Below are 135,691 nucleotides of genomic sequence, written 5' to 3'. Positions count from 1 at the left end.
CTGCATACCTGCTGCCTGCCTGGGCCTGAGCATGGGTGTTTATGGTGGTTACACACAGTGCTTGGAGATGGCTTCACCCTCCCTGCTGCTGGATCTCAGGGGGGGCTCCAGTGAGCCCCTTTCTGAGCTGGGGCATGGGAAAGTGTGGCTACGACAGGGGTACCCTGCAGCCAGCCAGGCTGTCCAGCATGGTTGTTTTCCCATTTGTGGCATTGGCCAGGGAGCAAGGGGCTGTGGAGCTGGTGCAGATGCTGACAGGAGCATGAGGAGGGAGTGAGGGCAGCTTGCCTGCTCCCTGGGAGAGCAGCCTCTGCTCTGGTACAGGTGAGCAGGGCTGCCCCTCCCTGCTTGGGACCTTCCTGGCTCCTGCCATGAGCAGCCCAGTGCTCACAGATCCCTTCCCTCCCCGTCCACTGGTGGCCCCATTTTGTGCTGCCCAGAGACACCAAGAGAGGTTTTTCCCTCCCTGTGCATCCAGCTCCCATGGCATCAAGAGTGGAGACCAGGGCCCAGCCCTCCCCACCAGTCAACACCAAGAGAACACAAGCAGGTTCTATGCAAAAGTATTTTTATTGGATACAAAAACATTCCAGTATAGTGAAAAAAATGACATCATTGCTGATGGAGCTTGTCTGGGCTAAAACCCAAGACTTGCTGCTGTCTGCTCCGGTCCTGCCGCGGGCCATCGGTCCCCCTCCCATTACGCCTGGGCTTTAGCGGTGGCTCCGTTCTCAGAGGCTGTTCCAGGCTGTGGGGCTGCAGGGCTGACCTGGATGGGCACGTTCCTCTCCGGGGCAGCTGGCAGGGCCAGCCTGGGGGCCTCGATGCGGAGCTGCCCCTCCTTGGACAGGGAGCAGGTCAGCGCCTCGGCATCCACCTCCTCGGGCACGTCCCACTCCCGCTTCAGCACCTCGTACTTGTAGGAGAAGGAGCCCTTCTCATCGACGTTCTGTGTCTCCTTCTGCCCTACCAGCACCACCTTCCTGCCCACCACCTTCACCGACAGTTGCTCGGGAGCAAAGTTCTTGACGTCCTGGCAGATGGAGAAGCCTTCCCCGGAGCCCTGGGTCAGGGCTGCGCTGGTGCTCGGGGCTCGCTCCATGGCGGTGGCTCCTTGGCTGCTCAGGAGTTGCTCAAAGCTGCTCATGAACTCCCGAGCTTTCTCCATCTCCTGCTGCAGCTCAGTGAAGATGGTCTCTGCGTGCGGCCAGAGGGTCCTCACCGTGCCCAGCCGGGTGGCCAGGGAGCTGGAGGCGAATGGTGCGAGGTGCATTCGGCAAAGCATCGCTGCTGCTGCTGCTGCTGCTGCTGCTGCTGCTGCTGCTGCTGCTGCTGCTGCTGCTGCTGCTGCTGCTGCTGCTGCTGCTGCTGCTGGCGGCTCTCTGGCTGTGCCCTCTCCAGGGGTTGTGAGCGTTCTGCTCCGGTGCTGCTGCCCGTGGCTTTTATTCCCCTTCCCGGGAGGCGTGGCCTCATCCTGCACATCACGTCATCCTCGGGAGAAGAGCTCAGCTCTTTCCAGCCTGTTCCAGCTTATTCTTGTTACTCATCCATGAGGTGAGGCACCTCTTACGTCGTGCGCAGCATACCTTCGCCCTTACTCTTGCAGCTCTGCTCTCCTGGCTTATAATTAGCAGCATCACCTCAGCCTCCGAGCGAGATGCCTGAGCCGCCCCTGCCAAAAATCTGTGGCCTTTCTACTTCCCAGGCAGAGAGCAGGGCTGGGCTCCGCTCCTCCCTACCTTCCCTGCCCTTGCCTGTGGCCCATTCCACCCCCCCGTCTGCAGGCAGGAGAGCCCCTCTGCCCCTTACCCCGTTTGCAGACCCTCAGCTGCCTGGGACCCCCTGGTGATACCAGAAACCAGCCCGTGTGCCCTCCCCGGGAGGGGTGCACCACCGCCATGCTGAGGGGCTGGGACAGGACGGTGGGCAGCCCCTGGGGAGGGGGGGGGCCAGTGCGAGAGGCATCCGGCAGCGGGTGACATAGGAACACGTTGCTTTCACGGTGGGGCCATCCCCGCGCTGGCTGAAGTGACGTGCTCGCGGCACAGTGACCTGCACTCTGCTGAGCCTCCCAGCGCGGGGGGCTGCGGGAAGGGCTTTGCTTGCCCGCCGGCCGGCAGCCCTGCGGGTGTTGCTGCATCACAGTGGCTCTGCAGAAACCCGAGCTTGCAGCCGTGACTGCAGCTCTCTATTTGTGGCGTGTGACTCGACCCCAGAAGCAGGCGCTGCTATTTCAGATGGCAGATAATCAGCTTCTCAAAAATAGGCGATGGCTCCAGGACGGTGCGTGGGGAGAGAGCGTTCTGGAAGGGGCACACCCCTGGGCAGGGGAGGATAAAACCTGTGGCTCCCCAGCCCCAGCCCAGCAGCGCTTCAGCCCCTGCAGAGAGCAGAGCCGCAGCACACGCCGGGAGTGCACACCAGGAGCAGAGATGCTTTGCCGCCTGCACTTCATGCCACCTGTGTCCAGCTCGCTGTTCCCGTGGCTGGGACCTGTCCGCACCCTCTGGCCGCATCCAGGCACCCTCTTCGCTGAGCTGGAGCGAGAACTGCGGCTGGAGATGGAGAGAGCTCGGGAGTTCATGAGTAGCTTCGAGCAGTTCCTGAGCAGCGGGAGCAGCCCCGGCCGAATTGGCATCGCCACGGAGCGAGCCCCGAGCACCAGCGCAGCCCTGACCCAGGGCTCCGGGGAAGGCTTCTCCGTCTGCCAGGACGTGAAGGACTTTGCTCCCGAGCAGCTGTCGGTGAAGGTGGTGGGCAGGAAGGTGGTGCTGGTGGGGCAGAAGGAGACGCAGAGCACGGATGAGAAGGGCTCCTTCTCCTACAAGTACGAGGTGCTGAAGCGGGAGTGGGACGTGCCCGAGGAGGTGGATGCCGAGGCGCTGACCTGCTCCCTGTCCAAGGAGGGGCAGCTCCGCATCGAGGCCCCCAGGCTGGCCCTGCCAGCCGCCCCGGAGAGGAACGTGCCCATCCAGATGGGGCCGGCAGTGGCGCAGCCGACAGCCAGCACCGATGATGGAGCCGAGCGGGCCAAGGCGTGACGGGGAATGACACGAGGCCGGGCTGAGCCCGGCTGCTGGGGAAGCTGCTGGCTGCAGAGCGGGACTGCGCCGGGGACTGCACGACAGCCCGGCGGGGGTGGGTCTCTGCCCAAAAACATGTAGCTTTTTTGATATGTAATAAATACTGCTGACTTTTATTTGCGTGGTTTCCGTGTTTGCCGGTCACACCTTGCCCCATGCTTTGCAACGCTCCTGGCTGTGCCCACGCAGCGGGACCGCAGCCTGTGGAGCCGGGCTGTGCTGGCACAGGGCGCGTCCCTGGCACCTCTTCCAGCCCTGTCTTGGCAGAGGAGGTCACCTGAGGGGTTCCAGCACATGCACAGCGCTGAGCACCCCCGGGAGGCCCTGAGCATCCCCCCTGGGCAGCCCGTGGGCAGCCGGCCCCCACCTTCGGGATGGTGCTGGGACGCTCCCGTGCGGCACCCGCTCGGACACGAGCCGTGCCGTGCCAGCATCACCCGTGCCGTTCCGAGCCGTACCGAGCCCCGTACCGTGCCCGCCCCCGCCGGCATTGCTGGCACCTTCCAGGGGCTGCCAGCGCGTTCGCGACCCAGCCTGCCGCCAGGCCACGCCCCTCAGTGGCGAAATGGGCGGGGCCTCCCATAAATGGACAAGGGAGGGCCGAGCTCACTCCATATATATACACCTCTGGAGGCGGGCATATCTTGGGGCTGGGGCGGGGCCACACTCCATATTGGGCGGAGAAGGGGGGCGGACCTGTTGGGTCCCACCCCCGTGTTTACAGTTAGGAGGCGGGGCACGGGTGGTGGGGGCGGGGACTCACACCACATTTGGTGGAGAAGACGGTCGCAGTCCATATGTGGCGGAGAAGGCGGGGCCGCACTCCAAATTTGGAGGAGGCTGCGGAGCGCGCCGTGCAGCGCCGAGCACCGCCGAACCGGACACGCTACCGGTTACCGGAGGCGGTGGAGAAGGAGCTTCTCCGGGCAGCGATGACCCCGAGCCGTCGGCACCGCCCCGGCAGCACCGGACACACCGCCACGCCCCCGCCGCCGCCGCCACGGACTACCGATCCCGGCGTGCCTGGCGCGCAGGCGCAGTGAGCGCGGAGCGCACGCCGGGCCCGGCATGGCGGAGCCGGAGGCCGCGCAGCCCGGGCGGCCCCCGCCGGGCCCGGGAACGATGGCGGGAAGCGGCGGAGCTGGGAGCGGAGCGGTGGCGGGAGGAACCGGGTCCAGCGACCCAGCGCGGCCCGGGCTGAGCCAGCAGCAGCGGGCGAGCCAGCGCAAGGCTCAGGTGCGCGGGTTCCCCCGCGGCAAGAAGCTGGAGAAGCTGGGGGTCTTCTCGGCCTGCAAGGTGGGCTAGACCGGCGCCGGGCGCAACTGGCGCGGGGGTGCAAGGACGTGTATGGGTGGGGGGTGCAGGAGCGGGGTGCTGCGCTGGGCAGAGCGGTGCAGGGGCGGGTATCAGCATGTGCACGGGCAGGGGATGCAGGAGCGGGGTGCTGAGCGGTGCCTGGGGTGCAGGAAGGAGGTGCTGGACCGTGCATGGGATGCAGGGGTGGGTGCTGGGCCGTGCGTGGGGAGGGAGCGCGGGAGGAGGGTGCTGAGCTGTGAAAGGGAGATGCAAGGACATCCATGGGCGGGGGTGCAGGATCCTGGGGCTGCATGCAGGAGAAATGCGAGGGAGTGTTTAGGGTGCTGGGTGGTGCAGGGTGGGTGGGACAGGTTGAGGAGGCTCTGTTGGTGGGGGGAGCTGTTTGGCTGGAGCAGGCAGCAGCCTTGGCACAAGGCAGCGCACGGGCTGCTGTGTGATGGCCTCTCCTGCCGCTCGTCCCAGGCCAACGACGCCTGCAAGTGCAACGGCTGGAAGAACCCCAACCCTCCCACCGCCCCCCGCATGGACCTGCAGCAGCCGGTGACCAACCTGAGCGAGCCCTGCCGGAGCTGTGGCCATGCGCTGGGTAACCCCCCCGCGGGGCGCCCGGGACCCCCGGGGAGGGGGAGCGGTGCCGACCTGCTGGGTCTCACTGTGGCTTTCTCTCCGCCACAGCGGACCACGTATCCCACCTGGAGAACGTCTCGGAGGAGGAGATCAACCGGCTGCTGGGCATGGTGGTGGACGTGGAAAACCTCTTCATGTCGGTGCACAAGGAGGAGGACACGGACACCAAGCAGGTGTATTTCTACCTGTTCAAGGTGCGTCTGGGGCTGGGCACCTCTCACTGCCCCGCTCATGGCGGGGCTTGTGCAGAGGTCCCTCAGCTTTGCTGGGGAGCTGGGGCTGCTGTCCCGCTGCTTGTCCTCTGCCTGCTCAGCGGAGAGCTGTGGTCTGTGACTGTGAGCCGTCCCGCCAGCCCAGCCGGAGACCCGAAACACTGACCCTGTCCTGGGAGTGACGGCTCTCCCAGCCTTGAATTCCCTTGGGAGGGAGGTTTCCAGGGAAGAAACGGGCGTGCTCCGAGCTGGACCCTGGCACCTTCCTGGCTGCGTAAATCGGTGCAGCCCTGCAGCAGCGTTCTGCCACTTCCCCCGCTCGTGGCGTGCCTGGTTTTTGGGACTTCAGTAACAGTGTCTGATGGCATTTCCACAGCTCCTTCGGAAGTGCATCCTGCAAATGAGCCAGCCTGTGGTCGAGGGGTCCCTGGGGAGCCCCCCCTTCGAGAAACCAAACATTGAGCAGGTGAGGCTGCTGTCAGGCTCATGTGTTGCACTGATGACTTGTCCTGTGTTTTGCGGCTCCTGCCCGGTCCCCTTCCTCTTCAGGGGGCAGTACTGAAGGGTCTGGTACAGCACCCGGTGCCCCTCCACTGCCCCTTCCTCTCCCCAGGGAGTTCTGAACTTTGTCCAGTACAAGTTCAGCCACTTGCCACCCAAGGAGCGGCAGACGATGTACGAGCTCTCCAAGATGTTCCTGCTCTGCCTCAACTACTGGAAGCTGGAGACGCCGTCCCAGTTCCGGCAGCGCTCGCAGAATGACGATGTGGCCACCTACAAGGTCAACTACACGAGGTGAGGGCAAGAGGGGCTCAGCCAGCCTGGGGGTCTGCCCGCTTCTCCCACCCCCACATGGGGCTGAGCCCTGTCTCCCAGGGTCTTCACCTCTCCCCAGCTCTCCTGGGCGAGGAGAGCATGCATCCAGTGGAGAGATTGCTTCCAAATAATGTCAGCCATGACCCACCCAGACGCGTGCTCTTCTCGTCCCTGCTTCCAGCATGGTTGTTCCAGGAGGGATGCGGATGCTCTGGGGTCGCTGGTCCCGGGCCTGTCGCTGGAGCGTGTTCTTGTCTCCTAGGTGGCTGTGCTACTGCCACGTGCCGCAGAGCTGCGACAGCCTTCCCCGCTATGAGACCACCCATGTCTTCGGGCGCAGCCTCCTCAAGTCCATCTTCACGGTCACCCGCCGGCAGCTGCTGGAGAAGTTCCGGGTGGAGAAGGACAAGCTGGTGCCAGAGAAGCGGACGCTGATCCTCACCCACTTCCCCAAGTAGGTGCCCGATGCAGGGATCGCTGCTGCGCCGCTGGGGAGGCTCTCCTTCCTTGGGGCATCGCACACTGAGCGTGACCGCCTGCGCTCCCCACCGCGTGCGGCGCCGTGGGGCTGTGTGTGCCTGGCGCCTACTCGCCAGCCAACGAGCTGCTCCGTGCCAGGTTCCTGTCCATGCTGGAGGAGGAGATCTACGGCGAGAACTCCCCGATCTGGGAAGCCGATTTCACCGTGCCGGCCGCGGAGGGCGCACAGCTGGTGTCTCGCCCAGGTATCTTGGGGAGCAGCACCCCCCAGCGCAGGGGCTGTAAGATAAAGGACTGAGGTGTGGGTGAGCCTTGGCCCGTGGTGGTGGCTGGGCTGCTGCGGTGCGATGAGCTGCTTTCTGCCAGTCACGGGCATCACTGGTCTCTCCCAGCCGCAGTCAGCACTGTTGCTGTGCCCACCACTCCACTCTTCAGCAAGAAGCTCAGCAACAGCAGCTCTGCCACGAGCATGGATGCCAGCACCCCGGAGCCCCTGCCAGGTAGTACCGGCGTCAGCCTGGTGCCAGAGTTGCTGGGACCTTCCTTGGTCCCTCCCGGTGCTGGATGTGTCGCTCTGCTCCGCTCCCCAGGGGAGAAGCGGAAGCTGCCTGAGAGCCTGACGCTGGAAGATGCCAAACGGATCCGTGTCATGGGAGACATCCCCATGGAGCTGGTGAATGAGGTCATGCTGACCATCACGGACCCCGCTGCCATGCTGGGCCCCGAGGTACAGCGTGGGGGACACTGAGGCAGCCAGCGGTGCTCTCCCGGGCCCGCAGAGCTGCTTTCCTGATGTGCCAGGGCCTGGCTGGGGTCAGTGAAACCCCCTGCACCCCCCAGACCAGCCTGCTGTCGGCAAACGCGGCGCGGGATGAGACAGCCCGGCTGGAGGAGCGCCGTGGCATCATCGAGTTCCACGTCATTGGCAACTCGCTCTCGCAGAAGTCTAACAAGAAGATCCTGATGTGGCTGGTGGGCTTGCAGAACGTCTTCTCGCACCAGCTGCCCCGCATGCCCAAGGAGTACATCACTCGCCTCGTCTTCGACCCGTGCGTGGCTGGGGGGGGGGGGGGCGGCACGGGGGGCTCCCCTCTCACCCTCGCCTGTGCTGCCCACAGGAAGCACAAGACCCTGGCACTGATAAAGGATGGCCGAGTGATCGGGGGGATCTGCTTCCGCATGTTCCCCACCCAGGGCTTCACAGAGATCGTCTTCTGCGCCGTCACGTCCAACGAGCAAGTGAAGGTGAGAGCGGGGAGGTGGGTGGTGGGGAGGAGCGGAGCGGAGCAGTGGGGCGCAGGATGGTCCCGCTATAGCTGGTAGAGCCCTGGGGGTGTCCCAGCCCCACTTAGCACTAGCTCGCCCGGAGCAGCAGCGATTGCTCTGGGGACATCTTCCAGCTGCCTGTGGGTGGGAGGGGACCGTGCGTCCTGAGTTGGGCTGCTGGGGGGGTCTCAGGGAGGGACCCCTGTCTCACGGTGGCTCACGGCTCCCCCAGGGCTACGGGACGCACCTGATGAACCACTTGAAGGAGTACCACATCAAGCACAACATCCTCTACTTCCTCACCTACGCAGATGAGTACGCCATCGGCTACTTCAAGAAGCAGGTGGGTTCCTTCCCCTGGGGCGACTCCCCTCGGCCGTCCTGCCCGCCAGCCCCCTCCCACCCACCCTTTCCCTCTTAGGGCTTTTCCAAGGACATCAAGGTCCCCAAGAGCCGCTACCTGGGCTACATCAAGGACTACGAGGGGGCAACCCTGATGGAGTGTGAGCTGAACCCCCGCATCCCCTACACCGAGCTCTCCCACATCATCAAGAAGCAGAAGGAGGTACGTCCCACGGGCAGGCAGGTGCTGCCAGGCTCTGCCTGCTCTGGCCCCTGCCAGCTGCCTCTTGAAGGCAGGGGAGAGGTGTTGAGGATATGTCGACCCTTGGGAACTGTCCCTTGAATCTCCCCGGGGAGCAGGCTCGCGGGGCAGAGAGGGGACACTGTGGTAGGGTTTATGGTGGCTGGCATTGGCTCCAGCCCTGGGCAGTGGGTGCAGCCGGTGCTCTGGCCCGTGGGGTCCCCTGTCATAGTTTGGCTCCCTGGAGCATCCTGCAGTCCCTGCTTGCCTACCCGCTTCCAACCTCCCCTTCCCGCCGCAGATCATCAAGAAGCTGATTGAGAGGAAGCAGGCGCAGATCCGCAAGGTCTACCCCGGCCTGACCTGCTTCAAGGAGGGCGTGCGGCAGATCCCCATCGAGAGCGTCCCCGGCATCCGTGAGTCCTGCCAGCTTCTGGCAGGGAAAGGCTGTCTGGCAGGAGGGCTCCGTCCTCCCGCGCCTGCGGGTGGGGGGCAGACATGGTGACGTTGACCCTTCATTTCCAGGAGAAACAGGGTGGAAACCGCTGGGGAAGGAGAAGGGGTGAGTGCTGCGTGGGGGGACGCGTGTCCCACAGCAGCTGGGCTGCGGGGGCTCGGCTCAGGCTGCCCCTCACCCCCGGTGCTGGGCTGGGGAGAGGCTGCCCACCCCGGGCTGATGGGCACTGGCTTTGTCCTGCAGAAAAGAGCTGAAGGATCCGGACCAGCTCTACAACACCCTGAAGAACCTCCTGGCCCAGATCAAGGTGTGGGCAGGAGGGAACCCTTCTCTCCAGGGCGCCCGTCCCTCCCACGGCCCTCGGAGTTGCCTCCCTTGGGACAGGCTGTCCTGGGCTGTGCCCTCGGGGGGCAGGTGGGGTGACGCAGGCGCGTGGGGAGCAGGACCCCTGTGTGCTGGGGCAGTCAGGGGCTGCCTGCGCTCGCTGCTGTAACCTGCCCCTCACCCTCTCCCCAGACCCACCCCAGCGCCTGGCCCTTCATGGAGCCGGTGAAGAAGTCGGAGGCGCCGGACTACTACGAAATCATACGCTTCCCCATCGGTAGGTGGTTGTGCCCAGGGCAGGACGGCGGAGGGAGGGCTGTGGGAGGGATGTGTCATGACCCCATGAGGGGGTGTCATGGGAGGGGGTGATGGGGTGCTGGGAGCCCCTGGACAGCCCAGAAGAGAGGGACGAGTTGGGACTGTCGGTCAGTGTCCAGCTCCATGGCTGGGCGGTGCAGAGGCCTGGGGGGACCTGACCCTTCCCCACCCACAGATCTGAAGACCATGACTGAGCGCCTGAAGAACCGCTACTACGTCACCAAGAAGCTGTTTATCGCTGACCTGCAGCGCATCATCACCAACTGCCGCGAGTACAACCCGCCTGACAGCGACTACTGCAAGTGTGCCAACACCTTGGAGAAGTTCTTCTACTTCAAGCTCAAGGAGGGGGGGCTCATCGACAAGTAGGGGAGCTGGCCTGGACCTGTCTTGGCCACCGGCCCCCACCCAGAGGGTCAGGGCTGCCCGTGGGCCTTGGCCCTGTGCCCTGGGCAGGGGCTGCTGGAGGGTTTGTGGCTGCTGAGCAGCCTGGGGGAGCTGGGCCTTCCCTCCGGGGGGTGAGGGAAGCAGGGGCTGCCTGGTGCTTCTATCCCTGAGTTGCCGGCTGCCTCTCCTGGGCGCGTGTGCGCAGCGGGGCTCGAGCCGCCTCCTCGGGCTCTGCCCGGGGCAGGGGCAGCGCTGAGTTCCTGCCTGTCCCCGGGAGCCCCCCGGCACCAGCACTTCCCTCCTCCCCAGGGTCGTGCCTTCTGCCCCGGCTCTCCGCGACAGGGCAGGGGCACACAAGTGCTTTGGTTTTCTGCTTCCGTCCGCACACGGGCAGCCCCTGCCCCTCTTCTTGAATGTACGGCAGGGCTCAGCCCTGCCTGCCCCGGGCTGGGGGCAGAGATGCTGCTCGTGGTCCAGGGTCTGGCTGTGAGCCCCTGCCCCCCCACTTCTGCTGCCTCTACCAGCTCTTCCCTCCTCGTGGGGGCAGGTCTGCCCCCAGCCCTGCCCCTGCCTGGGGCAGGGGCCCAGCTCCGGTCTGTACAGTGCTCCCTGCCTGCTCCCGCTGCCAGCCCAGGGCTGCCCCTTGCCTGGCCGGGAGCGGTGAGGGCTGGGCTGCCCCGCTGCTCCTCCGGCTCCCGGGGCAGGGCCATGCCCGGTGCTGCCCCAGCGAGGAGCCAGCCCCTGCCCCTGGGTCTGGGGTTGGCTCCTGCTTGCGTCCCCCCCTTGCTGCTCCCTCCTTGTGCCTCGCAGGCCCTGTTCCCCCCGCGCCTCCTCAGGCGCTGGCCTGGGACCTGCCTGACCCCGGCGTTGGCTTGCCCCCCACCCTCGCTTGGTCGCCTGCTGCCTTGCCCCCGTGCTGTCATCACTCTGTGGGTGCCGGTGCCACTCTGGGGCTTGCTGGCCCTTGCCGGGGTGGGCCCAGCCCCGTCCAGCCCTTCCTCGCCACCCATTCCACTTCACTGGTGTTTTGTTTGTGTTTGTTGTTTTTTTTAATAAATGTCCTTGTGCAGCCCCCGCTGCATCCTGCAGTCTGGCCGTGAAGCACGGCCGGCCGGGGCTGCTGGGGGGGCGGCAGCGACGGAGCTGCTCGGGCGGGGTGGTGCAGAGACCCCCTGGGCCGGGCTGGGGAGGCCGGGGCCGCTTGGCTGCGGGGAGGCCGTACCGGGGCGGCTGCGGGGAGGCCGTACCGGGGCGGCTGCGGGAGCTCCGCCCGCTTTCGGTTTCTGTCCGTGGCCGGGGCTCTCGGGGGTGGTCCCGGGCCGGCGGGGGGACATCGCACCCGGCTTAGCCCCGCTCGGTTCGGCCCGGCGCGCCCCCGCCGCCCTCCCGGTCCCTGCAGCGCGGCCGGCGGGGCCCCCCCTCGCCGGGGCTCCGGCAGGACGCGCCGCCCCGAGTTTCGTTTCCCGGCTGGGAGCGGCCCCGGCCCCGGGAGCGGCGGAGCGGGATGGAGCTGCAGGGGTACCAGCGGGAGGCCGTGGCCCCGGCCCTGCGTGGCCGCAACAGCATCATCTGGCTGCCCACGGGCGCCGGCAAGACCCGCGCCGCCGTCCACGTCTGCCGGCAGCACCTGGCGAGCCGGCGCAGCGGCAGGGTGGCCGTGCTGGTCAACAAGGTGCCCCCCGGGGGCAGCGGGGCAGGGGCTGGCGGGGGCTGAGCGGGGGCTGGTGGGGGCTGAGCGGGGTCTGGTGGACGCAGGTACACCTGGTGGACCAGCACGCCGAGAAGGAGTTCCGTGCGCTGCAGGGGGACTTCAGGGTGACGGCCATCAGTGGGGACAGCAGCCAAAAGTCCTTCTTTGCCCGCGTGGCAAAGCAGAGCGACGTCGTCATCTGCACGGCCCAGATCCTGCAGAACGCGCTGGTCAGCGAGGAGGAGGATGCGCACGTGGAGCTGACGGGTGAGCGCGGGACTCCCAGCGCTGCTCACCCCACGGCCGGGCCTCCACCGGCGGTGCGGCTCACTCCGCTCCCCTCCCTTGCCGGGTACAGATTTCTCGCTGCTGGTGATAGACGAGTGCCACCACACCCACAAGGAAGCCGTCTACAACAAAATCATGCTGAACTACCTCCGGCGCAAGCTCAGCGGGCAGCAGGACCTGCCGCAGGTCCTGGGCCTGACGGCGTCCCCCGGCACTGGTGGAGCGACCTCCTTCGAGGGGGCCGTGGAACACATCCTGCAGGTGGGTCCTGCACCCCCCATCCTGCACTAAGACAGGTTGCAGGGCCCCAGTACAGCTTCCCCTGGGGTGTAGTGGGGTGTCCCTTGGGGTGGGCGTTGGTAACCTGCTGGGCAGGTGCTGGGCAGCGGGGCAGCCCGGGAGAGACATCCCCAAACATGCCAGGGTGCCAGCGAGCATCACGTGCCGCATCGCCCTGGGCTGCCAGGCTCAGGGCTGGAAGCGGGGTCTCGCCCTTTCAGATCTGTGCCAACCTGGACACCGAGGAAGTCACATCGGTGCAGGAGGAGCTGCAGCACCTGCAGAGCCACGTCCCCCAGCCCAGGAAGCAGTACGACCTGTGCCAGGAGAGAGCGCAGGTGAGGGGAGGCCGGTCGGAGCCACAGGGCTGCTCGCTGGGTGAAAGACGAGACCCCCCCCCAAGCCCTGCTGAGCTGGGGGCTGTGACCCTCCATCTGCTGAGCTCAGGCCAGTGTGAGCAATCACTTGACCCAGAGCATTGGAGCAGGGAGATCCCACAACCATCGGGGTCCTGCTGTGCAAACAACCCCTAACCCTGGGCCAGGCGTTCCAGGCTGCACCTCCAAGGCTGTCCGGAGCAATGTCCCCTATTCCTCGGGTCCTGAGCCCCTCTCTGCTCCAGGACCCCTTTGGCGAGCAGCTGAAGAAGGTGATGGAGCAGATCCAGCAGTACATGGAGATGCCTGGCCTGCCGCAGGACTTCGGCACGCAGTTCTACGAACAGCGCATCGTGGAGCTGGAGAACAGAGGTGAGGAGGTGGCAGTGTGTGTGCGGCGGGGCAGAGCCGACAGGCGCGGGGCCAGGCTGTGACCACGGCATGCCCTGTCCCTCACCAGCGGCAGAGACATTTTGTCGCACGACGCGGGTGTGCGCGCTGCACCTACGCAAGTACAATGATGCTTTGCTGATCAACGACACGGTGCGGATGATCGACGCCTTCCAGTGCCTCCAGCAGTTCTACACCACCGAGAGGGACGTGAAGGACCCCACCGAACAGTTCCTCACCACCATGTTTGAGGGTAATGGAGGGGCCTGGAGGGGGGTTGGTGCTGGCTGCATTTGGCAGGGGGGGGCCCTGACGCCCCTCTTGCCTGCACAGAGAACAGGACAAGCCTGCAGGTGCTTGCCAGGGACCAGCGCTACGAGAACCCCAGGCTAGTCAAGCTGGAGGAGATCCTGCGGGAACACTTCCAGCCCCTGGGCACTTCTCGTGGCATCATCTTCACCAAGACGCGGCAGAGCGCCCACAGCCTGCTCAGCTGGCTGCAGGACACGGCCGCGCTCTGCCGGCAGCACATCAGGGCTGCCGTCCTCACTGGCGCCGGCTACAGCAACCAAACCAGGCACATGACGCAGGTGAGCGGAGGATGGGAAGGAGCTGGACCTACCCCTCTCTGCACACATTGCAGGTGCTGCGGGTGCTGCCTGGGGCTCGGAGCCCTACGCAGCTGCTGAAGCATCAGCCGCCTCTACCCCCAGAATGAGCAGCAGGACGTGATCAAGCGGTTCCGCGAGGGAGCCCTCAACCTGCTCTTCTCCACCAGCGTGGCCGAGGAGGGCCTGGATATCCCCGAGTGCAACATCGTGGTCCGCTATGGGCTGATGACCAACGAGATCGCCATGATGCAGGTAGCTGCCCGGGCTCCCTCCAGCTGCTCTGCCCAGCCCCATCTTGGGGACAGCCTGCCAGGACACCCCAAAGCCAAGGGGGTGGGACATGGGGGCACTCACATCCCATGCCTGCTGGCAGCTCCCTGGAGATGAGCCCAGCCCCTGGCAGAGCATCTCCTTGGTGAAGCGCAGCAGGGTGCGGAGGGTGGATCCATCCTCATGGGGTGGCATGGGGAGGCAGAGGGGGTTGGCCATGTCCCTCCTCTGCTGAACACAGCGTTTGGCCCTTCCGCTGCAGGCCCGGGGCCGTGCCCGTGCCAAGAACAGCGTCTACTCCGTCCTCGCCAAAGCCAACAGCAGAGAGGTCTCCCGCGAGTTGCTCAACGAGGACCTCGTGGAGCTCATGGAGAGGGCGATCAGAGCAGTGCAGGCCATGCCCGAGCAGGAGTACCGCCTCAAGGTGAGCGCTGGGCGCTGCCCTGAGCACCAGGAGGGCCGGGCAGCTCCTGCCCACGTCTGCTGCTTGGGCACAGCCCCCTGCGCCCTGGGGCGGCGCCAGCTCCTGGGAGGGGGTAGCATCAGGTGCACGGGGCAGTGCGTGCCCACCCCGTCCTGCCCACCCCGTCCTGCCCATCCTGCTGTGTGGCTCATGCTGCCCGGTGCGGTCCATCTCTCTGTGGCTGTGTGTCTTGCCATGTCTGCCATCTGCCCGTGCCTGTTGCCCTGCGCTGACCACCGTCCTCCCCGCCGTCCTGCCTCCCCCTGCCCTCTGCAGATCACGGAGCTGCAGCGAGTTGCCGTTACCAGCTGGCTAACGAAGGAGGCCAGGATCAGCGAGAGGCGGCAGCTGCACGACCCGGACGCTGTTTGCCTCTACTGCGTCAACTGCAGTACGGCGGTGTGCCACGGCAGTGACATCCGCACTGTGGAGGGCATGCACCATGTTAACATCAACCCCAACTTCGGGTAGGAGCTGGGCGCTGGCAGGGGCGAGCGGGCAGAGCCCCGCTGTCAGGCCTTACTTGCACCGGCTGCCGCACTCTCCACCCGGGAGGGGCAGGGGGTGGCAGCAGCCTGCTGCTGGCTCTTTCGTGGGGACACTGGTCCAGGGAGGTCACAAGGGCTTTGTGGGACTGTGCTGCTCTCTTTCTGTCCCGTGGACAGACCCCTCAGAGTGTCTTTTGGCCCCTTCCTTGCAGGTTGTATTACAGAATTTCCTCTGGGAAAATACAGTTCCAGCGGACTTTCAAGGACTGGGAGCCCGGCTGCCGCATCGCATGCAGCGGGTGCAGCCAGGTGAGCGCGGCACATGGCAATGCCCCCCGTGGCTGCATCCCAGTCGGAGTCGGAGGGGCAGGAGAGGCCATGCCTTGTGCCCCAGCTCCTGGCTGAGAGATGGAGCTGCATGTCCCTTCAGCACATGCCCACGTAATGTGTGTGACACACATGCGGGACGTGGACACGGGTAACTGTCTCCAAAGGGGACGTACCCCGGGAGCAAGGAGCTGCCTCCCTCCCAGGTGTCCGTGGCCCTGCAGCCTGGGGATGCTGCGCCGCGGCTGCATGACTGTCCCCTCCCTGCCCACACAGGACTGGGGAATGGAGATGATCTACCGGCAGGTGAAGTTGCCCATCCTCTGCATCAAAAACTTCGTGGTGGAGACGCCGGCTGAGAAGAGGAGGTACAAGAAATGGAGTGCTGTGACATTCCCCATCAAGGAGTTTGACTACGTGGAGTACTGCTGCAGCACCCATGGCCAGCTCTTCTAGCATGGGCTCTGCTCAGAAGAGGACTATTCCCAGGCCACCTCCTGGGGCAGTGGGACCCTTCCCGTTGCCCTGGGCATGGGACCATCCCTCCAGGCCCGTGCAGCCAGAGCGCCATGGCTCACTCCTCTTTTCCTCGCTGGACCGAGCTGCCGGAGCACATCCCTTGCTACAGCCTGCGACTGCAGGAGGAAGCTTTGCTGCGCCCGTGCAGAGAGGATGAGACACTGGGATGGGAAAGCATCCAGACCCTTCCCTGCCCACTGGCAGCTGCTCCCTGTGCTGCTGCCTTCCCCTCCTGTCCCCCAGCACTGCCAGGCCCAGGGGGCTATCCCCATGGCCAGTATGCCACCCTGCCAGGCAAACCAGCCATTTCACATGGGCCCAGGACATGGCCCAGAGTTTCTCTGGCAGCTTCCTGTCTGCTTTGTGAGGTCAATTGTCCTCCATTAAAAATGTGCATGCACTGGGAATGAGGCAAGTGCTGGCAGTTTCGTTCATTGTGAGAGCTTTCTGTGTGCAGGCAGGTGCGATGGGCGACAGCCCTCGCACTGGAGCCAGACCACCTCATCGCCCGCTGGAGAGCCAGATCCCACGCTGGCTGCGCAGGGGTCCCCAGGGAGGCACCTGCGAGTGCCTGGAGCGAGTTGCATGTGTGGGGCTGCCCCAGTCCTATCCCTTCACGCAGTCAGTGGGCTGAGTGACCCACTTCACCCACCCACCCGAGACCAAACCTTCTCGTGGCCCAGAACGAGCCTCAGCCCCTCCGGGGCAGCTCAGCCTTGCCGGAGCACAGCCAGAGCTGGGGGTGGGTTTGACCTTCTGGCAGAACCGGGGGGGCCGCCGCGGCCGGAGTCGCCCGGCCCCGGGGAAGGGGCTGTGTGCCGCCGCCCCGGGGCAGCGGGGCTCGCCGGGCCCCTTGCTTCCCAGCGGGGAGGCTGAGGGAGCCGAAGGGCTTGCGGCAGGACCCCGGGCCGGCCCCGGGAGGCTGTCGGTGCCGGGGGCTCGGGGGCGCCGCGGCCGGGCCGGAGTGTTCTCCCGCCGCCGGGCGCTAGAGGGAAGCCCCGGCCCGGCCGGGTGTGAGTGCGGTGCCCGGGGAGCCGGGGGACGGCCGGGGCGGCGGGCCCGGCCCGGCCCGGGGGTGCCGCCCGCCGGTCAGAGGATGCTCAGCCGGTACCCGGTGGGTGGCGGGGGGGCTGCGGCGCTCGCACCCGCCGCTCCGTGCGTGCCCCTTCCCCGCGGGATCCGGCCACGCGTGTCGGTGCCCGCCGGGGGACCTCCCGCTCCGGTAAGCGGCGCGGTTGTGCGGCGGGTCACGGGTCGCTCCGGGGATGCGGGGGCGGCGGCGGGAGCGCTGCGGGGGCCGCGGTCTGTCCGTGCCCCGGCCCGTCCCGCGGCGCACACGGAGCTCCCGCGAGGGGCGGCGGCTCCGCGGGGCGCCGGTGGCTGCAGCCCGGGGGGGGAACGGGACCTGCCTGCCTGGGCGTGACCTCGACCCACAACTCGCCCCCTCTCGGGGCGGCCACCCCCGGGAGCGCGGTGCCGCGGCCACCCCGGGCCGCTGCCGGCGGCAGCCTCCGGCACGGACGCGAACAGCTCCCGCCCGACTTCGGAGGCTTCAGCCGTACCGAGGCAAAGCCCCGTTTCAGGTGGAGTTAGCCCCGGGGGAAACAGGAAACCAAACCCCTGCTCATCAGAAACTGGGTAATGAGGCCGTTTGAGTTATTTGCAGCTCTCTGTGGGATGAGTTGGCCTCTCCTACCTCTCCCCAGGCAGAATCCCTCCTGCAGGGACCCCAGATCATCTTGCTAAGCTCAAATTGCCCTGATTTGCGCTTGGAGAATCCAGGCTGTGAATTAACCTGATGGGTGCCTGCAGCAGCGGGTGGTACGACCTCTCACCAGCCTGGATGGATCTGGTTGTCCTTTTTGGTGCACAAACCCAGAATTTCTGCAACATTGATCCGAGCTTGCCCATTTTTGAGGGGGTACCCCTGACCACATGGGATACAGGGGCAGGACAGCATCGCTCTGTGGGACTCTGTAGGTTTTGCAAGTGGGTCTGCACCCAACCTCTGCTTGTTCCTCCCTATGCATCTCTGCTTTAATGCCAGCCCTATCTGCTTCTCCTCCCCGGGGTCTCGGTCACCTTGGGCCTGGTGGCAGGGAGCAGCTGAGCTGCAGCGATCGGTGCTGCGACCTTGGCCAGCGTCCTTCAGAGCCGGCATCCTTCAGAGCCAGCCTCGCGTGGCTGAGTCCCCAGGCTGCCTGTGGCCAGGCCAGCCCGTGTAGGGTGCGGGTATGTGCATCCCTGCGACCCCCGTTAATCCACCCAGGCTCTCGTTGGCAGCCTCTTCCGAGTGCGCTGTCGCTGCATCCCTCAGCCCGGGGCAGAGGCAGTGGCTTCTCCCCTCTGATCAGCCATTCAGGTCACTCTGCATCGATCGGGTCTGGAGCGTGCTGATAAACTGGCTTGGGAGCCACAGGGACTCGGGGAGGATGAAAGTCCATCTCTGACCAGGTCTGCGTGTTGTGGGGCTGCCTTGAGCACGTTCCCAGCCCGCTCCCGGCAGGCTCTCTCCGTGCACCAGCAGTGTCTTTGCTTTGCACCGCTCATCCTCCCCCTGCGGGTCAGACCCCCAGCTGGGGAGGGCCTCTGCTCCCCTTCCCAAGGAGGAGAAGGGGGCTGCATGGGGGCTGCACTCTGCCCTGTGCCACCCCACTCCCTCCTCCCCGTGGCACAGCGTGGCCGTGGCCCCACGGAGAGTGACAGATGTACCCGGCCCTTTGGGCAGCGCCGGGCAGTCTTGTCCTGTGATTAAACCAGCCTGAAGCCCCACTTCATCACTCCAATTGCCCTGTCAATAGCCGGGCATTAGAGAGGGCTGCTGGAATGGTTCTTGGGCGCTGACACATCCCGTCAGTAACCTCCGGGTTTAAGTCTGTGGCTCAGAGCATCTTTGCTTATCTCAGCTCCCTGAAGCACTTATGTTCTCGGCCGTCATAACTCCCTGCCTGTAAGTGGAGACAGGCACCATTAGCCCCGCAGCAAACAGCTGCTGCAGCAAGTTTTGCTGGCAAAAGTGCAATGAAGGTGTTTTCTACCTGCTCTTTTGCAGGTGAGCTTCCCGCAGGCAGCCAGGCCAGGCTTGGTGTGGGGACGGGCACAGCCCCAGGAGCACCTGCATCCTCCCTCCCCAGCACCCCTCGTGCCTCCAGCTGTGTGTGCCCACAGACCAGGGCGAGGGCAACGCAACGATTTATTTTTATACAGCCCATTTCATTTATCATCAGTGCATCAGAAAGCAACAATTCGCCTTCTAATGCAAGCTGGAAAAACTCTGGTTCGACTCTGTTTGGCAGCACCTCAGATTGGCCATTTCCTGAGGCTGGGAGTTTAGCAGAGACTTAGAGCTCAATCTGTTTAGTTTATCGAAAAGTAGCCCGAGATGTGACTTGATTACAGTGTGCAAGTACCTTCCTGGGAGAAAACTGCCAGGTATTAAAGAGCTCTTTAACTTAGCTGAGAGAGAAATATTAAGAACTGAGGACTTGAAGATAAAGCCAGATAAATTGAAACAAAATCAGGTGCAGGTCTGCAGCAAGGAGGGTGCAGGATCCCTGGGCACCTTTCTCAAAGAGATGCTCTGGCTGGACCGCAGGTGCTGGCGGCCGGGGGTCCTGACCTGGGGGGCTGCTCTGTCCTGCCCCTGCAGCTCTGGGCCTGTGCAGCCACAAATCTGGGCAGCAGCAGGATGAGTCCGGTGGCACCGTGGGTGAGGGCAATAGGGGACTGAATTTTCCTTGCGAGCATATCTGAAAACCTCGCTGTCGCACAGTATCTTTGCTGGAGCCCGGGAGTGTCAGCCCCTGAGGTGACCTTTCCTGGGACAGCTGGAAATTTCTGCACCAGGGGAAATTCCAGCCTGGTGAAAACTGCTCATCATGGAGGAACTCAATCCTGAAAACCAAAAGCCCTCCCTCCACGCTGCTCCTACCTCCCCTCTCCTCCGCTGCCGGCAGCACGTGGGAGCACAGAAAGTGTGCGGGAACGTCCTTGCCTTGCTCTGCTCTGCCATCCCCACGACCAACGGCTGCACGTCTAACGATTCCTGCCAGGATAGCATGTCAGGTTGCTGGTGGATTAAACAAGGGGATTAGCATCAAACAATTTCCCTCCCGCCTCGAGCACGGAGACAGGAAATATAATCACTGAGGTTTTATTCTGCTTAGGCTAAAAAAGCTCCCTGGCTTGTGGCCGGGCGATGCCAGCCGTGCTGGTAGCACGGGGAGGCACGTGCCCAGGGCGCTGCGGGGGCAACGCTGCCTCTGCCGCACACGGGTCCCTGCCGGTGCTGTGGCAGGGATGCCGAGGCCAGGGGCTGCTGGTCCTGGGGGGCTCAGGGAGGTGTCCCTGCTCGTGTAAGCGCTGCAGCCTGCGCCCGGGGTGCTGGGTGCAGCTGTGGCCGGGTCAGACCCGTTGCCCAGCCGCGAGGCATGCATGTGCGCGGGGGCTGATCTGCTGGGTGCGGGGCAGGGGCTGCAGCCCTTCGTCCGATGCCCCCGAGGAGGGCACAAAAGCTGGGGCTGGAGAGGGGGAGGCACGCAGCCCCCAGGCAGCGACCAAGCCGCCCCAGCACCGTCCTCCCCGCTGCTCCTGCCAGCCTGGGCTCAGCTGTGGGCAGCAGAGGATGGAACAGCCTTGTAGGTGTGAAAACAAATCTGTCTTCCCAACAGCTCCCAGGTTCCAGAGCCAGGGGACAGCGACGCAGCTCTGATCCGATGGCCGTGGTGCTGCAGACTTGCTGGCTTTCATCCCGAGCTTCATCCCCACCTGCGATCACAGGATCCGCCGTCAGCACCGGGGCACAGCACTGCCCTCTCAGCCTCTATAAAAGAAGTAAAATAAACCCTCTAATCCAGGGTGCGTGTTTGATAAAAGGAACTCGCGCAGCTCTGGCTGGGGGCAGGGGCAGAGCAGCCAGCCCCGTGCTTGGCGCAGAGACTCAGCGTCTCTTTGGACCAAAGCGCTGCGGGGGAGCAGCCAGCCTCACATCCCCGAATCCTCTTTGGCCCAAATCTCCTCGGTCCCTGGAGGTTACTCGGCTGCTTTCATCCGAGGAGCATTGCCAGGGCAGCCAAGTCCCTGGTCAGCCAAGGGGGATGGAACCACTTGCTGAGGCAGCGGCTGGGCTCTGGGTGGCAGAGGGGCCGGTGCCCGGAGCTGGGGCTCGGCACGGTGCTGCCTGCAGAAGTATTGCCCTGGGGAAGGGGGTGGCACAGCAGCGGTGGGGGGACTGGCGTGGGGCTGCGAGGAGGGGGACCACAGTCATTCGCTTCCTCATCAGACATCCGAGAGCAGCAGAAACCCCGTGGAGATCTCCCCCTGCGGCTCCTGGGGTTCTGGGTCTGGGCTGGTGGGGGGGCTCCTCCTGCCCGGGAGGGGAGATGCTGCTGTGAGTTATTCCCGAGGGGGATTTGCCATGTGTGTCCTCCTCCAGCGATGGGCTGCCTGCTTCTCCCCAGCTTGAGACGGGACATGGGGAACCCACGGGCTGCTCCCCAGCAGCAGCACAGGCGAGATGCGGCTCCTCTCCCCGCAGCTGGTCCCCGGTGCCCCCCGGTGCCGCAGCTGGTCTCAGAGCCCCGTGAGAGGGAGGCTCTCCTGCCTCTCCCGCCTCTCCCGCCCCTCCCGCCTCTCCAGAAACTCGTGGGAACCTCCTCACCAGTCAATCGTCTGAAATCAGCCGAAAGGTCCTGGGCAGGTGCCAGTGTCCAGGCAGACGCTGCCGTGTGCGTGCACACCTCGCTTTTCTAGGAAGCCTGGCTAAAAATACTGTCCTAGGGCTGTGTGGCAAAAGACCGGGCAGATCCCCAGCTCCTGTAAGGCCGAGTGATTTACAGCCCGTGCATGATCCCAGCCCCGCTGTCCCCAGGGGCTGCGCAGGGGCAGGGGTGATCCCGGCACGTGGCACCCAGGGCCGAGGCCAGGGCACGTCTCCGTCGGGCAGAAGGGCAGAGGCTGCAGGTACAGCCCTTCTTCAGCGCTGCCGGCGGGGTTTGCCTCCCTTATTCTTGCTGATTTTTAGGTGAATCTCTGCATTTGGGCTGTGCATCAGCAGGACGCAGGGAAGGGAAGGGGTGCGGCACGGTGGGAATGAGACCCAGGGATGGCTTGGTGGGTGCTGGCACAGCCAGGGGCCCCAGGGACCCGTGGCACAAGCTGCAACATCAGAAAACTCCCCCCCAAATCTTATGCACTAAATCTCAGATTACTGGCTTCATAATTGGATCTGTCAGAAACCGTCACGCTTAATGTGCAGCTGCCAACACGCCGTGCGGCTCCTCGCCACGCTCCGCGGCTGCTGCTGGCTCTGCCCCTCTCCCTGCCCCTCGGCGGGCAGAGCCCTCTCCTCAGCCCAGCCGCGCTGCGCAGCCGGGAGAGCCTTGTCCTGACGCGTCCCTCACGCCTACCCGCCGCAGAAACATCCCCAGGCGCTGCTGCCCAGCCCGGCGTCGGGAGCGGCTGCCGCTCATCCCACCCATTCCAGACACCCACCCCTTGGCATTCAACACGCCACAAGCTCTCCCCTCCCATCCGGAGCCATGGACTGGGAATACCCGCTCTCCTGTCCCGTGCCGGTGCTGCTGGATGCGGTTGCGAGTTCCTGAATAAAGAGACAGGAGGTTTTGCACCCAAGGGATGTGGGCTGGGCTGTCACTGGCGGCCCAGTGGGTGCTCCCAGTCCGTCATGCCTCACATGCCGCCCAGCTGCTCCTGCTCCTGCAGCCATGGTTATTTCGGTGGATGGTTTTGCTCGGTAGTTTGTTTCCCTCCCACAGTTTCTCTGCTATTACCCAAAATGGGGTACAGCAGGGCAGCGGCGGTGGGAGAGAGCAAGGAGCTGCTTTTCCTTCCCATCCCCTGCAGGACCACACGCATGTTCCTGGAAGCTCTTCAATGTCATTTACCCTCCCCAGCGCGGAGCAGAGCCTCGGGCTGTGCAGTGGGACGTCGCAGCCCCTCGGTCAGGTCAGGCTGCGCCTCCCACCCATTCCTGAAGCCCCCACAGAGGGGCCAGGGAGTACGGGGCTTCTGAGGAAACATCCAGGGTTTTCCAGGAAAAGGTCAGGATTTCTGGTTTGTCTCTCTGCCCCAGGGACCAACAGCTGGGGACGGGCACTGGATGCCTGGGGTTTTCCAGCTTGAGGAAAGATCCAGATTGCACCTAAACCTCCAGCCCTGGGAGCACGGCAGCGCGGGCCAGACCCTGCTTTGGTTTGGTGACCGCTGAGTTTTGCCTCAGGGTGCCTCAGTTTCCCTCTCTGCTACTGTGGTGGGACGGTACCGGGGAAGGTGGTGGGACAGTGCCGGTGAGGCCGTGGTGATGTCGGCGAGGCGTGGGAGCCCGGCAGCCTGCGGCCACTGAGGAGGAGTGTGCCTGTGTGTTCTTCACCTGAGTAATCAAACCTTTTATCCAGTGTTTGATTAAAGGCCACAAAACATATTATCTTTGATTCTTTCGCTTTATTGGTGCCTCGGAGATGAGGGTTGCTCTGGTACTTATTAGTCACAAAGCCCTAACCTCGCGCTGCGTTCTTGCTATCTGAGAAATGAATTATTAATGGTGCATTAAACAGAGACTGGAAAAGGGCCCTGGGACACTGATAATCAGGAGCTAATTGAGGAAGAAATGAGATACCGCTCCCGTTGCAGAGCAAGGACTGTGCAGTGCTGCGATACAGAAGGTGACCCTGCTGCAACTCCTGTCCGACTGCACCAGGCTCTGCCGGCCTGATGCTCGCCGATGGCTCACGCGTGCACGCGCTGCCCTGGCCGGGGTGCTATTCCACAGCTGGGATGCTCTGCCATGGCCGGGATGCTCTGCCACAGCCGGGATGCTCTGCCATGGCCGGGATGCTCTGCCATGGCCAGGGTGCTCTGCCACAGCCAGGGTGCTCTGCCATGGCCGGGATGCTCTGCCACAGCCAGGATGCTCTGCCATGGCCGGGATGCACTGCCATGGCCAGGATGCTCTGCCACGGCCAGGGTGCTCTGCCACAGCCAGGGTGCTCTGCCACAGCCGGGATGCTCTGCCACAGCCGGGATGCTCTGCCACAGCCGGGATGCTCTGCCATGGCCGGGATGCTCTGCCATGGCCAGGGTGCTCTGCCACAGCCAGGATGCTCTGCCATGGCCGGGATGCTCTGCCACAGCCGGGATGCTCTGCCATGGCCGGGATGCTCTGCCATGGCCGGGATGCTCTGCCATGGCCAGGGTGCTCTGCCACAGCCAGGATGCTCTGCCATGGCCGGGATGCTCTGCCACAGCCGGGATGCTCTGCCATGGCCGGGATGCTCTGCCATGGCCGGGATGCTCTGCCACAGCCAGGATGCTCTGCGTGGTCTCTATGCTCTGCTGTGTCCCACGCATGTCCTGCCTGCCGCGGGAGACCGGAGCAGGCAGGGCCCGGGCAGCGCCTGCATCTGTGCAGGCAGGAGGGCTGCAGGAGCTGGTTTGCGCGGCAGCCGCTGCTGACGGGAAGAGACACTCGGGCACCGTTTCTCCCTGCGCGTCAGCTACTCCTGGGTGAAACAGCACGGCCAAGGAGCGGCCCTGGGCACGCAGGCCGCGCCGGAGCAGCGCCCGTGGCTGTGGCAGCGTTTGGCAGGAGGGACGAACGTGGCCGTTGGAGTCAGGGGATTAGCACAGATTTTTCCAGCCTGCAGACAGCCCAGCCCAGCACCATGCCAACATGCCAGTTGGGGCCCGGCAGAGCTCGGCCGTGGAGGGGTGTGGGGAGGAAAGGATCTTTCCCAGGAGACCGGAGGAGCCCCACGATGCTCAGCCCCCAGCCCCTCCAGCACAGCAGGGACGGGAGATGAAATCCCGCAGTCTTGAGGCAGAGGCTGCCTGGGCAGAGCCGTGGCGAGGCACGAGGGCTCATACCCCGACGTGGTGGTTATTTATTTTCCGGGATGTCTCCTGGCATCAGCCGTGGTCCCCACTCCCCCGCCTTGCTCGCGGGCTGGTGCGGGAAGCTGCCCGGCACGCCGGCAGCCACGGAGCAAACAGCGGCATCAGCAAGCACGAAGGTGTGTGAATAAAACATGCCGTCAGCCCCGGCTGCGGCGGGCGCTGGCACACGCTGTGGGGGCTGGCACGCACCGCTGGGGGCTGGCACGCGGGGCTCAGGCAGGCAGCAAGAAGAAATCAGGCAAATGTGTTCAGGCCCTGGAAAGCTGCTGCATCCCGGGTTTGCGACGGCATGAAGCAGCTCTGGGGGGCTGGCCGGGAGCGCCCGACCCCAGGGACCTGGGCTCTTCCTTCGGGCGTCCCATCGGTGCTTGGCAGCAGCCGGGGCGCCCGCGGCGGCACCTCCGCTCACGGCCGGCCTCTGGCTCGGGCTGCTCCCCGTGTCCCCGGGGGTGACATCCCGCCCCGGCAGTGCTGCTCAGGATGCTGGATCCCACCCGGACCTTGGCTGAACTTCTGCACAAGTGACTGGCGGCTGAACGATTTCAGTCATCTTTTATTTATTCTCTTTTACTGTTTTTCTACACAGCTTTGAGCCACGGGCCTGTCAAATTTCTCCTTCCCCAGCTCCATTAAAGCATAAAAATGTCTCCTGTTAGGCCCCAGCCAAGCAGCAAACCTGTGTGAGCCGTAAAACTTTCTGCAGTGGCTGAGGCGAAGCTGTCAAAAACGCTGCAGCGCGGGTGATGTCCCTTTCTCGCTGCCGGGGAGCTGCAAAGCTCTGAAACGGCCTCTCGCTGTCAGGACCGAGGGCTTGGGGTGCAGGCGGGGGCAGCTGGGGGGGTTGGTGCTGGGATGGCAGGGACAGGGCGTGACCAAAAATAGCGTTTCTTTTCTGTTATAAAACATATTGTCCCTGTTGCTACAGTGGCTGGGGTTAATACTAGAAGGTGTTGAGCAAATCACAGCTTTTCTCTCTGCCTCAGTTTACCTCCTGGGAAAGGGGATCCTGGCGGCTCCCCTGCGGCGCAGGCAGCGGGGCGGGCAGGGCAGCCGAGCCCCCGCACCCGGGGGGGCCGTTCAGCTGCCCCCAGCCCAGGCTGAGGCTTTAAAGGTGAGCGGGGCAGCCCTGGGGCTGAGGGCTGTTGGGGGGCTCTGGGGCTGAGGGCTGTTGGGGGGCAGGGAAGGAACAAAAGAGCACTGGGTTTGTTCTGTGGGGAAACGGTTATTTCTGCTGCTGGGATGGAGTTGGCCGTGGTGATGTTTCCTGAGCCCCCAGGCAGGAGAAGCCCCTGGGAACTGGCCGGTGCGTGTGGCTCTGGTGGCACCGAGGGGCGGCGGGGAGCAGCCGTCCCCCCAGCATGAACCCAGGTTTCTTCCCGTGGGCCTGCTCCAGTACAGCCGTCCCCCGCGAAAGCGGCGGCGATCCACCGGCCGGAGACCTGCAGCGGCTGCCCGCGCCGCCGGCACGAAGCCCCCCAGGCTGGGGCTGCCGGGCTCACGGTGCCGGTTCCCCATCGCCGTGACCCGAGGTACCACCCGGGGCTGGCGCTGCTCCCCGGGGTCTGGCACGTGCCCCCGCGCCGTGCCGTGAGGGCAAGGCTCGCCCCGGCTCTGGCAGCGCTGGGATGCGGCTGCCGGCTCTCGGCGGCTGGAGAAGGACGAGGGGAAGCCGCTGCCGTCCGCCGCCCTGGCCGTGTGCAGCGGATGCCTCTGCTGCTCCACACGTGGCCAAGGTCGGGCTGACACAGCCCCGACGTGTCCCGCTACCTCCCCTCTCCGAACACTGGAGGCATTTTGGGTTTGAGACCCCACTGTCCTGCTCCCCTCCTGGCAGCGGTGGGCTCGGCTCCGCTCCGCCGAGCGCCCGGCTGGGGCTCCCCGCTCCAGCTCCGCTCCGACGCCATGCCGAAGCAGCCACAGTTGATCCAGACTCCTCGCATAAATATTTATGCGGTGATGCGGTGCTCTTCTAAATATAAAGCTTTATCTGGAATTTCATTTAAACATTAAGTGTAGATAATTTATTTATAATTAATGTAGACATCAAGTCCCATCTCTGGAATGCCTGTGAGCTTTCATTTATAATTGGGAGGTAAGTCAGAAGCTAGAGGCTGGGCCTCTTATCAGTTTCATTTTAATTTTCCTCCCACAGCAAACGAAGCTGGTGCAATTCATCTCTCATTAGGAGGAAGCACAAAACTCCCCTAAAATAACAGTTTTATAGGGAACGTGTAATAAACCCATCTTTGTTCCTCTCTGCCTTTGATAATGTTACCAGGGCTCATAGCTCCCTTCAAAGTGTTGCTCTTCCTTGAAAATAAGTCTATTAAAAATTAAAACCACTTTTCTATACAATAAAATTTACTCCCTGCAATTATGCAGAGGGACTAGTTATCTTCCTTTTGTAGATTTTAATTAAAAGTTACAACGGGGAGGAAAGAGCAACTGCCATAAAGTAATAGAAGTGTCTCCACCGGCGATGAGCGTCTCTCACTCGGGCGGCCTGTCGGGAGCTGCGGCCGAGGGAGCGACGCCCGGCGCTGCCACGGGGCCGCGAGGGCGACCGGTAAGAGGGGCGGCTGCGGGAGAGGGCTGGGGCTGCGGGTGCCGCGGCAGGGGAGGGGTCCAGGGGCCAGCGCGGAGGGTCTCTCTGTTATCCCCGCACCCCGTGAGGGGTTTCCTGCACCCCCGGGTGCCCGAATGGGAGCTCAGCTCGGCAGAAAGCCCATCTCGCGCTGAACCCCCCAGCAGTGCTGGCTCTGACCCGTACGCTCTCGCGTCCGCACCCCGCTTAGAAAGCGGGGCCCGCTGTGCTGCCTGCAGCACCCATGGGTGCTGGGTGCTGGTGTTGGGGTGCTGGTGGCTGTGTGGGTCCTGGGGTGCAAACGGGCCGCCCCGGCGTTTTTAGTCTCCCGAGGCGGGTGGGTCCATGCCGCCCAGGCGCCGGGTCCCCTCCGTGGCACGGCCGTGCCGGCGGCCGCCAGCGCCCCTGGGCCCTTCCTTGCAAAGCGCGTTACGGCGGAGCCGCGCCGCAGAGGCTGCGCGGTGCCTTCATCTGGCCCGGGTATTTTACAAAGCCAACAGGGAGACGATCAAAGGCGGCTCCACGCTTGCGCTAAAAACAGCGGGTGCCCGGCACGGAGCGGGGCCGCCGGCAGGAGCGTGCGGTGCCTCGGGAGCCTGCAAACACCGAGCGTCGCCCGCGGCCACCCCGCCGGGGCTCGTTTGTCCCTGTGGCTGGTTCTTGAAGCCAGGCAACAGCCCCTGCTCCTGCCCGCTGCCGCGGGGTGTCGAGGGCGGGTGCCAGACGGTGTGCACGGCCGCCGGCTCCGTCCTGCCGTGGGGCTGGAGCGTCCCTGCCGTGGGGCTGGAGCGTCCCTGCCGTGGGGCAGCCTCCAAGCGGGACCAGGGCCTCCGTGCCGCGCGTGGCTGCGCTGCCGGGTCGGCCGGGCTCCCCGCGGGGACAGAGCCCGTGTGCCCGCTGCGGGCTCAGCAGAGCTGTGGGGCACCGGCTGCTGCGAACATTCGAAATTCATAAGCCAGCTCCCCGGGACCGAGGGACAGACGCCGGCTCCCCAGCGTTTCCGCGGTGGATAGCGCGCGCCTCTGGCTGCCTTTTGGTTTCCAGAGGTTTTGCTAGCGCACGCTTTGTCTCAAGCTTTTGTAGGCTCCCGTTAAGCGTCTCTTATGCCCAAGATTTTGATACGGCCCGAGATGGCTTTGCGGTTTTCATCCTCTTGCTCCCAACCAAACCACCCCGGTGGTGCGAGGGTCGCAGCGAAACAGGCACCCGCCGCACGCGCTGCGGCAGCTGCGACGATGCGGGCGTTGGGGTGGCCGACCCCCCCGGCACCTGCCCTCGTGCTGCTGCCCCGGTGACGTGCTGGTGGAGCCAGAGCCCGGCGGCAGAAGTACAGCCGTCCCTGCAGAGGCGAGGTGTCCGTCGGGCGCGGGGACAGACGTGCAGACGGGAGCTGGGGCCCGCCCCGTCCCAGCACGCTTGCCCTGTCCTCAAAAGCAACAGGAAGGTGCTGCTAGTCCAGGCGTTGATCTTCAAACTGCACACCCTGGGGTGCTGCTGGTGCTCGCTGAGGTGGTAATGACCCCTCCTCGCAGAAGAGCGCCGAGATTTAATTAATGAGCTATTTGCAAAGCGTGGAAAGGGCTGTATAAATGGAAAAGCTTATCCCACTTTTACATCAGCGCTTACGGAGTGCAAACCTCTGCCCTGAGGACACCGTTGGCTCCTCTGAATCCAAGTGCCGGCGTCTGCCGGGCCGGTGCCCCCCCGTAGGTGCTGGCTGCCGAGTCCAGCCGCTGCATGCCGCCAGAGCCGGGCCATCGGCCCTTCGGCGGACGGGTGCAGCACAGCCGTGAGCGCCAAGATGCTGCTGTCGCTCGGGCCCTCGGCTGTTGGCTCTTCGCTCTCGGTGGTGCTGCCGTGCCCACAGCCCCAGCCGGTGTCCTCACACCCGGGCTAGCGGCTGGGGACCTGCCTCGTGCTGGGAGCGGGCAGGGTCAGCGCAGCCTCGGCACAAAGGTGAGGACGACTTCTCGCGGGCCGGGGCTGCCCGTTGGTGTCGTTTCATTGACCAGTTGCGGCTGTTGAGACGTTCTGCTGTTTGTCTCCCCACCGCCTGCCCCCTTCTCCTGCCTGTAAAGATGCTAACACCCATTGATCTGGGTCTGAAAAATTTATGAAATCTTTATGGGCTTTGAAAAGAATTTAATTCCCTGACAGTGCTGCTTTCACCAAAAAAAAAAAAAAAAATTATGACTCAATGAGCAATTATAGGCTTAACAGCTGCTGAACGGCCACGGCAGCTGCCGGAGCAGCTTGGCACGGCTCAGCGCGGCGGCCAAGGAGCCAGGAGGCTTGCTGGAGAGCGATGCTTGGACTAAGCCACCCCGCACCAGCCTTCCTGGGCTGCGGGACCCCGGCTCGGTTCCTGCGGCACGGCCCCTCATCTGAGCCCTGTCTCCCGTGGGCCTCGGTGCCCAGAGCCCTGGCAGGGTCCGGCGCGGGTCCCCTGCCGCGCGGGCGGCAGCGATGCTCTGTGCCGGGGAAGGGGACGGACAGCTCTCGGCTGCACCCGGAGAGCCGGCACCGCAGCCAGCCAGCGCCGGCGGGACCCCGGCAGGTGCTGCAGGAGGGGGCCCTCCTCCCCTCGGAGAAACCTTCAGGCCCTGGGTGGCAGCTTGCCCGGAGGAGGCTGGGGGGCTCTCGACCCTGGCTGGGCTCTCTCGGGGGGCACTTTGGCAGTGCCTGAGCTGCCGACTCGCATCTCCGCAGGGCGCAGCAGACCCTGCACAGCCACCTTGGGGGGATCCGTCGCTCGTGAATCGCGCACAAGTTGCCGCGCTGGTGGCGGCGCCGGCGCCGCACCGCGGTGTTTGCAGGCAGGCTCTGTGTGGGGCGTGCGCGGGCAGGGGCCGGCAGCCGCGGTGATGGCTCTTGGCGCTCAGGGCTGCTTGTCGCGGAGCTGGCCGGGGCAGGGAAGGGCTTTGCAATAATCAGCCTAAAATTGCTTTCAAAGGCTCTTGCTTGCTGGTCCGTCACAGGCGCTTGCAGTGGTGCCTCCAAGTGGGTGTAGCTGAGGGTCTAGATGGTGGTTTTTGGAGGTGGGCTCCTCCTCGTTGTCCCGTTCCCTACCCACGGGTGATTTGGGACCCTGATGCTGTGCAGAAGCCTGGAGCTCTCTCAGCAGGACGTGGGCAGGGGTCATGGTCCTGCAGCTCCACGTTTGGGATTGGAAATGTCTCGATGGCATCCGGGACAGCCTTCGGTTCCTCCACCACCCCCACCTGGCACCCGGCTCACGGGCGAGGTGCCACCGCGGCGTCCCCGGGAAGCGCCAGCACCTCCCTGCGCGGTGAGATGTGCGGAGCTGGCAGGGCTGATAACGCAGCTCCCTCGCTGCCACGAGGGTGTAGACTATTGGGCTAATTATAACACTTCTCATTTACTGAACGCAGAGCTGCTGGACTCCGCGAACGTGAGGAAAGGTGAAGCTTCAGCCCTGATGAGCGCCCATTCCCAGCGGATGAGGCTGACGCCGAAGGAACATGTTGGAGGAACAAACTCGGGCCGATGCTGGGGCTCTGTACTGTGCTCTGCCCAGCAAAGCCGCTGCCTCTGGCCCGTGGCGGCTCGCAAGAGGCTTTCTCCCCGGCAGACTCATTTCTTCTCTTTTGAACGCAAAAGGCTGCTGTAAAGAAATGAGCACGGGGGTGGGAGAAACTTTGTGAGCAACTGCAGCGAGATGGAGGATCTGTATGTGCTGTTCCTTCTGCTAATCTGGCCCACAGCATTTCTGTGTGGTGCAGCTGGAGACAACCTTCTCTTTGTTTAGAGATCTGTCTTCATTTTCAGAAATATCTGCAGGAAACGAAGAGGTTTAAGGGCAACGAGTCTGTTGGCCTTGGCCCAAACAGTGTCTCAGGGAGAAGCTGAACCAAACACAAGAAAGAGGTGTCTCTGGGAGGATTAGACAGCACTGCTGAGATGCGTATCGCATCGATTGCCTTGCCCTGTCTTTGTGCCCTGTTTCTGGATGGGAAAACAAGTTTACTTGCAGCCTGTTAGAGTTTGTTTTGAGCCAGCTGAGGCTGCGTCTGTGTGGGAAGGAGACAGGGCTGGGCAAGGTTGCATGGAAAATAAAGAACAGATCGTGCAGTCAGCATTAGTGAAAGCGTTTTCATGAGGAATTCACTCAGCAAAGCCCGCTTGCGTGGTGGGGAGCCAGCATCCAGCAGAGCTGGGCTCCTCTCGGCGGGTGCAGAGCAGGGGGTCCTGCTGAGGACAGTTTGCATGAGCCGATGGGATCCGACCCTCTCGCGGGGAACAGCTCCCTCCTCCGTCCCGCCCAGCATTCCTGCTCATCTTTCTGACACAGCAAAGTGTCACCGGCGCGGTCCCTTCCTAGGGACAGGCTAGAATGGGCATGAGTTTAGCTCAATTTTAATAATCCCTGCATGCAGGATTGCTAAATATACCACGAAAACTTCAGGAGATGGGAAAGATGGCAAGAGAAATGTTGCATTAGACTGGGCAATGTGAACGGCTGCCTTCAGGAGGGGGAGCGGCTCATCCGTGCTCCCCAGTGCTGGAACGCCGGGAGACGTGGGCTGGGCGAGAGGCCTCATCCCTGTGCTTCCCGGTTCCCAAGCCTGTTGGGGGGAGTACGGCCCCCTTCCTCCCGGTGTGGTGGAGGCAGGACAAGGCCATAAGGGTTAACATGAATGAAAAGGATCTGTGGAGGAGCTGCAATCCTGTCTCTGCTCCTTGGGGAGGAAGGCTACACCGTAATCGTCAAGCTCCTGACAGCTAAGGTAATGCGAGGTTTGAGATCCATTAGACTGCCTGTAATTATTTATAGGGAGGAAAAAAACCCACCCTACATTGTGAAAAATCAGATAGCACAGCAAATAAATGTACCAAGCTTTGGAGAAAGGATTTTAAAAACCAAAGTAATTTGTGATGAGAGCCACACCGAGGCTTGGCAGTGCTGCACTGCTGATCCTCAGGACCTGACCTGGCTCCGGTGGCAGCGAGGAAAGAGGCTCTTGGTGTGGACAGGCATAACCCAGTGCTGCTGGGCCATCAAGGAGACCTAGAAATAGCTGCTGGAGAGGAGCTCAAAGCTCAGTCTCTCTGCTCCTGGTTTCCACTTCCCTGGTAGCTGGAAGCCCTCGAGCAATCCTGCAGCCATGGTCCTCCGTGGGCTCGGAGCAGCTCAGAGCAGCGCGTGGTCTGCCCTCGCTTCCAGCAGCCTCCACCCCTCTGCCAGCGACTGCACGGGGCTGATCGGACTTCTTCATCTTGGCATCAATTCCACTTTGTAGTGGAGGCAAAGCAGCGGGCGAGAGGTCCGGGTGATGCGAGCCCCTGAGAGCGCCTGCTCTGGAGGAGAGTGCTCCTGGCCAGAGAGCCCAGGAGGGCAGAGCGATTCCCGCGCAGCTGGGCTGCAAAGCTTAATTAGCAGTTTTGCGAAGTGCTTTGAGATCCTCTGTGAAATGTCCTGGAGGAGGGCAAAATGTGATTATATAAGGTGTCTAGACAGTATATTCCTTGGGGTGGGGAGCAAGTCTTTTTTTATATCTGCTCTTCTATGTCAACACTGTGTGGCCCCGCTTAAAGGTTTTGGGAGCTGCTAAAATATTAATAACAATGACAACGATAGGAAAACACACGCTTTTGCACTCAAAAGAATGTCAATCTTAGCACAAGCAGCTGTATATGAGCAAAGAAGCCTTTGCCTGGCGGGTGCCGTGCGCTTAGGCTATGACGACTTAAGAGCAAGGAGCATCTCGCTGCGGCCCCCCTCCCGCCCGCTCCCTTCCGTCCTCCCGGGGCACCTGCGCCCCCCCAGCTCCTTTGGAGCGGCTGGGCTGCCCGGGCAGGGTGCCAGGCGTTGTCCCCCGTGCTGCCCAGGCCGGGTGCCAGGCGTTATCCCTGCGTGCTGCCCGCCGTCAGCACGGGAACCGCGGCTGCGCTCTGGGTGACCGGGGGCCCTGCCACCAGCGAAGGCCTGCAGCCCCCGCGGGGCCACCTCCCCTGCCCCCTCCAGAGCTCCTGGAGAGCCGGGCTGCCCGCTGCCACTCGGGGCTACCGGGCTGGACACCCTCGTCCCGGCAGGACTGAGACCTGACCCTCCGTGCTCCGTGGCGCGGGTGGCACCGGGCATCTCTGTGCCCTGACGTTGTCCTGCTGGGACACCCTGCTCGGCCGCAGCACCTTAGCGACCTCCCCGAGCCCCCGGGAGGGGCCTGGGGAGCCTCTGCGCTCCCCTGGGGGGTCGTGGTGGCACAGCCGGCCAGGGGATCCCGGGGGTCCCCGCCTCCCCAGACCCCCTCAGCCGCCCGCCCGGACCGAGGGGTGCGCGGCGGCCCCCCCGTGCCGCGCTGCGCGGCGCCGCGCCGGGATGAGCCGCCGCGGTTCCCCCCTCCCAGCCGGTACGGGCGCACGGCGCCGGGGGGGGTGCCGCGGCGGCGCGCGCGCTGCCTTCATCCCCCCCCCTCCTCCTTCTCTTCCTCCTCCTCCTCCTCCGGGAGCGCGCTCGCCCGGCCGGGAGCGAGCAGCCGGCGGGAGGATGCTGCAGACGGCGGCGGAGCCGGGCGGCTGGGCAGGTAGGGCGGGCAGGGCCGGGCCGGGCCGAGCCGAGCCGGGCTCCCTCGGCTCCGCCGGTGCCCGGTGGCCCTCGGCCCGCTCGGCTGGGCTGCGGGCCCGGGAGAGTTGGGGCCGCAGCAAAGTTGTCGGAGCGGGGGATGCGCTGGGGAGGCACGGCGGAGCCGGGAGGAGGGAGGCATGACCGCCCGCCCGGGGGATGCGCCGGTCCCCGCTCTCCAGCCCGGTTCTCGCCTGCGGCGCCGGGAAACGGGAAGCCCGGCTGCGCAGCGCCGAGCACCGGGGCGAGGGCGGCGCGGGGGCGGCAGAGCCCCCGGTGCCGCTGACCACCCCCTCGGGAGGCGTCAGGTCAGGAGGGAAACTTCTTCGGAGGAACTTTGCCGAAGCCCCGGTCGCAGGCCCTTCTCCCTGCGTGGGACCACCTTTCCCACGCTGAGTGGGGCCCGCGTGGGTGTGCGGTGGGCGGTGTCCCCGGCTCGTCTCTGCCAAGGTGTCTGTGCCGTTGGGGTGTGCGGCGCATGACCCCCACGGGCGTGCGGTGGGCTTGGGTCTGCCGGTGGCGCACGGGCCCGGGCGGCGTTTGCCAAGGTGTCTGTGCGCAGCCGGGTCGTGGGGCTGCATCCGCGGGTGGGCGGTGGGGCCGTGGTCGCGGGCCCCGCTGTGCCGCTCAGGGTGGCGGGGTGTGCAGCACACCCTGCGTGTCCCACGGCTGGGCCGCAGGGCGCCCAGGGCTGCTCGCGTCCCTGCTTTGATTGAGGCGCGGAGAGGTTTGTGTTGGAAATGGAGCCGAGGCTTCCTGGCTGTCTCCACAAGGGGTACTCGGCTTTTAAAGAAAAGGACTTTTACAGAAGCCTTACAAAAGCGCTTTCTGTTAGCGATTTGGGCAGCGAGCGCTCTGCCTCGGGGTGGCTGCAGCCCCGGGGCAGAGCCTGGTCCTGCTGACCAGGCGCGCGCCCGCAGAGCGACCCACCGAGCAGGAGTGAACCTGGATACAGAAGCAACATCCTCATCCAGAAGATCGCCCGCTCTCTCCTCAGCTTTTATCAATATACTCTGCTGTTAACTTGAAGCAGCAGTGAGTAATTGCTGAAGGTTTTGATGAGCTGTGCCTCGGGTGGGTCAGGGCTGGGGCTCCTCTGCGCCAGAGCAAACCCCGCGCATCCCGCAGAGCAGGGCTGTGCCGGTGGCTGCCCTTGACAGCGCAGCGGCAGGGCTGTTAGTGCCGAACACGTCACCTTGGATGTGCGTGTGGGAAAACAGCTTCTTGCACTGAAGCTGAACTCCCAGCGCTCCTTGGCATGTGCGGCTGCTTTTTATTTTCAGAGCAAAAGTTAAAAGTGCATATTTAAATACAGGAGATGATTCTGCATGAAGGTAAGGTGTCTAAGGCCCAGATTTGCACTCGGGGGGGGTTTAAGGGGCTTCTAGGTTAATTCACCGGGCTGAAGGGGATCATCACCAGCTCTGTTGTCACCTTGCTGCTCGAGCTGCCTGCTCCTGCAAGGGCTGGATGTGTCCGGGGTCCCATGCAAGCTGGCAGCACTCCCTGCCCTGAGTGGAGCATGTGAAAATGTGAGGCAGGAGCTGGCCTTGCGCGGCTCAGCGCTGCGCAAAACTCGTCTTCATCTCTGCGATCATCTGGGGTGTCTGACCAGGGAGCTGAGACGTTTTGTGTAAGCTGCTGTGTCTGCATGTGGGGCATGGTGCCTGAAAATAGGATCAATGGGCAGTGCCGCTGTATGTGACAGTCTGCAATAAACGAGGCTCTGTCCCCGCCTGCCAGCCTGGCCAGGAGTTTCTGCAGCCAGCGCAAGTCAAATCAGACTTTTTTTTTTTTTTAAGTGGCTGCAGGTGTTTTCCGATGGAGCATCCAGCCCAGCGTCGGCTTCTCTGAGTGATGTTTGTCACTTGGCTGAAACAGCTCCATGGGGATGGGAGGAACCGCTCCGGTCCCTCGGTAGCTGCCGGTGTAACTGGTGCTGCTGAACTCTCCTGCCACGTGTAGAGTTCGGAGTCGGGCTGGTGACAACGTGTGCAGTGGGGTTCTGTAATCTGCAACACGCATTAAAAAAAAGCCTCGTATAATCCTGGGTGTGGATCTCTGTATGTACATGTACAGAGCTTTGCTATGCGTTATCAGGGTGGTGACGTCACGCCGAGCTGTGACTTCCTGCTGTGCATCTTGTGCACGAGCATCCCTGAGCTCTTGCGTTGCGCTCTGCCGGGCTCGGTCTCTGGAGCTCACGCTGCTGGCTGCTTGATGTTCTGCCTTGACGAAACAGCCAGCCTCTGGTACGGATAAATCAGGAGATCGGTTCAATAATCCTGGGAGTAAGAAATACCTGTCAGGGCTGGTGGCTCGCCGGCCTCGGCCCTGTTGCTGGACTGTGCAGAGATGCACGTCCTGGCCATGGTGGGGGACAGCCGGGGGCCTGGCCGCTCGGCAAAGCCCGACGGTGACCCCGTGCAGGGAGATGCCGTCCTGCTCGAGCGTGCGCTGCCGGCTGGATTGGGGCTGCTTTTCCATCCCTCCTCTCCCGCCTGGCTTCTCCGGTCTCTTCCAGCACAAAGAGGTGAGACACCCAACTCAAACGTGCTGAGTCTGCTTCTGCTGGCAGAAAGAGTATAAATACCACAGAACCTGAGGCACAAAACTGAACCGGCTGCACAGCAACGTTGCACCCAAAACTGCGGGGTTTCCCCTCCCGCTCGCAGTGCTCCCCTCCGGGTTGTGTTTGGCGGCTGGTTCGTCTCTGCGCCGCGTATCTGTGGTTGGCGTCGGCTGCCCGGCACAGCCAGCCGCAGCGGCACGGGACGCGGCTCCCATCGATGCGCTGATGGGGACAGGGGTGGGGTGGAGCTGCCCCAGCCTGTCCCACCTGCACCCTCCTAATGTTTATCCCCGCGGGTCGGCGCTGGGACCGGCGTTCCCGAGCAGAGCCTGGAGCGATGCTGCGGCCCCGGCAGAGCGGCACCAGGAGCTCACCTGGCTGCGGCCATCCACAGCCATCCCAACCCAAAAACACTCCTCGAGCATTGCCCCAGCATCCTTGAACGTCAGCTGGTGGCCAGTAAGGGCACCCTGGTCTTGGGACTTATCTGGTGTGTTTCTGGAGATCCTCCCCTTGCTTTGGCTTTTATCTGGCATTTCTGGGGAGATCTACATATTTCTACAAGTGCACAGTAAGTCTACTATTGAATTAACAAGGACCTTTGCACAGATGCTCTCAAGCGAGTGCTGAACATGTTGATCAAGTTGCTTTACGCTGTTGAATTTCCAGGACTGGAAGGAAACCTGTCCTGGAAGCACAGAGCAATCTCCATAGTGTGCCGGACTTAAACATCACAGAAACAGAGAGCCCCTCTCTCAGGTCCGCATCCCATCGAACTACTTCCCTTGTTTCTCAGCACGACTGGGGCCGGTGTTTGAATTTTCTGAACCCAGAGCCCATGGTTCTGCAACCCTTTAATCATTGCTAGGGAAAATAAAAATGCAAAAATGTGTGCCCAGAGCAGAGTAATGAGGCCCATAAGGGTCTATTTGTCAATTTAGAAACAATATTGTGATGTACAAAGGCTGTTTCTTAGTCTGATGTTCTGAGATTGCCTCCAAAATAGTGTCATAATTTACGTGTCAGGAAGCCCCTGTCAAGAATTATATCTGTGCTCTCAAGGAAATCCAGTCTGCGGCCGCACGGTAACAAGTGCTCGTTTTTTATTGGAACCACAACAATTTACTTGCAAGTGGCTAAAGGGAACCTGCGTGTTTAAGGAGCCTCCAGGAGCCTTGAGCCGCGCTGGAGGCACCGGACATACCCAGGGAGGGTGCCGGTTTCCCGCGGGGAGCTCGCCCAGCGCTCCCCTGGGGTGCCGCGGGGGCCGGGGGTTGCCTTTCGGGGGCATTGCAGCGTTCCGGCGTGCCCAGCCCGGCCGTGGCTGCGGGGCTGGCCGGGTGCCCTCGCCCCCAGGGCCGCGGCGGTGGGGCCGGCTGGGCGCTTGCCCTGTGGCACGGGCAGGGGACGAGGGCCGAGCACCCCGGGCTGCGGGCAGCGGGGGGCTTTGCTCCGCAGAGCTGTGGGGCAGAGGGGGGCTCCCCCCAGCACCCCCGGCTTCGCAGGGTCTGAAGGTAGGGAAGGGTCCCCCCGCTGTCAGAGGGCCATTTATGGTTGCTTTTTTAAAAAAAAACACACTTTTTTCCTCCTGCAATGTAAACAGCCTTTTCCCCAGAATGAATACCCGGCCGAGCGCCAGGGAGAGGGGCCGGCGGCGGCCGGGCTGCCGCGGGGCCCCGGGAGGCGCTGCCCGCACGCGTGGGCTCCCGCGCCGCGGCGCCGCGAGGGCAGGGCTGGGGGCGGCGGGGCAGCGTGGGCGCCCCCGGCTCCCGTGGGCCGAGCAAATCGCCGGGCCCTTCTCTGCGGGGTTTAAGGCTCTGGGGGCTGCAGAGCCCGAACGGGGTGAGTCTGGCTGAGCCCCAGCACGGATGGGGGGGCGCAGCCTGGCTCCGGCGGGGGCTCCGAGCCCTCGATGCAGAACAGATCTGCGCGGCTGTGAAATGGGAGCGTTCCCGAGTCGTGATTTTCCCTGGCCTAATTATGGAAATTTTTTAATTAGTTGATAAGAAAGATCACTTGGAAATTGCAAGGGAAACGTTTTGAGGTTAAGTCCTAATCCGTGCCCGTATCTGCCTGAGGACAGGAGCTGCTCTGGCTGGGCGAACCTCCGTAAAGGGGTGCTGGGGTGCCGGGGCGCCGAGGAGGCAGGGCGTCCGTGCCACCCCTGCGGCGAGGCGCCGCGTCCTTCGGCCGACAGGTTTGGTCCTGGAGGAGTTAAACCAATCTAGGCATGGCTCGGTTTGGCTCTGAGGCCAGGCTGTTTCACGCGCCACGGGCTCTGGGCTCGGCTGAGGGGATGCTTTTCCGCTGCGGACGGGAGGGACCCTCAGGACGGGGGCTGCTGGGCTCCACTCGGCGTGGCTGTGGGGAGTGGGCGTGGGGAGGGTCCTTTGCCGATGTCCTTGGTGGCTCCTGCTGCCGTCTTGCTCCAGGCACTCTATGCTCCATCCGGACGGATCCCCCGCACCGGGCTGTTCTCCTCCCCTCCCGGACCAGGCGGACCTGGTGGTCCGGCGGGAGCCCATGCGGCACCGGCCTTGGTCCGCGCGTGTCGGCATGGCATGGACGCCCCGCTGGCCCCCCAGGCCTGCTCCCGCAAGGGGGACTCTGCCTCGGACCACCGGGCAGGGGATGGGCCGGGGTGCTGCAGCGCGGCGGGGCAGGTGCCACCGGCCTCCCGGCCGGGCCGTCCCGGCGCCGTATTCCCGGTGTGGGTGTTTCTGGCTCCGACGGCCAGTCGCCGGCTCTTGCTCTGCCTCGGCGGGGCACGAAGGAGCGGTTGAATGCGGGGCGGGTTTCGCCAGTGTAAGATCAGAGGCTGCTTCTCGCCTGCCTTCCGCCTCCCTCGCCGAGACCTCTGCGCCCGCCGCAGCGCGGAGCCGCGGCTCAGCTCGTTGTAGAGCTGCGCGGCACAGGCCCAGAGCTCTTCGGGCTTATTTTTTCCCTTTATCTGTTGGAGCAGGAGAGATGTGGGACCAGTGACCTGGGCCTTGCAGGTGCCGCGGTGTTGCTGCCCTGGCCGGCCGGCTGCTCCCCGGACCTCGCCGAGCCCAGGGCCGGGGTGGCAGAGCTGCAAACGGCCGCCAGTGGTGGTTACGGGGAACCAGAGCTCCAGAGCGGGCCCCCAGCCTCCTGGCCAGCCGCTTTCGGAAGGGGGATGGAGCCGGGCAGGTCCTGGCCTCATCCTGCCTGGGATTCGTCCTGGCCGCAGGCGGGCGAGGTAGAACACCGGAGGGATTTCTGCTCTTGAACGCTTCAAGCTCTCCCCCCCGGCAGCGGCAGTTCCCGGGGGCGGTGGCCGCGGCAGGACGCTGCCCCGGTGCCGCAGCCTTTGGCGGGGCTGGTTTCCCGGCGTTGCCGCGTGCCTGGCCGGCAGCCCGCACGCCGACAGGGCTCGCCGCACGGGGCGTGCAGGGAACGCTCCCGCTGGCGAGCGGAGCGGGAGCCTCCGGGCAGCAGCCGGGTCTGTCCCCGCAAGGGCGGGATGCGCGGGGGGCTGAGCCCTCTGCCTCGCTGGCCCTTGGGAAGCCCGGGCAGCAGTTCGTGGGGACGGGTCCTCAGCAGGAGCCCACACCACGCGAGTGGAGAAGTAATTGAAGGTTTTGTGCCGCTCTCTCATCCAGCACCAGCACCGTCCTCTGCACTCTCCTTGTTTAATCTGCAAGTCACAAAGACACAAAAAAGAAGAATGGTGGCTGAGAATGAATATTTTTAAACCCAGGAACCCTGCTCTGGAGCAGACAGAGGCACCAGGGCTGGCCCGGAAGATGCGCTGTCCTGTCCCCGCCGGGGGCAATGCCAGCCCTGCGAGCCCCTGCCTAAAGCCGTGCCTCCGGCAGGGCCGGCTGGCCCAGGCGCGGCTCTGCCGAAGCAGATTTCAGCGCGGGTTGCAGCTGGTGAGAGACCTCATTCCCCAGCAGGATCTGACCTGCCTCTGGAGGGGAATCGGTTCTCCAGGACCTTTCCGGCTCTTCATCCTTGTGCCGAGCCTGGCGGAGGAGATGCTGATGGGGGCCGGGAGGGTCCCTGGGGATGAACCTCATGTCACGTTCCCGGCGTGCGAAGCGGAGCTGCCGGGAGCCTCAAACGCGCCCTTGTGCTCCCACCCCGTGCATCTGCCCCCCGCTCCTGGGGCTCGATAGTTTATTGGGAAGGGAAACAAGAGCAGCCCAGGTGGGGCCGGGCTCCTCCAGGCTGGGGTTTTTATTTTTTTTTTTTTTTAAGTGCCACTTTTCCTGCCACTGTTTGTCATCTGCTCCCCTCGTCCTCCCGGGGGACACGTGCTGCCGGGGACGCGCGCACCGGCGCTGTTTATCTTGGTCGGGAGCGCCGGGGCTTTGCATTCGTTTGAAGTGCTGGAGGCATCTCAGCACAGAGCCTGACTGTGCGCTGGGGGCTGGAGTTTCTTCTGAGGAGCCCTGAAATGTTTTTAGGGGGAAAAAAAAAAAAATCCCAAACAAGGGCAGCTTGTTATGGAGCCGGCAGGAGCCGGGGGAGCGGCACGGAGCGGGCTTGGGGCAGGGCTGGGGGGTGAGCAGCAGGTCTCCCCCAGCAGCAGAGCTCTCCCGCCCATCCTCGGGAGCGCTTCGTCGCACGCAAGGGCAAAGCCTATAAATATCCCAACTCCAAATTTTCAAGAAGTATTAGGAACTCTCCAGGCTTATTTTTGAGCACTGTTACGAAAGGGCTTTAGCGGATTAAAGCGCGCCTGGATTAATCTGTGCTCTGGGAGGCGCAGGGTGCAGGAAGGGCAGCTCTGACGCCCTGCGGACACAGTGCGGGGGGTTCACCGGGGCTCCTGGGCTCCCCGCTGCCCGTCCCGCTGGGGCGCGGGGCGGCAGCAGCGGTCGGGCCGTGGGGCTGCAGCTCGTGGGGCAGGGAGGGACGCTTCAGCAGCCGCTGTGTTTGCAGTCCCCTGCTCGCCCTCCCGCCCCCCTGGGCACCCCGGACCCAGCCAGCATCCGTAGGGTTGCAGATTTTCACAGCTCAATGTCAAATTTCTGTCCTCTCCAGTTTCCAGAGGAGGTAATTAGCCAACAGGCATATTAGCAATTTAACACATGTGTCAAATTAGCGAGCCGGCCGCGGTCTAGGGCACGCTGTGCCTTCGGAGAAGCCTTCCACGGGGTGGGGACGTGGCAGGCAGCCTTGCCCGAGGGAACACAGCAATCACCTCATCCAAGCCGCGGGTCAGGCTGTGCATCCCGTGGCTGCCCGTGAGCTCGCTCCTGCCTGGGAGCTGCTGCGGAGCACGGGGAGGGACCTGGGACGGGCACCCCGCGTTTTAATCGGTGCCCGTATCTCACCTCCCCGTCCAGACACGGCAGGGAGATTATTTGTGCTGCTCCGTTTCTGCTGGAAGGCACGCCGCTGGGAGCTCGCGGGGCAGGACGAGTGCCGGTGTAGGCAGCAGATGAGTCAAAGGGATTTACAGGAACCCGGCAGCCGCCTGCACCTCCGGGCGCTCGTGCGGTGCCAGCGCCGCTGCGGTGCCCGTGCCGCTCGGCGCGGGCAGGGGCTGGGGCAGCGGCGAGCGCGGCCCAGGGGAGCGCCGAGACAGGCTGTGGCAGCAGGAGATCCAGCGCCTGCCCGGGTTTGGCCTCTGCTCGGCAGCGGCAAAGCTTTTCGGTTTGCCCTTGGGAACGATTCCCCTCCTAAGGACTTGGGCAAATCCTCTCCTTGGCAAGGAAGGCGATGGCACGTGCCGGTGAGATGCTGGCAGGCGGCAGATCCCCCTGGTGCCCCGCGGGCAATTCCCCACCGCCCATCCACACCCGGCTGGCGAAGGAGCTTTTTTCTTCTCCTGCCAGTTGCGGGGACCCGACTCCGCTGCAGCCCCAGCCGGAGATAACGGGGGCTGTGAAGTGACAGAGGTAACAGCAGGCAGGGGAGGATGGAGGCAGCTGCCTGCGCCGAGGTCGGGGTCATCGCGGCCATCCCCGCGTGGCGCATCACCTGCGCGGGGAGGGCGGCGGGCAGAGGCGCTGACTTGTGGCGAAGCGCCAGCTCGTCGCTAATGAAGAGCTGGCCCGTTGGAATGCTAATTAGCGCGCGACGCACGAAGCCCGTTTTGGCTGCGGATGGAAGGGATGGGCGGCCGGTCCCTGGGGGCTCGTGCGGGTGGGGGGACGCGGCTGCGGGACGGCGGTCGCCGGTCCCGGGGGATGCGCAGGGTCACGCGTGGGGCTGGGCAGCGGCTGCGCCGAGGCAGACGGGGCAGCGGGCTCTGCCCCCAGCACAGGGACGCCTTGTGCGGGCAGGGCAGGAAAAATGCCTCTGTGGAGGATTTGGCCTCTCTCCGCCCGCCCCGGCCCCCGGCAGCGCTTCAGTGGGGTGTAAATCAGTAATCAAGAGCAGGAAGTCCCCAGAAAGCCCAAACCTTGGCGGCACAGGGGTCTCACCCTTTCCCCAGCAGCACCGAGCCCGGTCCCGCTGTGGGACTGCACCCACGGCTGCGGTCCGGAGCCCTCCGCCCATTGCTGAGGCGGGTGCCAAAATTTCTGCCTTTCTTCAGCTGACGAGGCGTTGGAAAAGGGAGGATTTTTTAAAACATAAAACAAATAAAATTAGGTCTTCTGGTAAGGGATTAAATTGGTGCCCTCAGCTGTATTTATAGAAGGTTCAAAAGTAAATCCGTTCCCAGACTGAATAAATATTTTGCTCAGGCAGGCACGATCTTCAGTTCATCTGTCTTGGAAAGACTTGAGTGAGAGGGGAATTGATTTTCTTCAGTTTGAACAAGGCAAGCAACTCTCAAACCCAGATAGATAGAGAAGTCCCATTATCAGCTAAAATGGGGAAGCAGCTGGGAAATCATTAGAGAGGGTGAAAATGAAGCCACTTTATGGAGGCAGCGATTCTCCGTGTCCCCTGATGGCTGGGGCTGCCTCCCCCCGGAGCTGCTCTGGGGCCGTGTCGGTCCAGCCCGTGGGGGTGGCGATGCTGGGTGACCTGCCATCAACACCAGCAGCTCCCCGGGGGAGGCGGAAGTGGCCGGCACTGGTCGCACTGGTCTCACTGGTGCAGGGGCCACCGCCAATGGCCCTGTGCCAGGGATGTGGCACGGGGGACCTGGGGGTGACTGAGCTGGGATGGAGCGAGATCAGTGCAGGCGTGGTGACGGTGCCAAGGATGTGGAGCTCAACCTCTGCTCCTGCACCGATCACCCAGAGGTCTGGAAACACTGGCTGCGGGGTTAGCACCGCCGGGCACGGGGCCACCCAGGGCTGGACCCGCTCTCGCCGTGTCAGGCTTCAGCGCTCAGACGGCCCATGTGCTGCAGCTGCCCTGTCTGTAAAGACGAGAAGAAATTCATTACATGTCCCTGTCACCGTCCCCAGCCCACCGGGACGCGACCGTTCGCGTGGCCCTTGGGCTGCCGGCGCAGCCTGGGCAGGGCCGGTGCCCCCCGCGCCGCTGCTGCGGCTGGCACGGGCAGAGGTTATCTCCGGCTGCGTTCGCCCCAGCGCTGCCTTGTTTCACAGCAGAGTTCCAGCTCAAAGAGCTTGTTAATTCAAGCCGGCACCTGGTGTGTTCAGACATCAGTTACCGCTAAGACAAGAGCTTAGTGCTTTGCTCTTGACAAAAGCGGCTGCCGGGTCAGCTCCAGCGCGGCGTGAACTGTGCAGCGAGCGCTGCCGGGGCTGCCCGCGCCTCCCGCGGGACGGTAGCGCTCCCTTTCCTTCTCCCATGTCATAAAGGAAAAAATAAAAGGGAGAATTAAGAAAAAGCCAAAGCCCTGGGAAGCATTGTCTGATTTCTTCCGGCAAAGCCTGTTTTCCAGAGGAGAACCGTGTCAAGTGGGCGCTTGTCTGCAAGCGCTCCCCAGCCCAGGTGGGCAGCTCGGCGCTGGGACACCCGGGGGGTGGGAGTGGTGCCAGGCAAGGGCTTGCTGTGCAAGCTCTGTCCGCCCCATGCTAAAAAAAGCCACAAGATGAGCAAAATTATCCGATGAGTCACTAATCATTCACCCTCTGCTTTAGTCACCAGCTTTCCCACGCTGGGGGGATGTTTGCTGCTGAGGGGGCATAAACGGAATTGTAATAAATAGATGTGGCCGAAAGAAATAAAGTGCCGCTGCTGCACGCGCAGCTTCTGGCACCAGACGGGTCATCGGGCTCTACGGCCACTGGAGGTGCTCAATTAATGACGACTCCCTAACGAAACCAGTGATGAAGAGCGCCCGCGTGCTGCGGCGCCAAGGCGTGCTCCCGGTGGGGGTGGTGGCAGCAGAGCAGCCGCTGCCCGTGTCCCGTGACAGCACGGGTCACTGCCTCCTGGTCCCTGCCCCCTCCGTGGGCATCGCGGCATCTGCCTGGGGAGATGAGCCGCTTTCCCATGGGGTGCCGGAGGGGCGGGAGCACCCCCTGCCTGGGAAGGGGTGCTGGGGTTGGAACCGCGGTTGGGCGACCGTGGTGGAGGCAGGGCCAAGATCCTGGGGCTCGGGAAGGCAAAGCTGCCTCCTGCCCCCATGGCCTGAGCCAGAGGCTCTTGGACAATCCCGCTGGAGAGCTGGGGTTGGCCACGCTGCTTTCTCAAGCGTGTGAGCTGGAAATACTGAGAACGGACCGAGCCAGGGCTGCGAGCCTGCCTGACAACGCCTACGGTGGGAGCCGGGGCCGCGGGCCCCCTCCGTCACACAGCTTGCTCCTCTGGCCCGGGGAAGCCCCCGTCCCCCCCCGCTTGCCCTCTCGCCTGGGTGCCGGCAGACACCTTCTCCTGGGGGGCCACAGCACGCTTTGCTACAACATTTGCCCCAAACCATCTCAGATGAGGACAGAGAGATTACTGCTCAGGTGTCAACAGGTTTGCAGCCGCAAACACAGAAAGACGGGTGCTGGCAAGGCTGCTGCCCCACGCAGCGGGGGGGGCCGGGTGGGGATCATGTTGCTGGAGCCTCCAGACAGAAACCGCTCCCTGCACAGCCCCATTTCCAGGGAGCCCGCGGGCCGGGGAGCTGGAGGCAGCAGAGCCCGGTGCCGGCACGCAGAGCCCGCGGGCAGCTTGGCATCGGCTGCCCTGTCCCTGGAGGAGGCTTGCTGTCGTGGGGGGGTGATGGCTGTGGGGGAGAAGGGAGCTGGGAGCTGCGGGGTAGCCCCAAGTCTGCAAATCATGTCTGTGTGCCTGGAGCCGGGGCCTCTCTGGGTTTGGTGCAAAACAGCGTGGGATTGGGCTACGGATGGGCCTTCATCTGCTGGTCCCGTGCGCCTGGGCCAGAGGGGACCGGCTGGCGCAGGGGGTGTCCTGTCCAACCTTGCCACGAGGGATGCCCCGGGGCAGGCACAGGGTGCTGCTGGCCGGGCACCGCGTGGCACCTCCGATGCCCATCTGGCTCGCTCGGCGCTGGACCTGGCTGTCCCCGTCGCTGCTGTCCTCTGACCTGCCCCAAACCAGCTTTTCTCCCGTGCCCGGGGGTGCCGGCGCGGCGGGGCTGGGCGAGGCGGTTCTGCTGCGCCGCGGCTCGCGGCCTCCCCGGCTGCCGGTGCCTCCCCGGCTGCCGGTGCCTCCCTGCCTCCCTCTGCGCCCAAGACGAAGAGCCCTTTCAGCCGAGTGAGCGCGCCGTGCTGGAGCCAAGCGCATGGGAAAGGGGCCATAAAGAGCCCATTTACGTAGCTGGCTCCCCGCGATGTTTTCAGACGCAGCCCCCGCATGTTTTCATAACAGCAACGCCTGCGCCGCTCGCCAGCTGCCGGCAGCGAGGAGCCTTTCGCTGCTGTCCTCCGCTCACGCCCCCGCGCGCCCGCGGCCCTGGGTGGCCGTGGTCGGTGCCGGGGCCGCCCCGGGCTCGGCGGGGCCGGCGCGGGCGCTGCGGGGCTTTGCTGCCCGGCGCGGGGCCGGCACGGCGCGCGCCTGCGGCTCGGCGGTGCCCCCGCTGCCTTTCCCGGTTCGCGAGCGCCTGGGGAGCGCAGGGCTGCAGCCCGCGTGGGGGCGCGTGTGCTGGGCCCACGGGAGGAGCCCCTCTCCCACTCTCCTGCCCGCCCCCGGTTGGAGCTCGCGCCGCCGCTCCGGCTCCCGCCCGCCGGGGCGCGGCGAGCGCTGGCGGGGGGCTGGCTGCGGGGTCCCCGTCGGGCCGGCGGCCGCAGCACAGGCGCCCGCGGCAGCCTGCAGGACCGTGCCTTGGCTGCCTCCCCCGATCCCGTCTGCGAGGGTGGCACTGTGCCCGCTCGCGAACGCGCTCAGACCCTTGGCACAGACGGGCTGCGTTGTCTGTCGGCCGTGCGGCCCCGCAGGCGGACTTGCCAGCACCTCTGCCCGGGCCACCTCGCCACCGCGGTTCCCGTCGCCTGGAATTTGCTGGCGGGCGGCGCGGAGCCCAGGGCTGCGCCTCGCGCCCGGCTGGAAGGAGCTCGGCTCCCAGGCTTCGCCGTGGGAATGCCCCTGCGGAGGAGCCAGCCTCTCCTCCGGCCGTGCCCCCGTGCCACTCATGGCTGTGCACGGGGGTCGGCCTGAGCTGCCCGGTCTGTGCCCAGCGCTGCCACCCGCCCGTGTCAGGCACCGTCCGATGACAGTAGGGCAGCCCCTGCGGTGGCAGCGCGGTGGCAATCGCGGTGTCACGCGTGCTGGGCAGCGTGGGAGGCAGGTGAGCGGCGGAGGAGGGAGCGGGGAGATCTTTCCCGTTCGGTGCCGATGCGTGGGAGGGAGGCAGGCGCCGGATGCCTTGGCTTGCACAGCGCTGCGCAAGGCTCCTGCGGGGCACCCCGGCGCCCTGTGGGGACCCCGTAACTGCGTGAGCTGTCTCCTGGCCGTGGGGCAGCGACAGGCTCCTTGTCCCCTTTGGTACGGCGGTGCAGGGCGGGTGCAGAGCTGCGGCCACAGGGCAGCCGGGGCTGGAGTGGGAAAGGAAATGGGCAAAATTTCACTGAGTGCTGCGGGTGCGTCCCAGTCCCGTCACCGGTCCCTCCTCCTGGACCAGTCAAGCCTGAGAGGGGCCCTGAGCGTTGTGCTGTTACAAACCTGCCCGGAGCCGCCCTGCCGCGGTGCAGCGAACTTGCGGCACGTACCGTGCGCGGCTCTGCGTGCCCAGGGCTGGCTGCTTGCAGCCCATGTCCACGTGTTTTCCGTGGCAGAGAGACAAGTAACTTTTCATGAATCCATTTACGAATTCCTTTCAAACAGGAAAGCTGACCCACTAGAGCTCATTAAATAACATTAATGGTGCTGCCCAAATAAATATTAGCGCTGCCACCTGCGCTGCCAGCCAACACTTGCTGCCTTCTGGCCTTCTCGGAGCAAAGGTTTCTCAGTTTAATTGGACACACATGCTTCTACCCTAACACCGGCGACCTCTGCTATAGCAAAGGATGCTCACACTGCAGCGACTGGGTTCCTGCAACTTTGTCCTGGCGCTGCCAAAGCAGGGGACCGAGTCCAGCCGGCTGACGGGAGCCACGCGCTGCTGAGCTTGGAGATAACTGAAGAAACCAAAGCAGCGTGCAGAGAGGTGACTAATTCAGGCCATGCTTATCACTGAACTGATTACACCCGAGCTCTAAAACTCTTTTCCTCTTCCTTCTGTCCTCTAGCCAGCGAGTAATGTATAACTTCATTAGTCTATATCCAGGAGACGCTGGAAGACATGGACAATTAATTATCATCTGTCCCGTTTAATCTCGCTGCCTGTCCGTGATGACTTCCCAGCAGCTCACAGACAAGCCGCCTTTCAAGACGTGAGCTGAGGCTGAAGGCCAGCGCTCCTGCAGCGCTCGCGTAGCTCTGTGACAGGACCCTTGTACCCCCATTGCTCTTGGGGAGCCCCTCAGTGGCACCTCCCGGTCCTCGCTGCCACCAGGCTTGGGGGGCTTGGGTGTGCCGTGCCCCCCCGGGCTGTGGGACCACCCCGAGCAGGCTCGAGGCTTTAGGGGCCTGAGAACTGGAAGGACCCAAAGTGCCCCCACATACCAACGTGTGCCCCATCTTTCCCGGTGGCCTGGGAACGTCTCCGCATTTCCCCCCGCTGCCCCGAGGCAGAGCCTGCGCGGTTTCGTCACGGTCTGGAGGGTTTAATAATTCTGCCACAGCCACACAACCACCCTCATTGCTGGCTGGGGCAAATCCCCCGGGGGGCTGGCAGCTCGCCGGTGCCTTTGCCATGGGGCCGGGCAACCTGAGCCGGCCAGGCCAGTGCCGCAGCAGTGTTCGGGTGCTCCGGGCACGCGAGAGGCGTCGGGGTGTCCCGGAGGTGCTGGGTACGGCAGGGCGGGGCGAGCCACCCCGTCACCCGAATACCTGCGAGGTGGAACCACCTGAGAGCTGCTGCTGCCGGCAGCGCGGCGCCCCGTGGTGCCGATCCCCCCCGGGGTGGCCACACCGTGCGCCCCAGGACCTCGGAGCCGCCAGCAAAAGCTGCAAAACCTGGGGGAGAACCGGCAGCTCACAGCTACTAAAAATGAGTAAAACCGATTAAAAGGAAACTTGAGCTCCCACCTCCCGCGAGGCGGCTCAGAGGAGGGGTGGGCGGCCCGAGCCGGCGTGGTGGGAATGGCCAGGCTGCCTCAGACTGGTCCCCCAGCCCCAGCTGGCTGACAGGAGTTCTGGGGGGGCTTTGGTAGACACCTCGAAATGTCTACAAACAAATCAAAGGCTGCAAAAATGATCTGCAGATGGCAGGACCGCCATGACTAAGCTGAAGGCGGCAAGTGCTGACTGTGTGGTCCCTCTCTAGCCCAGGTATGAGACCGGGGCAGATGCTGAAGCGAGGGATGGTTTCGGACCCCAGTTTCTGGCTCCTCTCCTCCCCACGGCTCCGGTGCCGTCATGCTTTGCCTTCCTCAGACCCGTCCTTCCCGCTGGCGCTGCCGGCCCGGCCGTGTCCCCCTCCCGCAGCCTCGAGGACGGCAGCAGCGGGTCCTGCCGGGGTCCCGCCCGTGAGGCGCTCGCCTCAGGTCCTGGTTACTAATTGCTCTGCAGAAAGCATTTCTAACAAGTGTCTTTCATAAGAAATGGTAAGCACAGGCTTTGATTTAGCTCTCCTTTTCCTTTCTTCCTTTCTTTTTTTTTCCCTTTCCTACCCCGAATGGAGAAACCCTTTTGATCGTGCTGGGTTCAGACTCTGTAACGAGCATCTCTGTTTGTATTGTGGGGTTGTCAGCGTGATAACATGACAACGTGTCTCCTCGTCGTCTCACACACAATGAATTATTTCTTCCACTCTTTCTTTGTACCGTCTCTGGGATAAATTACTGCTTCCAGTATTAGCAGATGGGCTTGTCAACCAGTGAAGCATCCTTAAACTCTTAGATTATGTGCTGCCCAGCACGGAGCGCTGGCCACTGCGGCTCAACCAAGGCTGCAGTAAAGTGTTTGTGAGGGGAATTGTCAGGCTGGCTTGAAAGCAAATTGCTTTGCCAATTTATATTCTTTCCTGTGTATGAACATATTTTTCTTAAAGGGATGCTGTCACATTAAATATGGAACTGCCAACTGCAGGCATTAAAAAATCATGGGTCGTCCCATTTTCCTTCCTCCCACTCTAAATTCTAAGAAAACAATAAATTCGGGGTTCTTTTTACTTGTCATCTGCCTTTCAGCTAGAGATGCTTTTTCAAGCTCTCCCCGGCAGTCGGGAGGTTTGGGAACTTGAGAGTCACGACAAGTGGTGCAGATCTGGGGCAGATGGTGCCGGGGCGGATCGGCGGAGGGGTGGCCCCTTCCGCGGCGTTAGCGGCGAAGTCAGGTTTTCCCCTCTTGGTCCCTTCTCCCCAAAGCTCAGGGCTTGGTAGCCAGCGGTCAGAGGGCAGAGCTGAGAGCAGTCCCAGTGAGAAAGCACTCGGGGAGCCTTTCGTTAATGAAAGTAGCTTTGTTATATGTTGACGAACATATAACATTTATTTTACCTTATCTTCATTGTTAGAGCGCGCCTTTCTGCAGCGAGCATATCGCTTCACTGGGGAAGTAAATCAGGCGTTTGTCAGAACACAACAAGCTCGTGGTAATTCCTGTAACACGTATTTGAGAGATCTGCTGGAAAACAGATTTCGTTTCTGGCCGGGGGTCGGCGCTTCCCCCCCCCGAACCCGTCGCCAAAGGCCACGGGCGGTGGGTTACCCCCAGCGCCGGGGCAGCCCGGCTGGGCTCAGCCTGGGAGGGGAGAGGCACAGCCCTGCGGGGATTTGGGGGGTGTCCCACGCAGCACCCCGCTCCCACGCCGCGGCACCCTGGGAGGGCTTGCTTCCCCCTGCGCCCACCCTGCTCGCGTTTAAGCTCCTCTGCGGCCGATCCCGAGGTGTCGGGCGAGCCTCTGTCGGGACACAGTCCTGCTGGTGAGAATACGTGCAACATGCGGTCACGGAGGTTCGGCGGGCAGAAGCAATGTGAGGTCTCCTGCCGGTCTCAACGTTTTAATGAAAATAGCTTTCAAAGCTGCGCTTCAGTGGCAGCCCCGTGGGTCGGCAGGGCTCAGCTTATTTACTGTCCCCCGAACTACTGGACTCCACCGCGTGGGCTCCAGAGCCTCCTCCAGGAGACCGGGGTGCTTGATAACTTTTATTTTAATAAAGTGCTGGCTTGTTTTGATGCACCGATCCAAAGCGCTACGTGGATTTAAACAGATCCCGTTGCAAATATCTTTATCTGATACCCCTGCAATGGCTGGATTTCAAATGTCACTTGCTTAGCACTATGAAATATTTAATTTAGGTTGTAATACAGTAGCCTGCAAGAGCTCCGACTTAAATTGGAGGTCTGCTGCGTTAGTCAGCAGCTATCCACAAACACCCTTAAAAGCCAGTTTCTGTCCCGAAAAACTCCTGACCCAGATGCAGGAGTGAGGGGAGCCGGGAGGAAAGACCCTGCCCACCTTTGCTGCAAGTCTGCGCTGGGACCCCGGCTCGTTGCCGTAAGTCGTTGTGGTGGGCAACCCCCACCTCTGCCCTCGTGGGGCACGCGTGGGTGGGGGAACACGACCGCCGCTGTCGCCACCGCGACGCTGGCGGCTTCGTGCCTCCGCTGGCGGCCACTGCTGGCCCAGCCTTTGGTGCCCGCGGTGGGGGTGGCGGCTCTCTGGGAGCTGGCACCCCTCGCTGGTATCGGGTGCCGGGGTTAGGACCGTGGCGCGTGGCGACGGCAGAGCTGCCTTGGCCGTGGCGCGTGGGCTGGGCAGCAGAGCGGAGCCGGGCGGGAGCTGGGCTGCGGGCGCATCTCACCCGAGGGGGCTGGCTGGGATGCCGGCCCCAGGGAAGGGTCTTTCCTCACCTGGGAACGAAAGCTGAGAGGTGCTCGCCTGGCGAGGCCGCCGGGCTTTGTGCCTCTAGCACAAACCCAGCTGCAACGGGATTTAGTTTGGCTTTGCGGAGGGAGCAGTGCTGGCCGCTGCTCCCTGAACTGGGACGTTTAACCTTTAATGCGATAATCTCGTTCTGAGTCCTGCAGATGTGGTGAATCGTCTTCTTCAGGAACTTGCTTGTGGCAGCTTCAGCGGGCAGCGAGAGGGGCACGAGGCACTGCGGGGGCTTGGACCCCTCCCTGTGGCATAACGCCTTTCTCTGTATTTTATTTTCCAAGAGAAAATGGTTGCAGCAAGTTCAGTGAGGAGAGCGGCGAGGGTCAGGGTCGGGGCCAGGCTTGCCTCGAGCAGCACGGGAGGGACGGCGCGTTCGGGGCACTCCAGTACCAGCAAAGCCGCGCCACGGTGGCATCACCTGGTCGTCTACGGGTCTGCGCGAGTCGCCATGAGGGTCAGGGCTCCGTCGGGTGACGGGAGCCAGCCCTGTGCCCAGAGGAGACGCTGCCATCTCACAAGTGGGGTCTGGATTTTATTTCAGGGGGCTTCGAAGAAATCCCTGTTTGCAGCGACTGGGGAGAGCCAGTGAGGAGCAGCCGGGCCAAGACTTGCCCCACGGCTGCATCGGGTTGCGCTCCTCGGGTCTATTTTAGGAGGCGAGCGGTGCGGCGGCGGGGGAGCAGCCGGAGCCGTCATCTGCCAGATCCCTTTGGGTGGGCAGCGCTCCTCCGGCGACCACCCCGTGACGAGCGCTGTGCCGGGGCGACGTCCCCGCTTTCTCCCCAAAGCTCGGCTAAGCTGCCTGTTGTGTTCCTCTCCTGCCGCGACGCTTCGGATCCCCCCCTCGCCGGCTGCGCTCCGCGCTGGACGATGCCCGCATGCAGCCAGCTCGGCCAGGGTGCCCCGGCCGCCCGCGTCCTCCCGGAGCTTCGTGCCCCCCTTGTGTTTTGGCATCACGCCGGGGCTCGGTGCTGCAGGAGAGAGGGCTCGGTGCCGGGCGGCTACACCACGGGCAGGCACAGCCTCAGCTCACCGCGGGCTTGTAGTACGTGGCCCTGCCCTGATCTTTGTGCTGATCACAAGAAACCCGAAGGGTTTTGTGATCTTGCAAGCCCCGCGTGCCAGGCGTTTCTCAGCCGGCAGCCCGCGGAGCGGCCGGGGGATGATGGATCGCTGGCGCCTCAATCTTTCCTCTCCCGCCGCTCCCTTACGCCGTGCGAACATTTACAGCCGAAACCCGGGGAGAAAACGTCAGACTCCCCGCACGTGTCTGCTTTGCTTTTTTCTCTGCGGGTGCGGGAGCGGGTGGGTCCCCGCGCGGAGCCCACGCAGCTGGGGGGCTCGGGACGCGGCCGTGGCGCGTGCCCAGGGCAGCGTGCTTGCTGGACCCGGCGCCATCTCACTGGTCGCTCTAAAAACGCGCGGCCCGCGTGCCCGGCCCCCCCCGCCGCCCCCGCTCATTACCCCCCGCTCTGCCCGTTTGGTCACTGCTGAAGCTGATTAACCAACTTGTTACGGACGTGGCGTTCGAAGCTGAGGGATTGCGGGACCCTGGGACGGGAGCTGGGAGGGACTTTGGTTCCTGGGGCAGATGGGCACGTGCTCTGCACCGCTGCAGAAAAGCAGCGTTGTTCCCTCCGTGGTGTCTCCTTCAGTTCGGGTTTCAGCTGTCCCCGCTATTCAGGAGCAGGGCTGAGATCTGCTGATTCAGGGGACGTGCAGCCCTGCGGCGTTAATGATCTCTGATGCGCAAACGAGAGAACAGGCACAGCAGCACCAGCGTGCCCGTGCGATGCCCTCTGCGTGCCCGGGGTGCCGCAGGACATCTTCAGCGTGTGGGAGCGGGGCTGAGGGGGACCGGGCGGCATCTGAGGGTAAGAGCCAGCCTGGGTGTTTGGGGGGCTCAGCCCCGAGGTCTAAGGATGGTCTGAGCCCCGCTGCGGGCCCTGGCCCCTCTGCCAGGAGCCCCCAGGCAGCCCCGGGCTCTCCGGGAGGGCTGGCTCACACTAATCCTTGCTCTGGCAACGGGTGGTTTATGCACTGATCCTAAAAAGTGCCTCGCTCTGGCATTAGTGGAGCATATGCCGGGGCTGGGGGGGCGGAGGGGGGCTGGTTCGATGCCGTGTTATGAAATGCTGAAGGTGGTGCAGGCATGGCCAGGGCCTCTGAAATCGGTGGTCTGCCTGTGTCTGCTCAGCTCTTAGTCCGGGACGTCAGAGCATCTCCTGATGCCGTAGCAGGTCCCCTGGGCCACCTCCACGCCGAGGGGCAGAGCACCCGTGCGCCCGCGGCAGCCGAGGCCAGCCGCCTCCGCGTCCCTCAGCCGGTGGCCGGTGCCTCTTTATGAAGCCGCGTGGGGAATTTTCGGGGTCCGACCTTGGAGGCAGGCTGGGAAGCTCCGCCACCTCCGCGGTCGCCAGCAGCTGATGTCAGGTGCGTCGCGCGCTCTTGGCTCGAGGTAGCTCCTCCAGAGCAGCCTCCTGCCAGCTGGCGCCTGCTCCCCCGCGTGACGCTCGGGGCTTTTTGGGAACTTGCTGAGCTGCCGTTGCCCAGCTCGTACTTGCCCCAGCTCTCGTCCGGGGGCTGCTGATGAGGGCTGATTTAGTGGCGATCGAACCGCGCTTGAAGTGCTCCTTGAAATATGAGACAAGTGTCGGAAGCTCTCCGGGCGTAGGGGTGTCTGCTGTGCCCCGACGGCCGCGGCATGCTGGGCTCAGCGCTCCCTTTGCCGGCGACCAGGTAAGAGCCTCCCCGCGCCGCGCTGGGGGCACCAGGCGCTGCCTCTTCGGCGTCGCTTTGTCCTGCGCCCAGCTGGACGGGTCAGCTGGAAATCGCCTGCGCCAGCAGTGAGGGGTCTACACGCAGGCAGGACGGCGCAGCTGCCTCCCCCCAGCCGGGCTGCTCTGCGCCCCGGGGTGTCTGGGGCTCCCCGGGGGCTCCGGAGGGTGGGCGCAGCCAGGGGTCCCGGCTGCGAATACCTGCCTGGCCTCTGTGCGCGGCAGCGACGGGATCACGGGGCTGCTCCAAAGCTCGAAGTGCCCCTCTGCTGAGATTTACACCTCCAAGCGTGGGATAACTATTGGCTAATTTGCACATTCAAGCCGATTTTAACGGGGACGCACTGTCAGCTCTAACGGCAAATTTCGGTAGAAAAGTGCAAACAGAGCCAGCAGTGAGACGCAGTGATTTGAGTCGTGCTCGGGTAAGGGTTTGCGGCATTTTCTGGCTTTCCTGTGGGTTCTTGCAAATGCAAACGGGGCCACTGCAAATAAGGTCATTGCTCGAGGGGTTTAAGAGAGTTTTGTGACAGCTGTTGGTGGCGACTTTCATACTAATTCTTGTACTTCCGTTGCTTTTATTTACTATTATGCGCACTCAACCAGCAGGCGGATTCGGTGTTGTGGAATCATGTGAACTCAGATCAGATTTTCTTTTTTTAGATTTCTTGCTCTCTTAGCAAGTCGATCCAAACTTTAGGTTCAGGTGGTGGTTTCCCTGATGCCACATTGCTGAATGGGACAGATCTTCAGCTGTGCGGGTGGACCAAATTCAACATCGATTCTGATGCCGCCTCAGCTCCGTGGCGAAGGCGGTTTTGCTTCGGTGGAGGTTCTGGCCCCACGTGTTGTGTCCGTTGTGTTCAGGCCCAATAAAAGACCCTTGGAGCATAAATCGGTGTTGATGGCAGGAGGGAGCCCGGGGGTCCCTGCCAGGGTGGGACTGGGAGGACGACACTCGGGCTGCATCGGCACGGAAACCTCTGGCTGGGCTGCGTTTAACCGCGCTCCCTGTGCCCGGGGACGTCCTCGGGTTATCCGGAGCATCAGAATTGAGGCGAAGGACCCAGTGTTCATCGAGCCCACTTTCTTAGGATTTCTTAGCTTGGCCAGAACCCTACCCTCCCTGTGACTTAGCTCACGCCCAGGCAGCTGCTTTTCTGGGTGCAAGACTATTCCAAAAAGCAGGTTTTTGGAGGTTTGGGGGGTGCCGGCGTGGCAGGTGGGTGGCTGCAAGACCTCTGCCACGTGTCCTGAGCTCCAGCTCCTCCTTTGCAGGCTGAGGGTGCGTAAATGTGTCAGCACGCTGCAGATGTCTGCTGGCATCGCCCTCGCTAATCCCGCTCGCTCCTCCCTGCCAGCGTCGGGGGCTGCCGTCGCCCGCGAGCTTCTGGCAGAGCCACCCAGCAGAAGGTGGCCAGCTGTGGCACAGGGCACCGTTTGGTCCACCTGCACAGCCCGGGGGCTCACCAAGGCTTGACCCTCCCCGCTGCAGAGGTGAGGGATGCTGCGTCAGCACGGTGCGTGGGCAGCTGCGGGCACGCGTCGGCGCGGAGCCGCCCTCCGGTGCCCACGGGCTGCGCGGGAAGTCATAGTTTCTGAAGAGTTTGGTTTGTGTTTAGGAGCCGGAGTAAAGGATGTCCCGGTGTGGGGCTGCTTCAAAACCTCGGCTGCTGACCACACAGAGCGGCCACAGGCGTGTCCCCCGCGGAGGGGACCCCCGGGCAGGGCAAGCCGGGCTCCCGCAAAGGGAGCCCGGAGGTGCCAGGGTCTTGGGAAACGGGATCTCGCCGCCGTGCGCACGCCCAGGACAGGGCAAGGCCAGGCCCGGGTGCTCGGGGGACTCCAGGGGCTGAAATTAATTTGGGCTGTGGCATCAGCTCAACACTTACCGCAGCGCCGGGGGATGCAGCGTCCCTGGGGGCCAGTGCCAGCGCTGGGACAGTCGCGCTGCCCGGGCCCCCGCTGCCAACGCAGCTGGCCTGGCTCCTGGGAGGAGAAGTTGCTGCGGGGGGACGCCGGGTCCCTGGGCGGCTGAACGGCGGCGGTCAGGGAAGGGAGCGGCGGCTGCAGGGGTCCCGGAGCAGGTCAAGCGCCGTGTCCTTGTCCCTGCCGCTTCCCTCCCACCCGCACGGGTGCTCTCGGCGAGGAGGCGAGCTCGGCCTCACGCAGCCTCTGTAAGCCGGAGTGTTTCTTATTTCAGACATCTAACGCCTAGATTTTAAATTCCCTCTGACATTTGTCAGCGCTTTACAGCCTTTTGCAACGCGTTTACGGTCTTATTAAAAAAAGAAAGAGAGGGAGAGACCTGAGGTTATGGGCTACTGTACGAGAGTATAAACCCCACCTTAAGATGCCGAACGGGCCGTGCAGACGCGCCTGCCCGACACCCTGCTGCGCTGCTCGGCTGCTGGGAGCGACGGGGGACAGGATGGCAACCCCGGGGTCGGTTTGTTATTCCCAGTGATGGCGAACAATTAAAAAGAGCGAGGACTAGAGCGGGAAAGCTCCGTTGGACTCGGAGACGGCAGTGCTGCAGCCCGGGGCCGGGGCTCTGTGCGTGGGTGTCTGGGGCTCGGGGGCCAGCGTCCAGCGGGGGCCGTGCCGGGGGCTCGCCATGCCGGGTGGGCGGCGTGTCCTGGAAACACCGCGCGGTGGGAGGACAGGCGCTTTGACACAGCGCGGCGGCACCCAAGCCGCTCTGACCTTCTTTTATTTCAGAGAGATTTGGACATCTGTCAGGGAGCTTTTCGCGGCCGGCAGTGGCCTTTCGCCCCGCTCGGCCAGCGGCGCGGCCGGCGCGGCCCTCGGCGGCTCCAGGCAAAGGGCAGCAAAAGGCGCAGAGGCCGGGGGGTCTCGCGGGCCCGGGGAGGTGCCGTTGATGCTGATCAGCCAGGTGAAGTCTGGGCAGAGGTGGGTGAGTGGCGGCTCAGCCCCCCATCCCAGGGGAGCCCTGTGCCCTTGGGAAGGCCACCCAAAAGAGGAGGTTGCTCATGGTCCTCCATGGAGAAGACAAAGGCTTGGCTTCATTGGCGCTGGGGTGGGATAGGGCGGTGGAGTTGGGATGCGGTGGCCCTGCGCGTGGTGCTGGGTTTGGCTCAGAGCCCCTGCGTCACCTTGGGGGCGGGGGGGCTGTCACTTAACTGTCATCGTGCCTCAGTTTCCCCTCCTTCCCTTGCTGGGGCACCAAGCATGTTGGAGACAGGGTGAGGGCAGGGCTGGCCGTGGAGAAGACCTCTTGGGGACCTCAGCCCGGGTAGGGCACCCATATTGAGGTGCTGGGTGCTAAAGAGCCTCCCCCAAAGATCCTTGGTGCTTTGCTGAAAAGGTGAAATCTTCCCCAAAGTAGCCGTCAGTCAAGGAGATGCAGGTCCTCACATGTGTGGTGACCTGGCCCAGCCACGAGTCACCAAATTTCTGGTCCTGACACCTGAGGAGCAGAACAGAGGCAGCATAAATTAGGTGAACGAGGCAAGTGTGCATGCAATTAGGACAGACCTTTTAAATGCTGCGATGAGAGCTGTGATAGGGAGCTGCTGTCTAATCAAAGCAACAGCAGTTCCTTTTTTAAGATGAGGGAGACTTTTGGGATACTTTGTCCACATAATGTTCCAATTTTAGCTCTGCGTCCCGGGATGTAATTGCATTAAAAATACCCGGGGAGGGGGAGGATGCCAAGGGCACCCGGGGACCTGCCTCCACTGGTGCGTCCCCACCAGCGCTCCGCGTCTCCTGCTGCGTCGCCGAGGCCCCGTGTCGCATTCCTGATACTGGTCGTCTCCCAGATCTGCTTTCCGGCTGCTCCGCTAATGGTTATTCTGGTAAAGGCCCTCTCCCTGGGGTCCCGCAGGGCTCCCTGCCCATCTGAGTGCGACCAGGCATCGATCGCTGCGAGTTTTGGGGAATGACCACGAATGACGTAGTTTGGCTGGACGGGGCGGCTCTGCCGCCGCGATCTTCGCTCCTGGTCCGTCCTGCCGCTGTGCCAGCCCTGAGCGCGCCAAGTCCTGGAGGTTTCATTTGGAAAACATCAGCTGTTTTGTGGGGTTTTTTGTAAAGAAAATTTAGGGGGGGGTTGAGCCTTTCAGGGCTGGGCAATGCTTTTTTCACTTGTCTCAAGCACAAGGGCTACGTGTTTTCTTTCGTTTTCATTGAAAGGTGAAGCTGGAGCTTCAGGAAAAATCCTGAGGTGTCTAGAGAGAGTCCAGGGTTAACAGGTACCAGAGGGCTGCATGCGGACTTCAGGCTCCTAAATCCTTCTGCCAAAAAGTAGACTGACTTATTTTTAATGTAAAGCTCCTTTTAGTTACACTGCTTAGTATTTTAGCTGGCAAAGCAGAAGTTTAAGGATCTCATTGCTAACAGTTTTGGCTAATCATGGAGTAATTTAGGCTGGAAGGGACCGTTGGTGGTCGGTCCAACCTTCTGCCTGATACACAGCTGGCTCCAAGGTTGGAGCACGTTGCGCAGGTCCTGGTCCATCCCCACCTGCGGACACCCTTCCTGAGCAAAAATGACCTTAAATCTTTCAGGAGATGGTGGCAAGCGCTGCGGTGGGCGCGGGGTGGTGAGGTCCCCTGGAGTGACACCAGGCTGGCTCCGCTTGTGAGCCGAGCGGGCTCGGAGGGGTGGCCTGGGTCGCCCTCCATCCCCGCAGGTCCCGGATTTCGCCTCCGGCTCAATTAACAGCTCGTGGAAAAACCTTCCGTTACTTTTTGCTAAATATAACTACTAAGGGAGATGCTTGTTGTCACCTCCAGGGAGCTGGAAAGAGCAAGACGGGTCTAGCGCCTTGAAAAAGACAAAACCCGCTGAGGACTGGGGCATTTGCCGCGCGGGTGGGTGGGTGGGTGCGTGGGACCACACCCACTCACTGTGCCGGGGGGGTACCCGCTGCCCCGCCCGTCCTCGCAGAGCGGCCTCTCCCGCACCGCGAGCACGGGCAGGGCTTTTCGGGAGCCCCCTGCGTGAAGCGGGGCCGCCCCGACCCCCCCCGCTCCGGTGTGCCCGCGGGGACCCACGCGCGGGGAGCGGCGCGGAGCGTGTGCGCCACCACGGGGCCGCGGACGGGTCTGCAGCGCCCGGAGCCCACGCGGGTCGGGGCACTGGGCTGCGTCTGTCGGCTCTGAGCCCACCCGAGACCTGCCTGACCTGCGCGGCGCCCGGCGCTCCGCTGGCTGCTGGGTGGGTGGGCAGCCCCCACCGAACCCACCCACGCCGGGCTCCCGGGGCGGCCCCGGCTCGACTGGGACCCGGGGCCACTTCTTGGGGTGCTCAAGTTGCAGTGGGTCGACTTTGGGGAGAAATTACGTCACTTGCCCCGGAGAGGAGCCTGCGGGAGCTCGGCCTGTTGCCTCCTGCAGCAACCGCGGCTGGGGGGACCACGCGCGCAGCGGGTGCGGGGCTGGCAAAACACAAGCAGCGCGCTGGGGCCGGGCGAGGCGCTGCGGGACGGTGCCGGGGCCGGGCGAGGCGATGCTGGGGCCGGGCGAGGCGCTGCGGGACGGTGCCGGGGCCGGGCGAGGCGATACTGGGGCCGGGCGAGGCGCTGCGGGATGATGCTGGGGCCGGGCGAGGCGATGCTGGGGCCGGGCGAGGCGGTGCGGGATGATGCTGGGGCCGGGCGAGGCGATGCTGGGGCCAGGCGAGGCGGTGCGGGATGGTGCTGGGGCCGGGCGAGGTGATGCTGGGGCCGGGCGAGGCGGTGCGGGATGGTGCTGGGGCCGGGCGAGGCGGTGCGGGACGGTGCTGGGGCCGGGCGAGGCGATGCTGGGGCCGGGCGAGGCGGTGCGGGATGGTGCTGGGGCCGGGCGAGGTGATGCTGGGGCCGGGCGAGGCGGTGCGGGACGGTGCTGGGGCCGGGCGAGGCGATGCTGGGGCCAGGCGAGGCGGTGCGGGATGGTGCTGGGGCCGGGCGAGGCGATGCTGGGGCCAGGCGAGGCGGTGCGGGATGGTGCTGTACCCCATCAGGCAGGGGCAGCCGTGGTGCTCCAGGCTGCCGGTTGCATAAACCAAAGCCTCTGGTCTGGTCCCTAATGCCTGAGGTGGGCAGAGATGACGCCCCGTGCCATGTCTGCGCAGCCCTTCCCGAGGATGCCAGGGGCACCTCGGGGGTCTGCCGGGGCACCCACAGACACCCCGGCCCCCCACTCTTGGCCCCTCAGGGTGTCTCGGCACAGCGTGCCTGTGTGTGTATTTGTAACCGGCAGCTGCCAGCTCCAAGGTGGTAACTGGATCGCAGGGCTCGGGTGACCTTCGTGCCTCTCTGAGGAGGCTCTGGATGTCCCCCCAGCTTCCAGTTCGGGGTTGGGCGGTGGGGACCGTATCTGCAAGGCGAAGGCCGCGGGGATAGCGTCCCCAGCTGACCCCAACCCCTCCACAGGCAGCTCTTCCACGTGATGTCCCTGTGCGGGTCTGGGACTCGAGCTCCCAACGAGAGTTGGTCCTGCAGAGCCCTGCGTTCAGGACAGGCACCTTCTTAACATGGGTGAGAAAGTGCTGGTGGCTCAGGGTGCCGGTGCCAGTCCTCCTCCCGCCGTGGTGGGGACAGGCTGCGGGACGCCGGGGCAGCTCACGAGTCCTTCCAGTTGAGTTTCTTGCCTGCAGAGAGTTGGTTACCACCGCAGCTCTGCCTTGGGCCACCCTATGGTGCTGTCTGGGAGCGAACAGAAAGACTTTAACCGACAGGAGTGTTGTCTGGTGCTAGAATCTTGGAAGAAGTGGGTCATTCCCTGCTCCAGCACTAACCTCCTAGGAATGCTGCCGCTCATGTCTTCTTGCCTAACGCAATGCCTTGCAGAGATGCAATCGCTGTTGCTCTTGCTTGGGGAGTCCCCCCAGATCCAGGCAGCCTGGGCACCCCACAGGTCTGGGACCCTCGCCTGGCCCCCTGTTCTGGTCCCTCTGTCCTCATGGCAGGTCTGTCCTTCCTCCCGCAGGCATGAAGCGACCCCTGAGCCCATCCCACAACCCCGAGAGCGGGGTGCGGCTGGTGGAGGCAGCCAGCTGCCCGCCGAGCCAGCCCGAGCAGCGCATGAAGCGGGAGAAGAAGCACCAGTCGTTCACGCTCTGCGAGGTCTGCAACATCCAGCTGAACTCGGCCGCGCAGGCGCAGATCCACTACAACGGCAAGTCCCACCAGAAGCGCCTCAAGCAGCTCAACAAGGGGAGGATGCCAGCTGCCCAAGGTAGGAGCCCGTCCTTCAGGCCGAGGCTGCCCAAAGGCTGCCCTTGCTCCGGGACAGCTGCTCCACTGACCTTGGTGCGCTGGATTTGTGGGGTGTTCGGGAACGCTGTGTTGTGTCCTCGGCATCTGTCGCTTGCTGGTCTGCCTGACCTCCGGGTGCTTCCTCAGCCCACTGTCACTGCCGGTCCTCATGTGGTTTTGGGGCCTGAGAGCCCACGGTGCTGCGCCGGATAGGTAGACACGAGGGTCCCGTCTATGTGCACGTGCGGTTGCTGGTACTCCGTGTCTTCGTGAGCGTCTTCTTGGGTTTCCGTAGATGACTTGTGCAGACGGGATGAGCACATCCAAGGGTGGAGTGGCTGTTGGCTTCTGGGCTACTGGCTACCTGCTTTTCAGGTGCCATCTTGACCCTGTCCCTCCAGCCTTGTGCCGTGCACATCTCCTGTAACTGTGCCGAGTTTGGCTGCTGTTGACTCAAAATACTGCTTAGATTTTGGTGCTGAGGGTTAAGGGAGGACCACTCAAAAGCTCTCAGGTGACATTTTCAAATACGGTTGGAGGTTTTATTGGAAACTACGGTCTTCTGAAACTTCACCTGCATTTTTCTGTTGGGTGCTCTGCACTGGAACTCCTGTTAACCTGCTGTGCCCTGTGCTCACATCCTCTGGCAGTGTGTAGCTGCCTTGGATCCCACGGGCCCTTTGACACGTAACGTCCTTGGCCGATTGTCCTGTCGTGCTTGCTTGCGGTGGGGGATCTTGCGTCTTTCTGGCTGCCTGGGGAGGTTCCCGTGGTGTGTCCGCACAGGGGAGGTCAGCGGGCTGAGCCCCCCGTGCCCGGGGAGCCGTTACCTGCTGTTAGCTTCACTGGGGTCTCAGCGAGCGCTGGGGTATCCCCTGCTGCGACACCGACACTTGGTGGGCACTACACCAAACCAGGCAACTCCGTCCGGGGTCCTCGTGTTTAACGGGGTCGATCTGTTCCAGCGAGAAGGAAAGCGCCAGCGTTGCAACAAGGGCAGGCTTTGTTTTCCATTTAGAGGCCGGTGTTCATCACAAAAGCCGCTTAGCGGAGGTGGCAGCCAAGACAGCTCCGTGCTGCCTTCGACTGGCTCTTTTAAGGTCCGTGGTTTTGTTTCACCAAGTGTTTAGGTGATGGGCTGAGTGCACGGGACCGTGGGCATTGCGGCATCAGAAGGCAAAGGTACCTTTTGTGGGATGCCCCCGAGCGCCTGCATCTGAACCCCGGCGGTGACAAGGGCAACGCGATGCTGGGGACGTAGCGATCCCAGGCTGCGGCGAGTTGGGGATGGTTTCTCTTCTTGGACGGTGGAGGTCCTGTTCATCGCCCAGCTGCTATGGAACACCTCCGTTGTGTTACGGCTGGCAAGCAAGCAGCCCAGCATCGTCCCTCCGGGCAGGCTCGGCGTCCCCTCGATGGTGTTAGCAGCTCCGGGAGGCGCAGAGCCGCGTATTAACTCGTCAGGCTGCAGCGTGAGGAAGGAGTACGTCCTGCCACGGCTGCACCAAGCCTCCGCTAAAGGGCGACGAGGCGATGATCCCTGTCACGCTGAGCCTGACCGACCAAGCCTCTGGCTTCCTGCCCGTTTTCTCCCCAGATCCCACCCTGGGGAGGGCAGTCTCCTCTAAGCCCCTCTCCTTAGTTCTCTGGGGGCACGTTCTGAGCGTACGAGGAGGGCTGGCGCTTGCCCGCGGGGGCTGCGTGGGTGGCACCGGCCCCTCGCCCGTCAGCCCCGGCGGGGGTGCTGGCACGCGGCGGGTATTGCGCCGCCGGGCAGGAGCTCGTGCGAGGGCAAAAGGACTCACTTGCCCTCTGTGCCATCCATTGGCACCTACCTGGGCCCGTACAGCTGGCTGCTGCGGAGCGTCTCCTGCATAAAGCGGGGAAACGTGCCCGCAAATGTCGCCCTGCAGCACCCGCTGACCCGCTCTGCCCGAGCCCTGGGCTGCAAGCGTTCGCGTGGAACGAAGCAGCAAACCGAGGGAATTCGCCCTTCCTGGGGCTGGTGCGGACACCTGTGCCCAGGGCAGTGCCCAGTGCCTGGGGTCCCCAGGCTGGGGCCAGGGCCGGCACTGCCCGGGACCCCGCTGCCGTTTGAGGAGGGTGTCGCTGGCTGCGCACCCTGCGGCCGCTCCGTGGGGAGCAGCGGTCGCGGGGGTCTGGGTGTGACCCCCTTTGAGCCGCAGGGAGCTGCTGGTGTGGTAACTGCCCTCCTTTCCTTACAGACTAATTACAAGTTGGATTAATGAGCTGAGGTCTCTGAACCACTTTGTAGCTAACTGATGCCTTTATCTGGTGTGAGAGTGACGAGAAGTGGAGGGGATGGGGAAAGGGCAGGAATAGGCTGAAATCCTGTAAAACGGCGTGTTCGGTGCCGGCCCCTCGCTCCCAGGCACGCCGCGGCCCCGCTGCCCTGCCGCGGCCCGCAGCGTGCGGTCCCCCGGGAGCTGCTCGCCGGGGAGCAGCAAGGGGCTGGAGCCCAGTCCCCGTGTGTCAGGGAGTGCTTGTTTCATAACATCTGACGGGTTGGCGAACGAGTCCGCGATGCTTTTGTAAACAGCAAAGCAGCAGCGGGTTGCGGGGTGGTAAAACGTGCTGCACCCGCTCTCCCCAGCCCCGTTTAGCGGGATGGGTGACCGTGGCAGCGCCCCACGCGTGCGGGGTGACCGTGGCAGCGTCCCACGCGCGCACGCCACGTGATGCGCTCCGGGCACCGAGGCGGCCACGCTCGGCGCCGGTGCCTTCGCTGCTGTGCTCCCAGGTGGCTTCTGGCACATCTGCGTCGGGGGGTCCTGGGTGCGAACCTGCACCCCTGCTCCCCCCCCCAGCACCTTCCGTCCTGCTGAACGCTGAATTTCCTCAAAGGCAGGGAAGTGCTGACGGGACCTGGCTCGCAGCCGGGTCGGGAGGATGCTCGTCCCCAGCAAAGCAAGAGGGTCGGCGCCGGGGCCCCGGCCTTGGCAGATCCCTGGGCATCAGCCTGGTTCAATACCCGCTCCTGCGCTTGCTGGAGACTGGGCGGGCTGGAGCCGCAAACTCCTAGCATGGCACTGGTCATCCGTATGCCAAGTCCTGCCCTCCCTGATGGGGGTTTTGTTTGAGCGAGGCCCGGGATATGCAAAGGAGCTGGTCTGTTTATCGTCGTTTACGGACGGATGGAAATACTGGCTGCTATTTTAATGGGAACGGGGCTCTCAAATTCCAGCCTGCAGCTTCCAGATTCTGCCCCTGGAGCCGGCTGTGGCTCGGTGGGAGGCTGTCCAGGGATGCGTTTCCTACTGAGCCAAAGAATCTCGGAGCATGCAAGTATGCTCTCCGTACCTCTGCACCACCCCTGACCTCCGTCAGCGTCCAGGGCTCCGGCAGACGGCCGCAGCCCTCGGGGCTTTGCTGCGCTGTCAGCCTCGTGCACGCTTTGCTGTGGTGTTCAAGGTGAGGTCGGCGTCTGCTTGCGCAGGGCTGCGATTTGCTTATGTGGGGAAATTGCAGACAGCATCTGCTCCCCTCGCCTCCCCATCCCTCCTCTCCCCTCCGCGGCAGCGGGGACGCAGCGCCTGTGCAGGATGCTGCTCCCGCCGCAGTCTGCTCCGCTCGTCCGGAGCTGACCTTCTCCCCCAGGCTTTTGGTTTAAAAATGTCATTTCCAGCTTTGTCACCGGCAACCTTTCCCAGCCTCCTGAGGCGCGAGCCCGGGGCGGGGCACGTGGCCACAAATGACAAATTAAGGCCAGAACTGGCTGAGGTGATGCTCATGTCCCCGCCGCGCCGGTCGCCGTGCGTGCTGCTGGCACTGTGGGTGCTCGGTGCGACCTGACACCGCATCCGCTGTGCTGGGAGAGGGGCTGATCCCCCCCCCCAAACCAGCCACCGCCGCTGAGAAGAGGGGACTGCCTCGCCCACGTGAGCTGAGGACAAGAGCTGGGAAAGCTCTCGGTGCTCCTGGCTGGGCTGCCGTGCGTGGGCAGGAGGGTGCAGGCAGGGCTGGGCAGAGGTGATGGCTGCTTGGGCTAAGCCTGGCGCAGGGGGGCCCTGCCCTGCCCCATCACACTCCTCTTGGAGCCCTTTGCTGGCCAAGCCAGCACCTTTGGGTGCTGAGAAAATGCACCCGCCTGCGGCCACGAGAGCAGTCGCCCCGTCCTGGGCAGCCCGGCGCGTGCCCAGCCCTGGCTCGGGCAGGTCCTGGCCAAGCTGCGGCTGAGCGATGGGCTGAGCCCGGCACAGCCCACGGAGACGGCAGCTAACGTGGGTCTCCGATAACGTGTCAGCACTGGGGGAGCCTTGGGAGGAGAGGAGGTGCTTTTTAAAGACAATGGGTTAAATGAAATAATTGAGTCAGACAAGGATGGGCTATTCCTCCGAGCTGGGATCTCTGTCCCGCACGGACATGTACGGCTACATCACAGGCAGCTGTCACAGACGCTGCTCGATCCTCCTCGCTTCCCCTCTGGCTCCTCTGATCAGTTATTTCTGCAAAGGCTGTAATCGCTTGCGTTTCGTGGAGCAAAGCTGCGGAGGAGCTTAGCTGGCAAACAGATGCAATAATCATTACAATTTATTAGCGCTGTGCCAGAAAGACCTCCAACTTAAAAACAAATTATTGTTCATTAGGCATTTTCTTGCGAGGCAAATCATAAGTTTCGGTCATCTCACGTTGAATTGCAGCGCGGCAGCAATTCGATACGGGATGTCCACAGATGAAAGATGTTTTCATGTTGCAAATGCCAGTTCAAATCCAACTGGGTCAAGAGTGATTTAATTGCTGCCTGTGATTTTTCAAGGGTGCCCAAGCGAGCTCGGTTTTCTCCTGGTGTCCTTGTGCTCCCGCGACCAGCAGCCGGACCCCCCGCCCCGTCCCGGTGCCAAATGAGCAGGAAGAGCCGTGCCTGGGCCCGAAGGCGGAGCGGTGGCCGCAGGCACAGGCTCCAGCGCTGCTTTGTGCCGGGGCAAACTGCTGGGCGAGGCCAGGGGTGAGGGATTGCCGCCTCCCCGTCTTCCCCCCGGGTGACCCCCGGGGTGCCCATCGCAGGACGGGCCGCGCTGGAGCACGTCAGGAACTGCTCCCTTGCTGTGTGCCGCTCCCGAAAACGGCCCTTCCACCAGTGTCCCAGGAAAGTCACGGGGTGTAAAGAGCAGCTCGTGCTTCCCGCTGCCGCAGCCAGCGTCCCCGGGCCCTGTCAGCTCGCATCTCGCTGAAGCGCAGCGGGGACGGCGTTCTCCGTTGCGGCAGGAGCCTCCCGGCTTCCCGGGCTGATCTGAGCTGACAGCGGCTCCCACCCCCCCGGGCCGGCGGCGGTGGGTGCTGGGGCAGTGGGGTGGACACCCTGCCCAGGCGTCCCTCGTGCCAGGAGGGTCCTGCGCCCACCTTGAACCGCCTTTCCCAGCCCTGGGGGTCGGCAGGCTGCTCCCCCAACCCCAGTGCCGAGGCCGGGCGGGCGGGGTTGGGCCCGAACACCCAGAGCCAGCCGTGCCCCGGTGCCAAGCCGTGTCGCAAGCTCTTCCTCCGCTCCACGCGCCCCTGTGGTTTTACGTACCCCGACCCTCTCCGGGGCTGCCCGGTGCATCCCCCAGCGCTCGCACCGGAGCTCCCTGCGCTGCCGTCCCCACCCGCTCGGCAGCGCTGCCCGGAAATACCGGCTCCTCGCAAAGGGGGAGATCCCAGTTCCCCCAATTAGCCACTGAAATGTCTGTCTGTGCGCGTTTGCAGAGCAGAGGGGTTTGAGATGAGCAGGGAAATCGGGGTGACAGCTTCAGCAGCGCTGGGTCTGCAGCGGAGGGGATGGGCTCCCGGCAGCGGCCGTGGGGACCCCATGGGAGCCTGTGCCGCTCGGGGAGCCGGGGGGGCTGGCGGCTGCCGGTGGGAGTTACCTTGTGTTGGCTGGGGAGTGCCAGCCGACACCCCTGCTTTTGGCAGCAGCTGGAGCTGCTTCTGGGTGCTGGGGGGGAACCCACTCCCCTCGAGCAGCTCCTCCGGCGCAGCCTGCGGCGCAGACCCGTGGCCGCAGGTCGCGGTGCGCGAAGGCTGGTTGATCCGTACAGGAGCGACGGGCTGTGGTGCTAAACCGCGGGAGATGCGGGGAGGGTCGCGGCGTGCTGCACCACTGGACGAAGCCTGGCGTCCCCGGGCACCGCCCAGGCCGTCGCTGGCCGCGCCGTGATGCTGCTCCGTGTGCGCCGGCGCCCGGCACCTCGGAGGTCAGCCCCAGGGAGTGTTCCTGCCGCCTTTCCCGCTGCTGTCTGCTGCGGGAGCTCTTCAGCCGTTAATTACCAAGAAAATGGGTGCCAGTCTAATTTTTTTCAACTTCATGTTATGCATGGAATCCTTTATTTGTCTTTAATAACCAGGGCGATGCTCAGTGGCGCTTTGTCTGCAGTAAAATCCAATGTATTGATTTAAACAATAGGCAAACACGCAGGATTATAGTCTAATTGGGAACTAATTGGGGTGCAGCGGCCGTGTCAGCAGCTGGGCCGGGACTGGGACATCCTTGAAGCCGGGGCAGGCGCGGTGGGAAGGTGCCCGGCTCCGCCAGCCGCGGCAGCCTGCCGGCGGCTGCACCGCGATGCTGCGGGGGCAAAGTCGGCTTTTCTGGCTTCCTCCTCAGCTCCGGCGGTGGTTTGCAGCTCTCCTGCTTTTAGGACTTTTGGGATAAATTTGGCAGGGAAAGCAAAGGTCCCGGCCGGCCCGGAAGCGGCACCCGTGGTGCTCCCTCGCCTGGCACGGCCCAGTGGGCCGCCGAGCGTGGCACCGGCTGACGGGGTTAATTATAGATACGGGGGGCAAAGAGCAGTTGGGAAGGTAAAGGAGTAGCGGGCGAGTGGGGAAGGGCAGCGGGTCTCGCAGGGCCGGGTGGGGGAGCGTTCCCGCTCGACCCCCGCCGGGAGCTGGGCTCGTACGTCCCGGGGATGCCGCTGCAGCGCATCAGGCTCTCCGGAACTTGCTAAGAGCAGATCCCTCCCGGTGCCTTAAAGGGTGGTTAATGTTCAGCTGCGACAGACGCTGCGTCTCCCGGGGTGCTGATCGATAACCTCGCGGCCAAACAGTCGCGGGGTTCATATTTTAAGCTTTTGTACGTGTAGTGAAGGACAAGCGTACGGAGTCCTCCTGCTTGCTTGGCCTCGGCTGCTCCCTTCAGCTGCAAGCAAGGATGATTAAAAATAGCTTTTCAGATCAGATTTGAATAACCTGGAATATCAATGGGGGAAATTTAATGTTTTTTCACGTCTTAAAGACGTTTGCTGGCATCAGGTGTCATCTGTGGAACTGCACATCTTCCTCCCCTCTGCTGATCCCCAGGCCCCCCCTCCCCGCTGGGGCGCTGGACATCCCTGAGGCTGCCGGAGGCAGCGAGCCCCCGGGGTCCGGAGCTGCGCAGAGCCGGGGAGCAGCCGCCCTGCCCCAGCCCAGCTGCCCAGCGGGGACATTTACCCCCGTCACTGGGAACTGGCAGAAAAATCTCTGTTCCACTGAATGATCTTGTTACACCGAAAAAGCCATTTCACGTGGGGAAAAGGGCCCGTGGGCTCCGCGCGAGAGGCGCCGAGGGAGCCCAAACCCTCCTCTCGGCATGTTAGCCCTACGCCAGCCCCTCAGTCTGGAGAAAACTGCTCCCTTTCTAAATCCTCCGCAAATGCCCCATTAACTCGCTCTCCCTCTGAAAAGCCCAGCTATTCAGCTTATTGTGGATTAATAACTGTATCATAATTAATCTCTGATTTTATTGAGTTGGTAATTTCAAATAAAAAATAGATCGATTAGCTGTTAACTTTTGCTAGCAGGGTTTTCTGGATGCAATGCCTTCCCCGTCGGGGCACTGCCCCTCCGCTCCGTGCCATGATTTCTGCCCAGAGGCTTCAGGGATTTATTTTTTTTTCCCTGACACACTTATTCTAAAATGATCCTTAAAATTTAAACTCTCATCCAAAAAACGACGCGGAGAAGCGACGGGGCTTTGCTTGTGCAAGCGCAGCCCGTTGCGTGATGCTCAGAGCGAGGAGGAGGTCAGAGCCCCCCGGGGCGGGGGGCCGGGGCGGGTGCTCCGGCTGCACCTGCGCGAGGGGCTTGCCTTAAATCCCGGAGACCAAGCCAAAAGATTCCGCACTGAGGCGGTACGTACGGAGCTTAACTTGGGGCTGGCTGGCAGCCTGGCGCCCGGCCGTGGGGGTCAGCGACCGCGGGGGTGTTTGGGAGCGAGCTGCGCCTTCTCAACGCGCTGAGGGGAAACCGGGGGGGGTCCCCACGGGAACTGGACCCGTGTCCAAGGGGGAGGGAGGTGCTGCTGCAGAGGGTGACAAACGTGGGGTGGGGGAACGGGTGGTGGGAGGGACGGGGCCCTTTTGAAGGGGAGACCCCGGCAGCGACCGCCGGGCGCACGCAAGTGTTGGAGACCGAGTCCTGGCCCGTGCCAGCCCCCAGATTGTCTCCCGAGTCCGAAATGGCCCTGGCCTTCACAAGGCACTTCTCAGGGGCAGCGTGCGGGCCGCGTCCATCCGCCGAGGACGGGGCGTCGCCGCGGGAGCGGAGAGCTCCGGTCCGAGCGCCTGGTCCTGCGCTCGGCCGCACGGCCGATTGCTCCTCTGATAACGTGCTGGTTTCGGTGCCGCTCCTCTGCCCCCCCCGCCCCCTCTTCCCCTTAAAATCGCCCTTACCAAAAGGCTGCCATTGTTTCTGGCAGCTGGCATGAAGGGCTTTAGTCCTTTGAGCCCCGAGCGGACGCGGCAGCCGACGCGGCGTTCCCGTGTGTCTGTCTCGCTCTGCTGGGGGACCTCCTGATGCCGGGGTGGGCTGGGATGAGCCGCTCGGGACGGGTTTCGGGGAAGCCATTGGCTAAAGTCACAGCTTGGGGCGCCCGGGGGCTCTGGCCCTCGGCTGAGGCTTCCGGGGCTTTGGTTTGTGCCCCGCGGCACCGTGCGTGGACGCCGCGCTGCGGGCGCGGGGTCGCGGCAGGGCGGTGGCGGTCGGCAGGGCCGTCCTCAGCGCGGCGCGGCGCGCTGCCGAGGCGTCTGCCGGCAGAGCCCGGGAGGCAGAGGCTGAGCCGTGCTGTGTACAGACGATGCCGCTGGCGGTGGCAGTTTTTCCCAAAATCGGGAGGAAATCGCCTGATGTTATTTTTAAGCACTGTATTTTGTGAGCCAGTTGTCCTTAATCTTGGATTTTGCTGTAATTTTCTTCCGTTTGGTTTGCTATCAAGTTGCAACAATAGCGTTTTATGGCCACTTAGCTCAGGCATGCGTCACACGTGATCTTAATTAGAAGTGGATTAAGAGCGATGGGGAACATGCAGCCATGGAATATTTCACAGTTTCCCATGTAGCATCAGCTCAGCAGGTTTGGAAGAGGAAAGCCTGGAATTTATTTTAAGTGGGGAAAATGGTAAATGCAGCAGCTAACCATGAGCGTGTCTCGGCTCGTTAGCAGCCGCCGAACCCGGTCCCGGGCGAGCGCCCAGCCTGGCGCCGGGCTCCAGCGGCAGCTTCGAGCGGGGTCGAGGCCCCCCTGGGAAGGGGCAGAGGTGCCGGGTCCGTGCCGGGGGTGCTCCGGGGTCGGGCAGCTTCTGGCTCTCGCAGCCGCCTCGGGCATCAGATACAAGCGCCTCCAGCCGGAGGGGGCTCGGCTGTGCCCCCGCCGAGGGCTCGGGGGCTGCTGCGCTGCTTCGCCTGCCAGCCGGCAGCCTTGCACAAAGGTACGTTTTGCTCCTTAAACGTCCCCGGGGGAGGTGAGGACGCGCGGGACCCCGGGGGACGTGACCGCGGCGGAGGCTCTGCTGCTCCGGGGCTGGGGGCGGCTGCCGGCCACTGCCCCGCTCCGGCGTGGGAGGGAGGTGAAGCATCCCACTGCATCCCGCTCCCGCGCCGGCCGCTGTCATTGGGGATTAGAGGGGCCAGCTAAAACGGGTCGCCCCGGGCCGCGCGTGCGCGAGGGCCGCGCGGCCGCCCTGTGCCGAGGCACCGTCCCGAAGTCGGGGGGACCGGGGCAGGAGGGCTGACGGCGATGGGGAAGTGACTCATGGGGGTCTCGATGAGCAGCGAGGCCGGGAACGCAGCTTGTCCCTCGCAGTGCCCGCTGGGCGCACACGTGTGCCGCTCTCCTGGAGAAAAGGCGGGGAGCGCGCTAAAGAAAAAGGAAAACGCGGAGGGGAGGTAGGTAGGACTGAGCTGGATAAGGGCGAGCAAAGCTCTGTGGGTAGTGTAAAGCTGTCACTGTGATTTAGGGTCGTCTGCTTAAACTGTTTTATGTTCACAGACAGTAAGTCGTAAGCAATATAAAATTTCCTATGAAGAGATGATCTTCCCTCGTCATGCTTTATGCCGTCTTTCCCAGAATGATCTCTCCTTTTTATAACCCCACGGTGTTGCAGCATCGTCGTGCAGAGGGAGAAAACCGGATTCTGGCATTTTGAGAAATGGCAACAGCCCAAGCGCCGGCGGTTGGGTTTGTGCCCGGGAGGGGAGCGAGGAGCTGGGGGGGCTGCGCTGCAGTCAGGGTCCTCGGCTCCATCCCGCCGGACCCTGGCCGCTGCGCCCGCATTTCGGCTCTGTAAGACCAGGCGCTGCCGCTCCGGCCGAGGGGACGGAGGGTCCGTGATGCTCCGTGGCCACGCAGGGAACGCAGCCTGGCGGGGCATCGCTCTGCCCCGCTGCCGGGGACCTGCCTCTCGCCCTGCCCCGCTGCTGCTGCGGGACGGCCGATGCGGGACGGCCGGTGCTGCTGAGAGCGGATCGGTGGAAAGGCCGTGTGTGCCGGGCGGGTTGGCCACGGGCGCCCGGTGTGCGCACCTCCACGGCCATGTTCCCCGCCGGCAGAAGAACCAGCGGCCGGGCCCCTGCGGCTCCTCCCGGGGCTGCAGCCCCCTCCCTGCTCTCCGTGCTGGCGAGGCGGTCGCAGTCCGTCGGAGCGGGACTGTGTTTAGCTGCGGTCATTGCACGGTCGCCTTAAATCAGGTTTCCTTCCATTTTTTTCGCCTCCGAGTTGTTGCTGCTTTTTGAAAACTCACACACAATGCTGCTCCAGCTCACCTTTGATGTTTTCTACAGCCACAGATTTATGAGTAATAGCTTCATTTATTTTACCGCTGCCGAGTCAGCGGGAGCGTCTCGGCGTGCTCAGTGCCGTGGCACTGGAGCGCCCGCCCGTCCCCGCGCGCAGCCAGGCGTGCTCCGAGGGGCGCGGAGCTGAGCGGGGACCCCCAGCTAAATAAGCATCAAGAAGATTTTGGGTAGCTGGTTGCCATGCCAACCCCCAGCTGAGCCGATATGGGGGCTCAGGAGCCCTGCAACCCCCCCTGGAAATCTGCACGGGGCTGGGGGGAACCGGCATGGCAAATGCTTTTCACCCTCCAGCCAGGAGGATGAGGAGGGAGGAGGAAGGCACTGCCTGGGGTGCCGTGTGGGTGCCCTTGTCCATGGCAAGGGGATAATGGTGCTGGGCCATGTCGGATGCCGTGTGGCCGGAGCTGCTGAGGCTCTGCCTCGGGCGTCAGCCGTGCGGGGCGGGCTGGAGACCCGGCGAAGGGGGGAACCGCGGCAGAGGCGCGGATGAGGACGGCGCCTGGCTGCGGGGGTCGGAGCCCGGCAGCTAACGGCAGCTTTTGGAAGGCTTGGGTTTCCACGTGGCTCCACAGGCTGCTCCCAGTTAGTACCTCTAGGACACAAAACCTCTTCCAAACATTTTTCAAGCCGCTGTGCTGCTGCTGATACCAGTTACCAGAGGTCGGGTGCCGGGTGGGCTCCGCGCCGGCAGCCCCGGGTGCCTTTGTGCCGGGGTGGGCTCCAGGCGTCCTTCCCGGCAGCGCTGGGCGAGCTTGGGATTTCAGAGGAAGCCCCGGCTTTGTGGTCTGCGCGCGCGTGCCCGGGGCTCGGCGCGGCGCGAAGGGGCTCTTCGCGTGCTGCAGTGCGGTGGCAGGTGAAATCCTCCCCCCCGCTTCTTCCGGGGGGGCCTCCTAAACTGGGTGGAAAATGTTACACTCTCTCTCTCTGAAACTATTTACAGGTGTAATTTTCATCTCTTTCTGTGATAATTAAATACTTTTAGGCCGTCCAGTTTCTCCACCCTATTTGCAGGCCTGGCCTGGATGCCTTCGTAATTAGACATCTCGCTGTGAAAGACGATGAACGCGGGAGGCGGCAGCCGCAACGCGCGACCCCGGACCTCCTGCCCGCGGCGGTTCCTGCGTTCAAGCAGTTGCTCGTCCTCGGGGCTCCTCGCGGGCGCCCAGCCTGGGGCACGCCGGAGCCCCGTCCCCTTGGAGGGTGACGATGGATGGAGCAGACCCTATTTAATGTCGCCAGACCTGGGGACGCAGTGGCTGTCCTCTGCGGTGACACCCGGGCAGCAGTTATTATGGCCTTGCTGTTAAAGGGCGAGAATTTTGAGAATACACATTCAAGCAATTTTAAGCTGCTTTTTTCAGGTGGATCCTTACTAAAATGAGGGGAAAATAACATTTTTACGCCTTGCCCTGCAACAAAAAGGCCCTTAATGGAGTAGTTTCCATCTCGGTTTAAAGCTGAGACCTTGCGCAGGAGCTGGGATTAATGAAAGGGCAATATTGTTCTCCGCTCCTGAAAGGGGGAAGATTAAAGTCGCACAGAGAAGAAAAGCCGAGGCGTTTGGCTGTTATTGTGGTTCTTAGCAACATGATGAGACCAGACCTTCCTTTCCTGGAGAAAATTGAGGTTAAACCCCAGCCCCCCAGCCGCTGCGGTGCGTGGGGTCCCGGCAGCGGTGGGCAGCAGCCGGGGGTGCATCCAGCACCGCCGCGGGTGAGCCCCTCGGCATAGATAAATGCATCGTTAGCTTCCCTGGTTTGCTCTTTTTAGATGCATAAAAGCAGAAACCTTCAGCAAGAATTAATTAAAGATCGGGATGCCCTGATCGGGGCGGGCGCCTGCCTGCGGACTCGGCGGTTTGGCCGGGTCCCTCTTTACTGAGGGGGTTACGGGGTGTTGCAGGGGAACGCGAGCCGCAAACCCCGTCCTCTTTGTGTGGGAAGGCCCTGGGGGGAGGATTCGGCCCTTAAAATGTTATCTTAATCCTGAGCAAACTCGGGAGCAGGAAGGGTCAGCGCCCGCCTTCCTGGCCTGGCGGGGATGAGACGCCAGCGGCTGCTCCAGCCTGAGCCTTCTGCTTCTGACGGGGCTCAAGTTACAGAGGAGAAGAAAACCGATACGCGTCCTCCAGGTGTATCGGTCTTGATCCTATCTGGCATCTTTCACCCCCAAATTATACCCTAAATCCTCGGTGAACAAAGTCAGCCAGAAAGGCTCTGGAAGGCTTGGCAGACCTGGGGGCGGGGGGGGGCTTCCCGCTGTTTTTTTATCCCTCTGTTTTCCCTTCTCGTTTATTGATGTTGTCGTTGCCCAATTCCGGTCACTATTTGCCAGGTTGATTTTGGAGTCTAAGCCTGGGGCGAGCCTGTCCTGGTCATCTCTCATCCAGTGAGGATTTCAACACTGCCCTCAGTAGGTTTCAGAGTAATCGCTCTGTCGTGGACCTTGGAGCCTGACCTCACAAAGAGCCCAGGGAATCGGTGGTGTTAGGGACAGCCCGTGCCCAAACCGGGCCCGATGGGTCGGTCACGGCTGGACCCGTTCTGCTTCCCGAGCACCCTCCCCATCTCCCTGCCCTCCCTTTCCCTTTGAGCTGCCGCTGCCTAGGCTGCAGGCGCAGCTTGAGCAGACTTGCCCCAGCAAGCCCGGCTCTACAGCGGGTGTAGGCGAACGCCCCTCCTCTGACTGCATGTTTGGGATTTGCCTCTCCCGGGACGTGTGTGATGAGCTGCAAGCTGAGGACTGCTGGGCAGTGCTGAGGGCAGGCGGTCTTGCCTCTTTGCAAGTCTGGTTTCCTCACCGCTCCCCCCGGGCGCGCTGCCGGCAGGGCCCCGAGTTCGGTTAACAGCCTGTGTCGAAAAGCAGTGACCGCGGGGAGGGGTGTAGCATCTGACGCAAGGACGCCCGTTGGCTTTGATTTTGTTTTTAGTGCCTCCCACGGTGTTAGGCAGGGATGGTAGAGCCGCCGTCACAGCCCCCAGGCGCCCTTCGCAGCGGCAGGCTCCGGTGAGGATGCTCGGCAGCGGCAGCTCCGTCCCGCAAAGCGCCTTGTTTGGGCTTTGCTCCCCGGGGTGCGGGGCAGCTGGCGATGCCCCCGGGAGGGCGGCGCGGGTCTGGGCCCGGTGGGAGGGTTTGTGCTGCCGCCGTGTGCCGGCGCCGGGGTCCACGTACAAATATAGCAAGTTATGCACCGGCCGGACCCACGCGGCATCGCTGGGAAATTCCAGTGATCTGCTGCGGCTGGGCAGGGGCGGGCAGGAGGCGTTAATGGCAGAGGTCTGTAATCAGTACCTGCAATTAGCCTCTGCTCCAGCTGGCCTCGAAGGCTCGGCCATAAAACGCACCGTCCCCTGCTGCCGTTCCTCCCTCCTACCCCTCCGTCTCACGCCAGCTCGACCCGTCAGCTGCGGCCATGCCAGCCAGGACCTGCCCGGCGCACTGGGATAAACTGGGCACTGGCCGGAGCAGGGAGGTTGCTCTTGAAGTTGCTGTGCAGACCTCGAGGGGCTGGTCGGGGGTGAGGGCGGATGGAGGATGGCGTGGGGGGGTTCAGGGCTGTACATTGATCTGGCCGGTCCTTGCCAGCGGGGCTGGAGGTCGGGAGATGCCAAACTTGCCTGTGGCTTGTGGTGGTCCCAGGGCAAAGGAGAACAGCCCCCGGGTGGCTGTCAGCCTGCCGCTCCTCCCGGTCTTTACACCTCCACGCTCCCCTCTGCTTGACACTCGCTTGCAGTAACGCCAAACTGCTGATGACATTAAACAAATTAATATTGGGTTTAAATAGCCTGCCGGGAGGCTGGTAACAGGCGGCGCGGGCCCAGCTGTCAATCCCAGATTAGCGAGTGCCCGGGCTAAACTTACTGCTGCTCCTAACGACCCCGAAAGCAGTACCCTGCGCTGGGAGTTGTGTGTGCCCCGTGCATCGACCCTGCTGTGGGCTTTGCCGGTGCTGCTCCGGTGCCAGCCGAGCCCGGGTGGGTGTTGGGAGGAGGACCCACAGGCTGCCCTGGCCTGGCAGCACCACGCAGGGGGACCCTTGATGGCTTTGGGCGCTTTTTGAGCACCAAAATGCTAGAATTTACCCCAAAAGTGCCAGGTCTGGCTGCAGTGCTTGGGAAGGGAATTTGGCATCTCGTGATTTACATCGTTGTTTTTGCTCTACTTGTGGCTGAAGGAGAGGGCTTCCTGCCTGACTCTTTGAGTTTTTCGACTTGAGGGAAGTATTTAAATCCTTCCTTGTTCTCATGTCCCTTTTGGGGGGAGCTGATTGTTTCCTCTTTTCACAAGCAGGTTTTTCATCGTTTCCCCCTCTAAAAGGCACCGTGCCATCCAGTGATGAATCTCCCCTCCCGACACGCTCTGGTGGCCAAAAATTCAGCACAGAGAAGGTGCTGCCATCGGGGAGTCCAACTGTCTCAGCCCTTGCTAATGAAAATCATGGGGAGGGCGGCAAACCCCGGGTTCCAGGGCTTATGCAAAACCCAAATCACGGGGGGCTGGGGCAAGCCCCCCACCTGGGCCAGGCTGCCCGTGTCACCCCACGAGGCAATGCCGTGGCTGGATCGGACCCGGCTCGTTTCCAGTGCTCGGGGACGGGGCTGAGCCAGGCAGGGACGCGTGGCCACCAGGCAGGGATATGTGGCCACCAGGCAGGGACACGCGGGCACCGGGCAGCGCGGCCTGCGCAGGTTGTCTGGCACCCCGCGGGTGCTCCGGGGCTGGCTCGAAGGGTCGCACCCCTCGCGTGGGGCCAGTGGAGAAAGGGGTGAGCTCACGCTGCTGCTCTTGGGCGAGTGCCAGCGCCTCAGCCGCGAACCCCGAAAGCCGAGGGACGTGCTGGTGGCTGGAGGGGGGTGCATGCCGCTGCGTGCTGGCCGGGCTGGGCTTCCCGGGCGACCCTGCCCACGGGGGGATTTTGGGGAGCCTTTCCCGGAGGGGGGTCCGGGGGGTGGCTGCCGCGGCCGTGCCCCCTCCCTGAGCAACCCCCGCGGCGGCGACCGAGCGCGGGGGCAGCTCGGCGGGAGCCCGCGCGGCCGCGGCCGGCCCTCGGCGGGGGCCGGGGGCGCGGAGGGAGCCGGCGGTGGGCGCGCTCCTCCCCGCCCTGCTGCTCTGCCGTGCCAGCCCCGGCGCTGGCTGCGCGCCGGCAGCGGGGAGAGGGGCGCCGAGCCGTGCCGGGCCGTGCCGAGCCGTGCCGGGCCGGGGGCAGCCGGCCCCCCCGCGCCTCCCCCCGTTCCGCGGTCGGGCCCGGCACCCCCCGCTGCCTTCCCTCTGGCCCAGGCGCGGCCGGACGCGTGGGCGAGGGGCTCGCAGCGCCCGGCGGCCACGGAGCTGCTTGCGTGGGGGGTGCGCGGCTGAGCGGGGGCTGCGGGCGAGCCCGCCCCGCCCTGCCCGCCCCTGCCCGCCCTGCCCGCCCTGCCCGCAGCCCAGCCGGGCGAGCGGGAAGCACCAGCAGCGCCGAGCCGAGCAGCCGGATCCAAAATGCTTCTAGGTGGGTGAAACGCAACTTTCCTCCCCCCCCCGCGGGAGCAGCCGGCCGGAGGCTGCTCAGCCCCATCGCTCCCCGCCCGCAATCCGCCGCGGAGCCGCTGCCCGGCGGGGTTAGCGGCAGCCCTGCCGTCCACAGCCCTGGGGGGCCGGGGGGTCCGGGGCGCTCGCCACGCTGCTTCCCAGGGGTGTTGCTGCCTGCCCGGAGCCGGTGAAGCGTTCCTGCAGGCAGCCGGCTTCTGCCGAGTTCCTTCAGCTTGGGAAAATTGACACGAATCAAGGTACGAGCGGTTCTTTGAGAAGAAATACATCTAATTGTTTCTTATTTTCTGTGTAGCTCTGCTAAGTTTATTGGGGAGGGAGCGTCTTTTCTCCCCTTCGCAATTTTGACCACAGATATAACCCTTCATAGTGAAAAACGGAGGTGGATTATTTGCTGCCAGGAAGGAGCTCCAGAAATATGTAGTGCTTGAGGAGCTCGGGCTGGGGAGCGAGCGGCTGGTAACAGAGCCGGCATCAAGCACAAATCTTGATTCACCTGCGGGGTCCCCGTCCTGCTCCCATCAGAGCTTCAGCACGCTAAATTGCCCTCGTTAGATTTTCTTCTTTCTAAGCAAATCAGGTCGTTACCATTCCCTGTTGCCATCCTGCCAGAAAACCCATTTCAAGAGCTGTTCTTTTTATTTGCATCAACTAAGCTGGGTACCGTACGCCCACAAAATGGTCCCTCCCAGCCCAGACACACATGCAGCCTGTTTCTTCGTCTCCCAGCCTGCTAATCCTAATTACTTACGGGATTCAAGCTGAGTTGGGTTCACTGCATCTTATTGATTTTTCCCAGGGCTGCAAAAAGAGGAAGAAACAGGTCGTGCGCTGACACGGCTTTTATTTTGCCCTTGCTCTTCCTTTGGGGGTCAGCTCCGACTTGTGTTTCTGCCGCACCTGCAACGCGAACGTTTGATGTGTTTTTGTGTGAAATGAGGCTGGGGGAGAGCGGCCGGCGGTGCCCCTGAAGAAAAGGTGGGGAAGGGCTGGCCGGGTGGACGGTGGTGTTGCTTTGCTGCTGGTTTTGGCCGTCTCGGGCTCACGGAGTGGGGCTGCGGCAGCAAATGGAGCATAACGCCGCGCTCGGACCCGTTTCACACGCAGATTCAGGGCTGGTTGTTTCAGCTCTGCTGTTGGTACCGGCAGTAACGTCCCGGCAGGCTGCCGGCGAAGGAGCATCGCCCCCGGCTGCTGGGGTCCGGCGGGTCGCTGCGGGCAGCAGCGCTGGTTCTCTCCGTGCGTGTACGCGCGCATGCATGTGCACATACGTGTGAGCGCATGCCTGTCTACATGCTTACACGCGCTCCTTTTCCTGCGGTGTCGCAGGCGCGTGCTTGTTGGTGCCTGTGGCTGCGGGAGCGCAGCCAGGCCGGGGAGCGGCGGACGGTACGGAACTGGCACGCCTGACAGGGCTCCTCGAGGAGCTCGCTTTTTGTAGCTGCAGCCTACCCCCCCCCCAAAGCTTGCTTTTAGTCCTTGTGGTCTCAGACACGTAGGAATGCTGGAAAGCCACTCAAGCTTTGATTTTGAACCCGCGCTGCCGGGTGCGGTGTGGGGGCTCGCTGGCAATGTCCGTGATGGGGCCGGAGCGGACGTGGGATCGCGGCGCTGCAGATAGAGAAATGTGGTGGTCACAAGGTGTTGGTGCGGCGGCTGCCGCCTGCGAGGGTTAAGCATCCTCTCCCCGCCATGTTTTAAGCGTCTCTTCAAAAAAAAGTGGGAACTCGGGGTCACCCGGCATCGCTCCGTGCCACAGCGCAAACCCACGGTGGGCAGCACAGGGTGGGACCACGCGTGGGTCCTGATGCAGCTGTGAGTTTGCTGTTGTTAATTGGCGGCTTAATGAGGCTTCCTGTGCTCTCGTCGTTGTCTGGGCTAGCGGAGAAGGGAGTGTGTCCCCACTCAAACGCTGGGTCTGGCCTTGGGGCTCCTTCCTCAGACGGTGGGACTGGGCAGGGTGAATCGGGTGACTTCCCGGTAAGTGCAGCGGTTGTTTTTATCGCCAGGGCCTTGCTCTGGGAAGGGTCCTGGAGAAAACCTCTGTCCCCTGGTTTCAGGCGTGAGCGACTCCCGGGGAGCACCCGGGGCTCTGAGCTCCTCCGACAGCCTCAGCCTCCCCTTTGGAGTATTTTTAGACCAAACTGTCATCTAATCTTGACCTCCGGTATGGTGTGGGCTAGAAAATATCACTGCGTTTCCAGCATCAAGCCGAGGGTATAATTCACAAATTTTTTCAGACCATTTTTAATTCTACCTCACGTTGCTGGAATAATGAGTTGCTAACAGGTATTTTGAGCAAACGTGAACTTTTTTGAAGTTTCTGCAGCGCCGGCGCTCCCAGCAGGCTGCTGGGCTGCCGGCACCCGCGCTTTGATGGTCCATTCCAGCACCCGCCTGATGTCCTTAAGCTGGTAATGACTGCAGGGGCTGGGCATTTAGCAGATTGCTTTTTTTTCCCTTTTCTGAGAGGGATGTTAGAACGAGTAGGCTGGCTGTTCCCACTCTTCTCCGAAGCGATTATATTAGCACGGCCTGGGTAGGAGTGGCGGAAATTACAATGAAATACTAGAGGTAGGAAATAAAAATCTAATTAAAAAATAATGACAGATGTGTGTCATCTTCCAAACCCTGGGCATGAGCAGCCCGGCCCCAGGGCAGCCGTGGTGGGGAGTTACGCACTTCTGCAGCTGTCGGCACAGGCACGATGGGCGCTGCGCTCGGCGCTCCCGGGACGTAACGCTGCGAGCAGAAAGCCGGCGGGGGGAGGCACAAGGCTTTGACCTTCATAAAACTTAGAGGCGGGGGAATATGTAAATGGACTGGGGTCTGAAAGTCCCTTCGGCCCCCCAGGACTTGCACCCCTGAAGTCTGCGCTGGTGGGACCCCCTGCAGGTGGGGCGATTCCCCTCTCACCCCCCTCCCGGCGAGCAAAGCCGGGAGGGGCTGGCTGAAGCCCACGTGGTTTCACTGCTGGGAGGACAGCTGTGACACCCTCAGGTGCAGTGGTTTGGGCCTCACCACGATGGTCTGCGTGCATCGCTCCGGCATGTCTGGGATGGCACCGCTGAGAGAGGACTGTCGCCAGCCCGGAGCCTGGCTCTGCCACTAACCTGCCGGGTGGCCCCGGCCATGTCACTTATCCTCTCTGAGCCCGTCTGTCTCCTCACGGCTCTGCTCTGCTTTCTGGGGGCTCGGTGCCCTGGGGAAGGGACAGCCCAGCCCCGACTGGGTGAGGGAGGCACCTGCCTTCAGGTGCTTGAATAATAGAAATCGTTAGTTTTCACTGCTAATGGAGGGAACGCTGCACTATGAAAAATGTGCGTTGGCTTAGAGGGAATTCAAAAGGCTGGTAGAGACGGGAGCCCCTTAATTTGTTCCAAATTGGTTATTTCACTGAACGGTGAAAAAGCATCAATTTGAGTATCTTTTTTCCCTTTTCATTTCTGTCAGTTGCTCCCTGACTGTAATGAATTCGACTCTTCTGTAATTTTTATTATTTAAACAATGCCCAGAATAAAAGCTGAACTAATCTGGGGCTCCCGTCTCCCGCCCGCGCTCCCTGTGTTTCGGGAGGACCACGACCTCTCCCCCACCACCACCGCAGAGGAGAAGGCAATGGTGGCGAGCGGCAGGCAGGGCTTTGGGGAGCGGAGCCCGGATTAGCGTTTAACGCTCGCTGCCTCCTTTTTGCCGCTGCCCCGGGTCAGGATTAGCCCGACTCCTTCCCGAGCTCCTTGGTACCTGTCACAGAGATCAGTGAGGTCTCGGCCAGGCTGCGCCAGCCCTGGCAGCGATGCTGGCCGTGGCGCGGGGGACGCCGACCGCTCAGGGCTGGACGGGGCCTCTGCAAGGAGGGCATCGCTAAATGCTCATTTTTAGATAATTAGCTGGCACGCAGGGAGAGTTGGGAATTGAAATCCAAGGGGAGGTGGGCTCAGTGCTTGTGGACATGGGGAGGAAAAGAGGCTTGGCAGAGCAAGATGCGTGTCCAGTTTTGCTCCTCAGAAATCATTTATTATATCAGTTATGCAGCTCCCTGCAGCTCCTGGGGTGCTGGATGCAGCTGAGCTGCCTTTCGAGGACCAGGTGCATCAACTGGGAGGGAGCCCAGGGTGGGAGATCGCCTTGCCTCTGCTCCTGCTCTTGCTCCGTGGTAAAAGGGCTTTGGCCGTCTCGGCTGCGGCATCGTGCAGAGCAAACTGGCCCCGTCCCTGATCGGAGGAGCGTTAGCCTGGAGCTGGGGTCGCTGCGGGGGGAGAAATGAGCACTGCCTGCCCCCCCCAGACAAATAATCCTGTTTGTGGCCGTGCTGGGGCGTTCGCAGGGATGTCGTCTGAGTTTATTTCAAGGCTTGTTCCCTGCCGGCTCAAGTCACGCAGCGAAGGGTTGTGACGAGGCTGCGCAGGGGCAGGAGGTGCGGGGCAGCGTCCTGCGAGCTGGTAGTGGCTGGGAGGGCCCCCGTGTCAGCAGCTCGGGGGGCTTCCTTCTCCAGCAGCACCCCATGTCCCCTCTCCATGGCCCGCTGCCCACCCAGGCCCCTCTGCAAGGACCTGAGCGTGCCCAAGCCAGAGCCCCCATGCCCGCAGCGGTGCTGGAAGGGCCCCCCCGGCAGACGAGGAACAACCCCCCGAGCACCCTGGAGATGTGCAGGAGAGCTGGGACACAGCAGGGAAATACGGGGGTCCTCCAGCGTGTGCCCCATCCCCTTCCCCGAGCCGAGGCACCCGCTCCTCCCCGTGACTCTCCGGTCTCTTTGCAGCGATGCTGCAAAACAGCAGATCCCGCAGGAGGAGCCAGCCCTGCCAGATCTGCCTGTCCAGGCAACAGCCCCGGGGGGGTTGCAGAAGTATTTTTAATTTGTCTGAGCTGACACGGTGTTGAGTGCTGTCTCCCTCGCAGAGGGACGGCTCTCTCCTACACAAGACAGCGGCTCCTCGCAGCCTGCCTTCCTCCGCCATGCACAGCAGAGATTAAATTGAACTGTCACCACCTCCGGGTGCGAGGGATGCTGCGGCGGCGGTGGGCAAAGCCCGGGGCGAGGCTGGGCAGCAACCCCGCACCCTCCCCGCACCCTCCCGTGCGTGCCCCTGCTGCTCCTGGCTCATTTTGGGACCCGTGGCAGATGCAGCTTTGGGTGCAGAGGGAGAGCGGGGACCTGCGGGGCAGCGGGCGCCTTCCCTCCCCCCAAACCCCCCCCGTGCAGCATGACCACCGCAGCCCTCCTCGGGCAGCGTGCCGGGGAGCGACTCCGGAGAGCAGCCTGGAGCAGGGCCTGCAACCGTGCTTCCCGGCCGGAGCAGCGCGAGGCGTTCCCCAGGCACCGCGAGGCTGCCTTACAGGTCTCGACACAGAGGAAAACAAAACCTCATAGATGTGCTTGGGCTCGGGGATTTAATGTCTTTCGGAGGAGCGTGGCTGTGCTTTCAGCCTCTTCTGTTCAGCGTCTTACAGAAAAACCCTCGGAGGAACGCGGCCCCCAGACGCGGGGCTGCAGCGCCGGCCGGGGGTGCCGGGGTCTGGCCCCTCGGCGTCCCGGCCGGGAGCTGGGTGCCTCGGGCTTGCTTTGGCCGTCGAAGGCGCGGGGCTTAACTGGAAACTGTGGCTCATCGGGCAGCGGCCGCCCTCGTGCCACGCTGATGATAAATGTGCTCGTGCAGACAGGGCACCTGCCTGCCGAGCTCTCTAGGCATGTCACGGGGGAGAGAAATAGCAACGATCGCATCAAACCAAGACTGCTGCTGCACGGGAGTAAACAGAAATATTTCCATCTCAGCTCCTTTAGGAGGGACGCCCGCCCTCCTGCAGGGACGCAAGGGCGGAGGGTGCTCGTCAGGGTCAGGGACATCCTGCGAACACTGCCCAAAATCCGTGTTAAAGCTGGAGGCTTCCAGCGGGAATGCTAATTCATGGAGAAAAGAAAAAGGCAATGAAAAGACTGTTTTGCACGAGGCGTTTCATGGGTTTCCTGTAGCCCCCCGCCGCAGGACCGCAGGCAGGGGCACGCAGGGCGGGAGAGACCAGCAGGTTCAGCCGTGCCCCCCAGCACGAAGCAGGCGGAGCCCCCCGGAGCCCTGGGGCTCGCCCCGCGCGCCCTGGTTTCCCGACGCTCTCCCCGGGCTCGGCGTGCCTCGGCAGGCGCTCGGGGTCTCTACCCGGCCGCTCGGCCCCCGGCAGCTGCCCGTGCGTCTGTCCCCGTCCCCGCTTGCTCCCGCGCGGCCGCAGTGGTTTGGCGTTAACGCGGGCGAGGCCGTTTGCTGGGCGCTGAGCTGGGCGGCTGCGGGGCTGGAGCTGCTCCCAGCGGGCTACCGACCCCCCTGAGCCGGGGGCCCTTTGCAAAGCACAAGGGCACAATGATTACGGTCCCCGTCCCGGGCAGGCAGCTTTCACCTTCCCCGGCCGGTGCCTGTCTCCCTCCCCTTTGGGGAGCAGCCTCCCGGAAAGCACCTCGGGTGCCTGGAGAAAAGCGGCCTGGGGTATGCTCCGCTGCGCCCCGGCTTCGTCAGTGCCAGTGTCGCGGGGGACCCCCCTCGGCGGGCGATGGGGCGCGTCGTCCCCGCGTCTGTCGGCGAAATGCCCCGCGGAGCCGCTGACCCGCCGCATCTCATCTCCCTGGTTTTCTGGCAGCGCTCAGAGCGGAGCCCGGGCCCCGCTGCGATGCTGCGTGCTGCCGCGGTTGGTTTGCCCAGCGGGTATTTGGGTTCCTGCCTGGTCCCTGCTGTTTCTTTTCTTGAGTGGTTTTGTTCCCCACTGCCGATTTTTCCTGCCCAGCTCCCTTTGGCTCATGGTAATTGTAAGCGATGGCGTTTGTATTTGGTGCTGGTGAAAGCGGAGGGGAGGACAGTGGGTGCCTTTGCCAAATCCGCCCGTTTCCGGGACGTCGTGTGGGGCTCGTAGCGCTCCCCGTCGCTCTGCGCCGGGTTTGGGTGCCTCTCGGTGCCGCTGGGATCCGGGGGGCCGAGCAAGCCTGTTCCCAGGTGGAGACCCCCGGGGCTGCCGGTGGATGCCGGTGCAGGGGGGGCTCGGCGGGGGCCACGCGCCGCCAGGGCCGTGGGAAACGGCATCAGCCCCAGCACGCGGTGCCACGGCCGCTGCCCGTCCTGGCACCACTGGCCTCCCCGGTCCTGCTCCCGATGCTGCGAACCAGGGGCTGCGGCAGCTCCTGCCTGAAAACTGCTGAAAAAGGCCGAGTCCTCTTTGCTCGCTTGCATTAGCACAAGAATAAATAGCGCATTTTTTCACCCCTGGGAGCCCCGTCTCTGGTTTCACCCAGCCCCCGTTGGCGTTAACCCTGGGCTGGGGTGGCTGGGCAGGAATGTGCCGGGAGCGGGAACAGCCTCTTGCCCCGGGACGTGTCGGGGAGCCTGGAGAGAGGAATTCGCCCGGGGGCCGGTCCCAGGAGCCAGCCGGAGCCAGGTACAATGCAGCCCCTAATCCAGGCACGTCCCCTGGGGCCGCTCCCGCGTCCCATCGGGGCCCAGAGCATCCGCCAGCGCCCGGGCACCGTCCGTGCCGTGGGGCTGGGGAGCAGGGGGGGGTGTTCCCATGGGAGCCTCCTGCGGCGCATCGGTGCCCTTTGGGATTTTAGCGTCCTCAGCAGCCTTGTTTGGGGGAAAGCAAAGGTGGCATAAAACCCCCTTTCTGGAAGAAGTCGAGGGGCTCTAAATCTCACTGGCATTTAGCGCTAAAAGAAGGTTTCTTTTGGCACGAGTGGAGCCCCCGTGTTCATTGGGGAGCCCAAGGGGGTGGGTGCCAGGCGCGGGTGCCAGCGCCAGTCCTGCCGCTGCGGACCAGGAGCACCGCTAACGGGGCTTGAGCGGGAGCTCGGTGCGAGCGCCGCTGCCGTGTTCGCTGAGGGGCTCGGGCCCGCACTTTGCAAAAGCGCGGTGCCTGCGGGCAGGGCCGGGGAGCCGCTTTGCCCGCAGCACCCGCCGGCGGGACGCTGGGGTCCTGGCTCTGCCCACACCCGGGGACACCTGTCCCGGCTGGAGGCAAATGCTTTCGCAGCTCCTCCTGCTGCCTGTGCCAAGGGACGCGGGGCGGGGGTCCCTGGGGGGCCACGAGCTTGGCACCCCATGCCATCGCCTTTGCCCTCCTTGCTCTTAGGGGGGGCGGCAGGGGCGCGTGTGGCGTGCACGGGGCTCGGCTGCACGTGCTCCCCTTCCCCGGGGGCCGGAGCCCATCGCGCAGCCGCTGCCTCCCCCATCCCCACCGGCCCGGTGGCCGTGGTGGCCGGCCCACGGCCACTGCCACGCGGCCTTTCCCGTTCCTGGCCACCGCTAGTGGCCACTGCCGCCGTTGGCTGCCAGGAGCATCCGCGCAGCCAGACAGTCCTCGCAGCAAGATGGCTGCTCCCATGCTCCCGTGAGCGCGGGGCGGCAGCCGCAGGCTTTGTTCCCGCAGCCGCTGCGCTCCAGCGGGGCGCTCGCCCCACGCGCTGAGCGGGGCTGCCGGGGCGCGGGGAGCGCGGCTGCTCCCTGCCTCCCGGCGAGCTGCCTTTTTTTTTTTTTTTTTTTGGCGTTGTTTGGCTGGGTTTGGTTTTTTTAATCAGATTTTTTTTTTTCCCTATTTAAAAGCCAAAATCTGGGAAGTTTGCAAGTCCCCTCACCCCAAATCTTATGGCAGCCTTTAAATGGTACGTATGTAGGGGGAGGGTGGGCGTGCGGGTCGGGCTCGCAGGGCTGGGTGCCGGGGTCGCGCGCCGCTCTGCTCGCCCTCACCCAGGCGGGCGTTAGGTGAGCGGCAGCCAGGGCTGATGCCGGGTACAAGGGTCAGAGCAGCAGCTCATCCTCTTGCAAGTAAATCTCGATCCTGCACAAACTTGCCCACGGACAGTGCTCCTGCCCTGGCTGGGGGGAGCGGCAGGCTGGTGGGGGTACCACAGTGTCACCCCCGCTCCCGAGCCACCTCCTCTCCCTGCACGCTGCCGCTCCCCGAGGGAACGCAGTGCTGCTTTTCCCGGTGGCCAGCAGCGGCCGGGGAGCGACGCGCACGGCGGCAGTGATGGGGCCCGGGGCTGGTGCCGGTGCGCGGCGGGCGCTGTGGGAAGCGGTGCCGCGGCGCTCTGCCCCATTCCCAAGCTCCCCCGGCCCCATGCACCCCAGACACTAATTGTTGCTTTTTTTTTTTTTCCTTTCCAAGGTAGCAGTTTTTGCTGGAGTGAGTGCCGGGGGCTGTGCGTAGGTGGGGACGGGTTTGGGAGCGAGTGGGGCCGGTGACAGGGAGGGAGTGGAGGAAGCTGCCCCCCCGGGGCTGCGCGCTGTCCCGGTTGCAGCCGGGGCACGCTGAGCTCGACGCCTGCCCGGTGCGGGGATCGGGGCGCTGGCTCCCGGGCGGGCTGGGCACGTGAGCCATCAGCAAGGCTGTCAAAGACGGCAAAGCTGTCCCTGCTGCGTGGGCACCTCCTCCCGCCTCGGGGGCGAGCCCCGAGCCTCGCCGGGCACGGCGGGGGCACCAGCGCAATCCCAGCCCTGGCAGAGCCTGCATCCCCAGGGAGCGTCTGATGGATGCTGGCAACTGCAGAGGAAACATTCGCCGAGATGGGTCCAGGCTTTGACTCTCACGTGGCCAGATCGTCGCAGTTTCCTCATTACCGTGCTTCTGAGGAGATGCTGGTCCGGCACTCGGCGGCTGCGCCGCAGCTCTTGGACCGGCCAGAGGAAGCGGCTGCAGCTTTGCTGGGACCCCCCGGCTGTGGGAATCGTTCCTGGGTGCTCTCGGCTGCACTGTGCCGAGGTGTGGGGCCAGGCAGGAGACCCGGCTCTGGGGAGCAAACCAAACCACGTTAAACAGGCTGAGCGCGAGATGCAGAGGGAATCCGCGCACCCGTTGCAAGCCTTGAAAGTTTCGTGCTCCCTGCAGGCAGGAAGAAAACTCCCAGCAGGGCCGTGTCCTGAGGTGTCTCTGCTTCCTTGGAAGCATTTGATGCTGACTGGTTAGAGCTGAGTTTTGGACTAGCAAAGCCCATCTCTGACCTGGGCCGGCGGCTCTGGTCCTTCTGTCCCCATCCCCCTGCCCTTGCAGGTCTGGCTCGCGGCTCCCGGATTGCTGGAGGAGCACAGGGCGAGAGCTCCGGGGCTGGAAGCAGAAGGGGAACGCTCTGAAGATGCACACGTGCCTGGTGAACTGGGGCAGGGCTGCTCGGTGAGCCGGCACCGTGACGCACCTGGACGGCAGCAGTGGGGAACGCGGGCTCCGAGGGTCCGCGCTGTGCCGAGGCTGCGCACCGCGCTGGCCCCGCCGCGCCCGCCTCTGCAGGGCGAGGTGCCTGGGGTGCCTGTCAGCACGCGGGCTGCGGCCCCGCCTGGAGATGCTGGTGCTGCCTGCTCCTCTGCCGGCTCCTGCCTGGGGGCTGGCGTCTTCTCTCTGGACAGAGAGAGGGTTTCCTGGCCTCCAGTGCCTTTTTGCCAGGTTTCCATGATGGAGGAGCAAAGCGGGAGCGCTGCTCCCGTCCGGTGCGGCAGGAGGCTTTGCTACATCCACCCTCCATCAGGAGGAGTTTGGTGGGGAGGAGGAGGAGGGGGCTCCTGAAAAGCCAGGCGCAGCCAGAAGAAACTCCCAGAGCCGGGCGAAGGCTCAGGGCTTGGGGCTGGACCTGGAGGGACCAGCAAGGCGGCGAGTGAGGATGGGCAGCTGCTTCTGGGCACCCTGGGGAAGGCGCCGGGGCTGAGGACGGTCACCCCCCGCCTCCCGCCGTCGGTGAAGGACGCTGCGCAGCCCCGGGGAGGGTGGCCGGGCGAAGGGAGCCCCGCGGCTGCAGTGCCGGCTGGCTGTGGTGCTGGGCAGCTCCACCACCACCCAGCCAGCGTTGCCCAGGGCACCCTGAGGGGAAGCCCTGCTCCACGGGAGAGGATGTTCGCAGATCTGGGGGTCGGGGTATTGCTCGAACGCCTAAATCGTGAGGCTTCCCACTGCTTCCTGAGCGCTGAGGTAATGGCTCTGGTGCTTGGGGGTTTGTTCTTTAGAAAAACCCCAAGTTCCTCATGGGTTTCTCAGTAAGTCACAAGGGCTGACAGCATTCCCTGGCTTGCGCTGCTGCTGGACGTCTGTTCCTTTACCTTTCCCGCTGCGATTTGTTTCCTGCCCTTCCCCACCCTGCTCTTGGTTCCTCCTCCTCCTCCTCCTCCTCCTGCTGCCTTTATCAAGGCTCAGTTTGGTTTTTCAATCCAGTTCGTGGAAGAATGTGAGGATCGGACTGAGTGGGGCTTAAGTACAGGGAGGGAGTTAAGTGGCTGCTTAAATACTTCAGCTGCCTGCTTTAAATACGTGTGTAAGCGCCTTGCAGCCTCAGGCTCCAGTGGATGTTCGGGCGCCCTGGCTGGAGCGGTCCCACGCATCAGCCGCCCCGGGGCGGGATGCTGGGCTGGGCGCTGGCTGCAGAGCGCGGCGCCGCTGCCGCGGGACGCAGCGTGGCTTTGGCTATTTCCCGGGGTGGAGACAAGCGAGGGAGGAGTGAAAACGTACACGTGTGCACACAAGCCCGTGTTTCTGAGCTGGCCTCCAAGTCATCCTCGTTCAGCTCTGGGTCTCTGGCGCTCACCGGCAGCAGCAGGTGCTGCTCCTCGTGGGGCTGGACGCTCATTTCAGCAGCCGCAGCAGGGAGGTCTGGTCCGGTGGGAAGCGTCTTTGGGTGTGTCGCGATTACGAGGACTCTGTGTGTGTGCCAGCCCCACCGCTGACACCGAGAGCTGCCAGTGACACCAGCGAGGCGCTTGGCGGGATCCCTGCGCGATGCCGGGGCTGTCACGCAGCCCTGCCTGCCCCGGGCGCTGTCGCCGCCGCTGTGCCACCGCAGCTCGTCGTTAGCGGCCAAGGCTAAACGACGCGCGCAGGCTGAGGAGTGCAGGGCCCTAATCCCTTTCCCTTGTGTCTCTTTCGTCTCCAGTCGGACCAGGAGAGTTGTAATAGACCTTCTTACTAAATTAAATGTAGAGGCTGCTCCTCCAAGGCACGTTTCAGTTCAACTGTAGTGTTTGATTTCCCAGCCAAAGCAATATGGTGCCTCCAGGGAAAAAGCCAGCTGGGGAAACTTCCAATTCCAATAAAAAGTGTAAGCGCTATTTCAATGAGCACTGGAAGGAAGAATTTACCTGGCTGGAGTTTGACTATGAGAGGAAACTCATGTTTTGCATAGAGTGTCGGCAGGCGCTGGTGAAGAACAAGCACGGTAAAGCGGAGAACGCCTTTACCGTGGGCACGGACAACTTCCAGCGCCATGCCCTGCTGCGGCACGTCACCTCCGGCGCGCACCGCCAGGCGCTGGCGGTGAACCGGGAGCAGCTGGCTTTCGAGACCCGTGTCCACGGCCACCCAGAGCTGCACTCGGTCATCAAGGTGGAGGTGAACCCGGCGAAGGTGGCCATCCTCACCACCGTCTACTGGATGGCGAAGGAGGAGATCCCGGACGAGAAGTGCTCCTCCCTGCTCGACTTCCAGAAGTTCAACCTGTGCCAGGCGCTGCTGGCCTCCGAGCACAGCGAGTACTACCACCCCAGCAGCATCAGGGAGATGCAGGTGCGTATGCCGGGCTGGGGGCTCTGCGCTGCGTCTGACGGCCGCTTCGGGGCCGGACGGTGCCGCACGGCCGCCTGCCTGCGAGGCTGCCTGCACCAGCCGCGTTCAGCAAGGCGGGTCGGCTGCCTGCGCTGACCGGCTGCAGCGGGGAGCTCCGCGCTTCCCAGCGCCGCGTCGAGCGTCGCCAGCGCCCGCTGGGCTTTTCTGTGGGTGCTGCCTGTGCGAGCAGGAGCCTTAAGCACGAGCTCCCGTCCCGCGGGCCCCGGGGAAACATGGCGGGGCAAGTGTGTGCGCTGCCTCACCAGGGCCGGAGTTGTCTTTGCAGCGAGGGTGGCTGGATCCTCCCGGCAGCGTGAGCCCGGGAGGGCCGGAGCTGGGTGCTGCGGCGGCAGGCAGGCAGGCAGGCAGGCAGGAGGCCTGGCAGGGAGCTGGTGACCCGCCAGCAGAGCAGGGGCTGGGGCCGTTGGCTGCTCGGGAGCACTGGCAGCTTCTGCGCCAGCGTTTGCCGATGGGCAGACCTCCGTCCCCGTCCTTGGACAGGTGAACGTGCCCCGTGGCACCAGGGCACGTCCGCGATGTGCTTGGGACCACCAGCCTGGTCCACAAAAGCAGGCTGCCCCACAGTGGGCTCTAGTCCCGCGGGGGAGCCGGCGGAGCCAGCGGATGCTCCTGTTCTCCAGGAGTTTCAGTGGAGGCTGGAAGCTCCTCCGCGTTAAGCGTCAGCGTGGCACTTTCTTGGTGTCATTCCCTGATTTGGCAAACCAGGAGCAGGCGATAGGCTCCATCGAAGGAGCCTTGGGCTCATGGTCACGCGTGTGATTCTAGACACGCGGGGAGACCAGGAGCATCCGCTCCTGTCTGAGCCTGCCGGGCTGCTTGAAGGATAAAAGCTCAGGAGTTTAATTAGCACACGAGCACTGTGGGTTTTTCCTCTTTTGCCCTAAACTGAGTGATCAGAGAGATCAAGTAGCCAGAGACTTTGGAAAGGATTTTTTTAATTTTACAAACGCTTCATGCCTGTTAAAATCAAATTAAATTTTTAGTGGGTCTTGGCCGTTTGCCAGGCTTTTTAGATCTCTAAAGAGCCTTATTTTCCTGCAGATAGACTAAATCCACTAATTAGATTTCTCAGCCTGAAGTGCTACTTACAGTGTTCACACACACCGAGGAACTTTTCCCTTCAAGCTGGGGTGTTTGCCTGAAATGGGGGAAACTGAGTAAAGAAGGAAGAGATGCCGCAGGGTTTTGCTGCTGCTCCTGCCCGCGCTGGGCTTGCGAAGCACGAGTGTAATTGCTGAAGTCTGAACCCAGGCAGCGGTTGTCGGCCTCTCGCCTCGCTCCCGGCACAGGCAGGGTCTCGGGAAGCCGGGTGACGGCTCGGTGCTGCCCTGGCGGTGTTTGGTCCCGCTGAAGCTGTGGGGCTCCAACCCCTGGCTCAGGGCAGGGACCCCCAAGCTCTCTGCAGCTTCACTCGGCGCTTGGGCTGCAGGAGGAGACGCTGTATTTAGGGTAAAAGAAATCAGCTTGTGTAGGTACTCATATATCCAGCTTGCTTAAGGGCTTTTCTGCGACTTGGGACCTTGCGCCGCTTTTGGGAGATCCGAGGGCGGGAGCCTTGCGGCTCGCTCTGCGCCGGGTGCTGTGCATCTCCCTCGTGCTTCTGAAGTTCATTTGTGTTTCTCTTTCCCCCCCCGCCCGCCCCGTGCACCTCCTTTAACTGGCTCAGGCGGCGATCGCCAAAGTCCTGCACAACGAGGACAGGCACAGGATAAAAGCTTCGCCGTTTGTTGGGCTGGTGGTGGACGAGACGGTGGACGTCCTGGAGCACCGCAGCCTCGCCATGTTCACCACCACCGTCTCCCCCTGCAACGGGCAGACCTCCGCCACCTTCCTGGGGAGCTTCGAGCTGCCCGCCGGGGAGGCCGCCACGGTGGCGGGCAAGGTGGGCGAGGTGCTGCGCTCCTTCGGCATCCCCACCATGAAGATCACCTGGCTCAGTGCCGACAGCGCCTCGCTGGTGGCCGAGAGGCTGAGTGGGGTGGGGACCGCGCTGACCGCCCTCTGCCCGCTCCTCACAGAGATGCACTGCCTGTCCCACGGAAGCTCCCTGCTGCCGGCTGAGAGCATCGTCAGCATCGAATACCTCCGGAAATATGAGACCACGGTGGATGCTGTGTACAGGCTCTACTCCAACTTCAGGGGAGAAAGCAATGGCCTGCAGGAGCTGCGGAGCGTCCTGGACCTCTGCGAGATCGACCTTGGGAGCCCCAAAACCATCCACTGGACTTCTATTTTCCCAGCCGTGGAAGCCATCGATTCCTCATGGCCCACGCTGGTGCTGCTGCTGGAGAGTGAGGCGGAGCGGTCACCTGTGGCCCATGGCCTCTGTGAAGAGCTCAAGAAGTTCCAGTTTGTGGCCTTCACCAAGATCCTCCTGGATGTCCTCCCCATCTTCCAGAAACTCAGCCGCTTCTTCCAGATTGAGGACTTTGACCTCTCCATCCTGAAGCCCATCGTCTCTGCCACAGCCACCACCCTGCAGGCCCAGAAGAGTGCCAGTGGCCAGAACCTCCAGGAGTTCCTCCATGAGATGAATGAGCACCCACAGGATGGCCGGGAGGGCGAGAGCCGCCTCTGCTACAAGGGTGTCGAGCTGGCCAACTGCTCCAAGGTGCACCTGAAGCACTTTGAGCGCCTGAAGGAGAGCTACCTGGAGAGTGTGCAGGGCAACCTGCTGGACAGGTTCCCCAGCAGCGTCCTGGAGGCCATCAGCTCCTTCTCAGCCATCTTCAACCCCAAGTGCTACCCCCAGTCTTTGGAGGACATTGGCAGCTATGGGGTCAGCGAGCTGAATTTCCTCCTGCAGGCTTACTCCCGGGTGGTGGTGAGCGAGAGGGCTCTCAGTGATTTCCCCCTCTTCAAGCGCATCGTCTTCAGCCTCAGCCAGCTCTCCTTCAAGGACCTTTGTGTCAAGCTGGTCTACAGCAACTCCGAGATGCATGAGCTTTTCCCGGACTTCGCCGTCCTCGCGGCCATTGCCCTGGCCTTGCCACTGGGCTCGGCCCTTGCTGAGAAGATCAGCCGGGGCCGGGAGCTGCTGAAGCGTGGCCGGTCGCGCCACGCGAAGGACGAGGGACTCTCCAACCTCATGAAGATCGCCATTGATGGTCCAGCCATCAATGAGTTTGACTTTGCCTTGGCCATCGAGTACTATGAGAGCATGAGGGAGTCCGGCTTCATCGTGGCGCAGGTGAAGTGAGCGGCGGCTGGCAAAGGCAGAGCCCTGCGGGCAGGGAGCCAGGTCCCGTGGGTAGCCCCGAGTGCCAGCTCGCTGCCGCCTTTCCCCATTGCTGGTCACCGCGAGGGCCGGGCGGCCGCCGGTGGACGGTGACCTGCTCTGTGCTGGGAAGAGGAGACGGGATCCTTCACAAAGCCGTGCTGGTCCCACGACCACCCCTCCCTCCTCCCCCAAACAGCCGTCTGAACTGGCCAGAATTTAACATCTTGGGGCCACCTGAAATCCCGAACTGCCATGAGGTTTTTTTCGAGGGTTCGTTACTATTTTGTTTTAGGGAGATGAAAGCGAATCTCTTGAACTGGAATGTCACATCGCCTTTGCACAGTGATGCCCAGCAGCTTTTACTTATACTCTGCAAAAATACTTGATTTTTGTTGTTTTGGAGCCTCGAGAATGAATGCAGAAAAGGCAACGCATCCTTCTAGCTCCGTGGCAAACCCCGAAATGCCTGGCAGTGGCTTGTTGGTAATCCTTGCGCACAGCACAAAATATTTTTAGCAGTGGCATCAAGTAATCATCATTTCAAGAGCAAGAGATTTAGAGAATGATAATGTAATCACCGAGGAAATAGTAACTTATCAATGCATCATTGTGTATATATGTGTATGTGTATATATATAAAAATATATATATAAAAATATATATTGAAAAGGTCTATCTTAGTTTTCCTAGTGTTTAAAGTACAAAACTATCTAAAAGGACTTTTTTTGCAATGACAGAATAAATTATAAGCAGGGGTTCAAAAGTAATAAATAGCGAATTCCTGGTCATTCCTTCCGCGCCATTTCAAAATGGCGTCACGTACTCGCGTTGCCTTTGCGCTGGGCTCTCTGCAGCCTTGCAGCCAACGGAAGAGTCTTTGGCATCTACTTTTGGGACAAACCTGAGTTCTTTAGCATGTATTTTCCCCTTTAAACACTTCCTTTTTCCCAAAGCGCGCGAGGCTGTCGAGAGCCCGCGGGGGCCGGGGCCGGGGCTGCTCTGCCGCCGGGGTCCGGCTGTGCCAGCGCGGTGGCCGAGCGGGGCAGTGGTGCCGCACGGCGCGGCCGGGCCTTACGGGGCTTTCTGGTTTTAACTCGGAGGGATGTTTTCTTCAGCTCTGTCGGGGGGGGTGCGGAGACCCTTCTGGCTGATTTTAGGCTGCAGTGGAGCCAGCGGAGCACCCCGAAGCATCGCGTCGGTTTAATCCCGAGCGCCGGCTCCTGCCGTGGGATCCGGCTTTGCTCCTTCCCGGGGTAAGTTCGTGGTGTCCCGCAGACACGGGGTCCTGGGCTTGGCCCCAGCGTCCATAACGCTGACGGTCACCGTCGGTCCCCTGCGGTTGCCTCTGGCTGGGACTTGTGCCGCAACAGCATGGAGAGGCCGAGGGGGGGCTCGGGCTCGCCGCTCCCCCTCCTCCCTGCCCCTGGCAGATGGACCTTCCTCTGCGCCGGCCCGGGCTTGCGGAGCCCCTCCGGCTCTGGAGAGCGGCCTGGACGGCCGGAGGGGTCGCGCGGCCCCGGGAGCGGAACTCGGCCAGCACGGCTGCCTCTCTGCCGGGGTCCCCCCGTTGCTCTGAGGGGCGGTTTGCCGTCGCTCCGGCCCAGCGGGTACCGTGCCCCCGACGTCCGTGTCGGATGCGTGGATGGGGCGTTCGGGGGTGCCTGGCGGTGCCTCGCAGGCTCCCGTGGGCACGCTGCGCCCCGTGCCTGCAGCGGAGGCGGGGGAAGCCGGGCTCCCTGCCCTCGGGGCTGGCGGCCGGTGACCGCTGATGGCCCGGGGTCCGTGTCCTTCCGGCTGATCCGTAAGGGGGGACGCTGGTTCGATGGCGAGCGCCCGTGGGCGAAGGCCGCTCGCTCACAAGCTGCTCCCGGTTTGGGTTTGCGGCTCTCGGCGCGCCCCTGTCCTGCGAGCTGGGCTCCGCTGCGGGCTGCCTTCGTCCGAGCCCGGCGCGGCCGCAGCTGCCAGAAGCTGGCAATGGGAGGATTGAGCAGGGCGGTGCTCGCGGCGTGCACGGTCCTCGCGGTCCCAGGCAGGCTGGGAACGGGCGTCGGCGCCAGGGCGTGTTGCACAGAGCTGTGCAGCCCGCGGGGCGCGGGGCTCGGTCCTTCCTTTGCCTTGGGCTCTGCGGGAGCAGGGCGGGACGGAGGGGCTGCGCTCGGCCGAGGCTGGTCCTGCTGCGGGGACCGCTGGGGCCCGGAGCAAACCCCCTGCGCCAGCGCAGCCGCGGCATCGCTGTCTCCAGGGCCAGCAGAGCTGCTGCGCTGTGGCCTAGGTCGGGTTTGCCGGGTCCGGTTGCTCTGGGAGTCCAACGCGGTGCAATCTGTTCATTGCTGGTCCAGACCCCGGGCGGTGCCGGGGCTGTTCTGGTGCTGCGGTCGTGGTCCAACTTTGTGACCGGGCGTCGCTCCTCTTCCGCCGGCAGCCTTTGGCATCGGGGAGCACGCACGTGATTCCCAGAGAGTCTCCTGGAAATAGCTGGAGTGAATTCAGCTCATGCTTTGGCCAGAGACAAAAGCTTTAAAGCCCTGGGTAAGGAATTTGAGACACCACCAAAATTTGCTGAGAACACCTACCGAACGGGAGGGAGCCAGACTGCTTCTGTGTGAATAAACAGCTCCCATCCCCATCTGTCCTGTGCAGACTCGGCGCCAGATGCTCCTGCGAGGCAGCCGGCGTCTGTGGAGATGGGTCCTTGGCAGATTCTCATGTCGGCATGAAAACCCACAGCGTTGTCCCTGCCGCTTCCAAAGGCGTTTCTTGGAGGTTCGCACGTACGTCGCGGTAGAGCACGGCAGCTGCTCTGATCTGCCTCGCGGTGGACCTGGGAGAGAACCCGCTGCAGACGTGCCTGGAGTCGCTGTGTGGAGCGAAGAGGTGGGGGGACAGGCTGGGGACAGCAGCCAGGCACAGTCCTGGGTGGGCTTGGTTAAACGGAGGACTAAAACGCGTCTTTAAATTTCAAGGGACCCCTCCGAGAGTCGTGTGCCTGCGGGGCGGGAGCTGGGCCGAGCTTCAGAGGGCTGGGAAGGGGCTGATGGCTCCGGGCTGAGCCCCAGGCAGAGGATGTGCAGCGGTGACGGTGACGCCGTGTGCTTGGCGTCTTTCGGTCAGGCCTGGACGCTCGGTTAAGAGCGGCCGTGCGCCCTCCCTGCGGGGCTGGCAGGGGCGACGGGACCCCCCAGGCTGCAGCAGGCGCTCGCGCCGGGAGCGCGCGGCTCCTGCGCTCCCCTCCTTGCACCAGCACCACGCTCCGCGGAGCCCCGAGCACGGCCCGCCCGGCAGGAGCCGCAGTGCCGGAGCAGCCGTGTTTGCTGTGGTGGTGGGGGCTCCTCTGCCAAAACGGGGGGAGAGACAAAGGCCGCGCTGTGGCAGAGGACGGCCCTGCTCCGGAGCTGCGGACGGAGCATCTGGGGATGCCATTCACCAGCAAAGCCCACCCTGCCCGTGGCCGTGCCCATCACCTTGGGTAAGGTCATGTCATTCTATACAGACCTGGGGGCCCTGCTGCTCCCCCCAAAGCAAATCCCCTTAATTGAGTGTCTAATTAATACCTAAAAATACAGCCCGCAGCTGCTGCCGGAATCTGCCCCGCAGCAAAGGTAAGGCAGAAGCCGCAGTGGTGCGGCCCCGTAACCTTGGGAAGGTGCCCCAAGAGCATCGTGTGGGCGCCCGGTGCCCCGGCGCGGTGCCGTGGCGTGCCGGGGCAGCTCGCTCCTCGCCGGGGAGCTCCGCGGGCGCCGGGGCTGCGGCTGCGCCGCTCGTCTGCCTTCTCCCCGCACGCGGTGCTTATGCTTTTGTGATCGTCTGAGGTTCAGGCAAAGCGAAGCTGACGGTGACTTTGTCCCTGTGCCGCGTGCCTGCCGTCCCCTTTCCCCTCTCTGGCCGAGGACAGCAAGCTGCGCCGGCTGCAGCTCGTCCTTCCGCAGCGAGCGCTGGCTGCCCTCCTGGTGCCGGCTGCAGGCGCGTGGCCGCTCCTTGCAGGGTGCCGGAACGACGATGATGCCGTTTGGGGCTTTTGCTGCGCGTGGGGATCTTGTCTGCGGGAGGGGTCCTGCCCCCTCCGCCGGGCGCCGTCTGGGTTGGGGTTTCTGGGCTCTCTCCTAACGGCCGCTTTGACCTTGGGCTGCGGACCCAGCCTGGGAATAGGTTTAATCCGCCGGTTTGGGCTCAGGTCTGTGCCGGAGCGGCTTGGTGTGTCGCAGCCTCGCTGTGTCGGTGGGCAGCAGCTGCTGTGGGTGCTGGCCGTCCCCGGGAGCCCCGGCCCCCCCAGCACCCCCGGGCCACGCGCCCGCCCGGCGCAGGAGCTGCTCCCGGGGGAGCAAACCCCTCGGCCGCGGGGCCAGGCGGCGGCAGCCGGTTTCGCCAGCGCGGCGGTGCGAGCTGAGCTGCAAACTCCCTTTATTCGGTTACTGCTGAGGGGGGCAGAGGCGTTCGCCTGCCCTTTGTTCCTCCCAGTGGTAAACGTAATATATATATATATATATATATATATTTAAGGCCAGCGCAGTCAGTGCAAAGCGTACTGACAAAGGCAAGTGGAAACACTTGCGATCCAGCCCAAATGCCTTTGCTGCAACTGCTGCTCTCCGCAGGGTCGCGGCTGTGCGTGCGGGCTGGGGGGTCCCTGGGGCAGCTCCCCGGGCGCCAGCGCTGCCGTCTCAGATGATTTGGTGCAGAAATACCGTTCCATGCCTCAGAAGGTTAATTATGCATCGTTCACCCATTTCTGCTTGCTTTTCCTCCCTCCCTCATTGCTGTTGCTGTAATTTTATTTATTTATTTTTAAACAGTTTCGCAGATTTCCCTTCTGGGCGACTCTGGAATTAACTCGATCAATGCACGCCTGATGAAGCAAAATGTAATTTTTCCCTGGAGTCAGGCCTGACTCGGGGACGGCTCCGGTGCTGCTGAATCGCCGCCCTTGTGCGCTCTCCCAGAAAGAGGTCGTTGCTGCCCGCAGGGCCCGCGCGGCTGAGCGCCCGCTGCTCAAATTCAGAAAATCTTTCAAACCTTGAATTTCAGATCCGTGTCTCGGCTCCTGCACCAGCCTGGTTTGTGCCAGCGGAGGGTCGGCTGCAGAGCAAAAAGCAAAGCGCTGCGGGAGAGCAGCACCAGCCCGCTGCTGGAGCGGGGTCCTCGTCCTGCACAGCCGGTGCCGGGGCGCGGGGGGCTGGAGGGGGGCGAGTGCCTCGGCACCGTCGCCAAGCGCCACCGGCCATTACGGCTCCCGGTCAGTGTTTCCGCTGCGGGAGCGGCTGAGCCCCTCGGCACTGGCCGCTCTCGCCCTCGCACGAGGGACGGCTGCTGTCTCGGCGCTGGGGCGGGCGGCGGGCTGGGGGTGATGCAGCACTGGGGCAGCCCGGCCCCACAACTGCCTTCGAGGGGGAAAAGGACCCTGAAATCAAAAAAACCCTGAACATTTGTCTCGTCCTTGTTCCGGGTGGAGGGACAGGGCGGCCGAGATGGGCTGAGGAGGGAGGAGGCGTGAAGCCGTGCGAGATGCGAACGGGCTTTTCTGGCTCGCGGTGTTTTGAAACCTTTTCTTATTTTACTTTGTTCGTTTGTTTATTTTAATTCCCCGCCTCCTCGCTCTCGGAGCTGGGCACGGGTGCAGGACCCCGGCTCTCTGCCAGCTGGAGGGTGCTTTGCTGGGGGGGGACGGACGAGTCTGTGGGGAGAGCGGCTGCCCTCGGGGTGCTGAGCGGGGCGAAGCGCTGGGGCGGGCAGCAGGCTGGAGACGGACCCCTCTGGTCTTCCCTCCTTCCCAGCGCTGTTTTCTTTTTAAACAAAAAATTATTAATAACTCCAGGCTATTTTTAAACCTCACGCTAGAGCTCGCGGTTAGTTTGCGGGGGACGATGCGAGGCAGGCGGTTCCACCCAAAATACCTGTGGAGGGGCAGAGCTGGGGCACCCACGTGGCTTGGATGGTTGCAGGGGCACCCAAAATTCAACACCTTTGCAAAGCCATTGTGGGGGCTGCTCAGCCCCCTGCCCCCCCCCCGGTGCTCGCAGGGGTGCTCGAGGCCAGGGCGCTCCTTCGGCTGCTGCCGGCAGCCAAAAAAGCAGCGGCCCCGGTAAGGAGGAGCCCTGTGGTGCCGGCACGGGACGGCGCGGGAGGGGGCTCTTTCCCCGGGGGGGGGTTCGACCCTTTCGGAGGGTTCAGAGCGGGCTCGGTGCGTGTCGACGCTCTGACGCGCAGGCGGCTGCACTTGGCTTTGAACCGGGATGCTGGTTTTGAGCCCGAAAGGCAGAGGGCTGCCGGGGCCACCCTGGGCTGGGACCTTTTGCTGAGGAGGGTCCGGAGCCCACGGCAGGTGGCCCCGCGTGCTGCGTCCCTGCATGCCGTCCCGCCGCCGCGAGCAGGGGCCACCACGCTAATGCCGCTCTTTCCCCTCTGCCCGCCCAGGTCCCTCCGGACACAGCAGCCCCCTCTTAGCATCGTTGCCTATCCCCGGCCGTCCCCTCCATCCCCCCTTGGACATCAAGCAGTTTCTGACCTTCAGGCTCAACGGGACGTCGCCGCTCAACCTCTTCCCCAACTTCAACACGGTGAGTCCCCGGGGGTGGGTGGGCATCGGCTGCTGGACCCCTCTTCCGCGCAACAGCCCCGCTTCTACACGGCACCGCTCCTTGAACCCCGCCAGATAATTTCTGGCTTAATTACCAGGGTCTTCGGCTGCTGGATGCTAGTGCAACGTGCCCGCCCTGCCCTTAGCTCGGAGCGGTTCCTGCCCAGCCACCGCCCTTATACACCAGAATTAAAAAGATGGTTCATTTTAACCAAGACCAATTGGATTTTGCTCCTGGAATCAATACTAATAAAGTAGCTCTGGAGAGCAGTTCATTAGTTGAAAAATAAATAAGGAAAGAGAGAGAGGGAAGGCATATAAAGATACAAGGAATGTGGCTGGTGCTGCGTGGCTGCGGGTGCCGGGCGAGCCTGGTCACTTTGGGACTTCTCCCACCACCTGGTTGGGCTCGAGGTCCCCAACCTCGAACCACCGGACCAAGTGCTCGGGTTACCCAGTTAAACGTGTTTCTCTAGGGACGTTCTGTTATACATCTGAATTGACACGGATGCGGCCGAAGACATGAACCAGCACCTTGGGTGTGAAGTGGCATTTTCCCCGGCGCCGTGCCGCTCTCCCCAGGCGGGTCGCAGCCCGGCTGGGGTCTCTGTGCGCCCGGACGATGCTGAGGTGGTGGGATCCGCTCCAGGAGCCCCTCTCTTGCCTTGCTTTGGGTCCCTGCCCTAGTGTTTCGGCTGCCAGGGATTCCCCTGGGAGCCGGCTCCTGGTGTCGCTGAGGAGTGGGTTTTGCTCTGCCGAGCGGCAGCGGGGAGCAGGACGCGGGGCTGCTCCCCACCTCTCCTCCTGCAGAGGCAGGGCGGATGTTTCTGGGTTTGGTAAATGCCCCTTTTTTCCCTTGTGAGCCTGGAAAAGGGACTTTCCTGAGCTCCCGCCCTGCTCGCTCACCAGCCTTTTGTAAGTGGCTTTGAGATTAAATGTGCTTGGAAGGTGCAAATTATCACCGAGATCTTCAAAGACACCCACAGAAATTAAGTACAGGACTCCTGGTGCTGCTGAATGGGATTCAGATGTCTAACTCCTTTAAGCTCTTTTGAAATCCCGGCTCTGGCCTGTCTCTCCCCTGTGCTAACAAGCAGAAACACAGGAGAGGAGGATTTTTTTGATGCCATTAAGGTTGCTGCTCTTTGTCTGGGCTCCTTTTTTTAGTCGCTGGAGTCAGTAGCTAACTTGAACCAGACCCTGTTGTTTGTTCTGCTGGGCTCCCGCCTGCCCCTTGGCACATGTTCTCCAGAGTTGTGTTGCTTAAAGTAAAAAAAAAAAAAAAATTTGGAACACGAAGCTCTTGCGCTTGCTGGAGCTGCACAGCCCCGTCGCGCCGCTCCTGCGCTCGGCGGGGACCCCTCCGTCCCGGCGCGGGCGGGCTCGGGGCGGAGGTGCTGGGGGCGGCTGTCCCCGCTGTGCCGGCACCGTGACTGCATTGCTCTGAGCTCGGACCGAGGCCGGTGGGCGACGGTGGGGGGGTGGGAGCTGCCCCTCGGGACGCATTTGTGCTGGAGCGGCGGCTGAGGCTGGGGGCCAGGGCTCGGCGTCCCGCCCGGGCGGGCGGCTTCGCAGGGGGCCAGAGCAGAGTCCCCGTGCTCGGAGGACGCAGGGCTCGAGCGTTGCTGCGCCCCGGCGCCGGGCTGGCAGCGCCTTGTTTCTCTGCGCGAGTGACCACGATGCCAGGTCAGACTCCGCCCGGCAGCTGAGCTGCAGGGGAAATTTGGGGGGGGGCATCAGTCAGGGTATTTTACTTTTTGAGGCAGCTGCTGTATCTGAGCTGCTGTAACAAGAAATCCGAGGCTTTGCCTTTGCTTACCCAGCGCTGCCGGCGGTGCTGCGCAGCATCCGGCGTTGCCCCGCAGAGCAGGAGCCGTTTGCAGCGCTCAGAACGCTTTGCACTTTGAGCAGGTCACAAGGCTCTCATGAACCCAGCAGATGTTTTACTCTGCAGCGGGCGAAACCTTTCCAAGCCGAGCTCTCCTGCCACTTCAAGCAACAACAACAGGAAAAAAAAATCCTAACGCAACACAGAAGGCGCATTTCATGCTCGAAAGGCCCTTCCCAGCTCTTGGGGTGTTGCAAATCCCGGGCACCCAGCAGCGCCTTGCGAAACCACAGCAGAAGGTGCAATCCGAACTGATGCTGCGTCCCGGTGAATTCCCGTTTCTGACCTCGGTGGCCGGCAGAGAGCTCAGTGCAGGGATCTCTATTTATATCGGTAGGAACATCCAGGGATAAATAAAGTCATGTGAGTCAATGAGAATTGACTATAAAGCCGAGATCTTTATTCTCCAAGCGTGCGGTGCTCGAAGACTACCTCTGCTGTCGGGTCAGTTCTGCTGGAATCGGCCAAGAAGAGCCTCAGCCCACCCGGCCGTGGGTGCCGGTACGTACCGCCGCGGCACAGACCCTTGCCAGCCCCAGGGGAGAGCTGGGGGGTCTATAATGATTCCTTTTCCCATCTGACATAACGACGAGTGCGCACGTTAGGGAGGAGTTGACGGAACGTCTGTGTTTCCACGCGGGGAGCAGCACGGGGCTCTCAGGTGGCCTCCGGGTGTTGGAGCTACTCGGTGCTGCGTGCCGGAGGGAGCCGGGCTGGGCTTCCGGCAAAGCGCCCGCGCGCGGCCAGCGCCGCGCCCGCCGGAGCGAGGAGGGGCTGCGGCACAGGGTCGCTCAGCCTCCGCCGACACCGCTCGCGTGCCCCGGCGGCGCTCCCGTGGGGCTGGGCACCCGAAGCCTGTTCGGGATGCGGTGCTTGTGTTTGCTCAGCTGGTGCCCAGCTGCCGGTGCTCGGCTGGGGTGCACGGGGCCGGGGCGAGGAGCCGGGTTTCGGGTGCGCCAGCCAGCCTGGCCCCGGCAAGCTCACAGCTCCTGCACCCGCCCGGGGCGGTCGCAGGCAGCGTGGGCGCTCCAACGGGCCCAACTCCTTGCCGTGCCGTGGGGCAGAGCAACGGGGGCTCGGCGAAAGCGCGGCGGTGTAAAGGCCCGGGTCAGCGCCATCGCATTATGCCCCGGGAGGACGAGGGGGCCCTTTGCTGTGGCCACCAGCGCCGCCGCCCTGGAGTCGGTGCTTGATCGCGGACCCGGCACCGCTGGCTTCGCCTTCAGCTTCGGAGCGGGACGGTCCCCGGCCGCCTTTGCGTCCTCGTGCCGGCGTCTCCCTTTCGTCTGCGGCCGCCGCCGCCGCCGTGCCTGCTCCTGCCACGGTGCTCGAGGGGCGGGGGAGCCCGTCGGAGCTGGTGCGGCTTGGTGGGAGCTTGGGTGGGCCCCAGCAGACGCTGCTGCCAAGGTTAGAGCCGTTTTTCTTTCCTTTGCGCGGGAAAGGTGGGTGTTTCTCTTGAAAACAAGCGCCGGCCCCGCTCCTGCCCGCAGCCTGGCAGCGCGGGCTGCTGCCTGCAGCACGCTGCAATCTTTGTCGTCAGGGGTGGAGCCGCATCTTTGCCATCTGCGGCTTCCGCCGGGTCTCTGCCGAACCCCGGCAGAGAGGTGGTGCCTCTTCATTGATCTGCCAGGATCAGTCAGTAAAATTTCATGGCTAACAGGCGCTTCATTAATCACCTGCTTTTACCATTCTGCTCGCTCCTGGAAAGGAATTTGGGGTCTTGATAATGGCTGCGTTGTCCGGGCATGCGCCTCGAAGACTGATGCACCTGTCTCAGCGACGAAATAGCTTTGCGGAGAAATACGATCGCCTGGAAACCCAAGGCTCTGCTGACAGCAGGACTCGGATAAGATAATCTCCCCGTGCCACGGGGTAGGGGAACAATACTGGCATTATAGGTTATAGCCACGCTCAAACAAAGAGGCTATTCTTATTTCCCCCCCCTTAATAAATGCGTTTTGTTTAAAACAATTACGGCTTTTCGAACAAGTTTGCTGCCTGGGCTGAGGAACGACGCTGAGCCCTGGCGGGAGGCAGACGCGCCGGGGGCTGTCATCAGCCTGCGCGCGGCTACCTGGCCGCAGCCGCCGCGCTGCGCCCCGGGAGCGGGCTGGCGGGGAGGCGCGGCCCCTCGCGGCTACCCGGAGCCGTTCTGTCTCCGCGCTCGCGCCCGGCGAGGTACCAGGGGCCGCGCGGGCTTTGCGCGTCCTCGGCCTTGTGATGCGGTTAGAGCGGGCGGCGCGGGCTGGCCTCGCGCGGGCGCCGTGCCTCGGGCAAGCTGCAGCTGCGGGCGCCGCCGTGCCTCCCGCGCCGGCGTCCGGCGGGCGAGCGGCCGGCACGCGCGGCTCTGCTCGCGCCGGCGGCTTTGCGCGGGGGCGTTTCAGCTCCCCGATGAAGAGCACGTGGAGGATTAATGGCCAGTTGCTCGTTTTGATCGACTCTGCCCTCTGTTTTGGTGGTTCCTCTCCTGCTAAGCGCCTGGGAAAGCTGCCCTGGCACTGGGAGGTCAAGGGCAGCAGCGGGGAGCTCAGACGGAACGCGATAATTTGCCACCTGTGACGCCGGTGTCTGTGGGGGGAGAGGGGACAGGGAGACGCGCAGGGGAGCGTGGCGGGGCCGGGGAGGACGGGGTCCGCAGCCTGTGCTCCCGCAGCGGCCTCGTCCCCTCTGCCGGACCGCGGCGGGCGACTGGCCTCTGCAGCTTTGGTTTTTGCAGGGGTGGTTTAAAAAGGACGAGAAGAGGCGTCGAGGCAGCACGCGCTGCCCCGCGCGGGGGGTGCCCGCTCCTTCCAGGCGCCAGGCGCGAGCTCTGCCGGCGTCCGCAGCGGCTCCCCGGCGAGCACGGCGGGTGCGGGGGATCGCCGGCTCACGGTGCCGTGCCGGGGCGGCTGTCGTGGCGTGGCACCCGGCCACCCTCTGCCTTCCCTCCCCTTCCAGATGGACCCGGTGCAGAAGGCGGTGATCAGCCACACCTTCGGCGTGCCCGCCCCGCTGAAGAAGAAGCAGTTCATCTCCTGCAACATCTGCCACCTGCGCTTCAACTCTGCGGTAAGCGGGGCCGGCGGGCGCAGGGCTGGGCGGGCGAGCGGGGCCGCTGCCGGCGCCCGTGGCTGAGCGGGAGCGTCCTGCGACGCCTGCCGCGCGGACGCCCGCCGCGCAGGCGGCAGCAGCTCGCGGCCGCCTCCCGCGCTCTGCCGCTGACGTTGCCGCCGACATCGCCCTGCCCGTGGGCCCAGGCGCTCCGGGCTGCCGTGTCCTGTTTGCCGCCCTGGCTCTTTCCGCTCCTCATCCTTTTGCTCGGGTCTGTTCCCCGCTGCCTTGGTCTCGGCGTTTGCGCTTAAGCCGTTTTACCAGCCCGTGCAATTCATAGCTGGTCCTTGGGAGCTGAATATAATCTTCCCTGCCTTGGCTTCCCAGAGCTCCAGTGTGGCAGGTGGTTTTTTTTTTTTGCCCCAGCCTTTGATTCTAAGTAAATCGACCACCTCGTCGAGGGGAGGCAGGGAACGTTCATTGATCCCCGCGGTAACGAACTGCACGCAGCTGATCGTTTGTGGGGAAAACTGATTAAAAAGTTTGAAAGGGAATTCTTGCCCAAAGAAGTTGGCTCAAGTTTGCAGGCAGCGGGGCTGGGAGCGGAGCAGCAAGAGCCTCCTCCGCACGGGCAGCAGCGCAGAGCCCCTCGTCCGGGCTGGCCCCGCTCGCCCCGGCACAAGCCCGTCTGCTCCCCGCGCCGCCGCTGCGCGGCGTGCAGGGCGGAGGCGGGAGGCTCCCGCGCTCGGCCCAGCGCGGGCACGCGCGTCGCCTGTAGAGCTGCCGGCCTGGGAGCGTCCCCGGCCTCGGCAGCGCCGAGCCCCCGCGCCCGCGGAGGACGGCCCCGAGCGCGGTCTCATCTGCCAGAGCTGCCCGCGCGCTCGGTTCCGGCAGCGCGGGCTGCCGCGAGCTGCTCTCGCCTTCCCCGGGGCGGCTGCGCCCGCCCGGAGGCTGCGCCCTGGCCGGGCTGGCTCTGCCTCCCGTGGAGGGGCTGTCCCGGCCCGGCCAAGCCGCGTCAGCAGAGCCCGGGGCTGGGTGCTGCTCTGCCAGCAAAAGTCAGCGTTTCTGGGCTTAATTATTCCGCTCTGCGACCGAGCGGCTCGGGGAAGAGCGTCGCTTTCCTGTTCCAAGCCGCATCCTGGCTGGAAGCGTGGTGCCGGCAGCGTGGTCCCACCACGCGCTGCCGCTGCCCTCGCGGGCACCCCGTGCCGCACTGCCCGTCCCTGCCCGCGTCCCCCCCGAGGTCACGGCTGCGGGAGAGCACGTCCTGGCGCAGACCCTCGCACGCCACTTGTGTTTCTGCGCAGAGCGGCAGCGGTGCCGGGTGACCTACTTAGGCGAGAGCCCAGCCCCGTCCCAGCCCCGTTATCTGGTGCAAGTTTATTGTATTTGCTAATGAGGCCGCGCGCTCGGATGGGCCTTTCGCTTTCCCACGTACCCGGCCGTCGCTGCGCAGCCCCGGACACCGTTCCCAGCCCTTGGAAAGCCGCGGGGGGGAGGGAAGGGATGCAAATTAATCCGTGCCGCTCAGTGGTATGGTGTCTTAATTCATATTGGATTTACTTTCCATAAAATGCTAAACTCTGGTTGTTTTGGGGGACAATGCGGCATTGTCCCCGACTGCAGAGTACACAAATGTTCGGGTGATTTTCTTTTGTGTACGTTTTTATCAGTTCGGTGCAGGCATGAACCCATCAACGTGCACTTCATTATTCAGCATTCGCTGGGAGAAAGGAGCCCGTGAATGTAAATTGCATGTTAGACACCCGATAGCTTACAATGGGAGACGTGTCCTCCCCACCAGCGTACTTTTTTATTTTATTTTTACAGCTAGCAATTCATTGTACGTTTCCGAAGTCATAAATTTTGCCTGGAATCTTCTTTTAAAAGTTACTCGATGCGTTTAATCAGAGCAGGGTCCTTATCTCGGCCGTGCAACGCGGTGCTGTCTTCGCGAAGCGATACCTCGGCCCGAAGGCATGCGTGTGCGGAGCAGTCTGGCGGGAGGAGGGAAGCAGCTCGGGGCTGCGCCCAGCCAAAACCAGCACCTCGGCGGCAGCCCCGGCCGCGGGGGTGAACGCCACCGGGGGAGGCAGCTGCGCTGGAAGCGCGTCTGAGCGGCCATGGCCCGGGGCTCACCCCTTCGCCCGCCCTCCCTGCCTCCGTCCGTCCGTCTGGCCGCAGCGCCGACGTGGCTGTCCCCGTCTCTCCCTCCCCAGAACCAGGCAGAAGCCCACTACAAGGGCCACAAGCACGCGCGGAGGCTGAAAGCCATCGAGGCCATGAAGAACAAGCAGAAGGCGGTGGGGGCCGTGGTGGTGGCCACGGGCCAGGACGGCGCAGCCGACTTCGCCCCCAGCCCCGAGGGCGGCGGGGAGCCCGGCAGCACAGGTACGCGGGCAGGGAGCGCAGGAGGGTCCCGTGCCGGCAGCCCGGGACACCGGTGTGAGCGACCCGGCTGATGCCCGGGGCTGCGGCGGCGCTTGTGTCCGCAGCCCTGGCGTGGCTGCAGCTTCCTGAAGAGCCGATTAAATCCCAACCCGCGGCAGCCTCGTGTCTGAGCATCCTGCCGCGGTCGGCCGCCGGTGGGGCTGAGGAGGGCCGCGATTAGCGCGGCGTAAACGCCACCGCCAGCATTAAGAAGTGAGCTTTTGTGTTCTGCCGGCGTCCCCGGCATGGCTGGCCGGGGCGGCATCGCAGGGCAGGGGTGGAAATCCAGCCCAGGAGCCTGGGCAGCTCACGTCCCGGGGGGGAACCTGGCCCCTGCGCGTCCCTGCAGCTGCTCGGGGGGGACGGCGGCCGTTTCCCCGTGATTTGGTGTCTCTGGGAGGTGTGTTGAGCGGCTGCAGGAGAGGAAGCGTTCCCTGCCCGTGCCCCGACGAGAGCCGGCGCATCCCCAGGGCTCTGTCCCCGCGCGGGAGCCGGATTCCCCCGAGCAGAGGCAGCGCTGGAGCTCGCCCGGGCTTTTGTGCTGAGCCTGGCTGCCACGAGCCGCAGATAAAAGCAGGAATGGGAGAGACCCTGGGCAGAGCCGTCCTCAGCAGGGATGAACATGAGCAGACAGTGCCTGAGGTGGCGTTGGGGAGGATGGGGATGCTCCCTGAAATCCAGAAAACCCGTTCAAACACAGAGAACTTTCCCTTTCTGCCCATTTCTTTCTTTTTTCCCCCTTTCCTTTCCCTCCCGCCAGCTCAAGCCAACGGCCTGCAAGAGCCGGAGGGTGAGTGCAGCAGCCTGGGGCTGACGCCCGGCGCCGAGGAGTCGCCCGCGGAGCTGTCGGGCAGCGTCGCCCCGCTGGGCTCCCCGCCGGCCTCGGAGCTCTCGGAGGGCACCTCGGACGCCACCAGCGTGGCCTCCTCAGCTGCGCAGGCAGCCGAGGCGCAGGCAGCCGAGTCGGGCAGCAGCGTCAGCTCGGCCCCCGAGAGCGAGAAGGAGGGGAAGAAGAGCAGGCAGCATCTGTACTGTCCCACCTGCAAAGTGACCGTCAACTCCCTGTCCCAGCTGGAGGCTCACAACACCGGTAAGGGCACGGCCCGGGTGGGGGGACGGCCCCCTCGCAGCTCCGTCCTGGCCCCGTGCAGAGCCTCGCCATGCCCCATCGCCAAACGGCCTGGCAGGGAAGCGGCGAGCGTTGATGAATGTTGCTTTAATTAAAAAGGGTTAATTAAGGTGGCTTGCAAAGATACGCGGTGGTGTTTTACCTGTGCCGCAGCCTATGGAGCGAATTTTAGCAAGGTCAAACGCTCTCTTATTGTTCATGTGTCTTAATTAAAGACATTTTCAGATACATTTAATCAAGTGATTGGAGGCTGCTTCGTATTCCGTTGCAGCTTGGCTTTAAGCTGATAGCAACCCGAGTGCCGGTGCCTCTTTCAGACCCGGGGTCATCCTTCCGAAAGCAGCTTGGTGCTTGGGGCTCGCGGTTGTTCTGAGAAGCCCCTGGGGAACCTCCCAAGCTTCGGAGCCCGGCAGCAAGCGACGGCTCACCGGCCGTGCGCCCCAGCCCCCTCGGGGCGGGCGGGCAGGCTCTGGGGCTGGCGAGGGGCCCCTTGCAGCCTGGGGGTGGCTGGAGGGGAGGGGGGGCGGCCAGACCCCCTCGAGCGATGGCAGCGGTGGTGCGAGGGACCCCCAGCAGGGTCTGCGGGCCCTGCAGCGGCTGCCGGCTCACCCCTTTCTCTGGAGGATGCTAAACAAGGACGGGCACCCCGGTTTTAAAGGGAAGGCCCTTCTCTCCCCCAGTTCAGCAAGAACTGGGAACCAGTTCACCCAGCCCCAGCTGCCCGCCGGGGCGGCAGCCGCAGCCGTGCGCAGGGGCCGGCTCGGGACAGCGCCGCGGCTTAGCTGCAAATGTGTCCTTTTGCTTTTGTCAGCTCCGGTTACAAATTTAGGGGCTGATTTGGGGAAAAAGAACAAACAAACAAACAAACAAAATGTTTGCAGGCTTGCGTTCCTTCATGGCTGTCACACAGACTTGGGCTCCTTGCTTAACGCCTTAAAAAATAGAATGAATTAGCGGTGGCTTAAATTACGTCCCCCGTCCCCCCCCGCCACCCAAGCGCTGGCAGGGGGAGGACAGAGCGCCCTGTCCCCAGGTGTGCGGGATTTCGGGTTCCTCCTTCCCTGCCTCCTGTAACCCCGCTGAGCTATTCCTGGCTCTGCGGCCAGATCCTCTCTGACCTTGGGCACGGCTCAGATGCTGCAGCGCGGCGGGCGACGCGTGCCCGGCTCTGCAGACTGTGCTAACGCCCGGGGACGGGCGACAGGCTCCAGCACGCGCTTAAAATAGCAGTTTCTCCGAAGGTCTGGCACGTGGCGGGGGGTGGTCTCCAGGAAGCTGAGCATTTCTGGTCTGCCTGCGAAGCGCGGCTGGCCACGAGAGCTTGGCAGGGTTTGGGAAGGGGCTGCTGCATCCCCGGCAGGAGTCCGGGCTCCCAGGCAGCTCCCAGTCCCCCGTGCCTGCAAGCGGTGGAGTCACCGTCACTGCAGGTGTTCTAAAAACGTGTCGGCGTGGCGCTTCGGGACACGGCTTGGTGGGCATGGTGGCGTTGGGTTGACGGTCGGACTTCATCTTGGAGGTCTTAATGATTCTGTGATTCTAAGCGCTGCCGGGCGCAGGTTGGTGGGGGACCGGGGTCCCACGCGAAGGGGGTCGCACAGCACCGTCGGGCGGGTTGCTTGGAGGGCATCCTTCCTGCTGCCGTGGCACTCAGCGCGGCGCTGGGTTCGTTTGCAAAGTCAGCGTTTGCTGAGTGTCCCCTCTGCCACCCAGGCGCCAAGCACAAGTCGATGCTGGAAGGTCACAGCACCCAGATGCGGCGAGGCCGAGGCAAGCTCCTCTCCCGGGCCGGGCACAAGTCCAAGCGGATCGGCAACAAGGGCAGCATCAACGTCCAGAACAAGGCGTTTCACTGCCAAGTGTGCGAGATCTACGTGAACTCGGAGACTCAGCTCAAACAGGTGACGATGCCGGGCCCGGGAACGTGGGGGCACCGGCGTGGGCGTGCGGCCCCCTCTGCACAGGCACCGGGGGCCCGGGGGGCGGGTACCTGACGGTCCCCTGTGAGAAGGCGATGGGCGTCCCCCGTGGACCTGGTCTGCCCTCGCTGTCCTGGCTCGGCGTGATCCGGCTGTTTCCTCTCCCAGCACATGAGCAGCCGGAGGCACAAAGACAGGCTGGCGGGGAAGCCGCCCAAGCCCAAGTACAGCCCCTATAACAAGCTGCAGAAGAACGCTGCCCTCGCAGTGAGTATTCTCAAGGTATCTGTCTCCCTGCAAATTACCCACCCGGTTTGCTCTCCAAAACATCGTTTGCCGTGTTAGCCATCTCTCGCAATAAGAGACACAGGGGCTGCTTTTGTTAAAGCCTCGGTTCCCATGATCACATCTAACCTGTCCCCCTTGGGGGGGGTGGGCTGTAGCGATGAAAAGAGTTTCGAGTCTTTATTTATGGGAAGGAAAGCATGGGAATAACCTGTGGGTCCTCTAGCAGCAGCATTCACAACTGCAGCGCTCGTGATTCTTCTGTTCCGTGGTTTCTGAATGGGAGAGCTGTAACGGCTGGGTGCTTGGGGCTGGCACAGCTCAGTTAAACCAAGCCTAAGTGTTTGTTGCAGAGCTTAGCAGAGAGCAAAAGTCATCCCAGGGCATCAGAGGAAAGCACTGATGCAGGGAACAGCCCAGCCATTGCAGAAGCCAGGGCAGGTCACTGGACCGACGTGACGGGGCCAGTCGTCACGACTGGGGCATCCCTGTGCGCGCTGACCTGGGAGCAGCCGAGCCCAGGGGCTGGGGCTGGGGGATGGAGCGTGTGTCGGGTCGGGGCCAGGGGCTGCGTTTACTGCACAGACGTGCCGAGGGCTCAGCTGAAAGCGGATGTGGGCAAGGGCTGACGCGGGGCTGTGTCTGGCCGGGGGAGCTGGAGCTGGGGGCTCTCCTGCAGCTGGGTGCCTCATGGTGTCTCCTCCTCCCTCCCTGCAGTCCAAGCTGGCTTTGCAGAAGCATCTCACCAAAACGCTGGCCACCCGCTTCCTGCCGAGCCCGCTCACCGCAGCCGCCGTCTGCGCCATGCCTGGCCCCCTTGCCCTGAGACCAGCTGCTGCCACCACCCTCTTCCAAGCCCCCATCCTTGGACCAGCCCTTTTCCGAACGCCGCCAGCCCACGTCCGCACCACACCGGGCCCCATCGTCTTTGCGCCCTACTAGAGCCGCTCACCCGCCGAGGGCCGGTCCGCGACAGACCGCGCTGTGCTGCGGGGGCTGCACGGCGTGGGCGGCACTCCCGGGGAGGCTGCTCTTCTGGCTGGTGGGAAACCATAGTCATAGACATCAACCCCGGCTTCTCCTTTGCTTCGAGCGGGCTCCTGCTGGAGCGAGATACCCTGGCAGAGCCCACCCAGCCCCGCCGCGCAGCCCCGCCGCTCCCCCGCCCGTGCCAGCCCTGCGCTCAGCAGAGGAGCCCATCACACGGCCGGGCGGCGTGCGGGAGAGCACGGTGCCCGAGTCACCAGGACCATCTTGTGGGCACGGCCTGCCTGCCCTTGGCCCACTGGCTTCTTGTGCATCACCCTCCCAGTTACCAGACTGGAAGAAGAGGAGCTGGCTGGTCCCTGGGGGAAGGAGCAGCCCTCCGGCCGGCCAGTCTGGGCCAGCCCCATGGGAAGGGAACTGTGCGGGGAGTCTCAGCCCAGCTCTTACTGGGAGAAATGACCCCAGCACAAGTGGAAAGTTGGCAGTTCCCCTCTCAGACCGGGCTGGCTGTGCCCTCGCCAGCCCTGTGCTGGCCGGGGGGTTCCGTCCTGCCCACCAGCCCCCTACGCCCCACAGCCCCCTATGTCCCTCCAGCCAAAGAGCCCCGCCGCAGCAGGCACCGGCCACACCGACCATATCTTCACTCCGAGAGCAATAGCCGAAGCCCAGGGCCGGTGCCTCCTCCCCCTGAAAGCACACTGCCCCTGCCCTGGCCCCCGACAAGCACACGGCTTGGGCATGCGGCCGGAGACGGGCTCCGCTCCAGCCCAGCAAGGACGGGAGAGCCAGGCCGCCCGGTGCAGGCTCCCCGAGGAGGTGACCCTGTGCTCGGCGCCAGCCGTTTGCCTCTGTCCCACCCACGGGGGACAGCCCTGCCCCTACCTCCCGGGAGATGCTGTGAGGCTGAGTGAATGTCCCTAAAGCACTTTCGGTTCTCCAGTGAAAGGCAATGCTTCTGCTCGCCTGCTGGCCAGCCACCATGCCCAGCCCTCCAACCCAATCCCTGTTAGGAGCTTCCAGGGAGTTACAGATGATTCCCAAAAACAGAGGTGTCCCCAGCAACCCGGACAATCAGGTACGAAGGAGCAGGCGGCACTGGCAGCCTACGCCCGGCACTCTCCCTATGATGCTCCTGTCATAGCCTGCAGAAAGCCGGGCTCCAGAGGGATCCCGAAGCCGTAGCTCTGCTTTTCACTGTGCTCAGAAAGCCCAGCGATGACCTGGTCTGAAACCTGTAACCACAGCACTCTGGATTCCCAGCATGCTGCTGTAAATAGAAATATGCAGGAAAGTTGCAACCCAAATGGACCTTACGCTGGAGTGACAACCCACCCCAATCTATGCAATCCAAGGGGAGCAGCTCGCCCGTCGCATTCGCTGTCTGCATTTTACTTTGGTGCTCACGCTGTCTGTACAGCCAGGAGTGGTGGTCAGAGCAGAAAAAAACAACGCAACACTTAGCTCTGCACAGATGATTCCCTTCCCGTCCCCTGGCCCAGGGTGCTGGCTCCGAGACTGCTGTGGAACCATCTTCCCTCCTGGCCCTTCGGAAGAGGCAGGTTGGTTTGTGCACCTGGGAGTCCACACGCACAAGCACACCTATCCGATGTCTTGGCCATAAGCAACACCTGGATTTCAGGAGGATTTTGCCCAGCACGGTCCACCGATGCCTGGGACAGGGTCCTGGCAATGCGAGGTGAGTGGGAACTGGCCAGAGGGTAACTCACGTGGCTGAAATGCTTCTGCTTTCCCCGAGCTGGCAGAACAAGCTGGAGCTTCGGGTGAGGGCAGGAAACCTGCACAGGGAGCAGGGCAGCACGGAGCCATATGCCTGTGTCTGGAGGGTCCGTTTCTTGCACCGTGGGCAGCACTGACCTGCAGTGCCACTGCTGCACTCCTGCTGCAGAGGACAGGCATGCGAGGGAGTCCCTGGGTACAGATTTGTCTGCTCAGGGCATCTCCTCTCCACCCCAGGGAAGGAGGGAAGTGAAGAGAGGGTACCAGGAGAAGAACAAGCTTATATGGAAGGATGGGGGTAGAGACAACTGAAAGGTTTTATGGTGGTGGTGGGAGATGAGGCTCAGAGAGCAGCTGAGGGAAGGAAGGCTCCCAGCAGCAATGGCTTTGACAGGGACAGGGAGATGGTCCCGCAGCCCAGGGGACACATGCAGCCTGGACCCCATGTCCCACAGGACAGGAGCCTGCAGGGGCTGGGACCCACAGGCAGCAGGAGGGATACGACTCCGACAGCATTGCAGTGCCAAGCAGCCTGTGGTCAGCCTGGCTCCAGCCCTCCCCCTGCTCATGTCACTGTGCCCTTCCCCAGGCCGCCTTGCTGGTCACCCCAGCCCTGGCCACAGCAGAGAAGGGCAGTGTGTCCCCTCCTGCAACGTGCCCACCAGCTTCAGGAGCGTGGGGAGCCGGGAGCAGCCAGCTGCAGCCATGCTCCAGCCTGCAGGAGCCACTTGGCACTGGTGGGTCGCTCCCCTGCATTTTGTTCTAAAAAGCCTATGCTGGAGCCAGAGGCGGCTGCTCCCCTCACCCCTCCACCAGTGGAGTCCTAATACACTCCTACACTTGGCACTTTAACCCCCTTGAAAGCCATTCCTTCTAGTATCAATACTGCAACGAGCTGCATAAGAACACACTCCCTCGATCGCATCCCCCCACCTCCAGAAACCCTCCCTGCTCCTGTGCTATCCAAAGCATTTACTGCCTTTGACTTAGCATATGCTGTACTAGGTAGTAGGGCATAGTCCATAGCGCTCAATAACATGTGCCCCTCTGTAAATAACCTTGGAGTGATGTGAACAGTTTGATTCAAAAACACAAAAAACCCTACAAAAATGGAATACACAGACTCTAGGGACTTGGCCAGTACCCCTCCTGTAATGTTCATTGTATATTTTTTTGATGTACTATAACTGTTGGGGGAAAAAAAAAAAAAGAAAATATTTTGATAATCAAATCTCATCGCTTTATTGTGTTACTCAGTAAATAAAAGGAACAAGTATAAACAAGCCAGGGCTTTCTCGTCATTTTTTTTTTCCTAGATCCAGATTATCTGAAGGGAACACATGTTGCTGGGCAGGACCGGGACACCTTGCCCTTGTCTTGCGGTGGTTCTGAGAGGAGTCAGCACCGTGGCAGATGGGCAGCAAGAGCTGCCACAGCCCTAAGCATCAGGGTGTGCAGGCTAAGCACAGTCCCAGCTTCTCCAAGGTCATGACTGAGTGTGCACTCAGGAAGTGGAGGGCTGCAGTGTGGTGGATGTGGGCACCCTGCCCTCAGTAGCAGCATCTTGCCCTGCTCTGCACTATGCATTCACTGAGGCAGGATGACTGAGTATTTCTGCACATAAAGGAGCAGTGGGCGCTGCCAGGTAAGGGGCAATCTGCTGGGGAACACTGCAGCACTGCAGAGCCAGCTGGGGTAGGACAAGAGAGAGCTGCTTGGACAGCGGCTGGGCTGGAGGCAGGGCCAGCAAATGGGCTCTTCTCACGTGGTATCAGCATATATAAAACAGAGCAGCTGGGGAGAGAGAAAATTGTTTCCTCGGGCCTGGCTGTGCTCAGCCATGGAGCTGATTCCCACTGGCTGGCCAGCCCCATGCTGTGCCTCCCCTCTAGCAGCACGTGGCCCTCAGGTCTGCCAGCCTGCACCTGGAGAGCAGATGGGCATCACTTGGTGAATCCTGGCTTTCCTGTAGCATCTCCCAACATCTGCCAGGGGCTGGGCAGTGAAAAGAGTGGTCCTTGTCCCAGTGCAGGGACAGGGGTCACCTCCCTTATCCTCAAAGACCATCCCTAGCCCTGGGACGCCCATTCCTCAAGCCACCGTGCTTCCCTGCAGGCTCCACAACACCGAACAGGCTCAGCAGGAGGTATGTGCAAGGGAAATAGAGAGGTGAGGGAAAGGAGGTGGCAACGGAAGGGAAAACAAGGTTCAGCCATCCATGGATCCGCTGCCCTTGTTCTTGCGACTCAGGGGAAAAGCAGACTTGCTTTGTGGCTGTGTCATCTTACTGGCCAGGTAGATGAACGGCTCAATCAGCGTACGCCGGTCAGCCACAGATACCTCCCACAGCTTCACCTTCTCGCCCTTGGCCCAGTGCTGGGCTGCGTCATGGTCCACCCGGCGCTGCTCCTGCAGGTCACACTTGTTGCCCAAAACCACAATGGTGACCTGTTCAAGAAAGGGTGAGAAGAATCCCTGAAGGTAGCAAATGCAGAGCTGAACAGTGCTGCCTGGCTCTGCCTTGAAGACCCTTGGCACCAGGCCCAGTCCTGCAGCTAATTGCCCCTCCATGCTAAGTCTTTTTAAAACACATTTCCCAGTACTCCCTTCTGGCAGCTTCTCCTCCTGTTTGGGTCTATGTCTCAAACCAGCCCCAAAATGCAAGTGCCTGTTGAGCACTCGCACGCTCAGAAAGCATCCCAGGACAGTAGCCAGTTACAACTGAGAGTCTTATGGAACAGGGACTCCTGTTACTGTCTAGTGACAAGCTAGAGAAAAGGAGTCTCTGGGCGAGAACCTGAACAAGGGGAGCAGATCCCATTCTGCAGTCCCTTTCCCCTGGGATACTCACCTCCTTCTTGTCTTTGGACTTGTCAATCTCCTTCTTGAGGAGTTCCACCCGCTTGAAGGACTCCTTGCTGTCAGTACTATAGACCAGCACGTAGCCGTCCGTGCAGGAGAAGCAGTGCTTGGGAAGCTCCAGGCCGTCCCGCAGGCCCCGCGTGTCATAGAAGCGCACCTGCTCACGCACCCCCCGGTCTGTCTCAATGGAACCCACGTAGATGTCCTCCTGAGTCTCAATCATGTCGGAGCCTGCCAGAGAGGCGGGCAGGGGAGACATGGGGACCCTGGCCAGGGAGCTGGCCCTGGCACAACCCAGAGAACTGTCCTGCAGGGTGTCGTGGGGCAGGACAGAGTCTTTCCTCCACCCCTTCCGCTGGCGTGTTTAGGGGGTCTCCAGGTACAGCCTTGCCCAGGGGGGCCAGGCCCTGCCCACCTGCAACACGGGGCTGTCTGGCACCCAGCGGAGCAGCCAGGCGGGCAGGCCTCTGCCAGGCTCCCTCCCTGTCCCTACACTCACCAACCACATGGTTCCCGTACAGAAGCTGCTCCAGGATGGACGTTTTCCCGACGGAGGCCTGGCCGCACACAACCACCTTGCAGCTCTTCCCCATGCTGCCTCACCGAGGGCCGCTGCAGGAATCCGCCTGCGAAACACGGCTGTCAGGGGAGGGCTGCGGGTCGGGGAGCTGCCAGTGCTGCCCGGTGAGCGCACCCGCAGCCCTGGCCGGGCGGGGACAAGGGCCTAAGGGGACGCCGGAGGCCCAGCCGCAGCTGCCAGCCGCCGGGCGGGTGCCCACAGCCGGCACAGGCCTCAGAGGCGAAGCGGGCCGGAGGGCGGCCTGCAGGACCGCGCACGCCGCGCCCCCGGGACAGCGCTGCGGCCGGGCCGGGCCGAGGGGCTGGCGGGGCCTCACCTGCGCGGCAGCGACAGCAGGGGTGCGGCGGGGCCTGGCGGGCCCACAGCGCCCTCTGCCGGCGGGCGGACCGGGGCCTGCCGGGACCCCGGGCTGCGGTGACAGCGTGTGAGGTGAGGGGCGGGGCCGGGCCGGGCCCAGCCCTGGTGCCCCGTGCCCCCGCCGGTTGCCCGGGCCCGTCCCCAGCCTCCTCATGGCAGGAGGACCCAGGGGTCGCCCCACCCCAGCCGAGTGCCGCTCTTGCCGGCCCGCGCGCCACCGTCGTTGTCAGCGGAAGGCCCGCCCCTTCCGGTGCCGCGCCCGCCCCTGCCCCGACGCCCGTTCCTAGCCCGGCCCGGTGTGGTAAGATGGCGGCGGCGGCTGAGTGCGATGTGATCATGGCGGCGCCCGAGGGACCCGGCGAGCCCGAGAGCGAGGAGGAGACGCGGAGGTAGAGAGGCATTTGTGGGCCGGCCTCGCCCCGCCGGCCGGGGAGGGGGCGGGGCCGGGCTCGGGCTGCGCTCCCGTGGCCGGGTCCCGGCGGGATGGGTAAGGCTGGGGGAGCCGGGGGCGGCCCTGGGTAGCGGGAGCAGGCCGGGGTGGCAGGTCACGAGGCCTTGGTGCGGGGGAGCCGTAGGCCCTTCCCGCGCGGGTCAGCGCCGGGGCCGGCGGGCGGACAGGGCCCCTCCGGCCTCCTTTGCGGGGCCGGCGCGGCGCCCGGCGGGCTGCGGGGCTCGGGTGCGCGCCGGGCTGCCGGCAACTCCTGGCCTGGGGGACGCCGGGCAGGGCAGGGCGCGCTCCCGGGGGCTTCGGCAGGTCCCTGCCCGGGGCGGGCCCCGGGGGCAAAGGCCTTTTGCCGAGCCAGGCTCCTCCCGCAGGGAGGCCATGGCTGCTCCCAGCCGGGGCTCCGCAGCCAGGGCCCGCAGTCCCTCCGGGGACTGTGACATGCCACATGCGGTGCAGGGCTGTGCTTGCTGCCGGGTGACGCTTTATTTTGGGATGTCTGTGCTGCACGTGCCATGTGAGCTCTTAGGGCCTCTGTGTGTGCCAGGATTAGAACATACACCCTATAGTGGAGTCAGGCTGTCTTCAGTCAACTAGAGTTTGAGTGTCCTAGAAATATAATTAATATCCTTTCTGTCTCGAGGCCACACGGGCTGGTGTCTGAAGAGAGCTTTCTCCCATTGCCAAGGACGAGGAGGAAAGTATTAAATTGTGGTGTAGAAGGGAAGTTTCAAACTCATAGATTTGCGTGCTCTGCTCTTCTTCATCATACCCAATTCCCTTGGCCCTGGTACCGTTTGAAATCTACACACAGCAGTTTTTATTCTGTCCTGCCTTGCTGTGGATAATGGGAAAAATGTCAGCTGCAGGCGAGTGTTTGGACAGAGTCTTGCTCTGAAAATGTTATCGTAATTAAAGAGCTTCTTCAAGTTCCAGTAGCTGGTTTATTTCTAAAGTGGTCTGGTGCACCTGGCCCAGGGGAGCAGGCAGTGTCATCTGAGGCTGGGGGTGCTGGGAATCCCAACCTTTCTTGCCCGTTTTCTTCTCGAGAGCAAGTGAGCCGGTTCCCGGCAGCAGCTGAGCATTGCAGTCTCTTGCAGGCAGTGAGATGGGAAAGTCCGATGTCTAGGAAACTCTGCTGGTGCTGCAGCATTGAACACTGGCAGTTGGTTATCTCCTGGGGAACTGGGGAGGAGAGAACTATTTCTGTAGAAGGTGAGGCAATTGCTCCAGAAAATTATTCAGTGGATGGAATTAACAGGAGGAAACAAAACTGAAAGTGGCCTCTGAGGAATAGTATTTTCAAAATAATATTGATGGCCCGAGGTGTTTTGTGCTGCTTGTTTACTGTCAGAAATTGAAGGCTTAAAGGGAGCCGTGCTCAGAAGGAGCTGGCTTCCTGGTGATGTCATTCTAATGAGTTAAATTAGATGTTGCTGAAGAGGCACCTGGATGTTGTGCATAGAATACTGACAAATTGCATGGCCTGTAAAGTTGGGAAAGCCCTGTTTACGGGTAAGTCATTCCTTGCCCCAGGCTAATTAAATGTGGTGTTTGAAATGTTAAAAATATCCAAACGTAAAAACCATGCTGAAGGCACAGTCATCTTCTGATAGTGACCTCTAATGTTACCCTTCCTTCCTCCTTCCCAAGTTTCATTGCAGAAGCGATGGGCGCAGGAAACCAGTCATCAACAGGATGATCTTCTTGGGAAAGGCTGAGCAGGTGCAGAAATAGAAGAATTCATGGGCAGTGTTCAGTCCTCGCCCTGCTCTGAGAGGAAGGTTCAGCTGTGAAGAGTCTTGCGCATCTGGGTTTTTCTTGGTGTAATAAGGCCAGTGCTGTAGTTTGTGATTATTACCACGCGATGCTTTTGTTAGGTGCTTTCACAATGTTTCCGGTTTTTTGTGGTTGTTGGAATATTACTCCTTTATTTTGCTAAAATAGAAACGTGTGGATAGGAGATGATTATTCTACTTCCAGTTATTCTCTTTGGTTGCTCAGAAAGTGCAGGCCTTACACACTCATGCCTTTCTGCCACCCAGGGCTGATTTCTTGGGGTCCTGTGCATTAACCTCTTCTCTACTTTGGCCCTTCCTAGATTACATCAGCTGCTTAACTTCTGTAGTTCAATTAATCTAATGTAAATTAGGGTGATAGTCACTGTATTAGGGAGAGTAGTTGGAGGCTTAATTAGGTGTCTAATGTTTGTAAAACATCTTGAATGGTGTAAGGGCTATGCAGGCAGTCCACATTAATGGGCATGCACAGACATACGCTTAATCTGATTTAGTACAGCCTTTATGATGTGTCTGTGCTAGCTTCTATAAAAAACAGCAACAATAAGTGAAAACCTTTTCTGAATCATTGCTATAAGTCAGCATCAAGGATTTCCATGTTCTGTACTTCTGTTTAGGACTTCTAATACAACAAGATACAGGTACCTTTGTCTAAATGCATGATTCTGTTCTCTGTGGCTTAGTAAAAATTAGGAGATGAGCAAAAGTGGAGATCTGTATTTCAGAATGATTGTAACAAATGCACTGAAACAGCTGAAAACATGCCAAAAGGCTCACTCACAGGTTGTTTAAGGGACAGGAATAGTGTGTGGTCACAGGATAATTATTGTCTGCTGCTGCCTAAATTGTGGGGGTCCTTATGGAAAAGGGTTGATGTAATTGCATTAATTTTATCTGCTGGGTAGTGGTGCTGTTAGTGCCAGCTTCTCTGCTGGGAAGTATCTAATGAGCAGAGCTTGAGTTGTGGTGTGGTCAGGGACTGGTACACTCCCCAAAAGTCACTCTGTTTAATTAATTTTAAAGGTTTCTAACCCCTGGGGACAGTTTTTTCTCTGGGCCCAGCTGGTCTGCAAGCTTGGGGACTCTTGAGTTTTGCCAGGGAGAATTTCCTTGTCATCTTCCTGGCAGCTCTAGATTCTGTCTGATGTGCGTGCTTAAGGCTGGATCTTTCTCCTCATTCTTCAGCACTGGAGGGTGTGGAAACCCCTTAAAAAGAAATATCTCAAATTGTTTGGAAAATATAATTATGAAATGATCTGCCCAGGCTGCTGCTTTTACAGTGCTTTTGCTGCAGACGTCAGATGTGTTAATGCCTCAATGGGAAATCAGTTACCTTTAATAAAGCAATGAAGGTGAAATTTGCCACACAAAGGAGATTGTACGGAAGTCAAGAAGGTTTCAGACTCTGCCTGACTTTGGGTCACTAGTTAGTTCAAGAGATGTTGCCTGGAGGTTGTCAGGTGTTGGTGAGTACCAAGAGTCTTTCCATTGCTATTTTGCATGAAATGAGCTGCATCTTGGCCAGGCTCCCCAGGAATAAATGTCATGACTTGACTGCTCTCACAGGGAGCGCTGGCAGGAGCGGGGGGTTGTCTCAGCTGTAGGGGCACCGTTGGTGGATAAGCGTTGTTACGGGATAGCATGAAGAAGGTTCCACTGTTCCTGTTCTGCTTGTAAATGGGCACTTGAGTTTCCCAGGATGTAAATCTAGCCTATTTTACTAATATGTAATTACTTTACAACCTTATGATAATATGAAGAAGAAGCAGAAGCTGCTCACGTAGTTGCTTGCTCTCTCATACATTTGCGGAGTATTTGAATACTCTCAGTTAAGTAGTCGCTTTATACAGTATGAAAAGCTGCTCAGTACCTACAGTTCCAGCCTTTTTCTCTGACGTGAGACATGCTTTTTTAGGGTGAATCATATTGTAGATGCGGTTGTTTTACCATGGAATTCTTACAGCTGGCTGGCTTCCTTCATTTAGGCTTGTGTGGAAAAAAGCAGTCTCTAGCTGGTTCTAGACCCTTCCATGGGTTCTCACGACAGCCATGATGTGACCCTGCCAGAAATGATCATGCCATTGCTATGAATTAGGTTAATACTGAGCTCTGCGAGCAAGGTGTGTTACATAACTGCGCAATTAAAGTCCGGGGCTCGTCAGGCTGTTTTCACTTAGAGCTGCGGGGGGAGGTTTGGTTCATTTCTTGTGGCGTATTTTGGTTCTTGCGGCTTTTGGTCTTCCATGCTTGATTTTGTCCTCAGGTATTGGGAATCTTTTGGAGTGTGTGTCAAGCATATGGATTTTTTTTATGCACCCTCTGGATTAATTGTCAATTATGTTGCTATTGTCTGCTCTTGTGAGAGACTTGAGGCAGGCTTTTGCTGTTATGTTTGTTTCAGTTGGTGAGTCTTTAGACTATCCATGCAGATACTTGCACGTACAGACTCCAGATTTCCCTGGTTTGGGGCATGCTGTGGGTAACTGTCGTTTTCATTTCTGTCTTGCAGCCAGTAGTAAACCCTCTGCTTGCTCAGTGGGGGGTGCTGATGTGCAGAGGAATGTGTTGCGTGGTGCGCTGGTCTACTCTGCGTTCCGTTCGGTTTCTGCTGCAATAGGGTCAGAATGATGCTGTCTAGCTGCAGAGTGTGATCACAGTATATGTTATATGTGATTTTGTGTTTTGGTTTTGGGGACCTGCTTTTGCATCTGCAGCTTTCCTCCATGCACCAGAGGCAGAAAATACAAACACTAGTAATGGGAGATCTAGAGAGATAGAGAGACAGAGATATATTCCCTCTAAATTCACTCTAAATACTGAGACAGAGTGTAAAGCCTAACCTGGAGGAAGGGTCTCTAAAGCGTGCAGGAAAGTATACCCTGTATATCTCTGTGGCCCATGTAGTGTTTGGCTTCTCTTCTGAGTCCTGAAAGAAGGGAGGGGAGAGTATAGTATGTCCAGTGGCAAATATGACAGCTAATTTTAAGCTCTAGACATCTGCCTGCTTTAAACTGTATTGAGATCATCAAACTTATTTTACCCAAGCAGCTGAGTAACATCTGACAGCTGAGAATCTGGGCTGGATTTCAAACAAAAAAAATGCCAGATAAAGTATCTTATTAAAGAACTGCAGGAATTGCTTAGAAAAGGCAGGTGTGTTCCTTTCGTCAGAGCAGCACAAAAAAGATTGTTTGGCCAGGGCAGGATTTTGGAGCCTTCCTTAAATCCTAGATTTTTGTGAGGTTTTTTCCCACTGTTTCGTAATGGAGACAGGAAATTAAGTAGGAGTGGGGGTCGAGAGAGCAAGTCTGCCACCTGCTTAAGTGCTGAATTTCTGTAGCTGTGTAATATTGCTGTGAGTGCATGTACCTGTGTGCACAGGGTCTGCGCCAGCACTCCTGGACCTAGCAGGTGCTGTTTGCGCAGATACCCAAAGTTTCCAACAGCTTAGAAAATGAGGTGCATTGCAAGGTGGGTCTGCTTTCGTTCTCGTTAGGAGCTGGGGTGGGAGGGGTGGAAGCCACGATCAGCGCTTGAGCAGTGTGCGGAAGCTCTGAGGAGGAGGCAGAAGTTGTTAGGCAAACGTGGGATTGTGTCACTGGTGCGCGGGATGGCTGCTTCTCATAGCTCTTCTGTTCCGGGAACAAGCAGGGGCTGAGCTTTCGGCAGGGCACGGGGAATAGAGGGAGCCTTGTGGTGGTTCCTTCTCCCACCAGGCAGGCAGTGACCTTGCGCGGCACCCTCTGAGCCTCTGGGTGTGCGAGGGGAGCAGCGGAACACGCGCCTGCTGCTTGCCTTGATGGCAGGTCACCACTCTAGGGTGACAGGGGCTGTAGCACTTGAAGAATTGGGGGTCCTGACAAACACTATAAAAGAGAAAAAATTTACTACCTTGCCAGGAGAAAGTTACTCCAAACAGTCCCCTCCTTGTGAGCTCATGGTGCACGCAAGCAAAGACAGACAAGCTTCTTCCCGAGACCCTTGGTGCAACTCTTCCCTGTCTTCTGCCTCCAGCATGGAGAGGCCCTGAGAAGACACTAACCTCCCCTCACAAAGAATCCATTCAGCCTGCATCGCATTTTTAGCAAAGCACGATTCTTCTTCAGTTTCAAAAGTAGCAAGTGGGGAATGCAGCCTACATCAGTGCGAGATGCAGAATGATCTCATTCAGGCTGCAGCATCTGTTTGGATTAAAACAATTACCAGTGATATCAGGAGATCTGCATTTTTTTCTTGTTATAGCCAGAGACTGTGGTAAACAAGAACTGTTTTCTTTGTGTGCTTTCTATGTCAGTGGAGCACAACTGGGGAGAGATGCTTCTGTTCTGTGTCTAGGATCTTAGACCACAAGCCTTGAGTTTCCAGCAACTGTCTTTGCCTTCATGCTTTGGAGGCAATTTGCTTTTTCTTTCACAATCTTTGTTTCATCATTGAGCTTTAAGCCATGTGAGCACTAGAAATACCTGTGCACTTCTTTCCTGCTAGTGTTATCTGATGTGTTGTGACTTGTTGATATATCAATCTGTGTTAAAGTAAATGCTCAAAAGGAAAACAGACTAATAAAAAAAGAGTGGAAAACAGACTAATAAAAAAAGAGTAGAAAACAGTAATTCTTGTGTTTACGTGTTTTCTCTAGCATCTCAGAACACCAATGCTTTGTGAAAGTTGGTTTTGCCATGTATGTGTTTTCTTTCTTCTGTTTTCCCAGCTCTTCCCAGCAGTTTGTTGGCAGACAGGGTGTTCTGGCACCCAGCCCTTTAGCTGTATCTATTAGATGATGCTTCCTCATAACATGACAGGTAAAGTTGCTAAAAGACTTGTGAATCAGGGACTGGTATGCTAAGCAGGTTACAGTGGTGGCTCAGATGAATTCTGCCGTTAATAGTGTTCATCCTTTTCTTAAACTGTGCGACAGAGGGCTTCTGAGGGAAGGTACTTGAATAGGATCTGTGGTTTTATTTTTCCATTTACGATTACAGAAACAAGAGAATAAAGCTTTGGTTAAACTACTTACTGACAAGATCCCAGAAGTACAGAATTGCTGATTATTTTTTCCACTGTATTTTGAATGTTTGATCTGTAATATTCAAAAAAGGTGGTTATGTTTGGACACATTTTTAATCACGCGAAGTATGAGTCCTGCCACTTGTGATACAGATCCATCCAACAGGCACATAATCATGTCTAGATCTTGTGGCCCTAGGGAGGGAGGAACACGGAGGGGTGCTGTACTGGCAGCTGCCTGCTGCTCAGATTCTGGCAGTGCTCTGGCTTCTGAGGAAGAACAAGGCTGCAGAACAAGCACCTGCCGTGGGCGTGATGGTGGGAAAGATGGGGCAGAGGAGGTACAGGAGTTTCCCATCTCAGATGGGCGAGTTCATCGTTTGCTGGAACAGGAGCGGATATAGTGGCGATGAACTGAATCCGGGAGCTGTGACAAGACCCTTCCGAGGCACTGGGGTACGTGCGCTAACCTGTTTCTTTGCCACCCGGTTACTTATTCATCTTATTTCGAATAAATACAGCAATGTGGCTGCATGTTCTTTCTGTTGCTTGACTTCAGCAGAGTTACAGCAGAGGTGCATCTGCTCTGTTGCCAGGGTGTAGCTGATAGCAAAAGTTAAAAATGGAAGTGAAGAGCACCCACTTCAGCTGTGGCCCGCGGGCCCTCGGTGTGGCAGCTCCCTGTGTCTATTGTTTTGCCAGCTGGCAAAACTGTGCTGGTTCAGTGAAAACAACCCTTTGCATGAGTCGGTTGTGTGGGAATGGCCAATGGCAAGCCTGAACGAGTGTAAAAACATGTGAACTTGTTTCAACACAATTCCCTTTGTTCTGTCTCCAGTAGGCTTGCTGAACATTGTTCTCGTTCACTGGCGGGGTCCCCCCTCCTTGTTTCGGCTCCTACAATGCCTTTGCCGAGATGTGCCCTGGGAGCATCGGGGGGCTCTGGCAGCGCTTCCCCCTCAGCGAGGACACTGCGGCTTGAGTTCAGTCTGTCCTGGGTTGGCAGCTTCGTAGTGAGGGCAGCTTCCAGTAGATAAATGCATTTCTTGCATGAGGATCTGATCTCTAGGTACTTCCAAAATAAAAATGCTAAGTGGTGGTCAACTCTGACCAAATCTGCTCTGCACCTCAGGTCTTTTTTAGTATAATGAAAGAGGCTTCTCACTATGGTACGTTCTAACAATACGTCTTCTATAGTAAGAGCCCCTTTTCCACTATTTGAGTGTGTTGTAGCTACAACCTTCAGTGAAGGTAGCCAACTTCTGTCCTGTTAGGTTTGTTAAGAATGTAATTTGTGAAAGACAAAAGCCTTTGCTTCCTCTGGGAAAAACCCAGTCCTGAAACATGCCCAAAGCTGCATCTAATTTTTGAGAGTATTGTAAAAGCATACAGAAGTATAGAAGTGGATCGCTTGCGTTGTACCTCTGTGATAGATTAGCCTAATTTTTTAAAGGTAAAGATTATCTCTGTGTTTATAGTACCTGGTAAACTGAAGACTGGCTCTGACTCAGGCCTTTGACTCTTACAGTAGTGTTGCTAGATGCAGAAATAGAGCTTCTCAGCCCTGAGAGCAATTGAACAGCTCATGTTTGTTCTGGAGTTGGATGGAGGTATTTGTATGTAAAAGGTCCTGTATTGCTGCATTCTCTGATTTGGCTTGCTTTTGTTTACCTTGGATTTCCCTGTAAATCACTTTCCTGCAGCAAGTGGTACAAAGAGACATCTTCATTTCTGGATCCTTCTTTCAAGAAAATGCTGAAGCCAACATTTCAGCGCAGCCTGGAACTGACCCATGTTTGAGCCTGCAAGTGTGACTCTGCTCTGGCAGACTGCGGGGTCGCCCAGCTATGTTAGCTTCCTTGGCTCCTGCTTCATCGCTTCAGCAAAGGCTGGTTCAGATCAGTTGGCAGTCACACAAGAGGAATAAGATGACCTGTAATAATCAACTTCAGCTGTACTGCTTGTGATAGGGTCATTTCCCCTGTGCAGGTGATCCCCGCGGCTGGGCTGCTCTGGCAGAAGATTGCTAGTTGTTGAAGGAGAGAGTAGCTGGGGCTTGTGGATATGCTGGCTGGGTCCCTTGTGGGACATGAAGGATGGAGTCTGAGCTGGTCTTTGTTCTGATGGTTAGAATTTGTATTTGTCTGGGGCCAGAGTTCTGGTTGTGCAAGTGCTCTGGAGAGTGGACAAACAGCGTCTGTCGCTCTGGCTACAGCAGTGAAGTCCCACAAGCATAATGCAAGCCTTGACTGCTGAATCTTGGAGTGGGGTGATGCTTCTTTTGAGCTGGCCTCATAGTTTTTACATGTTAAACAGTCTAGGAGGCGAAGCAAGTGAATTAAATCACTGAATTTAATTTAGTGAAGCTGAATTAAACTTCAGCAGCATGGTACTAGTGCCCTCTCAGACTGCTTATCTAAAATGGTGATGGGAGAAGAGAGAGAAGGGTTTAATTTCCTTCAGGGGAAACTTTGCTTTCAAGAGTTTAAGGGATGCTGCTTTAAACCATATGTTGTGTGTTTTTAAATGTCCTAAACTGTCTCTGCAAATGCGTGCTCTTGAGTGTGAGGACTATTTCTGGACCTGTTGCCAAGGCAGTGCCAAGCTTCTACTTGAGGTTTGCACTCCTATTTCTCTTTGATTTAGCTGTCTTTTGAATGTAGAAATTGTTCTTGTCCTTGTTTCTTAAGTATGTGGGACTACTTCTGAAAGGTAGACAGCACTCTGTTTATTGACTTCAATGACTGCTGAGGTTATGCAGCACCTCACAGCAGCAAGCTGGCTTGATGAACCTTGTACAGCTGAGTTTTGCTTGACTCTAGAAGCCAGTGCATCTGAGACCGAAGGGAGAGTGCCCAACGGTGGCTTTAGTTGGCTATTGCATTCCTGTAATGTTCAGCTAGGTTATATCCCTGAGTATCCCTGTTCGTGGCCCTGGTAAAGTGATGAAGTATCTGAGAGCCAGCAGGACATGAGGTGCACGGTTTTCCCCTGAGCAGTGGATACAGAGGAAATACCAGCTGCGGGTGTTTCGGAGCACTGAAGAGTTACACTAAGATTGCTTGGGGACCAAATGCGTGGTCATGGTCAGAATGTTCTGATGATCAATTCCTCTTAAAAGGTGGTGTTTTCCTTCCTTTCAGAGAAGCAGAATCATTCAAGGAACAAGGAAATGCCTACTATGCCAAGAAAGATTACAATGAAGCATACAACTATTACACAAAAGCCATAGGTGAGAAAAGTTGGTGATTAATATTAACATTTGCTGAATACCATGTTCAAAAATTAAAGCTGGTTATTGATTTAAAATACACCAGCAAGGTTTCTAAGAGCACATGCTGGATGAAAACATTTTGACTGTTTTAGTTACCTTGCAAAATTTTACCAGATTGATAACGCAAGTCAGTGCCAATGTGGGTGATTGCAGCAGTTCTTTGTTTCTCCTCCAGCCAAGATATTCTTAACATGAAACCAATCCAGCTTTCCCTCTAACGCAGGGTCAGCAGTGCTGCCAGACTGAACACCACACTTTTGTTCTAGATGAGTTAATTCCTGTATATAGTATGGGGAGCAATAATTTTATGACTTGCTATTCAAAACGGCTGCTTGATCACCATGTGTCATCTTAAGCAACTCAGGTGACATGTTATAAATTGGGAGGAAATGTGAATTTTTTTAATCCAACGATGGCTTTTTAATATGTTCTACAAGCTATATAGCCGCTTGCGTTACACTAACAGTGAGTGCTCTTACATCTTCTCCAGATACCTGTCCTAATAATGCCAGTTATTATGGTAACAGAGCTGCCACACTCATGATGTTGGGGAGATTCCGAGAAGCACTGGGAGATGCTCAGCAGTCTGTCAGATTGGATGATAGCTTTGTAAGGGTACGTGGAAAACTTCATGCTTCTTATTCATGTCTGAATACCCTTGTCTCCACCTCCAGCTCTTGCATCTCCCTTTTAACTGTCTTCTCAGGGCCATCTACGGGAAGGGAAGTGCCATCTTTCCCTAGGGAATGCCATGGCTGCCAGCCGCTGCTTTCAACGAGTTTTAGAACTGGATCATAAGAATACCCAGGCACAGCAAGAGGTAGGAGTTCTTCAAAATTTAAATATTCCCAGTAGATGGGGCTGTCAAAGGGAATGGAATGAACTGGTAAGTCTTTTGCTTTGAATTTGCAAGGTGGAATCACAGTCATCGTTAGTAATGACTGTTTGCATGCTGTGAGGTAACGGGGAAAAAAATGAGATGCTGTCACAGCCTCTATATCTGTTTTTCAGTAGACCACCAGGTTGTGTAGTTACTTTTGTGTGTGATTGTCTCTTCTTAGCAGAAGAGCATGGAGGCTAAGTTGGTGTTTCACCAGCGCTCCAGAGGAGAAATGGTGAATGGTGGTGAGGGAGCACAGAAACGGGTGATGCAGCATGTAGAAGGCTGCTGCCACTTTTGTAGCTCATTCACAGGGGTACATTTTCCTGGGCTACCAGTTAAGTCGCTTGATTTCAAACTGATTTTAATGCTGGCATTAAAATTATTCATGTAATCTGCATTATTTTTCCATGGTTTGCGATAGTTTTTGCTCTGGCACTTTAGGGATTGGCTGCTTAAGTGCTGCTTGATGGTGTTTCAGACCAGTGTCCTGCCACACTTGCTGTGTTCTCCTGTCTTTCAGCTGAAGAACGCCAGTACTGTGCTTGAGTATGAAAAAATAGCTGAAGTGGATTTTGAGAAACGGGATTTCCGGAAGGTGAGATTAACTTGATTGTTTCCTGTAGCATTATGAACTCACATATTTTACCTGGCCAGTTCAGCCAGATGCATGTCTGATTTCCCTGCCTAACATTAGCTGGGCCCTAATGGGAGGTGCTGTACAACATACTCTTGTATTGAAGCAGGGCTGTCTTGTGAACTGTAATAGTTGTGAAAATGGCAGACCTCATGCTCTCTTAGCACTGAACGAATGAATAGTGAAGAGGGTGACTGGCTCCAGCTGAACATCCTCTATTACGGTTTGCTTTGCAGGGTGAGTGGAGCCATGAATGAGCTGTTCGATACAGATTTTGTCAGCAGCAGCATTCGATCACGCTTTGCTCTTAAAATGTATATCCAGGATTCGTCTTTCTCAACTCCTTAATAAAAAAAAAAAGGCAGTTTCTGCCAGTATTATGGTGAGGGTCATTGAAGGAGGAACGCAGATCTGCGTGGGGCATCCTCCATTACTGTTTCCAAATCTTTCTTCCCAAGGGCTGTAACAGGATGCAGCGGGTACTGACCTGATGCAAGAAGAAAGGACAGCATGAAATCTGAAAGGCACCAAACACTTCTCATGCAACTGTTTCTGTTCAGTGGATGCATGTAAGGCCCAAGTTGAGCCCAGAAAGGAGGCTGTCCAGCACATTAAGTTTATTGTTCAGGTCACTGACTCTTAGGCTAAGCTCAAGATTTTGGAAGGGTAAATGTCAGCTTCGCATCACTTGGTAATGAGGTGCAAATGGGGTCAATCTGGATTTTGTGTGTAGGAGTTGCCCTGCCTGTATTGCATGTTCTGGGCTTTTGCATCTGTCCCTTCACTTCTGCCATCTCACTCCTCTGGGGAGGCTCACATGAAATGTGATCTTTGTTTCTGGACCTCTTGTTCCTTCCTCACCCAGAAGCCACTGGCTTCTCAGTCTGGAGCACAGTGCTTCCCACAGCGGGCAATCGTGATGTCACGGGCCGGGGAAGCAGATGAACCTTGGTGGAACAATGACCCTGTTCTTGTGCAGATGTCCCCACCAGAGGCACAGGGATGGAAAAGACCTATTAGATCACGCTGCCCATTGCAGTCGGACCAGTGTAAGATCAGTCCCTGCACTGTACTTTTTTGTGTTTTGTCCAGTCCCAACTGTCTCAGTCCTTCCCACATGTCTTTATAGTGCGGGAAACAGGGCCAGAATTGTCTTCCTTGGCCTTTTCTTTAGGGCCTACAGTTTCAGAAGAGTTAAAGGGATGGACCTTCTACAGGTATCCCTTGACTCTTCTGAGTAGTGCTATGTCATAGTAACGTAGCAGGTGCCACAGACCTTTGTACACAAAGCCCTTTAAAAGACAGGACAAAAAACCTGCACATGAGGGAAATTTTCTGCTGAAATGTCTCCGGCAGCAGAGGGAACAGGTGTCTGCACGCTTATTTTCCTGTTCAAAGACAAATATGAAATCTCGAGTGTGGTAATGGTGCAGCCTTTAAAACTAGGCCTTTGGCTATTTGCTTTGCTCACATTTGTATTTTTTCTCACACCAGGTTGTATTTTGCATGGATCGTGCTTTGGAGTTTGCTCCTGCTTGTCACCGATTCAAAATCCTCAAGGCCGAATGTTTAGCATTATTGGGTCGCTACCCAGAAGCACAGTCTGTAGCAAGGTGAGTGTCTTAAGGTCTAGAGTTTGAGTAACAGCTGGTGGTGCGTCCTGGCTGCTGCTTGTTTTCCACAGCCCAAAATGAATGAGGGAATATAAAAAAGCAATAGTCCTTAATGCAAATTGTGATGAGGAAGAGTGCATTAATTTATCCCCTTTAAAGTTAATCTTACTGGGAAGCTGTGTTTAAGCTCAGTTAATAACCAGCGGTCTTGCTTGAGCAAGTTCCCCTACTTTTTACACATCTGTACCACAGACTTGATAAAATAACTAAATATCCCAGTGGAGAAAGAGTGCTTTTGGAGATCAGAGGGAAACTGGAATAGCGAAACATTTCATTTTTTAATGTGTCTGTTACAGTGACATCTTACGAATGGACTCAACAAATGCCGACGCTCTGTATGTCCGTGGTCTCTGCCTTTACTACGAGGACTGTATTGAGAAGGCAGTGCAGTTCTTTGTCCAAGCGCTCAGAATGGCTCCTGATCACGAGAAAGCATGTCTTGCCTGCCGAGTAAGTTGTGGATACTGGGGATGGGACTGCAAAATTACCAGGATTTTTTTTTTTTTTTAATCCAAGCACCTAACTTGATTCTGCTGGATCAATCCCTTCTCTCTCAACATTATCATTCCCCAGATCTCCACTAGCAAGTAGTATGTCCAGTCCTTCCCAAAGACAACCAGCTGCTGCTTTAGTTAAAGCTGAATTGCTAGAAGCTCTTTCTCGGAAGACTGTGATGCTTTGAAGACTGCCTCCCTTTCATTCTTCTTTGCTCCTTGATCAGATATAGGAGCAATAAAACTAGGTCTGTCAGTTCTAAAAACTTCTGACTTTCAGATTCAATATTAGTGCCTACAGGTTGACTTGCATTTAAACGTTGTTCCTTTTATGTTGCTCCTTCCCTCATTTCTACTCTGTGGTAATTCTTTGACTGACTTTTTAAATCTGTTGACTTGTATAAGATCTCGAAAAGTGAGGTCCCATTTTTTTTAAATACATGATTTTTTTTTTTTTTTTAAATACATACATTTACTTCACTCTTACATTGTTGCCTTAAACATTAGACAACCTTTGCTCCTGGGGAGAATGCCTGTACCTGGCACTGGCTGTTCCTTAGCACTTCTCTCGGGGGAAAAGCAAAATGCTTACAGCTCGTTTCAGCTGCTGTAGCCAGGCTGTGACTTTTGTATCTTTTAATGGTGTCTGAAACCAAGTTAGAGCACTTATGTTTGAGGACCTTCACCCAGCAAAATAAGGTGCTTGGTACCCCTGAATCACTTACCTAATGTCCTTATCCAGGGTATGTTTTCTTTCAGAATGCCAAAGCACTTAAAGCAAAGAAAGAAGATGGGAATAAAGCATTCAAAGAAGGAAACTACAAACTAGCATATGAACTGTACACAGAGGCACTAGGAATAGATCCAAATAACATAAAAACAAATGCCAAACTCTACTGCAACCGGGGGACGGTTAATTCAAAGGTAAGAAATGGTCACCTGGCAGGTAGTCTTGCATCATATTCCTCACCACGTAGTTTACAAATTGCAAATCGATTATTCTGGAAATTATAGGCTTCTCTGGCTGCTCGGGCAGCTGGATCTTTCTAGTGCTGTAGGCAGTGTTTCAGGTTTTTGTACTTGCACAATGGTTGAGTCTGTTCCAAACAGCCAACAAAGTTGACTCGTGAGGAAACAAAACTCGAATACTTGGGCTGTGCAGAGTGGGAAAGAGAGGAGGAATGTAGTTTAGCCTTATCTTAATCAGCATAAAGGCATCCTTACTTGTTTCCTTCCCGGAAACATCTTCTCTTATTCTCCTTGTAGATCATGTGTCTTGCTTTGTTTTTTGATCTAAAAAAATATTCCCTAATTAAAAAACCCTGGATGCTTTTTCCAGGTTTGCAGTTGCATTTTAGTCATGCTGTTTGGATCATTCTCAGGAAGGCCCTTGTTTCCAAGTGCATTTCTTAAAGAGAAGCACCACATAGTTCTACCATTTCACTAGCCAAGCTTCTAGTTTTTCCCTAGGGAATGCAAGCTTTGTCTTTTTGGGGAATTGCAAAAAATTTCCCAGATGCAGACACACAAAACAGTGAGATTTTCCTAGATTCTTTACACCTTTCAGTTGCCTAAAGTCATAATGCTATTTAGTGGAATTTGTTCTTTGATTGGGATTAACTTAACTTCCATCTGACATTGTAGCTTAGGAAACTTGAAGAAGCAATAGATGACTGCACGAATGCGGTAAAACTGGATGACACGTATATCAAAGCGTACTTGAGGAGAGCACAATGGTAAGTAGACCTTTATAATGGACATGCTGAGCAGGTTTGTGGGTAGGAACCTCCTCCCTACAGCACTGAGTGACAGGGATAACGAATCTGAAACTTAACTGAATAAAAGGTTCTGTCTTCAGGGGCCCTGAGTTTGTCCCTCTTTCTTATGCTCACCAGGAGACAGGGGAAGCTCTGTGTAGTCTGTCCTGCCTACGTGGATCTGGGACTGCCTATTGATGGTTGTATTTAGGCAGGATTTATTCTAAAGCTTGACTTAATATGATTTATAGACTAACGTAAGATTAAGATGTTCTGTCCCAGAGAGCCTCCCTCTCAAGCTTTTTTGTAAGGGCTGGTGCACATAAGAGATCCTATCCTGGCAGAGCCGTTCATGTTTCCAACAAACCAGATTTTGAAATGGGATGCCCTGCCTCCCGTAAAGGAGAAATCAGCTGAGACTGTACGTATTTCAGCCATAGATAATGCTACAGTGTGGCGCAGTGACGCTGAGCAAGTTGTACAAAGGATGCTCGGGTGTCTATGTCTGCTTTGGAACTTGGCACCAACCAAGGAAGTAATCAAAGCTCTGGTCTGACTGTGGATTTAATTGCTACTTTCCTCAATACTGATTATTCCCCAGTTTGTGGTAAAGCTGCCCGGCTTATAGATGAACCACAACTGCTTTTGCAGCCTTCCTGTTGTGCATTCATTTTAATTCGCAACCTTCAGTGTTCTTCTTGAGCTCCATCTCAGTAATTGCTAACTTACAGTAAGTAGCTAATATGAGTAAGGCTGAAATGCCAATAGATGGACACATTTCCCTCTCTTTGAGGTGCCAACATTGTCACTAACTAGCATTGCTAGTGTACAACTTTGCACCAGCTTCCTTGAAGTCTTGCTGGCTGGTGTGAGTTCCTTTGGCTGGATAAAGTAATTATCAGATCATTGAAGTAGAACTTGTGCTGCCAAATGAGATTGCCGTCTCCACTTGGAGCCCAAAGTACAAGTTCCCATGCCAGCATTTCCCACAAAGCAGGTGTCTTGGGCTTCCAGTCAGTCTAGCAGTGACGCTTTGTGGGTCCCTCCAGTAATTCCTCTCTGCAGTCCAGTGCGCACCTCTTCCTGTGAAGCACACCTTGGCCACCATTGTTTCTTTCCACAGTTACATGGACACAGAACAATATGAAGATGCTGTAAGAGACTATGAAAAGGTTTATCAGACAGAAAAAACAAAAGGTGAGCATATTGACATTCTTCTTGTGCGCATAAGGTTCCCTTAACTGGCCTTTTTTTGTTGTTGCTTTTGTTTGCCTTTTCCCCCCACAATATGCTCTGATTTGCAGCCTTCTACCCCAGCAGGACAATACTGGAAAACTCCTCAGAAGCACTCAGAAATGCCTGTCTCAGAATCTGGTTTCTCTCCCAACACTGAATGCTGAGAAGATAATTTAGCTTGTAGCTGAAGCAATGCACTAGATTCAGAATATCTGGTTATGGTTCTCGTTCTTAACTGCTGTCTTGCTTTTTTAGTAGCCTGAAATGAAATGGCCAGAGTAACATTAGTCCTCGTGGTTCAGTGTTTAACTGCATTTGGAAACAGCCTTAAGGGGACAGTGAGGCTTTAATTAACTACCTGACTGTAAATCCAAGTGGATTGGTTACTTGTGGCACTTGAATCCTTCAACATGTTGGTCTTTAGCCTCCTAAAAGCAGGAGGCTGTGCCTGACACTAAAGCTGCTTTTCTTTGGCATTCACTTCTTTCTAGAACACAAGCAACTTCTAAAGAACGCACAGGTGGAATTGAAAAAGAGCAAACGGAAAGACTACTATAAAATCCTTGGGGTTGACAAAAATGCCTCTGAAGATGAGATCAAGAAGGCTTACAGGAAAAGAGCACTAATGCATCATCCAGGTACCCATAGTCTGTTATTAGAGTATGCCTTGTTGCTTTGATCCCCTTGCTCCACGCATGTGCCCTACGCAACCACAGGCAGGAATAAATATGAGAGAAGGAGTTTCTTGACAAATAGCGTTTCTGATGCCCCAAAATTATACATGCTGTGACAGTAGCTGGGAGTGTGTAGTGTTTTGCATTTACACTAGAAACTAAAAGCTTCTTTCCTGCTTGTTTTTGTATCCCTAGACCGACACAGTGGGGCAAGTGCAGAAGTACAGAAGGAAGAGGAGAAGAAATTTAAGGAGGTTGGT

General features: G+C 60.9%; 8 protein-coding genes across 9 annotated transcripts in view; 6 read left to right on the top strand and 2 right to left on the bottom strand.

Moving 5' to 3' along the window:
* Positions 1 to 700: 700 nt before the first annotated feature.
* On the bottom strand, positions 701 to 1,285 carry LOC309413548 (heat shock protein beta-11-like; the record flags this gene model as incomplete). Its single annotated transcript, XM_082010720.1, has 1 exon — positions 701 to 1,285. One exon carries the CDS (start codon positions 1,283 to 1,285, stop codon positions 701 to 703), a length of 585 nt encoding a protein of 194 aa, XP_081866846.1.
* A 984-nt stretch (positions 1,286 to 2,269) lies between these two features.
* On the top strand, positions 2,270 to 3,041 carry LOC309413546 (heat shock protein beta-11-like; the record flags this gene model as incomplete). The annotated part of the gene is given in 2 exon segments (XM_082010718.1): positions 2,270 to 2,289; positions 2,291 to 3,041. Coding segments are annotated over 2 exon segments (771 nt in total).
* A 1,110-nt stretch (positions 3,042 to 4,151) lies between these two features.
* Positions 4,152 to 9,852, top strand: KAT2A (lysine acetyltransferase 2A; the record flags this gene model as incomplete). The annotated part of the gene is made up of 17 exons (XM_082010727.1): positions 4,152 to 4,379; positions 4,863 to 4,986; positions 5,076 to 5,221; positions 5,616 to 5,705; positions 5,853 to 6,034; positions 6,318 to 6,509; positions 6,674 to 6,780; positions 6,928 to 7,035; positions 7,126 to 7,262; positions 7,376 to 7,780; positions 8,034 to 8,144; positions 8,223 to 8,366; positions 8,686 to 8,800; positions 8,910 to 8,946; positions 9,085 to 9,148; positions 9,358 to 9,442; positions 9,659 to 9,852. The coding sequence occupies 17 exons, from the start codon at positions 4,152 to 4,154 to the stop codon at positions 9,850 to 9,852; spliced, it is 2,469 nt and encodes an 822-aa protein (XP_081866853.1).
* A 1,362-nt stretch (positions 9,853 to 11,214) lies between these two features.
* On the top strand, positions 11,215 to 15,618 carry DHX58 (DExH-box helicase 58). The gene is made up of 12 exons (XM_082010437.1): positions 11,215 to 11,542; positions 11,626 to 11,827; positions 11,919 to 12,109; positions 12,349 to 12,465; positions 12,750 to 12,876; positions 12,965 to 13,147; positions 13,228 to 13,484; positions 13,608 to 13,757; positions 14,038 to 14,199; positions 14,515 to 14,705; positions 14,939 to 15,035; positions 15,330 to 15,618. The coding sequence occupies exons 1-12, from the start codon at positions 11,375 to 11,377 to the stop codon at positions 15,507 to 15,509; spliced, it is 2,025 nt and encodes a 674-aa protein (XP_081866563.1). The 5' UTR covers positions 11,215 to 11,374; the 3' UTR covers positions 15,510 to 15,618.
* Positions 15,619 to 33,562: 17,944 nt separating this feature from the next.
* Positions 33,563 to 111,980, top strand: ZNF385C (zinc finger protein 385C; the record flags this gene model as incomplete). Its single annotated transcript, XM_082010669.1, has 9 exons — positions 33,563 to 33,614; positions 61,157 to 61,405; positions 100,198 to 100,340; positions 105,186 to 105,296; positions 107,498 to 107,669; positions 108,469 to 108,798; positions 110,548 to 110,735; positions 110,922 to 111,035; positions 111,756 to 111,980. The coding sequence occupies exons 1-9, from the start codon at positions 33,578 to 33,580 to the stop codon at positions 111,978 to 111,980; spliced, it is 1,569 nt and encodes a 522-aa protein (XP_081866795.1). The 5' UTR covers positions 33,563 to 33,577.
* Positions 89,991 to 93,768, top strand: LOC309413516 (uncharacterized protein C17orf113; the record flags this gene model as incomplete). The annotated part of the gene is made up of 2 exons (XM_082010668.1): positions 89,991 to 90,509; positions 92,236 to 93,768. 2 exons carry the CDS (start codon positions 89,991 to 89,993, stop codon positions 93,766 to 93,768), a joined length of 2,052 nt encoding a protein of 683 aa, XP_081866794.1.
* A 3,990-nt stretch (positions 111,981 to 115,970) lies between the features above and the next one.
* Positions 115,971 to 117,217, bottom strand: NKIRAS2 (NFKB inhibitor interacting Ras like 2; the record flags this gene model as incomplete). 2 transcript variants are annotated; one of them, XM_082010775.1, is made up of 3 exons in its annotated part: positions 115,971 to 116,210; positions 116,614 to 116,855; positions 117,124 to 117,217. In XM_082010775.1, the coding sequence occupies 3 exons, from the start codon at positions 117,215 to 117,217 to the stop codon at positions 115,971 to 115,973; spliced, it is 576 nt and encodes a 191-aa protein (XP_081866901.1). The 2 variants fall into 2 exon arrangements, with proteins under 2 accessions (XP_081866901.1, XP_081866902.1); XM_082010776.1 differs by having other exon boundaries at positions 116,782 to 116,855.
* A 597-nt stretch (positions 117,218 to 117,814) lies between these two features.
* Positions 117,815 to 135,691, top strand: part of DNAJC7 (DnaJ heat shock protein family (Hsp40) member C7) — a gene marked incomplete at its 3' end in the record, with an annotated part of 19,344 nt that continues 1,467 nt past the window's right edge. The window contains exons 1-12 of the mRNA XM_082010710.1: positions 117,815 to 117,950; positions 127,950 to 128,038; positions 128,571 to 128,695; positions 128,787 to 128,900; positions 129,484 to 129,558; positions 131,092 to 131,210; positions 131,567 to 131,720; positions 132,524 to 132,688; positions 133,409 to 133,500; positions 134,645 to 134,718; positions 135,249 to 135,395; positions 135,627 to 135,691. The exon at positions 135,627 to 135,691 is cut by the window's right edge and continues 88 nt beyond it. Coding sequence (XP_081866836.1) covers positions 117,868 to 117,950; positions 127,950 to 128,038; positions 128,571 to 128,695; positions 128,787 to 128,900; positions 129,484 to 129,558; positions 131,092 to 131,210; positions 131,567 to 131,720; positions 132,524 to 132,688; positions 133,409 to 133,500; positions 134,645 to 134,718; positions 135,249 to 135,395; positions 135,627 to 135,691 — 1,302 coding nt within the window. The 5' untranslated portion in view covers positions 117,815 to 117,867. The remainder of the gene's footprint in view (positions 117,951 to 127,949; positions 128,039 to 128,570; positions 128,696 to 128,786; positions 128,901 to 129,483; positions 129,559 to 131,091; positions 131,211 to 131,566; positions 131,721 to 132,523; positions 132,689 to 133,408; positions 133,501 to 134,644; positions 134,719 to 135,248; positions 135,396 to 135,626) is intronic.

The sequence above is a fragment of the Phaethon aethereus genome (genome assembly GCF_964289735.1).
Source record: "Phaethon aethereus genome assembly, chromosome: 25".
Classification (NCBI taxonomy): domain Eukaryota; kingdom Metazoa; phylum Chordata; class Aves; order Phaethontiformes; family Phaethontidae; genus Phaethon; species Phaethon aethereus.
The sequence above is the reverse complement of the archived record's forward strand: the minus strand, read 5'-3'. Positions and strand labels throughout refer to the sequence as shown.

Bases quoted from the DNA above. Each gene is read 5' to 3' on its own strand.
- DHX58 (XM_082010437.1), top strand. From the start codon at position 11,375: ATGGAGCTGCAGGGGTACCAGCGGGAGGCCGTGGCCCCGGCCCTGCGT. The intron at 11,828-11,918 runs GTGAGCGCGGGA...TGCCGGGTACAG, and splicing joins TGCGCACGTGGAGCTGACGG to ATTTCTCGCTGCTGGTGATA. The intron at 14,200-14,514 runs GTGAGCGCTGGG...TGCCCTCTGCAG, and splicing joins AGCAGGAGTACCGCCTCAAG to ATCACGGAGCTGCAGCGAGT.